Source organism: Hydra vulgaris, chromosome 09 (assembly GCF_038396675.1).
Source record: "Hydra vulgaris chromosome 09, alternate assembly HydraT2T_AEP".
Lineage (NCBI taxonomy): Eukaryota > Metazoa > Cnidaria > Hydrozoa > Anthoathecata > Hydridae > Hydra > Hydra vulgaris.
In genome coordinates, this window is record NC_088928.1 from 61,903,036 (window position 1) to 62,047,214 (window position 144,179).

Here is a 144,179-nt window from a genome sequence, read left to right on the forward strand (position 1 = left end):
TAGTCAATTCTGCAGAAATTGCATGTCTATCCTCTTAATCGGCATTTTTTTTTTTGGATTCCTATTTATCCGACTATTTACTAAGATTTTGCCGTGACGGTGCCTCCGTTACGACTGGATCAAATAATGGCGTCTTAAAACAATTTAAGTAAAAGTTTCCATGGCTAGTTGTATGGCATTGCTTGAATCATCGTATTGTTCTGGCTGTAAGTGTTGCAATCAAAGCATGTGTTGCAATTAACCATTTTAAATACTTTATTGATACTCTTTATGCTCTGTAGAGCACTCAGTCTTCAAAAAATAAGAGATAGCTTTCTGCAGCAGCAGTTGAGATGAAAGTTTATTTTCTTAAGATTGGGCGAGTTTAAAGTACACGATGGGTTGCCTCATCATTTCAAACTGTAAAGGTTGTTTCACACAACTTTAAAGCTGTATATTTGCATTTCATAAATGCTTCAATTGATCCAAAGCGAGACTCAAAGTAGAAAGCCAAATTTAAAAGCATTGCACAGATAGCTTGTCATTTTTTTTAAAACCTTGTACTAATGTTTGACGCATTGGAAGTAATCATATCAACTTCCGAAGTTCTATAATTAAAAAATTTCACAATTGCAAAAGCACTTTACGTTATCTTTTATCTCGTTATCTTTTATTTTTAAAGAGATAAAATTTAAAAGAGGTCCCAAAGATTGCTACTGAAAATTATATTTGTCAAAATGTGAACATATCAGAAAAAAGAAATCAATCTTCAATTTATCAGGCCACCTTTGAAAGCTGCTAATAAATATTAGGTCACGCATAGAATCTGTTGATAAAAAGCACATCTTAACACAATCAGCACAATGCTTTGAACAATATTCATGGCCAAGATATGATCAAAATGAAATACAAATTTCCCAAGATTTTTTGAAAACTCTGCTAAAAGAATTATGCAACTTTTTTCTCGATGCTTTTTCTTTAAAAAAACAGGAGTTTTCTGATTTAAAGGACATGTTCTTGACATTTAAATGGTCAAGAACATGTACCTGTTTCTTTTAATAATTTTTTCCGAAGATTAGAGCAATTTATTTATACATTATTTTTTATCAATGATCATACCTGTGAGCTATGCAAAATATGAAAGAAGCTTTCTAACCAATGGAGTATACAAATGAATGAGCGAACTTTGGTACAAGAAAAGCTGATTGCGCGAAAGAACCACGTAGAAAAGAAAATAAATTAACTAAGATAAAATTATTTTGAAAAATGCTCATAACTCTTAGATAATATCAACTCTTGTACTCAATACTTATTTAATATCGAACATAATTATTTATTGTTTATATTATTACGTCTCTGCTTGTAAACCAAATTAGCTCATACCAAATTACTTTTCTCTAAAAAGTGTGGACGTAAATAGTTATTCATCACATCAAAATACAGCAAAAATGCATCTATAACAAAATTTGAATGACCTAATTTAGAAGGCGGATAGGCTATTTTGCATATCTTTGAACTTTTTAACACCGTTCTACTTGATTTCCTATTCTACTCTTACCCCTCCGAATAGTTGATCCAAGTAATTATAGGCCTATCTTCTTGATATCCACTTGTTGCTGTGTAATGGAAAGAATTATTATAATGAGCTAATAAATTATCTTTTACTCAAAAGCATTATCACTAAAAACCGACATGGTTTTATTCGTAGCACTTACACTAATATTCTTAAAAGTCTTCATGACTGTAGGATGATCACTTCATGACTGGACTTTAAATCTCCAGCGCAACATTCCTACTGACATAGTTTGTTTTGATTTTAAGAAAGCTTTTTATTCAATTTCACATTTTAAATTACTAATAAAACTACCCGCTTATGGAATAATTGGCAATCTTCTGAATTGGATTACCAATTTTTTACATTTTTTTTTTAACATTATATTTTGCCGTTTAATAAATATAACAGTTTCCATAAATTTACAATTAAGTTAATGGCCGGAGCAAGAAGAAGGCATCGATTTACCTTATCGCCGAGCACCGTGTTACAATTTATAATTTTTACAAAGTTGTTTCAAGAATATATAGCATAAAAAAAAATTTGAATGAATGTATACAAAAAATAAAGTAAGATATCGTTTAATACATAATATCATAAATAGATTGGGTAAAAGTAAAAGTGAATATATAATAACTTTATTTATTTATATACACACAAAAAATAAAAAGCGAGAAAATGTGATTTTTGATAATGGTTATTGTCAAAAAATGTTAACCTTTTTTTAATGATTACAAGGAATAGTTACTTTGTTTTTCAGTTTTTAAATTATATATCTGATCTATTTTTAAAAGAAAGACTTATAATAATATAAATCGAAATCTGTGTTTAATAAAAACTGTTTTGAATCAGTTTTGAACTGATGTAGAGATTTTTTTTTTCCGGAAACAATGTTTGGGAATCTTTTCCACTAAAGTGGTCCGCGATTCTGAGTTAAATAAGAATTTTGTTTAGAATAAGATTTTGGTATAACAAAGTTGTTTGCGGAAAATTTTGTAGCATATTTATGGTGTATTTCTTTAAAATAAGTTTCAAATATTTTTGGGGAGAGTTCATATTCTGTTTTATACATGAACTGTAGAACAAGATGGATATTAAGTTTAAAAATAATCAGGGCACCAATATGAAATCTGAAGTAGCTAAGTTAAACAATGTTTCTTCTCACACAATATCTGTAACAAGTGGTGTTCTAGGATGTACTGTATTCTTATTTTTCATCATTGATATCAGTGACATATATAAAGAGCTTAATATGCTACTTATGATATACGGGGATCTCAGTCAGACCTAACCACAGTTGTTATGAAGTCACTATATTATTACTTTCGTAATAATATAGTGACTTGATTATAATTCCAAGATCATGAATCTTGGAATTACAATCAATAGTCACCTGAAATTTGATCAGCATATTCATCTTATTGTACATAAAGCTACGTTGAGAGTATATCTAATTCTAAAAGTTTTTCAGTCACAAGATAGATCACTAATGGTAAAAGCCTACTGTACTTATGTAAGTTCTTCAACATCTATATCTAATTCTAGATTTTCGTCAACGTTGTCAACATTTAAATATAGTTCATATAAGTCATTAATTTCGTCTGATCTCATATCAAATGAGTTTTCTCTATTATTATAAACTGCTAACAAACTTTTAACCTTTTCTGGTTTCCGCTGGGTTTCTTACTTTTTAATCTTTCAGTAAATGGATTGAACTAATTAGAGGATCATATTTATGTATACCTCAAATAAAAATGTCCAACAAGTTTGTTTCTCTATTTTTTTATCCTTGCATGATGTTCACGTTCAAATTTATAAATTCTGTGTCAAGATTTAGGTGCTTCCTCTACAATTAAACCAAGTGTAACTAGTGAATCAATAACAACTTCCCCAGCTTTTGCTAATACTTTTAATACTAATACGAATGGAAGCTGGGACCTTGAACCAATTATATGTCTCTAACAACATCTCATACGTATCATTGCAGTATTTATCAATTTTTCGGGATCAATTGCGTCCTTGCAATTGATTGCAACTAGAATGTTATGTAAACTGATAAAAATTTCTTCATTAAATTCTAAAACTTTGCAGAGTAATAGAAGTTCAGAAAAAGCTTGTTGACATAAATTTTTGGTATTACTAGTTCCTGATCCGCCAGCTCTTGGTTCATCATCTCTCCAACCAAATTCTTCAAAAATCCTATCGCGAATAACTATTTTTCTCATTAAATATTGATCTTTTAAAACCTTTTTTACTTTCCAAGTTTTTATTTTAACTTTATATAGAATATGTAAAATAACTTCAAAAAACCTTTCAAAGCATGTAGTAGTGAAATGCCATAGCACAATGCCTGCCCATCTGTAACAAATCCTTTCTTAAAGGTTTTTCGATCGCTCATCATGTTAAGTGTGGCGAGACAAGTCGGATAACATTGTGACGAAGAAGTGTCCATGATATAAACTAAGATTTTTTCATTAATCATTGAAAGGACAAAACTATAGTTAATAAAAACTTATGTTCTGGAACTTATATCCTAGAATATTAACTTTGGCAGGAAATAAATTAGGAATTTCTTTTTCAATTTCCTGCTTAATTTTTAATACTGCTTCTTTATTTTTCTTTATATACTCCAGCATATTTGGTCTACAGAATCTAATACTCTGAGACATTATGTTATTTCATAAAAAAATTTTTGAATCTGATTGTACATATTGTCGAAGAGTTAATGTTTTCGATTGGTCCGAATCTTAAAAGGTTATTTTGATTAGAAATATTAAAATATTGATAGTATTTTTGTGTGACTACTAATTAGTATTTCGGTATTAATTCATCAAAGTATTTTTTTATAATTCAAATGATTCAAAATTTCTTTTTCCTGTAGTTTCACAAACCTCTTGGTTGTGTAATCCATAAGATCCTGTAGTTTAACTTCGATCTTTGTTTCATTCACTTTAATGGATGTGTTTAAAGGTGAGCACTTGTTTTTTATTTCAAAAATTACTCCATGAGATGGAAATCTACGTGGTGCTTTTTTGTGAGTATTTTCATAAACACTTTTTAAAATTTTTTTATCCGAGAAATATGAAAATGCTTCTTTAGGCGTCATTTTATCTTGCAACGTGGTTAGCTGAGTGTAAAGCAATAACGATTCATGTCGCCTCTTTATAACAACACTAGTTAATTTAAGTCACGTTTATTAAATGCTGTTCTTTGTGCCAATGACAATATTTTTTCAACGAATTTTGTTTTTGAATCAAATGCTATATTTGATTCAAAAACAGAACCTGATTTCTACGTCATAAACATACTTTGCAAGAACCTGATTTCTACGTCATGAACATACTTTGCAAGAATGAGTTTTAATCTTCTTTTTAATAAGTTTATTTTGTCTTCCCCTGACTTAAATCCTTGTAATAAAGCATTTAAACCCACTATTTGCATTATCAAAAGTTCTTTTCGAAACCTGAAAACATTGCACTATTTATCTTAAATTGATTTCCTTCACAATAATGAACTTACAAAGTAAAAAAAAACTTTTTAACAACATTTAGAGATTTATGTAGTTTTAAACCATTTTAAAATTTCATGATCGCAGACGGATGATCGCAGCCACACTTTTCAGGGTAGTTAGTAGACACTATAGACTGAAAATATCAAAATATAAAAAAGGTACAAATTGGAAAAATTTTTTAATTCTTTAATAAAGTTAAAATTTAGTACTTTTGTGATGTGTTTTTTACTTTCAATACTAAAAATTATAGTAAAAACTTTTTCAAAAAATTTTTTTTTTTTTATTTTTAACAGTTTATATTATAACCTTTCCAAAGATGTGTATATTGCCATTTTTTCAAATATCTATATATTAAAAAAATAACTATTACTAAAACTCAGCATCTTGAGGATATTTATCAAAATTTCTTTAAGAACCTAACTTCAAGAAGCCACCACCATTGAGCCTGTCACATTTAGAATTTCACAAGTTGAAAAATTCTTAGTGAGGGTGTTAGTAACAAAACCCACTGACAGACATAATGTTTAAAGTAAGTCACTTTTTTGATTTTTGGCCATGTGATTTCCTGCTGTACATTATATGTAGCTGGTGCTATATATATATATATATATATATATATATATATATATATATATATATATATATATATATATATATATATATATATATATATATATATATATATATATATATATATATATATATATATATATATATATATATATATAAATATATATATATATATATATATATATATATATATATATATATATATATATATATATATATATATATATATATATATATATATATATATATTTATATATATATATATATATATATATATATATATATATTATATATATATATATATATATATATATATATATATATATATATATATATATAAAGCACCAGCTACATATAATGTACAGCATATATGTAGCTGGTGTATATATATATATATATATATATATATATATATATATATATATATATATATATATATATATATATATATATTATATATATATATATATATATATATATATTGTACTGAAGTTGACTCTCTGTACACTTTAGTTAAAATAATAATTTTACGCATGTTTGCTTTAAATGAATAAACTTCAGCGTTTAAATAAGTTAATTAGGTTTTAGGTTATTAAAATGTATTAAAAGAATTAGAATTTACTAATATAATTACTTGTGTCAAATAAATCTATAATGTTTCTAGTAAATCGATAAGAGATAGCATAATCGGACAATAACTAGTTAGGCTGCATAATCAATAAGTATGTTCAGAGAATCTACTTACATTTAATGCTAATTCCTTTACTAAGCTACGTGATCTACTATGGTTACACAAGACGACTTAGGTCTTCTTAAAGTTTCCTTAACAGAAATAAAAAAAAAAAAGTTATCGGACTTGATAAACAAAATGGAACCTTGAATTAAATCTTGAGACACCTTTATGGTTATTAGTAAATAAGATATTATTATTAAACCAATGAAGATTGCTCATCAAGCTGAAAACTACAATTGATGAAAAAAAATGAGTACATAGGAGTACATTTATGTCAAAAGGTTAGCATGCTGCTTAAGCCTACCAAAGTTCAACAAATTTAACAAAATGAGGCTGTTAGAACAGATTAAAAAAAAATGAAGTAAAAGTTCTTTGAAGTAATTCTGCTTTATCCTTGGGTGAATTATTAAAGTCTATTTAATTAATAAATAACAAGTCTCAAATAAGACCGTTTTAAAAAAACGCACTGTTTTTTCTTCGAGTTGCAATTCTAAACAGAATTAACAAATGACATTAAATTTTATTTCATACTATTTAGCCATAAAAGGTGGTTTTTATATTTAAACAAAATAAACAAAATATTAGAGTTTCCACCCTAAAATTCAAACTTGGTATTTATAGTTTTTCAAAACAAACAAACGTAAATTTTAAAAACACATTTTTATCTGTAATACCCTATAATATTGGTTGCTAGAGATAGCAGAAAATAGATAAATAAAATCTAAATTTAGTGAAATTTGTTACTATTTAGTTTTTTTAGTATTTGATACTATTACTCTTCTAAAGCGCTGAGGTTAAAACAGCAAGAACTCTTGTTGCGAAGACATTGGATGTTTTCAAAAAATTGCGCGGAATAGGACAATTTCAAATTCGGGTGCACTTGAAGGCGACATTTCAAAGAAACGTTTTTAAACATATAACTCCTCTGGTGATAAAAATATTCTAAATAATTATTATAATTAGTTTTGCATCAAGATTTATTTAATCTCTCACAGCTAAATTTACAGCTATATATGTATGAATTTGACGCAGTTGCTGTCATAAATACTTTAGCGAAGCATAATCAAAGTATTATCTGTGTTGTCTTTTAAAAATGTTACTTGCTAATTAGCTAACTAATGTATTTAATATGGCATTTAGATTAAATTATATGTTTTATTAAACTAAATAAAATAAACTGAAGCTTATGTGTATTTTATTTTTTACCTTTTAGTTATAAAACTAAAAGGTAAAAACTAAAATGTTACTTTGAAAGAGAAACGTTACTTTGAAAGATTAAGCTTTATCCAAATTCATTTATGAATATTATAATTTTATTAAAATGATATAGTATTTATAGAATACAAAAAGATCATTTAAAAATGGCAACAACAAAAGTATTCAATGTTGGTGATTTAGTTTGGGCAAAAATGAAAGGATACCCTCATTGGCCTGCGAGGGTTAGTGTTTATATTAGTGTTATTTAACTTAAACTATGCTATGGTTTTATAATAATTTGTTTATTATTTAATAATTTAAGATTGAGGAACCTAAACCAGGTCAAGTTATTCCGAAGAAAAAATACTCATTATTTTTTTATGGTACACATGAAACGTAAGTGATATATGTTATGATTTAGTTGATTATATCATTGCAAGTATAAAATACGATATGGTTAATAAAATTGCAAGTTTCTGTTTCTTGATATCCATGGAAAATGTAAATAACTGACAAGCAAACAATTTATGTGTTTTTATCATGTTAAAAATTTGAAGTTCATGTTTTATAAAGTTATTTTTTAAAGTGTTACATAATAAAATTCTTTAAAATAATTTGCATTTCATGTGAATAAATGTAAACTAATAATTTCAAATATAATCAAAATATGGTTTACCATGAAAGTTTCTAATATTTAATATCAATTTGAAAATTTAATTATTTAATTTAAAGCATATATATATATATATATATATATATATATATATATATATATATATATATATATATATATATATATATATATATATATATATATATATATATATATATATATATATGTATATGTAAAGGGTTCCCATATCTCCGGATTTGCTGGGAGATCTCTGATTTTAAGGCTAAAATTAAGGCACAGGGTATTTCAGAAAAAAACATTAAATCTTCTCTCTTTGCAGGTTTTTATTTAATTTTTATAAAAATTCAAAATTTAATACTTAATTTTTGAGTAGAACTTAAAGTGTAAAAACTATTAAATGTAAAACGTTTTTAGTCATTCTAGCAATTTATTGAAAAAGCTCAAACAACAAACCTTACACAATATTGAAAAATGCGCGCGCATTCAAACTTGCAATAATGAAAATTGTGACTGTTAAACAACATTAAGGTATAAAGTATTTTGGTTGCTACTACATTACACTATTCCTTGAATTTAAAGTTTAAAAAGTTAAAGATTTGCTGCACTTTCAATAATATTGTCTAAAAAATGTTTTCTAGTGAAGCCAAATTCAAAATTTTCTAAGCTGGATTATATATTTCTCTTTCTCACAAAGATAAACAAACTTCCTTATGTTAATCTTATTTAACTAATGCATCTTACAATAATAAGTCAAGATTATGTAAGTTGCATAACCTTTGACCTGTTAATAGTCCCAATACCAAGAGTTAAAAGCTTTCAGTTGGATGAAACTAAATAGTATCCCTATTTGGGATCAAGTTGAAGACTCGATTTTATTTGTAAATGAAAAAGCCCCTTTTTATGTTAATGAATCATTGTTCCATGACCAATTTTCTAACTTATGAGTTCTCTAATCTGTCATCAAACAAAGACTTATTATAAAAGATAGGCTCAACAAAAAAGTATAGTTGGTATACTTGGAATTATAGTTAAAAAGTGTACTTGGTATTATAGTTCTTGCTCTATTCTGACAAATGATTGGTTGATGACAGTTAAACTGATAACTGATGCAAGTGATTAGTTAGATACAAGTGAATTATGGTTACAAGATGACAATAGAGACAAGTTATATAATTGAGGATTAATTTATGGCTTGAATTTATATAGTTTTTATCTTTCATAAGTAAAACAGTATATTTTAATTTAGAATAACTTATTCTATATTCTATATTAAAATATACCATTTTAAAAGACTTAATTTATCAAGACTCAGTAATTGTAAAACAGCAATGAGAAAGGAATTATAATGCTGAACTGATATAAAAGCTGGGCAATGTAGTACAAGTCATTTCTGTATGCAATCACATGATAACAACACTTCACCCAGTTGGGTAAAATCATTAGGTATTATACAATGACAGGAAGTTTGTGTTTACAAGCTGTATACATCAATGGCTCAACTGGAAATATTGATTGGAATGATTTTACTTCCAAAAAATGCTGAGAAAAATTAGTGAAATTTTTCCTTTAGGTAAAAAAAGAAAACTCAGTTGATGGAAAATGGCTTGTACGATTGAATATTGGTATGTATCATTAAATTGATTCAGGTCTGTCACAATATGCAATATGATAATACATTACAATAAAAAAAATTATGTATGGTAACCCAAACTGTAACAAAGGTAATTGGAAAGCTTGGTGTAACTGAGGTAATTGGAAAGCTTGGTGTAACTGAAGTAATTGGAAAGCTTGGTGTAACTGAGGTAATTGGAAAGCTTGATGAAATTTTTGTTTTACTTGAACTACCACTTATTTTTTAATTACAAAATAATTTACAACTAAAATCGTTGTATATTATTTATTCTTTTAAATTAATATACAACGAAAATTGTTGTATGTTATATATTCTTTTTAATTTATATACAACAAAAATCGTTGTATATTATGTATTCTTTTAAATTTATATACAACGAAAATCGTTGTATATTATGTATTCTTTTAAATTAATATACAACGAAAATTGTTGTTTATTAATTTAAAAGAATACATAATCAAAAAAATAAGAATACATAATTAAAAAACACATTAACAAGGCTTGCTGAAAAACGGTATCTTAATTTGGAATATGAAGCAGCTCAGCTTTTCTTTACTTTTACTTATGCAAATGTTTTTGTTTGCTTGCAAATTTTAAAAATAATTCTTTTCAATAGTTATGCAGCTGAAGGTTTTTTATTTATAATAAAAACAATTAATAACTGAAATTTAATTTGCATTTCTTTAAAACTTTTAAAAGACATAAAAAAAAGCCATGCCAAAAAATTATAATACTTTCATGTTTTATAAAAGTATATTTTCACTGAGAAGAATTGAACAGACTTTTTTGAACATCATATATTGTAGTTGACAAGATTCTTATCTTGCATTTAAAAAATTTTTTAAGTTGTGCAAGCTGAAAAAGGTTATATTATATTAGGCAAGAATTACTAAAATAAAAAAGCTTGTAAAAATTTTGTTTCGTTAATTTTTTGTAACATTAAATCCTATTGAAATTATGATAAAACAGCTGTTTAAAAAAGCTCTGTTAATTTGACTGCAAGCCGCACCAGAATTAAATTATTTTTTGTGTGTTCTGTAAAAAAATTCCACCCACTATTTATTAGGACTTATATTAATTTTAAATAATTAAAATAACTTAGGTCATTGTTGGTAAAGTTATTATTCTACTACTGAGTTGAATGCTTCTTTTAAGTTAGACATTCTTCAGTAAATATAGATATGAACGTCAACATTAATTAAAATAAAAAATAATTTGTTGCACTCTGTGCGTATTACACAAAATACCTAGTTTGTACGCACAAGATATTTTAGTAATGCGAAAACTATTTTATTGAAGAATATTTGAACTGATAAAAAAATATGGTTTATGTAATGTTCAAGTTAAAAACCCAAACATTTTGTTGAGTGTTTCAAAAAATTTTAAAGTATTTTGAATTGATTAGTGGAAGTTTGCAACTCAAAATTAAATGTTTTTATATAACTTTTAAAAATGCTTCACAAATATTAACTAATTACTAAAATACAAATGAAAACTGCTAAAATGAATAAAAAAATAATTTAAAAAAAAATAAATTAATAATTGATAAAAATAATCTAAATTTAATTTGGACTTTGCTTTATATATATATATATCTTGTTCAAGCAAAAAAAGTTGCTTTTTTTGCTTGAACAGGATATAAAAATTTGCATTCCTTTAATGAGCCTTTTAATAAAATGAATTATTCAAGTCAAAAAATTATTTTAAAAATAAACAAAGAAAAATTGAATTAAGTCATTAGCTATGCAAGGTCATTCCACTCAAAACTAACTTTTTTTTTAATTCTTGTTAGTTGTTTAGGTTATTAAGCACTGTTATATTGCCATGAATTTTAAAAGTCTTATTTTATCTATTTTTGATATCTCTTGCAATAATTTTGGTTTTATATTTTAATTATAAAATACCTTTTTAATTTGTATAGTACAAAATATCTTTGTTATATTTATAAAATAAAAAAGAAAATATTAAATTCATTACCATACATGTTTATTGCAAACAATTGTTTTTCAAAAATTTTTACTTAATGCGACTTTTAAATTAGATTAAATTTTTATAAATCATTTAAAAGACTTAATAAAAGAATAAGGGTGAAGTAAATAAAGATATAAGGAGGGTAGCAATGTACTAGTAAAACAAACAAAATGGATGAGTTATAAACACCAGGCATGGTACGAAAGTCAAATACATTTTGTCCTTTGACATTAAAATATACGCCTAGCAAGTTTTCTCAGGAGATGGCGCAGTCACATGCTTTATATGACTTGGAAAATAAACAAACTATGAACTAGAAAGAGAAATAAAAACTAAAAAAAAATACAAAACTAAACTAAATGAATAAAAGTCTTATGTCTAATTTGTTCTAAATAAAAGTCAAATGATAAAAAAAATAAAAAATAAAACAGAAAAAATATAAACATTAAATTAATATGTTTTCATTTTGATTTAAAAGTGTTTCACAACTAAGAATTTAGAAAATAAGTTTCAAAGTTAGTTTAAACATAATTACTTCGAAAAAAAAATTTAGAACCTTGATATTTTCCAATGTCAACAAAACAAATAAAACATAGTAAAAGAAATATCCATTGTATGATTTGAAACATCATCCCATACCGATATAACTGTCCCGGCTTATAACTGATACAATTAATCACGCTACATCATTGGGCGATAGGAAAAATGATTAGCCTTAAACTATTTATTAAGACTTTTAAATAAAATTAAGTTAAACTATTAATTGAAATGCTTATAAGTTTTTATTTTATTTTTTATCTTTTATTTGTTTGATTATTCGTTAAGTTTGTTTCTCTTTTCAGTTTTTGATTTGTTCATTTTTAATTCCTATTCAAATTAGTTGTTTTTTTTTCAGTTATTTTTTTAAAAATATGCAATTTATTAATATATGCAAAAAGCCGTAGCATGTTGTCAAAAAAAAAGATTTTATAAAGCATGTGATCGCATAGATCTCATGAGAATGCTTGCCTATGTCACAGTATTCCAGACTTCCAGAAATCTAATGAATTTCTTAATGGCATACTTAATACGCCAAAAGTGGGTATTGAAAATGTTAAAGGAAGAGATAATAAATAATGAGTAATACAATTTGAATGAATAATATGAACTTCACAAAGATTTGTGAATAATTTACCTTGAGTGTTATTGTTATTTAAAGTAATGTTTATAATTGTATAGCTTTCAAACAGACACAGACACTATTGTAGCATAATGTTAAATGTATTTTGACATTTTTATTGTAATTATTATATGATATACATTTGTAATACAAATTGGCATGTGAATTAAATTTTTTATTCAAATGTTTTTGTGATTAAAAAAAGAAGCAAGAATACCAAACAGTTTTTAAAATGGGGAATCACAAATATGCAACAAAAAATATTATTTTTGTACTAACTCTATGGACCCATAAAATATGTGAATGAATTAGAAGGTAGAAAAATAATTCATTTAAAGTTGCTCTATGGAAAATATGTGAATGAATTAGAAGGTAGAAAAATAATTTATTTAAAGTTGCTCTATGGAAAATATGTGAATGAATTAGAAGGTAGAAAAATAATTCATTTAAAGTTGCTCTATGGAAAATATGTAAATGAATTAGAAGGTAGAAAAATAATTCACTTAAAGTTGCTCTTAGAACGAAAAAAAATTAATATCTGCACTTTTTCCACATACTTAAAGCTTATTAGAACCCTAACCCTGTTTGTTTATTTTGAAAAGAAAAAATCTGAAATTAGGATCTTCCTACTTTAAGAAAAATTTGTCTCTTTACTGTGACAATTTTTTTTCTTAAAGTCTTACTTTTAAATGTGTAGATATACCTAAGTGATTACTTAAACACATAACATTATTTCTAAGATAGATGACAATTTGCATGAAATTTCTTCCGGTGGTTTTTGAAATTTATGGCCATAACAAAGTTTCAACCCTCTTAAGACTATATTTATTTATAAAGAAAAAGAGGACCCAGAAAATGTGTCATAGAGAGCAAAGTTTGTCAGAAAAATTAACTCCATCTGTTATAGTTTTAAATTAAACTTTTTTTAAACGTTTTTAATACCAATTTTGGTGGATTATTAAATTATGACATAAATTAGCATGATAGCAAAGTTGTGGGGAATGGGGAGTCACAGAGTCACAGTTTTTGCTGCAAAGTATTAAAAGGCCTAATATATAAAACTTGCAAATGGCCGTGATCAAGTTGTCTAAATAAAAAACTTTTGTGGACAAACAAGATGGAAAATTGCTCTTGTCTCCTGGGAAGGCTTGCAATCCAAAAATGTGCGATCCCCAAACTTAACTTACCTAGTGTCAGAAGTACTGACATTTACGCTTACACGTCTATGTTTAAAATTACATTAATTACATTATGTATTTTTTATACTTTTGTTTTTTTTTTGTTTGTTTTTTTTGTTGTTTTTTTGTAAGAAAGTTTTGTGGTTTTTGAATTTGGTTTAAAAAAAAATTCTTATGCAATGCTGCTATAAAACATAGTTGCGCTTAGTTAGAGTACCTGCTTGAAAAAAGTTAATTTATACAATTGGTATAAAAAGTTTATTTTTCTTAGGAAACATGCATACTCAGTAGTTTAGTGGGCTGTCCTCAGTGTCAAATCCTAACATTTTTGTGGTTTCAAATCCACTGCTAAAAAAATATCACTTAATCTTGTTTCACTTAATTTGTATCACTTAATTTAACTTTTATTGCTTAATTTAATCTTGTTGCTTTTTTAAATTCAGAACAAAACAGTTAAAGCAAACGACTTATCAATGTTAAAAAATCAATCAAAAATCAAAAAAGTTCAAATGAGTATTGAGTTGCTCAATATGTGATATGATTAAAATGTTTTTAAATAAAACTATAAATATTTAAATCAATTTTTTTAATTATTTTTTTCAGAGCTTTCCTGGGTGCTGAGTGTCTATACTCTTATGAGGATTTTAAAAGTAAATATGGTAAACCAAATAAGAGAAGAGGTTTCCAAGAAGCACTTGAAGAAATTGTTTCAAATCCTACAGTTGTACATGAACAACAACCTGATGAAAGGTTTGTAAAGCTTTGATAGTAAATTAAAAACAATAAACCATAGCAAATTTGAACTTGGAATAACCAAAAAGTTTTATACTTGAAAAGTTTTTTTTTTTTTTAAGTTAACCAATACTTTGTTAATTATTAAAAACACTTTCTTTAAAAAAGTAAACTTTTAAAATAATCTTAACCAGCAAAATATATTTTTGAGAAGGTTGTAAAATAAAGGATCAAGTCAGGATCTTGTCTAAATAAAGAGGTTAATTAGAAGAACCAGCATCACTCTTTAGCTACTAAAATCTGTTTAGTTATTTAATTAGATTTATTATTTATTTGATCTGTACAGGTTAAGTGTTTTCAAATAATATCTTGATAATAAATAAATTTGATGATTTTGTTTAGTGAAAGTGATGATGAAAGCGAAAACTCACCTGAAGCTGAAATTGAAGTCAAAAAGAAAAAAGAAAAAAAGGTTATAAACATGTTAAGCTTTTATTTGCTGCTATTGTAATCCCATTTATTTACAGATTGATTTTTTTTATGGCATTATGGCAACATAGACATAGAGTTTCTGGTGTAGATATGAATTTATGTTCTTTTCAGGAGAAATTCATGATCAATCAAATAATGATCTAAATTAGTAAAGAATAATATTTATCTTTTACAAATTTACCTACTTGGGTAATGCATGGTAGTTCATCAAACATGGAGGGAACTATATTTTTATTCCACTTTTTTGTCTTTTTGGTCTCTCTTGATACTCATTAAATTTAAAAATTAATTTTATTTTATTTGAAAAAAAAATTGAAAATAGTTGTACTAACCTAACTGTAATATAACATTTATATTAGTGATGTACCAATTATACATTAGTGGCTGATCTGATGGATGGGAAAAGATCAATGCCGATACCAATGAATTTTTTAATTATTAAAATTTAAAAGAATATACGACTTTAAATCGTGTAAACTTTTTCATGGAATTGGAACTGGGAAACAAATACTTGGAATACTTGGACCCAAATCAGAGCCTTACCATTATTTTAAAAGATATTAGAAAAATTCAAAAAATCCAAAATGACCCAAATTTTCAAAATTTTACTTTTTTGTCATAATATGTTATAATTTAAAGGGTTATGTCCTTAAATTTTTAAAGATTTTTTCTAAATAAATAATAACTTTATACAACAATAAATTTATAGCAATGTTATTAATGTGTGCACATAGAAATCTGTGTATTAGAGTGATATCTATTACTATCTATCCTCTATATCTATTGAATATATAATTATCAATAATTGTCAATTTTATTGTTGTTTTTAGGTCAGTCTATAAAATAGAAAGAGTAAAAAGTTTTTAGATTACTTTGTTAATTTATAGTTCAATTGTTTATTTACATTTGTAATATGTCTAAGAGAAAACAAAATATAATAAACTGTTGGAGTCTGAGTTTAACTGGATACAAGTTTGTTCTGGTTATCAGTATTCTGCAATTTGCAAATTATGCCAAAAAACCCTTCCTGTCGGTGGAAGTGGAGCTGGACAAGTAAGAAGCCATGCAATTAGCAAACTTCACACATCAAGATTTAAAGAAAGAGAAGGGCAAACAGAATTTATTAAAGATGTAATTAAAAGCTTCAAAGATTAGTTACACTGTTGAGGAAGAAATTTTAAAATCATTTGTAGTTTAATAGTCGAGTCTAACTATTCTTTTGCCTCAACTAATGGAGATGGTAAAATGTTTGAAGCAATATTCCCAGATTCAAAATATGCTAAAGTATACAGATATATTGAAACAAAGTCTAAATACACCATTTAATATGGCATCTTTCCAAATTTAAAAACATTGTTAATTGAGGACTTGACAGATACTGTTTTTACATTTAAATTTGACTAATCTACAACAAGTTAATAAACAGTATGATGGTTTTGTACAATATTGGTCTAAAAAACACAAGTACATTAAAATTGCATACTGTGGAACTGTCATGGTAGATCATTGTACTGCTGAAAAGTTGTTAGAACAATTTCTTGAACTTGTAGAGAAAGTTGAGCTTAACTTAAAGTTTATTCTCTATATTGATGTAGATGGTTCTAATGTAAATATTAAGTTTGAGAGACTTTTAAAGTCATCAGAGAAAAAGAAAAGTTTGAATACAAACATAACAATAGGCACATGCTCCTTGCATATAGTTCATAATGCATTTATAGGAGGAGTTAATGTTTTAAATTTCAACATTGACTCATTTGCAATTGATGTTAACTTTTTCTTTCAGTATCTCTAACAGTTAATTTAAAAGATGTATTTTTACAAATACATCTTTTAAATTAACTGTTAGAGATTCTGAAAGATATAAAAGGATTACAGATATTTTGCAAAATGAATTATCAATGTCTTATATTGCTTTTATTGCCTTTTTAGCAAATGACTTTGAAATATTTTTAAAAACATTTCAATCAATTAAACCAAGAATTCACCTGATTTACTTTGAAATGTCAAAACTTCTTGTTGCACTAATGTCCAAATTTATCAAAACTAAGCTTCTATATGTTAATAATATTGGTAGCAATTCCATAAAATCTATTAATGAGTTGCTGGTAATTAATGTGATTGACTCAAAAAAATTTAAACCATTAAAGTTAATTGATATTGGCACAAAAGCTAAGAGATATTTTTGAGAAGCTCTAGAAATGTGGCAAGAATAAATTTAGACAAAATTGACTCGAGTCTTATCAAGCATTTACAAGTTATTTAAAATTGAAATTACTTTGGTTACAAAATGAATATAAAAATTGTTTTATATTAAATGAAAACAAGTTTTATAATTATTTAATATAAAGGTAATAAGCAAGTTTAGGTGTTTGCAACTACTTTTCTAGTATCTAGTATGTTTAAACCATTTCTAGTTCTAGTATGTTTAAACCATTATAAACTGAATGCAAAACAATGACTGAATTGAAAAACCCATCAAAATAGTATTAAAGTCTGTTTAATTTTTTACTAGCCAACTGAATCTAAAATTGCACGTGGCATTGTCGATGTGTACGCGGTTAGGTTATCATATCTGTATTTCTTATTTAGTTATTATAAATACATAAAGTATTTCTAAATTTGTCTATTATCATAATCATAAATAATATAATTATAGAATATACATTTGTTTATAAATAGTATGTATCTTTTATTTTTAAATCTGTTTTAGAATTAATGTTTATATTTTTAAGATGTGACATAATGAAGCATGTTCTATTTTGTAAAATTTACCTAATTTGTAAAATTACCCTTGTTTATTTAAAAAAATGCAATTTTTCTTGATCCTTTACAATGTAATGTAATAAAGTAATGAGTCTCTAGGGGCTGTCTCAAATCTCACTATATAAGTATGTAAATCATTGGAAGTAGCCTTATGAGAAGTTTTTCCATCCTGTTTATCAAAGAAGGAGGTTTTTGATAATGTACAAAACGAATGGCGCATTTATCAAATGGAATTGCTCCCAGAAATGCTATTATAAATGTTCTGAAAAATTACTTCCAATTGGGAGATATCAAACTTCATACTGGGAAAAAGCCTTTTAGTGCCCTAGAGAATGGAATGGAAATAGTGCCCTAGAGAATGGATTTTCAATTAACAAACACATTATTCAGTTACATGGTACTTCACTTGATCCTGATACAATTGAGGGTTTGAGGTTTGTAAAAAATACCATGTTGAGCTTTGGATCCATACTCGATATTCCCATAACAAAGTCATTTATACAATTAGCTCATTTATACACTCACTCAAGTTACAAAGCTGACCTGGAAGCTAAACACAGGTTGAAAGAGGAAGAAGACAAGCATAAAAAAACTAAAGAATCTGAGGAGGCAAAAAAACATGTTTTGGAAAAAGAAAAACAAGCAATTCTTTCATCTATTCAACAAGTAAGTTACTACACTTCATAAAAATTGTTTTACTAATGAGATTAGTAATCAAATTTTTTTTATTAATGCATGAAGTTAAAGTTTTTTTTTTTTTTTTTTTTTTTTTTTCAGATAAAAGATGGTCTATCAGTTGCTGACAATGTAGTTTTTGAAGGAAATAGTGATTTGAAGAAGTGTTCGCTTTAAAAAAAACAGCACAAGAAATAAATTGCAGCGAGCCCAGTGTAAAATTGAAACAAGGATGAAAAGAAGACAAGAGCTAGTTGATGTGGCAAGATGTATTAGAAAAAAGAAGTAAAGAACTGTCAGTTTAGTCAATTTAGAATTATATTGAAACTCTATTGATTGTATATATTATATGTTCTACAGATTAAAAGTATTTGTTACAGTAGTACTAGCATAGTAGTTTTATTAGCAAATGTTAATGTTGTGAATAGCAGTGAAAAAAAATTAATAGTTATATATACATTATTATATACAAAATTATTATATATAAAAATTAATTTTATATATATATATATATATATATATATATATATATATATATATATATATATGTATATAAATATATATATATAAATATATATATATATGCGGTAGTGGTGTAGTGGTATAGCGAGAGGTTCCGAGTTTGATCCCCACCACATCCCTGGTAGTACCGCGCTCAACTTGTTTGTTCGTGTTTCGGAGTTAAAGAGTTGAGAGAGGGTTATAACCACAATTTAGTAGCCTCCTCGTCTGTAGTGGCCTTCTGGGCCTTGGGGAGGTGAATTAACAATATATATATATATATATATATATATATATATATATATATATATATATATATATATATATATATATAAACATTCAGTTTTAGTTTATGGTGTATAAAGAATGTTGATTTCAATTTATTTTATTTTTATTTTTTTAATTTGGCGTGTAACAAAACTTGTTTGAATTTTAAAAGTTTTAAAACATCTTGTTACAACATCTTTGATTTGTTTTAGCGGCAATACAGTTATACTTATAATACATAAAAAGTACTAAATAAATAATCTCACCGTTTAGATGTTTTTAAAATATTGTGATTTGGTATGTTTTTTCTTTTTAAATTATTAAAAATTAGGCTTTATCAAATTTTTTAGGAGGAAGTTAGCAGGAAAAGGAAAAAACCGACACCAGCTGTAAGTTATTATATTAAATTGAAAAATACCAAATTTAAGTATTGTTTATTATTTTATTCAATTTTTTCAGTTTTATTTTATCATTTTTTAAGGTTTTATCATTTTGTATTTTTTAAATATCCAAAACATTAATTTTTACATAGTAAAAATAAAAATAAATCTTTCATAATCTACATTATTTTCTATAATCTATATATCTACAATATTCTGCAATAATTTCTCTTCAAAAATTTATAAATGTTTATAAATATACTATATTCAATATTTTATGATAGTAATGTCTCACCTGATCAATAAAATAATAACTCAATATTAAAATTCCAAAAGCTTCCAAAAAAGCTGCACGCAACCAATTATTAGAGTTGGAGTTACTGGAAGAGAAAAGGTGGAGATTGTAGAGCAAGATAACGATTGGCAGACGACTTGCAAATTATATGAATCAGGAAAATTATATGAATCAGGGATCAGGATTGCAAATTATATGAATCAGGAAAGCAAGATGAAGGAAGCAAAATTCCAAAAAACTGATGTTCCAGGAAAAAACTAGGCGAATAAGAGTTTTTGGAGCACTTAGGAACAGTCACAGAAAAAGGATGAGACTTAATTGAATGATGAGTAACATGAGAATTTTAGTAGATGGCACAAGACACGCTAGCTCTTTAGAGCAGTGCCCATTATAGTATTTGTAGAAAAGACAAAGAGAAGCAACATTACAACGATGTGATAATGGTTTGAGGTTGGCTGCAAGAGCAGATCCAACTGTGTTTACAATGTGTTTTTGCACTTTGTCTAAAAGAGAAAGCGCATCATTAGAAGATCTGCTCCAGATATGGCAACAGTATTCCATACAAGGCCGGATTTGAGATTTATAGAGATAAAGAATAGAATCTGGAGTAAGAAAGTGTCGAGCTCGATAAAGTGATGCAACCTTAGCAGATGCTAATTTTGCAACAGATTTGATATATGATTTCCAAGAAAGATTGGAAGTAAGAGTTAATCCTAGAAGATGAAGTGTAGATGACTCATCGAGCACATTACCGTTCATAAATATAGGAAGATCTAAATTATTGCGATAACGATTGGCTGAAAAAAATTGAGTTTTATCTGAATTGAAGCTCACCAGCCACTCTGAGCCCCATGCTGAAGCAAGAGTGAGATCCTTTATAAGCTCAAATGCCCCCTCCAAGTAATCAGAGAGTGTTGGCTTCTTATCATGACAAGAATAAATGGTAGTATCATCCGCAAACAATGCCATCTTAGATGTGAGAATATCTGAAATATCATTAATGTAAATTAAAAAGAGTATAGGACCAAGTATTGAACCCTGAAGTTACAGAATAAGAAGAGTGCTGTCCATTGAGGACAACTTTTATACTACGAAAGGAAGGTTTCAATAATCTTAAAGATGTTACCAGATACACCATAAGAAGAAAGCTTATGGAGAAGACCAGCATGCCAAACTTTATCAAAAGGTTTAGAAATGTCAAGAGCGATAGTCGAAACCTCTCCACCTCTATCTAATGCACGATAAAACTTATCAGTTATTACTGTTAGCAAATCAGATGTAGAACGAGAAGATCGAAATCCATATTGATGGTCAGAAAGTAAGTTATTAGATTCAAGATGAGAAATTAAGTGTTTGTTAATTAATTATTCAAAAACCTTGCTTATGACTGGAAGAAGACAAATGGAACAGTAGTTAGACAAATCAGATCACTCTCCAGAATTTTTGAAAATAAGGATAACATGCTGCTTTCCATCAGGCCGGAATACAGGATTCTGATAAGCACTTGTTAAATAGTTTTGAAAGTATAGATGACAGCTCCGGAGAACACTTCTGCAAGACTAAAACAGGTATGTTGTCCGGGCCAAAAGCTGTAGAAGAGTCTAAGCAGGAAATCACTTTAGATACAGAAGCTGGAGTGATATGAATGTCAAGCAATAGGTCAACCTGTTTGACGGCTATATCAGGTAGAATGCAACTAGTGGAATCAAGAGATGATATTGATGAAAAGTTCTTAGCAAGCAATTCAGCTTTGTCTTAAGGTGAGGTGACAAAGTCTGAATCATACAAGAAAGGTGGAACTACAGATTCACCCTTATTATTGATACTATCTAAGATTCTCTAGAAGTCATGAGAGCCTAATCTTTGTGATGAAATATGAGATTTCATGACCTAAGAATAGTGGGCTTTGGCGTTAGACTTAAAATTAAATTAAATGCTAAAAATTAAATTAAATTCTTTCTATTTTGCTGGTATGAAAAATCTAAAATGATCTTCTGATGAAATGCTTTAATATTTTTAAGTTGAAAATATTTATTTCAAGTTGATCATTATTGTTTACCTATGTGTTCATGTACATGTATGTATTTTAAATATTTTTAATTTTTTAAATTACTTTAATTTGTATATTTTTAACAAATGTAACATTGTAGTGATCAACTGTTACAGGGAAAGTGCTTAAACGTTTTTTATGGCTTGTTTTTTTTTTTTTTTTACTTTTGTGTAAACTAGGCTTTCAAATTCTTTTTTAGGCTTTTCAATATTTAAATTAAATTATATTTAATTTTTCATTTATAAAACTAAAAACACACACATTATTTAACATATTAAATAAACTCATAAAAATAATAATACAAAAATATATATACATCATAGTAAATGCTCGTAAAGTTTTTTTTTTCTTTTTCTTTTAAACATCTTCGCTTTCAACAAGGCTGTAAGCAACCACTAATTAAAGTTGGAAGTTACTAAAAAAGAAAAGATGACGATTGTAGAGCAAGATAACGATTGACAGACGACTTAAAGGATTGCAAATTATATGAATCAGGAAAGCAAGATGAAGGAAGCGAATTCCAAAGAGCTGATGTTCGAGGAAAAAAACTAGACGAATAAGCGTTTTTGGAGCACTTAGGAACAGTCACAGAAAGAGCTCGATAAAGAGATGCAACCTTAGCAGATGCTAATTTTGCAATAGATTTGATATATGGTTTCCAAGAAAGATTGGAAGTAAGAGTTAATCCTAGAAGATGAAGAGTAGGTGACTCATTGAGTACATCACCGTTCATAAATATAGGAAGATCTAAATTATTGCAATAACGATTGGCTGAAAAAAATTGAGTTTTATCTGAATTAAAGTTTATTGCAAAGTTATCATTAAAAGTTTAGGACATTAAAATGATCATAATTTTTTTGTGTTTTTCGTTAAAATTGTATCAACTTTAACAAAAAAAAAAAAATCACACTATGTTTAATTCTAATAAAGATAAAACATATTTATGATTTTTAAACATTTTATTAAGTTATTAAAAATAAAAACACTAAAAAGTTTACAGGTGGATTACTATATTTTGTTCAAAACATAAACAGTGTATTTAACTTTTAAGATTTTCAATAATAACTATTACATAGCACAAAAATTTTTCTATAAATCTTTTTTATTATCAATAATATGTATTCAATTGCAATGCATGAAGTCATTTAAATAAATCATACAAAAAAATTATTAATAAAAATCAAATATATACAACCCTTGGAGTTAGGGTAAATGCCGACTTGAAAGTGTTTGAGGTCTGCAAAAAATCGCCAACCTCATGTCTATGTTTAATGGTCAAACCTTTACATTTTTTCTGCTGGCCTGATGCCGACCTCACACAGATTAAGGTCAGCAAATTATTGCTGATCTTAAATTTACTAATTCTAAGGGCTGTATATATATATATATATATATATATATATATATATATATATATATATATATATATATATATATATATATATATATATATATATATATATATATATATATATATTTTAATGTAAATGAATGAAAAAAGTGATCTTTTACACGAATTTTAATTATAATTTTTTTTTTTAACTATGTTTTTAATTTAATGATTATTATATTTAAAATTTTTATATAATTTTCGTTTATTTGAGACCCAAAAAGACCTAGTTTTGTAAAATCTTTTTTTAAATAATATTAGGGACCCATTAAATGTTCAAGGGTCTTGTGGCACCCTAAAAATATTTCTTTTCTTTAAACTTTTAAATCCAGTGTTATTTTTTCATCTAGGAAACATTAAGTTGCTTGCTGCAGATATTTTTCAAAAATGTAGTCTTTTTGACCTACCCTAATCTATGATAATGAAAAAAATTGAATAAGAAAATCGTAAATATGATTTTAAATATTATTTCAACTAGATTTTTTTTTAACTAAGTAAGCTAAGTTGAATTCAGTTACGAATTTATTTGTTCTAGAGGGCCATCACACTGTTTTATTTTGATTTGATCATTTTGATGCTTAAATGTTTATGGAAATAGTTTGTGTTACTTCTAATTTCTAAACTTTTTTGTAAAAATATCTTACAAGAATTTTAGGAAACTAAAATGACAGTTTTGTCAATTCCAACTGGTCATTGAAAATTGTTATATTCATCTTGTATAAATATTTTAAAATAGCATACAATAACTTTTGTTATTTATTCAAAACAAAACAAAAAACATAAATAAGTTTAATGAAAAATCTATAAATATAAGACATCTCCGAGTGTATCCAAAATCAGGCAATGATTTATGTTTTTGAATTAAAAATTTAAATGTTCACTAAATTTGTTTAAATAAAAAATTAATAATAAAAAAACTATTAATAACCAATTAATTTGAGGATTATTTTTACACTGATGTTAATATTTTTACTTATTGAATAGTTTTAAAATTAATTGAGATTATGTTTAGAAAGTAATTAAAATGGTATTAAATGATATTTTAAACATACTAGGTTAAGAAAAGCAACAAAAAAGTGAGAACAGTAAAATCGTTGGAAGAATGGAGTGATTCAGATGACGAGGCATTAGTGATTGATACTTCAAAAGAAAAGAAAAAGGTTTACATTGCTTATAATCTGAAATGTTTAACTAAAATGAAAACATGTAATATTTTTTTAAATAAATTAAAAAAATATTATATCATTCAATCCAAACAACTAAAATATTACATCATTAAATCTGAAAATCATTTGTAATGATGATAAATATGAAAATGATTATTGTCATGATTAGGACAGATATTTCTTTATAGGATTTGGTGGAAGAAGAAGAAGACTTTGAAGATCAAACAACTACAGAAGATGACTCTAAAGAGGATAAAGATGTACATTTTAAAAATATTCATATTAATATGCATTTTATGTATATCTTTTATATTTATTATTTTTGTATTATATCTTTTATATTTTAAGGACTATAATCCAGATTTGGATAAAAAAAAGAAAACTCAAAAGAAAAAAAGTGACACTCAAAAACCTGTTATCAACAAACAATCTGCACCAAAAACCATTAAAGAAAAGAAACCTCGCAAGTCTAGTGTTAAGAAAACTGTTAAGAATTCTGATATAAACAGTGTTAGTTCTGTTGGTTCAAGCGATTCTAGTAGTGGAGATGAAGAAATTGAGCAACTAAAGAAACGATTGTTTAAACAAGACGTAAGCTTTGCTGTTTTAAAATTAAAAAACTTTAGTTAATATGATGAATATATTTAGTTAAAATTTAAAATTATTTCAGTCTGACATTTTAGTGGTTGCATATATTAGGGTGATTCAAAAAATAACACATTAGGGAGTTAGCTGTCTTTTTTTTAAAAAGACAGCTAACTCCCTAATGTATATATATATATATATATATATATATATATATATATATATATATATATATATATATATATATATATATATATATATATATATATATATATACACACACACACACACACACACACACACACATGGGCAATTTTGCAAGAAAGAATACGGGGGGGGGGAGCAAAAAAAGTTATGAAAACAAATACTAAACTTCATAACTCTTTTTTTAATAATTTAAAAGTACATTTAAGCAAAAATGGTATTAAAAAAAATCATCTTATTATACATAACATAGTTTTAAAAGTATAAGAGTTGTAAAAATGTGTTTTGATGTTTATTTACAGTCCTGTTGGGTAGTGTTAAAAATCGTATCGTAAAACCATAATTGAGAACTTTAATAATGTTATAGTACATTTTTTAAATATAATTTACATGGTTTTAAATAATCATTTATACTTTTTTTCTTAAATTATTAATTGGATTGTTTTATTTATTGTTTTTTAATATTGGATTCTTTGTTACGACCATCACAACAACAAAAAGCATAAAATTTTTTGCAAAACTTTATGTATAAACTATAAAACTCAGCATATAACAATATCAATATGTGCTAAATACACATACCAAATAGTTTTTTTTTAACCATGTTGTTTGCTGGATTAAATCTGACAAAGTTGTTTTTTTCAGAAGCAGTAAAAAGTAAACATTACGACTGTCACGCTACGTAGAGTTCATTTTCAAAAAAAGTTTAAGACATTTTTGCTGTAACTTTTGCATACTAAATTATATGATAGTATTTCACATTTCTTGAAAGTTTCAAGTCATTTCCATTTTTGGTTGATTTTTAATTGCTTAAAGTGTCAAGTGTTATGACCGCCACTCTCGTGTAGTTGCCCATATATGTTTATGTGTGTGTATATATATTAGCCCATCCCATTTTGACCCTCATGAACAAATTTTGGTATGCAGAGTGTTATAAAATATTCCCAAGGTATTGTTTTCTTAATGGGATTTTTTAATTTTTTATTTCGGATGACTATTTATACTTGTGCCACTTTTTTAAAGTTTAAAATCTTTACATTTTTTGAGTTTTTAAGGGCATTTTCAAACAATCAGCGCGAGTAGAAATTTACAAATCATTAACTATATAATAATGTCATTACAAATAATGGAAGGTTTTTTATCTATACCGATTGTGCGCCCTTTTATTATTATTTTTTCAACTGGTGGTATTTTAAAAACACACAAATTCATTATGAAATTAAAAAAATGTGGTTTTTAAACACAATAGAGTTGAGGCCCAATACATAGCAGTTAGAAATTTGTTAGATGCTTTTGATCTCATGCAGTTCACTCACTTCAGGCCCTGGCTATTTAAAAGGGGTTTGTACAAGATTAGCTTAGTTTCCTGGCCGACCATTATTCTTGATAACCTCCTGCCATCATGTCAGAGAGCTTCATATAGCCGTAGCTGTAAATAAATCTGTAAAGCCGGCGAATGAACTAAATCATAAAACCATAAAAGATTAAAAAATAGTAAGGTAAAAATAAAACTATTTCACTTTTAAATACCTTTTTGCAAAAAAAAAAAAAAATGTATAAATTTCTAATTTTAAAATTGTTTACATTTGTATATATTTGTAAAAAATATATACAAATCTGACCATCAGGTGAAAATTAACAAATATTTCACATGCCTTGAATTTCGTGAAATTCAAGTTGCATTACTCTAAAATCAGGCAGGTTTTTATTCTGAGTAATAAAATACTCAAAGAGATCAATAAAATGGCTGACTACATTTCTCTTTTTAAAGCATCGCAGTTTTTCACCTGCGATTTTTTTGATGATGCAATTTCTAAAACAAAACTTAATTTCATAAGTTTTGATATTTTAGTCTTATTTTTTAAGAATAATTTATGTCATAAAGTAACAAATTGTTTAAAAACAATAGTTTGCAAAATTATTTAAAATGAGATATAAAATTCAAAGAAAATATCTTTAAACCAATTTTTTTTTTCCAATTACAGACTTTTCTTAAAATCAGTAGAAATATAATAAAAATGAAATCGATAGAAATAGCCCTTTGATTTTGTCTTGTCAAAATTGAATGTTATAAGTTTTAAGCAGTGTCATTTTAAATCTTATTTTATCTACACTGCATTGCTTTTAATTTAAACCTATAAAATCAAAAAGGCAGATGTATAACGAGCCTGCTTCAGAGGTGAAATTCAAATAGTGGTAAAACCATAGAGGTGTTTGATGCTGGTGTTAGCATCTTTTGATGGAGAGCACAATTTAAAATGGGTAAAAAGTTCTGTATTCAAAAACAAACGGAGGTCAAAAAAGATGTAAAAACGGATAGAATCAAAGCTGAAATCCTTCTGAAAGCAGTTTTTATTGATAAAGACCAGCCACTAGGTCTTGAGTTGTATATTTCACTGGACTGTATTTTATTTATTAATCTTAAAATTAATTATGTAAATATTAGTTGTATATTTCACTGGTTAATTTTTGATATTCTAGCTCATTGTTTGAAAAAATGCCTACGGATGAGACCCCTCAGACTTTTTGGATACAATAAATTCAAAAACTTTTAAAATCTTTTAAAGTCACTAACAACTAATCGGAACTCACAGCAAAATCGTAAATCTATTAATCATAGTTTAAGAGATTTATTTCTCAAAACAAGAAATATATTTCTTGTTTTTTAAAATTAATTGCTAGGTAGGATATTTATTTTTTTAAAACAAGAAACCTATTTTTTGTTTTAAGAAAAATATTTTGTAAATAAAAAATTCAATTTTTCTGTGCTTGCAATAAAATTTTTTCAAGATAATGTAGAACATGTGATGAGCTTGGAGAAGCTTCAGAGGCTACTTCAAATAAAGAGTTCTTGTAAAGAATTATTAAAAAAAGAAGAGTGGGTTCAACAAGCAAGCTACGGCGACTGCTTTCTTGTTATTAAATGTTTCTTATAATTTTGATCTAATACCTAACTGCAAACTCTGAAAGTACATTTTAAAATTATTTTTTTACATATTTTCTTGAGACATATGTCTTAAGCTGAAAATTTATATATATATAAATATTTATTGTACATTTGCGGCGTTTAAACACTGAATTCTGAAACAAATTTGCTTCAGAAACAAGAGATCTTTGGCAGTAACAGATCCAGCATTTTTTGGTGTTTGAGCTAATATGGAGTAAAATCTATGTTTATACTTATTTCAAATAATTATGCTTTTTAAAAAGTTGCAATGATTGGAGACTAGGAACAAAAAAGCCCTAGAATATTATCCCCCCCCCCCTCCTGCCCCAAATGTGAGAGCAGCAAGTTGATAAAATAATTTTTATGCTATTTTTAACTAAATTTATATACATCGATAAATTTTATATTGTTATATATTATTATATTGTTTTACTATCTCTAAGCATTCAAAAATTATGACTATATATAATATGTAACTTCCTCAAATTAAGGGAGGTTTAAACTTCTTATGGTCATGATTTATGAATGCTGAGAGGTAATACTATAAAACTTAAAATTTATCAATGAATATAAACTTAATTAAGAATAGCAAAAAAATTATTTTACCAACTTGTTGCTCTCATGTTTGGGGCAGGGGGATGAAATTTTTGGGGTTCTTTTGTTCCCAGCCTCCAATCATTGCAATAATTTGCAAAGCCTCACTATTTGACATGAATATAAACATACAATTGTTTGGAGTTAGTGCCATGTCTTTTAGCTATCTCAAACACCAAAAAATGCTGGATCCTTCACTAATGTGCGGTTCGAAGCTCTAGGCTTTTTTTTTTTTTTGGACATAAAGCAAGCGTAAACTTCCAAGTTAAATGCTCTTCTGTGGTGCTCTGTGATGCGACCATTAGTTCTTCTTGGAGCACCTAAAATAACCAAAGAAAAAATATTGAATCACATTGATACAGAAAAAATTTTGAATCACATTGATACGTTTTGATCTAGTTTTGTTTACACAAAAGATCGTAAGTCTTTTACCCAATCTTTTTTGATTTTGGTTTGTTTGTTCCAAGACTCCAGTAATATTATTTTAAAACAAAACATCATTTGATACCAAAATGAGGTATAAATTGTAAAGTTTGTTGTATGACTGAGAAAAAGCTCAAAGATCAACAAATAATCACTTTACCATAGCCAAATTGTTAATTTATCTATCGTAATCAGTAAAAGATAGGTACAACTTACTTCTTAAATTATGAAGCACAATGTTTTTTTTGGTACATGTACACAGTAAGAAAATATCGTTGAACAAAATAACTGGATTTGACATCAGAATCTATTCGCGCCAATGCTTGGAATTTGCTCTAAATTTAGTCAAAGTCATAAAAAGCGTAACTTTGAACAATCAGAGCAAATATTTCTATCAAGAAAAAAATTAAAAAATTTTTCATATAAATATGACCTCTACGCCACTCATTAGCCACTCTGCATAAAATTTGTTTGTCGAAAAAAATTATGGGATTGGCTATTGTTTGTGTGTGTGTAAGTGTGTGTGTGAGTGAGTGTGTGAATGTATATGCATAGTTACATACAGCCCTCAAAATTAGGAACACTTTTAGGTTGGCATTACCAAATGCCAGTATTAGGTTACCAACAAAAAAAATTGACAAAGCTTTTACCATAAAACATAGCAATGAAGTCCGCAATTTTTTTCCTGATCTCTAACACTTATAGGTTGGCATTGTCAAATGACAATCCTAATTCTGAGGACTGTATATGAGTACAGTTTATTTCCATTAACTCAAACCTCCAAAGGATCATGGTTTGACTTGATATGAGATGGTATTAGTTCCAGTTAAGTTTTTCTTTATTCAATGCTAAAGAATAAACATTAAAAATACATCGTTATATAAACAAAAAGGTGTTTCTGTGAAAAAAGTTACATTTTGTATTTACACATTTGTATTATGTATTATATATACGCCTAGTACACTCAAAAGATAATTATCTTCCTAATAACTTTTTTCAATGTTTTCAATGTTTCAATGAAAAATGTTTAGCAGCACAATCCTTGTTATATGGTAATAAAATTGCATCCAATAAAATTGTGTCCAATAGCTAGCTTTTGTTAAGAAGTTTTAATTTCTCATGTTATTTTGATTTTTATAGGAAAAGTTTGAATTAGCCAAAGAGATTTCCTGAAAGGGAACTAAAAAATAGTTTGACTTAACAAAGAGTTAACCTCTGTTCAACTTACCAAGAATTAACTATATTTGTATGTGTGTGTGTGTGTGTATATCCGTTTATATCAGATTAATGGAAGGTGAGTGGAAAACCAGATATAAAAACCACAAATCATAAATCTGCTCTATCAAACTAAGTCTGGGATTTAAAAAACAACTTTAATGAAACCCCTATACTAACATGGTCTATTCTCAAGTCTGTACCCCCTACTCAAATATTTCCAAAAGGTGCCCGCTATGTCTTTATGAGAAATTTGCTATTATATTGTATCCAAAACCTCAGGAACTGCTAAATAAAAGAACTGAAATTATATCAAAGTGCCACCACGAAAATAAATTCTTATTAAAAAATTACAAATCTCGCTACAAACCTAACTAACAATAACTATATTACTCTGCTTCATATATCTCTAGGCTAACTAATTAATTACTCACATACACAGCTATTGTAATATACTTCATAATGTTATATACATTTTTATATCAATTTTAATTTTAATTTTTTTAATATGTCAATAATGCACATTATCACATAAACAAATATTTCAAGCAACATTAATTGTATAACTCTTTTACGACTATTAGCTAACTAAAAACAAATTAATAATATTATTAACCTAACTACTTATCAATTTCCATTCTGTAACGATCCAAAATACTAATATAAACCGTAACATCCACTAAACAAATTGTAGAACATTTAAACTTTTACTACATGCCTGATGATTGTGGTAACACTTGAAACTCAGAGTTGCAATATTAAATTATATTATAAACATTAGCATTTAGCTAATTCCTGGAACTGCAGGTAACAATAACATATATACTATATAGCTCTAGTTAATCTATTGAGCACTCTTTTGAGTATACAATATTATACATGATAATATAAAGATATTTTCTTTATTGATATATTTACACTTGTTTCAACATAAGTAGCTTCATCAGGAAGGATCTTCCTTTGTAGTGTTTGTAGAATACACTAACATATTTATATATATATACATATATGTATACATAAATATACAGGGCTCAAATTAACACAAAAAAATCTGATTGCGAAAAAAAAAAAATTTTTTTTGCCCCCAAAAAATTTAAACTTCATATTTGCGCCAAAACACCATTATTATTATAGTTATTAATTAATTTAGTTATTTAATGGAAAGGTGTTTAACTTTTGATCATTCTAAGTTTTGAATTTTAGTTGATATTTTTGAATTTTTAATATAATTATCATTAATAAATAGAATTTAATAGAAGCTTAACTGAATCAAAGATTTTGAGAAAAGCGTTTATGTTTAAGTATATTTTTAATAAATAAAATGCAAAGTTGACACAAAGGTATTTTATTTTCGAGCTTTTAAAGTAAGAAATTTTTATTGAAGTATTGTTATTATATGCACTTATATGCAATTCAAAATAAAAGTCCTAGTAAAGTGAAGTTTTTTGCCGAAGGGACTCCAAAAAATAGTTCAAGTTAGTATATGGTACGACTGAACCAGGATGCGACTTTTTAAGCAGATAATTATGTAGTAAATTGATAAAGAAAGTTCAAGGGGAATTGAAATTTAGTCCAACTAGGTAAAAGTCCAACTGATCCAGGGTTCAAGTTAGTGGGATTCTAATGTATATATTTTATATGCTAATTACTTTAATATACTATTTACTTTAACATACTTTTAATTTTTGATTTTTGCATTAATTCTCAGAATACCTGCATTATAATACAATAAGAAAACATAAAACAGTTTTTATAAGCAATAAAAATTTTTATAGCTCTTTGTCAAATTTTTTATCGAATGGGTAATAATGTTAATAAATAAATGGATAGCTTCTGTAAAAACCCAAAGACAACACTTGTCTAAAGGATTTTTTCTTTGTAAACATTTTTCATAAACAAAATCTTGTCTTTATCAACACTTATTATTTGTTTAAATCTATCAAAAGTTAATTACATGTAAGTTATGTTTCATTAACCAAATTCATTTGATGCGGTCCGCACACTTATGTTTACGATGTAGGGAAAAAAATAAAAATGGTAGCTTCTCAGTTTGATAAAGTATCAACAAATGTTCTACATCTTAATATTTATACTTTTTCTGGCTAAATATTTAAAATGATTCAACTGTATTGCGCTTCTGCTTTATGCTTTATAATAATTTTAAATCAAAAGATTCAAATGGTCTACTCAAATGCTATCATTTACCAAGATCAGAAAGTGTACAAAAAACCTTAATGAAGTTGTTTAAAAAAAGTTTATAAAATAAGAGATAAAATATAAACAATTTGCCAGACATTATGGAATAATGTCTGGCAAATTGTTGAACAATAAGAAAAAAGATGCAAAATAACTGACTAGCTATAATAAAACTTGAATTAATCATAAAAACAAAGTGATATGTTGAAACAAAAATTTAGTAAAGAAAAAATAATAGTTATAAAAATTATAAAAGCAACCATTCATATATACAAGTTCAAAAATAAAATTTCAAAATATTAAAATTGCTTTTATCTCAAAAAAATTATAATGGAAACAAACTTAAATTTTTTTAATGGTTTTAACATAACAATACCAGTTTGCCAAATTTGACTTTTAACATAACAAAATTAGATTGCAAAACTTGATTTCAAGATAATTTCAGTTTTTTATTTTCTTCCAATCATATATTAAATTTACTGTTTCTTCAATAATTACTTATAAGGTATTATTTTGTTTAATTTATAAATGTTTGATGTATTGGTCTCAAGCAGGTATGATGAAAAAATGTAAAGTTTTCATCTGTACACTCAATATTTATTGTTTATTAGGCTAATAAAGTAGTCATTTTTCAACTTTTTTTTTTTAAACATCTTTGCTTCAAACAAGGCTGCAAGCAACCACTAATTAAAATTGGAAGTTACTGGAAGAGAGGGCAGATTTGAGATTTATAAGTTGAGATTTAAAGTGTCGAGCTCGATAAAGAGATGCAATCTTAGCAGATGCTAGTTTTGCAACTGATTTGATATATGGTTTCCAAAAAAGATTGGAAGTAAGAGTTTATCCTAGAAGATGAAGAGAGGATGACTTATCGAGTACATCACCGTTCATAAATATAGGAAGATCTAAATTATTGCGATAGCAATTGGCTGAAAAAAATTGAGTTTTATCTGTATTGAAGTTTACCAGCCACTGTGAGCCCCATACTGTAGCAGAAGTGAGATCCTTTTCAGGCTCAAATGCCCCCTCCAAGCAATTAGAGAGTGTTGGTTTCTTATCACGCCAAGAATAAATGGTAGTATCATCAGCAAACAATGCCATCTTAGATGTGAGAATATCTGGAAGATCGTTAATGTAAATTAAAAATAGGACGGATTCAATAATCTTAAAAATGTTGCCAAATACACCACAAGAAGAAAGCCTATGGAGAAGACCAGTATGCCAAACTTTATCAAAAACTTTTGAAATGTCAAGAGCAATGGCCTTAACCTCTCCACCTTTATCTAATGCTTGATAAAACTTATCAGTTATTACTGTTAGCAAATCAGCTGTAGAACAAGAAGATTGAAATCCATATCGATGGTCAGAAAGTAAGTTATTAGATTCAAAATGAGAAATTAAGTGTTTGTTAATTAAAGATTCAAAAACCTTTCTTATGATAGGAAGAAGACTAGTGGGACGGTAGTTAAAGGAATCAGATCCCTCTCCAGACTTTTTGAAGATAGGAATAACCCATGCATTGAGTCAAGAAGATCCAGCATTCAACATCCTAAACTGGAAACAATGTATTAAAAATACATCTGCGCCAGCCTAATAGATGAAGAAGGGGTGCGAGGCTAGTCAACACATAGAATCTGTTAACCCCTTAAGTCTTTGCCTAGGAGGCCTTCTTCAAGACAGTAGCCGGATGCATTTAACATCTGCCCAAGATGAGTATTTTTATCGAGACACTATCTCTTGCCTTTACTCAACCAAGAACCCCAAGGCAAGGGGTGTTTTAAGTTGGAGTTTGCATCTCCTAACCTTTGCCTAAAAAGGCGTATCCTACAAGGCAGCAGGACATGAAGCAGATTGTACTGGGTTACATGTTGAACAATAAGAAAAAAGATGCAAAATAACTGACTAGCTATAATAAAACTTGAATTAATCATAAAAACAAAGTGATATGTTGAAACAAAAATACAATTTAGCAAAGAAAAAATAATAGTTATTATTTCAAGCAGGATAACATGACCTGACCGTAGTTGAGGTGTAATATAAAGTAATGGACATAGTAATTAATTAATTTTTGCTTAAGAAAGAAGTTTTTGAATAATTAACCTTTGTGAATATTTTCTAAATGGCCTAGGCCTGGTGTAGATGTCCTATTTTAAAAAATATTCCAATATAATATAAAAATTTAAAAATTTCCCAAAAAAACCTAGTAATTAGATTGTCAACTAGCTGTAATTTTATGTCTTCTGTAATCGTGCCACTTCTTTGTGTTTTGTTCTATGCTTATGTAATTAATACCACATCGTTTTGGAGCCATGCAATTACTAAGGTCAATATTAACAATACCATTATTAAAAAGCTCTCTATTAATGAGAAATATGCTATGCCTTTTAAACCATCATAAGTACTTTGTATATCAGTATTTTCAGTGTTATTTGAGATGATATTAGTGACACTTTTGGTATTATTTTTTAAAGTGTTATTTTCTCCTCAAGTATTATTATTATTTGAATCTTCTGTGAGTTTATTGTAGAGAAGTCAATGTTTCAATTTTAGCGTTATCTATGTGAAGTATAATCAGATCAAATAATGAGGTATTAAAACAAATATAATCTGATAAAAAAAAGACAGTTCTTTGTGAGTATTTATAATGTTAATGTTGACAGACAGATGATTTTCATTCAAATTTAAATTTCATTTGTACAAAATAAACACGTTACAACTAAACAACCATTTTTTAAAAATTTTATTTTAATTTTTAAACAATTAATGATACATCTTTTTAAAAATATTTTAGCTATGGATCTGCTGATATAGCAGTTATGTCATCTCTTTTTTTTATTTTTCAGGACTCATTTATTTTTAAAAAATGGTTACACTTTGTAAATGTTCTGTGCAAGATAGAGCCTAAATCTTTGCTTTTATAGTTTTCATTGTAGTTATCATTATTGTGTTTTAAAAAATACAAAAGTGGAAGTAAGCAACCCAGTACCCAATCTACTAGAACTAACAGGACAACTGCAATGTTTTATAACAAGATTAAATCAATCAAAAAGTAAAACTACTGATCTTAAACAGTAGCTATATAATTTTATACTCATAGATTTAATGCATGTAACATTAGACCAGGTAACATTTTACTTTACAACTTTGTAGCATTCTTTATGCTTTTTCAGGAAGTTCACAGTTCCCTTTCTTTTTATGGTCACAATATCTGTAAACAATTATTAGGCTTCAGTTTATTTTTTAGCTTTAAATAATGTAAATACATTCGCATTTTGTTTTGCAATTCCTCTAAAGTACCACATAAGACTCTTTAAAATCTTATTGAATCATTTACGTTTTTAATCATAATGGATATATAAACTAATTAATTAACTAATACCAGCAGCGACATTAATGTTTAGTTCATTTTTTTTAATAAAAAAGTTACCATCTTTACTTTTTCCCTACATCGAATTAATTTTGAGTGAATGAATGGATTTGGCTGGAATGAATTTGGCTAATACAGTTTTTCAAATGTCAATTAAAACTAACCCACATTGTACTTTTACAAATAATGCTTTTACAAGAGAATAATTAACAAATGCTAACCACTTTTTTTTTACAAAAATGTACGTTGCCTCATTTTTTTTTTACAATAAAAGTAAGGTCACTTCATTTTTTACTAAAGAATGTAGGTTTCAACATTTTTTTTACAAAAGAATAAAGGTTACCACATTTTTTTATAAAGGAATTAAGTTTATCAAATTTTTTACAAGAGTTATAATAAGTTTACTAAATTTTTACAAAATAAAATGTTCTTCTCAAAAGAATGAACCAACTATTCTCATATAAAAGTTAATTGTAAACAGTTTTTGAAAAAAAATTTAAGAGTAAATTACTTAGCAATATTTTTACATTAATAAAAAATCAAGTTGTCCTTATAAAATTTTGAAAACTAAATACAGCTACAGTGTTTTATTTAAGTGATAGTGCACAGCTGTAATAATTTTGATATAACATGAAATTAGTTATGTTAACATTTCTAATTAAAAAACTTTTAGTTTGAAATCTCAGAAGAGCAGAAAAAGAAAAAAGAAGAAGAAAAAATAAAAGAAGAAGAAAGAAAGAAATTGGCTGAGCAAAGCAAGTTGCACAGGGAAAAGATGAAGAAAGAAAGAGATATTGAAAAAAAGAAAAAAATTAAGTATGAAATTAATTTCTGTAAAAATTATATTCATATCTTCCTAGATAAAATATAATATAAATTATATACATATCCTACTAGATAAATTATAATACAAGTTATATACATATATTTCTAGAGTTTTTTAAGTATATTTAATTCTATGCGCCATGGTATATTTTAAAATTTAAATTACGGTATAATTTAACTTTAAATTAATAAATATTTGTTTGTAAAATCTCTTACTCTAAACAGATAATTTTTGTTATATATTTATGTTGTAATGACATTGATTGATGTTCTGCTACACTGTACAAGTTTCTGCAGTCATGTAAAGAATTTTTTTTAAATGGTATCCCTAAATTGTTATCATTAATCATAAGGAACATCACAGGGTTAAGGATAAAATCTTGTGGCTCCTCAGAAGTTACTGGAAATGAAGTGGAATGTTGTCTATTAGGGACAACATTAATTCTGCAATTAGAAAAAAATGATTTCATAATTTAAAAAATTTCCCTTGATATTCCATATTGTGTAACAGACTAGCTTGTCAGATCTTACAAAAAATCTTTAATATGTCAAGAACATTAGCCATTAGGTTGTTGCCTCTATTTAATGCACAAGAAAACCTTTTTTACAATGATTAACAAGCCAGCACTAGAACAATAGATGATTGAAACTTGTATTGATTATCAGGGTAGGAAGTGACTGGGGTCGGGTTTGAAAAAATATAGCCGGGTAAGTTGTTAGACCCAAGATAAATATTAGAAGTTTCATAATTAAAGTTCAAAGAGTTTGCTAATAAGAACACTTATTAATTATTTAGAGAAATCTCCAGATTTTTAAAACTCACAGTCACATATGTTATTTTCCAACAGAAAGAAAAATAAGATTCAGTTAACTTGTTAAGTCTTGTTAAATAGTTCAGAGAGTAGTGAAGAGAGGACACCTTTGTAAGAAGGTGGTAGAAATGTTTTTCACATGTTGTAGAAGAGTTAAATTATGTAATAATTTAAAAAGTGGAAGGGGATTTGGATGTTGAATTAAGAAATAATTTTAAAAGTGGAAGCTAAGGGGATGTATAAAAATTTATTTCTCTGTGGCGATTAAGATGGTTATATCAACTTGATCAGAAATAATATTTAAAAAAGTAATTACAAATAAATGAATTGATAAGTAATTATATGCTAAACATGTATTGAAGTCTCTGCAACTTAAAGGATTCAACACTAATATCTAAACATGAAACAATTGAATTTCACAAATAGTTTTACAAAGAGCAACTAGGTGCGATGAAATTTTCAGCAAGTAAGATTTAAAAAATAAAAAGTTACTGCAAATGACACACAATTTGTAGAAGAAGTTTTAGATTGTAACAAATTTTTAGGTACTTTATTCATGTTTTTAATAAGAGAATTTCAACCTTAGAAATCACATGGCAATTGCATCATTGGTCCTGCTAATCAGGTCAAAGTTGTAAAAAAGACATGACCTTGAAATGTACCAAGAGGAACACCATGTGCAACATGGCACTGTTAATACTCTAATATTTTACAACTGTTGATGAAATCAGCCTCTCTGTGAGCTAACACAGAGTTTGGAAATCCTACTACCAGTAAGGTTTCTAAGGTACCGGTGGTCTCAGAACCATAGCAAAAAAAGTTGCATACCCTATTTTTTTAAATTATTTTTGGTTTTGGCAGCTTTATAGTTGAAATTTTGATTTTGTTTGAAAATGTTTCTCAGGCCAATTTCAGTTTCTGCAAGTTTATGCTTTGGCTAAAAAATGATTTCTAAAAAATAGCTATTTAAATAAAAGAAAAAATTAATTCAAAGTTAATTGCCACACTTTAACAATGACAACATTATTAAACAAGTTTTTTTTTAATTTATTCTTAGATTATTTTTCAAATAAGTCTTTCTTGTATGCTATTTGCATTTATTACAAGTTAATATATTGCACAAATAAGTTCCATAATATTGCACAAATACAAAATGTTAAGTGAATAAAATGTTTTCTATATAAAAATTTGGTGTAATTTTATTGAAATTTTGATTATCCAAAAAATGATTTGCTATTTGTATGGTAGCAATGAGTTGACATTTGATAAATTTGCAAATAATTTTTTCAGCAAGTTGTGTTTTTTCATATCGATTTATATTCTTGTTCTATCCCATTTGATGACTATCCATCATTTTGCTTTTTCAAGCATAACCTCATAAAAGAATTTGTTTGGTCTTTCAGATAAGACAGGCTGTTAGTAAAACACTAAAAAGTTCTTTTATTAAGTAAAAAGTCCTTACCACTTTAACTTTTTATATAAGTATGTATTAAATTTAATCTACAGCAGAAAAATATGTGAAGCTGGGAAAGTGACCAATCCCTGTAAATAAAGTTAACGATATTCTAAAAGCAAAATAGAAAAAAAGAGAAGTGTTGATAAAGTAGTTTTTGTGGGAAGTAAATGAAAATATTTGTCAAGCCTTTTTTAAAAGTGAGAATTTCTGGTTTTGAGTAATCTTAAGAGATCATGAGGTAGTACACTCCAATTGGCCATGCATTTGAATAAAAATGTTTTACTAACTGTAAATCCAATAACTCCTGGTACCTGAATGATTAAGCGAAACCCCTAAGATCACTGGCTGGCCCAGTTTGTACATGTGCAGGAGCCAGTGATGTGACTCAATTCATTGAACTTCTTGGTAAATCTTGTGATTTTGGATAAGATTGCTTTGGGTTGGTTTGTGAGTGATTGGATACAGATAGCAGTTTAGTAAACAAAAGCGTGTAGGGGTTTTTTAATTGGTTTTTTTAAGTTGTTTTCTGCTTGTTACTATAAATATACAAAAACTTTGGATCTGACATTTTGCACTAAATTAGCCTTGTAGAAGCTTTGTAGCCCTTTAGAAGCTTTAAGTAAAAGCAAATTCACATGGCAAGAAGTATTTAATGCTGGTTTAAGTAATCAATTGACAGTCGCATAGATGCGCACAAGCACAAGGAAATACTGAAAGTTTATCTCCAGTTGATTTATTGGTTTCAAGATTAAAATATTTTTGGTTAATAGCTTTTTTTAACAAAATGTTGAATGACAAATAGACACAAATTTATAACTTGTTTATTCATGCTATTGTAATGATATTTATTTATGTTTTTTACTCTTCAATATTTTTATCGTTTTTCAATTTTGACTACGAAAGTTTATGCTATTCAAATCTGTTTGGTTGTAATCCTATCTTACATGCATTCTGATCTTTGTTTGCAAGTATCAAGTTTATACAACTGTTGAGTTACAAAGTGTAACCACGTAGGGTTTGTAATAAAATATTGGCAAGGCTGTTTGGGTCATCAGTTAAAACTAAATCTGATATAAGAAAAGTAAACATGCTTTGATCTACAAATGAGGAAACTTTTTGAGTTGAATTATCTGATGACGGAGGCCTGTAATTACCACTAATGAGAAAGTGATCTTTGCCAGCATTGAGACTACACCAGATCTGCTTGCTTATTTCAGTAGGCAACTAAGAGTATGTAACTGGGAGGTATCAATTGCAGTTTCAGCTGCAGTATCAACATTTAAACTATATGAATGTAGTAGTTGTATTATATAGTAAGTAATATATGACTAATGTTTTCAGTGTTTTTCCGTATTTTTGAAATTTGTTCAAATATATATTATAATTTATTGAATATGTATAATAATTTTTAAAAAATTGAGGGTTTTTCAGTAAAAATATACAATGATAATAATAATATATAAAAATGATACTTTTAAAATTTGGTTAAAAAAAAATACAGTTAAAACAAGAAAATAAAATTGAATTTAAGCAATGACACATTAGTAATGAAAAAAATGATTTTAACAGCACTATTAGATGGTGTATTCAACTTGGTAATGTAACAAGCAATAAAAAATATGATAGTGAAAATTTATAAGAGAAACATTTTATAATTTTGAAAGATTTTTATTTCTAGTGATGACAATGATGTAAATATGAATGAAGAGAAAAGCGAAGAGAAAAAAACAGAAGACAAAGTTGAAACAGACATCGAAACAAAAAATGATAAAAAGCAACAAAAGGAAGAGAAGAAAATTGATAAAAAGCAACAAAAGGAAGAGAAGAAAATTGATAAAGAGATACAAAAAGATGAAAAGAAAAAGTTAAAAGAGAAAAAGTCAAAGGAAAAAAAAGCGAAAGAAGAAAAAAGTTCAAAAGTTGATGAAAAAAAGGAACAAAGAAAAAACAAAGATCTAAAGACAGAAAAAAAACACATGTAAGTAATTTAAAAAATTACTGTACCATGAATTAAATTGCATATATTATTTACATATTTAAGAAACAATGTATATGATGACAACTTAGTAGTAATTAAATGTGACAACTAAGTAGTAAACGAATTTACATATTTAAGAAATAAAGTTTTTCTACTTATATACTTTATTCAACAAATTTGTTATTTTCGGTAGTGGTAGAGTACTCACTTGGTAAGAGAAAGTATCCAAGTTTGCTTACCGATGCATCAGCCTTATTTTTTTAAATACCCAAAATTGCATAATTAGTTAAATAACCCACAAAAAATAATTGTTAAACTCATTATTATAACAACTTGTAAACAAAATGCGTATTTAAACCAAAATGTTGTGATGCATTTTCATTTCTAAATTATAGCAACTCTAAATTATTACAAATTTTAATCTAACAACATGCTCAGACACATTTAAACTTTTTTTTATCAGTAAAACTATATCTATTAGTTTAAACAAAAATGAGAGAAAAAAATTTCTTTTACTTTGGGATAAAAGCAGGCTTTCTATAACCTAGGACCTCTTGGTTCTGAGCCAGAACTCTAATCACTGTGCCACAGCTGAAGTAGGTTTGAATGTGTAAATATTTGTGGTAAGGTTGTATATAAGGTTGCATTATCCTGGCTTTAATATAAGAAAGCAAAGCGCTAAACTAATTAAAATTCTCAGTGTGTTCTTTTATGGAAAAATGAGGACAATGATAACCCAGGAATAACCCCTCTCTCAACTCTATAAATCTGAAATACAAACCTTGACAAACAAGGCCACTGCACCATGAAACGAGTTGAGCGCAATACTACCAGGGATGTGGTGGGGAGTAAACATTCAACTTTTTTTTACTGATTTTTAATAATTTAATTGCAGTTTTCAGAGTTTTTTGATAAATACAACTCTATTTTCATTTTTGATATCATTGAGTTATTCTGTACATGTTTTTGATGTTGTTGTTATTGTTTTCTTCTTTTGCAATTTAGCATCTTTAAAAAAGCACTGTGTCTTTGCTTGTCTTTAACAACATTTATAAATTATTTCACTATTTGCTATTGACTGTTTTGCTTTGCCATTATTTTACTTGTGATCTAATTTAAATGAAACTTCAGATACTTACTTTTTAATGCCCATGAGGTATATTAGTAAATTTTTATTTAAATCCAAGTTACACGCCTCTAGCTATATACATCCATGTTATTGTTATTAATGCAGGTATAATGTATAAAAAGGATAATATAAATAATTTTTAAAAAGAAAGATGTTTTTAAAAAGAATATACATTAAATTAAAAACTTTTTTTATAGATTTAATTTTTCAATAAAAAATATTTAATAATCATGTTTACTATTAAATAGTTAATAATTTACTATTAAAGATAAAAAGAAATTTTTATTTATTTAACTAGTTGGTTTAGTTAAGGTGATTTACAAATTATTTGGAATTCTTTTATTTGGAATAAGCATGATTTTATCAGCGTATTATGTCCAAGCAAGAGCTTTGAATGTTATTTTTTTTGCTTCAGGTTTTTTTTAAATTTAATAAAACTTTTTCTTTTTTTTTATATAATTTTCAAAACCTCTTTACTACCCCTAATAGTGCATCTAAAGAACAACATTTTGGAGACCTTAGATTACGTGCGCTCATATGCACGTAATCTAAATCATATATATATATATATATATATATATATATATATATATATATATATATATATATATATATATATATATATATATATATATAGTTGTCAAAATACAATATTTCTATCGATTTTCACAAAAAATACTAGAATTCCGACCAAGATAGAGCTTATTATTAAGAAAAATTGCCAATAAACAATCAGAACAGATCATATTATTAAACTATGATGTTCGTTTCACCTAAACAACATATTTCTTTAAAATCTTATTCAAATGTGAACAAGCAATTGTGGTTTTGAGAAGATTTTTTTTTTTTTAAAATTTTCGGTCTGGGTTTTTTTGCTACAAACATTTATATTTTATGATACGCAAGATTTATCATTTTAATTTTTTTCGTCTTTCATAATTCACAGACCTGATCATTTAACAGAAATATGCCGTTGTCAACAAAATATGTTATAATATTATACAGATACTATAATATTTTAGTATTGCCTTAACTACAGAGAGTAGTTAACTTGTCTTTATATATTTTTACGGTATGTTGTCATGATCTAAAAAATCATTGATTCAATTTTATCCGATTGTCTTCTTAAAGCCAATAAGATATACATTTTCAAAATTAAAACATTGCTATCGCAGAGAATATGGATACTTTATTATATATTTCTGGCTACCGCATATCGCAAAATATCTGGCAACCCTGTTAGTTATTAATAAAATGATTTTTTTAAATAGTTTATTTAGTTGTCAATAATAAGAGTCCTTATAAAAACTCTGCTTCTTAGAATAAGATCAATTGTGGGAAAATTGAAAAATTCAGATCAACAAATCTTTATTCTACTATAATAAATAATTAGAGTTGTTGTTAAATGTTATAGAATGGTAAAACATAAAGTTTTATAAAATGAAGTTTTTTGGTTTTGTAATTTAATACTGTTGATTTTATCAACTTTAATAAGTTGATTTAATTTGAAGCTGATATTTTCACATTTTGATATTTTAAGTAAGGAAAATGGAAAGAAAAAAGAAAACATTTCTTCTGAGGAAAATAAAGAACGAGAGCAGAAAGCTATTGAAGCTATGAAAAGGATTACAGATGACAATAAAGGTTTTTACTTGCTTACTTTTTCAAATATCTTGTTAAGGTTTCATCTCTTTTAAGTTTTATCTTTTCAAAGTTTGTTTTTTTAGATGCAACGGTTGCTGAACATCTCCAAAAATTAGAAATCGAATTGCGAAAAAATTTATCAGTAAAATCGACGGTTTGTTTTTATTTGGTTTAAATCTTTACTATACAATTCTTAAACAAGAAAACAAAAATGTTAGAAAAATTAATATATTTTCATTGTTTACAGGATCACATTAAATCGTTAAAAGTTCTTCAAGAAATTTCAGATCTTAATTTAACAGCTTCAATTCTTATGAAAAACAAAACCATTGTGACAACTTTAAAAAAGGTTTCTTCGTTCATTTTTTTAATGTTGAAAGTTTTTATTACTGTTTGTTTTGTTTTTTTGTTTGTTTATATATATGTGTGTGTGTGTGTGTGTGTTATTTTTCTACGTTTTACATTATTAAAAAGTTCTTATAATGTATTATTTGCTACATTATTCAACTTATTATGTTAATTTTATTTTAATTTCAGAAATTTTAATCCTAAACGTTTAATTTTTATTACGTTTAAAACTGACAGATGTAGTAACTCTCACGCAACAATTTTTTAAATGTTAACTTGCAAATCATGATGAAACTTTAAAGTTGATGTTTGGTACTTTACGTGAATTTCATTTTTAATTATTTTATTTCAGATAAAGGCATACAAAGCTAACCAGCAGGTTAGCGAGAAAGCGACCGAATTATACTCTCATTTTAAAAGTCTGTTTGCTGTTGCAGGTTAGAGTTTATATTTCGTTTGTCATTTATATATATATATATATATATATATATATATATATATATATATATATATATATATATGTATATATTTGTATATATATTTATATATATATATATTTATATATATATATATAAATATATATATATATAAATTTATATATATATATATATATATATTTATATATATAGACACACATACACATAGATCTTTAATTTTCGGAATATGTTCGATTTTATATACGAAATTAGTTTCGCATTTATAATTAAAATTAGAATGAGATAGAAGTAAAATATTAAGTTATGTCATATATTATATAATAAAAGTTATGTCATATATTATATAATAATCTGCCAACACCTTATAAGATTTTTTAATTTTTTATAGGTGTTTCTACAAATGCTTCAGTTCTTCATCATACTGAACCAAAAGACAATAAAATTAACGATAAAATAATAACAACAGGTAAAGCGTAGTAACCATTATTATTAGTTATATTTTTTATGTTAAATATTAATTGTATTCTTATTTTTTCTTCAGGTTTATGAAAGAGCAAAGAATTTTTTTAAACCGAAAATCGTTCCTGCATTTTGACATAGGTCCATTCTAAAACTATGTCCTACCTACATTAGTTATGGTACTTATAAAATTATAGATTTAAAATCGCAAATCTGTAAATAACAAAGACATTCGTTTTTAAAATTTTATTTTTAAAAGATTTGTGTTTTACAGAAAATATTTTATGCTTTGATAACGTTCGGGAAAATAATGTATATTTACTGTTTATATTTGGTATATTAAGTCTGTACGTATATTAATATACTAGAGTCTAGTTACGATATTCGCTCTCACGTACGATCTTAAGTGACGCCACGTACGATCTTAAGTGACGTCACGTACGATCTTAAGTGACGTCACGTACGATCTTAAGTGACGTCACGTACGATCTTAAGTGACGTCACGTACGATCTTAAGTGACGCCACGATTTTTAAGAGAAACTACATTTTATTTTACATGATTCATTTTAAAACTTGTTTTGGATTTATTTATTAGCCCTAAAGAAAAATAGAATAAAAGTGTTTTGATATGAACATGTGTTTTTTATGACGCCAACTACATAAGATCTCTAACTGTTCTCTACAAAAGATCTCTAAGTGCTTCTAAACCAGATGTGGCGGTTTTGATTTGCTTACAGATATTTTTTTTTTTTTACTGTATTCACTTTCGGGGTTATAACAGTCGATGAGCCTACTGAATTTTTTTTTTTTAATTTTGGTTACAGCACTTTCTTTAACTCCAAAACACGAGCCTATGACTGGATAAATGAGTAATAAAGTTGTTTTGGGCATTTTTTATGTATAGCCAGGACAAAATTATGTTCTGGCTTTATATAAAATTCTAATATTTTTAAAAATAATTGTACCAGTGATTGTTTAAAAACTTCGTGAGATATTGGCTATTTCTTTAAATATCGATAATAGTTAGGGGAAAATTTTGTCGAAAGTAAGTTTTTTTTGAGATTGGATAAAAAAAAATTTATTTCGGTTTTTTTAATTATATTTTTTAAGAATTAGTTGCAGTTGAACTTTTTAAGAATTAGACTGCAGTTAAACTGTTGAAATGTATTTACATTATTAATAGTACCGCCGAGTAATAAGTTTCACGTGAGATTTAAAATTCTTAAGTAGAAATAAACCAACGATATAATCATCCAAAAGTAGTATTCGTAAGTAGAAATAAACCATGGTATAATCATCGTTTGTAGTCATCCAAAAGGAATAAAATCGTTTTAATTTGTTATTATTGGTTTGATCTTTACAATAGGAGAGTATATTGAAGTCACTTAAGTTAAATAGGTGCTGTTTGACTGCTGCTTTATAAGAGATCTTATGACTTCATGTTTTTTATTTCCTCTTTAAGGATCGAATTCCATAGCCGCGTTCCTCGAGATGAGATAGAGAAGTCAGTTATTTTAAGTATAGTCTTCGGAATTTAAAAATTTTGAAAAAGTACTTCGTTAGGTCGTTGAGATCAATGGTGGAAAATTGATTTTCAAAGTATTTTGGTAGCAAGTTATTTTGCTTTTATTGAAACATAAATAATAAATTTTGGAGGAGGTTCAGTTCATAAATATTTAGAGCTCCAATTTCCCTGAATAATGCTTTGGCGTGGGTATATCTATTAGCGTTGCATACTATTCGACACGCTTGCTTTTGTTTAACGTATATTTCCTTTAGTACTGAAGAGTGTGTGCTTGCCCAAACGATATTGCAACAATTGATATAACTGTGAATGAACGAATAATATATATTTTTAAGCAAGTTTTGTTTAGGCGTTTTTTATTTTATGCATGATGCCAATTGACTTAGAGATTTTGTTTTCGATGTGCAAAATATGATTCTTCCAACTAAGATTTTCTTGAAAAAACTATTCCCAGGATTTTCATAGAATGGTCTCTTTCTATGTTAATGTTGTTGATCATAAGCTTGGAAAGTTGAAGTGATAAGTTAACAGAGTTAGATGGTTTGTGAAATAAAACATATTTGGTTTTGAGGATGTTTAAGGAAAGTTTATTAGCTTTGAACCACTCATTTAAGTTTTGCAGCTCGTGATTAACTGTAGAAAATATTATTTTATATTTGAGTGAGTAAAGAAAATATTCTTATTATCAGCAAAAAGAGTAAAATTTAGAATGTTTGAAGTTAAGTAGATATCGTTCACATAGAGTAAAAATAGTAAAGGTCCAAGAATCAGTTATCAATTTATCCCCGCGTGTCGGGGTTACTTTGATAGTAAATGTTATTTCAATCCAGTTAATCCCACCACGCGGTTTCATTGATAGTTTTTTAGGCTTTTAAAAAAGATTTATAGACCTAATACTATCGAAAAAATTGAAAAGTTATCAAACAGTATCAAAAGTTCTAAATTTCAGTAGATGACTTGGTGAGACAGGCATGGGAAACAATATTGATCCCTTGTTTTTCTCGGTTCATCGGTAATTCTTTCAACCACTGCAGAAAATGGAATAGTTTCATCCATATCATCTTTGCTTTCTGTAAATTTGATGAACTTACTCGCCAGTTATTTTTTCAAAAATTTTATATAAAAGTTTTATTCTCTAAAACACTTCAATGACTTGACCAATGTGATCGACAACGGATTTCTTCCCGGTGTAGGCTACAACTACCCATTGCTTTGGTTCAAATGGAATGTCAGTTGTTCTATCAGCTGACTCCATAGTCTTCACTGCCATCTTGAAGTTCCATTTTAATTTAAGAACCATTATCTGATGATGTCAAAGACTTGATTTCATTATTCGATCGTGTTTTTTTTTTTTTTTTGCTACAACCGATTTTGCAACCAGAACTATGTTGTGTTCATTTTCCTTTTCCTTCTTTTGTTTCTTTGGTCACATTGAGATCATTTGTTGTTTTTTCCTCACTTCTGTGTTTGTTTGCCAGATTTTTTGAATCCTCAATGATCTTTTAGGATTTTCTCAACAACCGTTACCAAAGATTTCTTTTACCTTTTCACCACCAACATCGCTGTTCTCATTTGGCAGTCTTTTCAAGACTTCATCTCTATTTAGTGGAGATATTCTGCAAGCCGAAAAGCCAGAAATCAGGTTTTTATATTTTCAGTCCTTGATGCAACTTCGACAATAACCCAGGAAAATGTGTCTTTGGTATTGCCCCTTTGATGTGACTTTCTTTTTACAATCATTTCAGTATTCTCATCCATTCTTTCTTCATGGACCCAAAGACTGCGAGATCCAATGGTTGAATTTGATCAGTTGCATTTGGTACCAAACAGGTGAAACAAATGTTATTTAGTTGGGTGGCCTCAAAGACTGGAAGAGAAAAATGAGAGGCAAGATTGTCACCAATGATGACTTTTGGTCTGTGAACTTTACTTACGTGAGAAAGAATTATTTCCAGAAACCAGCGTTCGGAGGTTCTCGAATCGAACCAGCCTGACTTTATGTTGTCATAGCAAGTTCCTTCTGGGCCACCTCTCGTCCACTCTTCGATAAATATTTTGAGACTTATATACCACAATAGGTGGTAGGAATACTCCAATAGTATTTCCACAATAAATGATGCTTACATATCTCTTTGAGTGCTGCATTATATGCTCCTCGTCTGCATATAATTGATTTTGCGCCAGGGTCATCCGAAAGAATAGTCTCGTCATAGTTATAAATGTTCCTGGGTTCAAAAAAAGTAAAACTGGATGTCCGACCATGTTTTTCTTTTATTCGGTTGTACAATGTCCCATATGGAATTTTAAACGTTTTAGATGCTTTCAGTAAACTCATAGTATCCTTCCTGCAAAATTGAAAGGCCGCTGACAACTAAGTTTTTGAATGTGAACGAAAAACACGACTCCCGTTCTTCCTCTTGTAGGTCCTCATATTACGGATAGTTATATGTTATTATAGTATTTTATTACTGTTTAGAATACGTTTTTTACACTTTCATACACATTTTGATAAAATATTTTTCATTTTTAACAACTATAATATGTTTTTTTACCTTTCAAATCGATTTTATAGAATCTTAGTAAACTTTTGATTAGTGTTTATTCATTTTAAACCAAAGACAATGAAAATAGAAAAGATAATACAATAATATTACAAAGATATTACAAAGATAATATACTGAAAAAGTAATTTCAAAAAGTTATAAAAGATGACCCGGGTATCAAATTAATTCCACTCGACGGTATAGGGATCGTGCATAAATTATGCAGCGCAAAACTTATCTTAAAAATTTAAGTATGAGATCATTTTGCTCTTTTGCGCGGTGGTTTTTGCTGGACTTAAAGGGTTTTACTTGGTTTAATTAAAGACTCTGCGAGGGAAGACTTTTAACCCTTTGTTGTTTGTATAAGTTTAATTTCGCGTTACGTAATTTATGGACGGTCCCATAAAAGTCATTATTGAAAAAAAATAGCAGAGTGTCATCAGCAAACATGTTACTCGTTGAACTTTTTTAATGCTTTGTTTAGGTCGTTTATATAAGTTTTGGTCCCAAAAAGGAACCTTAGGTTCGTTTTGGGCTATATGGAGTATTTTGAAACTCATTTGGATAATCATTGTTGCTGAAAACAAATTGTTTACTAAACCATTTTATTGTACTTAAGCTTATATAGTGAAATTTCATGATCGACAGTATCAAATACTTCTAACAGGTCGATGAAAACACCTAAAGTATTTTAAAATTTTTCAAGAATTAAAGATTTCACGTTCAAATTTGATAATGTTCAGTAGAATAACTTTATTTAAAGCCAAAGTGTTGGTTAAAAATTATTATAAAAGGAAGTAACTGTAAAATCTATTGCACATAATGTGTTCTAGTATATTTGAGAATGCGGAGTGAGCAGCGATGGGGCGATAATTACTTACATTTGCTTGGTTACCTTCTTTTAAAATTGGGGTAACTTTAACGATTTTTATTTATTCAAAAAATATTTCTTGGTCGGTAGACGCTCCATAAATTTTATATAAGATTTTTTTAAGAGTTCAAAACATACTATAACTAATCATCCGTAACTAATTAACTATATCGTTGTTTACGTAATACTTAATTTAGTTTATTTTGAGAGATTTGAAACTCTTGAAAAGATGTCAGAAGATAATTATTTGAAACCAATACAGTTCTACTGTACTAAAACAATACTTTACTAAAATACAATTATCTGTACTTAAAAATCTCTAAAATGTAGCATTTGGTAAAAGAACTTTTGTTTGCAAGTTTATATTTGATGTCAACGAATAATTGATTTTATTTATGATTTTTATCAGCTAAATGTTTGTTAAATGTTTATCAACTAAAATTATCGAGGAAACTCTAGACAGAAAATGTTTATTGTCTACTACTAATTTCATTTTCAAAACTTTTTTGAACCAATTTGCTGAACAAAGTTTAATAACTTTAGCATCATAGCATCAAATTTATCCAATTTTGATTGGATAAGTTTGAATTAAAATGAATAATAGTTTAAAAAAAAAAAGAAATGTAATAAAACTTTTTTTTGTTAAAACGTAAAATTTATAAATACTTAAAAAATAGCTTTTGTTTTACTTTGCAAGAAAATACTTTGCTTTTATTATTGTTAACTAAATTTAGATATCAATTAAAACGACAAAAATTGTAACAAGACGTAATAACAAAATAGTTTTAAATCAAAATAAACAAACTCCTTTAGAAATTCTCCCTGAAGTTGATAAATTTTATCATACAAAGTTGCCTTTACTCAGAGATGTTCTTTCACTTGTCTTTATCGAAGTCAACAATAAATTATCTTTTGAAAGTGCTTGTCGAAGAGTTGTAAAGTTAGTAGAAATTCATTGGACAGAGCGTAATATCTACACAATATCATATCAGGCCATTTTAAAATGTCTGCAAAGTGAAATCAATGAATATCGCTACTTAAAAGGTGTTGACAAAAACAAGCAAGGTTCATAGAAATACATCTTTTTTAAGTAGATGTATTTCTATGAACGAATCCCTTGAAAAACTTTTTGACATTTTCTGCTTCAACCCACAACGTCGTGAAAAGCTAGAGAAGTTTTTCGGTATTTCAATGAATGCTAAAGACTACTCGTATCTCGAAACAGGAATTTTAAATGTCAAAATGTTGATAAAACTTCCCATCAAAAAGTTATTAATGACAAAAGAAAAATGGATAAAAAGATAAGAAATGAAACAGCAGTTTATCAGACAATGTACGTTAATAGTGATGATAGCGACTTAAGTGAATTTGAAGACGAAGATGAATTTCTTGAAAGAGAATGAACAAAAAATGAATATCAGTTCTTTGAAAAAGACACTGAACCAACTAAAAAAAGAGAGTTATGTTTGTTGATGTAAGTCAACCAAAACTGTCATACATGACGAGATCAAAACCAAAATTAATATTTGAAGATAGTTCTCACAATACTTATGTTCCACCTAATGTGCGACAATCAAAAAACTTAGTCTTAAGTGATATCTACCATGCATGTGCAGAGTTAGATGGAGAGGGATTCTCGATGAGGGAAATGCAAATTGCACTGAAAGTAATCGACTATCAAATTTTTAAAACAAAATGGAAAATTCCAGATGAAACTGACCGTATATCTAAGTACGATAAAAATGATTGTGAAGCTATTGAGAACACATTTATTGATTCTAACACACTCCCAACACGCAGTGCCATACGTAAAAAACTAAAACAGATGCACGCGTATTCTCTTGGCTTGATTGCAGACAGAGTTATTCAAGCTAAAAAGAGTGGCGATATAATAACTCACGCAACTGACTCTACTCAAAGGCATGTTGGGACCTTTGCACCATCTGGTTTACATACTAACCGAGAATATTATTTTCCTTCGCCTACATTAGCAATTGCTTCAGAAACTACAGCAAATATTGCAGATGGAATAAAAACAACAATCGAAATGTTACAGGAAGCCTCAAAATACACCTCAGAAAAACTATACCAGAAGGTAGATGTTCATAAGACTGACAGTACTGTTCGTAATATAGGAATATCTAAAATCACAGCTGATATACTCGATAGAGAAATTCCTGCTGGTCAACTGTTTTGTACTTCACATTTCACATACAGCTTTAGGTTTCAACAGAGCTATTGAAAAAGTTCTAAACCAAATTGAAAATGAAATGAATATGGATATCTTTTTCAAAGGCTTTCTGTTAGATATATCTATTAACAAAAGTGCGGAAAGGTTATCCTTAACCTTTCTATCATGGGTACTAAACTTGTTTGGTCCAGGTTTTATTCAAAAACCATGGAATTATCATAAAGAATTTAAAACTTTTATACACCGTAAAAACAAAGATATTTTTCTTTTTGCATTTAAAGATGTTCGATTTGAATGTCTTTCGAAATGTTCTTCCATAGTTTGCTTTCAGTGGGATGACTTTAAGGAGTTTTTAGACCAACATGAATATATCAGAAATAAACTTGCTTGTTTAGTCCAAGATTCTATGAGTTTTGATTACATTATAGTTATTTTAGTTGTGGTAGCAGCTTTTGGAATGCAAGCTATTTCACCATTTTTCTGTAAAACTAAAGGTAAAGCCACGCATTCTAAACTGCAAATATTCTAATGATATCATGAATGAACAATTCTTTGAATTTAAAGAGCCACGTGTTCAAGGAGTATCAAAGAGATCTCATTAAAGATGATTATGGCTTAGAAGTTGTTGATGTAGTTCAAAAATACGCATCAAAGAACTTTTATGATTGCATTATTTTTGTAAATATAGTTCGGCAAAGTTTAGCTATAGTTCTTCAACACCTAAGAGGAAAGCATTATGGGTTTGGAGAAAAAAATAATGATTGATTACCTGATGAGTATTATGTTTTTAATCAAGTTGTTGGAGTTGATAAAACAGTTACAAATAATATTGAACTTGAGCGTCAGTGTGGAACTCATAGCAATCGACTTCGAAAAAAACCGTCACTTTCAACAGTTTCACGTGGTAATGTTCTTAAATATTCAAACCATATAAGAAATGAAGATTCAAATAATTTAGAACTATTTCGGAAAATGGGTTCTATTGTTAGAAAAATTGAAAGTATAGAATACAGTTAGAACCAGCGACAGATTCAACTGAGACAAAGCGGCTTAACTAAAAAAGAATAACAAGCTTTACATCAGGCGTCCAGGAGAAATTCTATTTTAACTTGTTTAAAACTACAAGGTAGCCCCATTTACTAGTGGATCAGATGTCTGTGAATATATTAAAAAAGAGCAAGATCTGATAAAATGCTAAAAACGATTGAAGAATGAAGTAATTTATTTTAGAGATACATGTAGGTCATTCCTGCGGAAATCAATTCTATTTAAAATCATGATTTTTGATAAAAATACAAAAAAGCGCCGTCTTATGTCTATAGAAGAATATGATACTAATTTGAAGGTTCCACTTGGAAAGTCATTACAGCAATCCACAATCACCTACGATGACTTCCACAAAATTATTTCGCACTTTCAATAGAGGTCGAAACAAATTATTAATAATATTAGACTATCTTGATGACGTGCAATGTCTAATTTTTTGTGTTATTTATAAATAGGCATAATGATAACATGTTTTATTAACAAAATGAAAAAAAAAATTAATCATGTATTTTACATCGCTTATATTTGAATATAATAATGATTTCATTTAATTTAACAGTAAATTGTTTTATCAAAATAATCACTTTTATTAAAATTGAAGTAGAAGGCTAAATATTGATAATAAGGTAAAAACAATGTGAAATTCGAAATCAGCATAAAAAATTAATTAAGAAAAAGTGGTTAAACTAGAAAAAATCTGAAAAAAGTCAATTTTGGACCCCCTATTGTAAAGTCTCTTTTCAAATCATTTTAAATAAAATTAAAAAAACTTCCTTTATTTGTACTTAGGGCTGGCGAAGTCGACTTTTCAAGTCCCGAATTCATTTGAAAGACGAATTTAGACCCTATGTGTCTATACTGCAATATTAAATTAAATTGTAGGTAAAGTGGTGGCATAACCGCCTCCGTAACGTTTGGATTATTGTTATATGAAAATAAAAACGAAATGTGCTTTTTTAACAATTTATTTCAATAACCACATTATTAAGCTTTAAATTGCTGCAATTAAGAAAAAAATGAAACGGTTTTTAAAAAAGTTATTACACAAAAGTTACACTTAGTGAAAATACGGTTTTACCCCCATTGTTAGGCACAACAGCATCCTCACAAAAATTATTGAGGGTTTTGTTTACAATTCTCACAGCTCAGATTATTTGCTGATTTTGCTGCACGTTTGCATACAGTGTTGGCATTCTTTGTATCTACAGTCTGAGTTTTCTCTTTTGATATATATATATGTATATATATATATATATATATATATATATATATATATATATATATATATATATATATATATATATATATATATATATATATATATATATTTATATATATTTATATACAAATTAAATAAAAAAATACGAAATCTAATTTTCAATATCTCAAACAAAACTATATCTATGCAAGTTTTTACATGAACGCGTTTAAGTTTGACGATTATTCTCATTAGTAATTACCTAGCTTTGATAAATATCAAAAGTATGTGGTTGTGCTACCTTTGCGTCTATGCGGTTTTTGCCCAATTAGTTTCTTAAAAGAATACAGTTTCATAGCTTGCGTATTAGGTTATATTGATATCAAAAATGGCTTTCATTTTATGAAATAACGCTGACAACACATATCTTTAACACTAAAATCAAATATTGCTTAATCCTCAAAAGAAAGGTCTGGATAAATATAATATTTTTATCAAAATAAACATAATATAATATTTTTATTAAATATAGTATTTTTATTACCATGCACATTACCATGCACTTTACCATGCACATTACCATAAACATTACCATGCACAACTTTTTCAGAAACGCAACAGGCGCTCTTTTTGACATGAGCAAAATGAAGGAAATTTTTTTACCAACGCGTGGTATGTTTTTTTGCCATGTTAGATATCATTGTTCAAAGAGAAATGTTAAAAAACGGTTGTGCTTCCATAAGCGGTTATGTCCCCACATACCCTATAACATTAAATCTTAATATGCATATTAATTCAAAATAAATTTTAAAAGATTGCTTGTAGTCCACCGTGAGATTTTCGGTGTTTTCCGTATATCTTGTAAGATTTCCGGTGTTTTCCGTATATCTTGTAAGTAAGATTTTCGGTGTTTTCCGTATATCTTGTAAGTAAGATTTTCGGTGTTTTCCGTATATCTTGTAAGTAAGGTTTTCGGTGTTTTCCGTTTATCTTTTCGATGCTTATCTAGTAGACCAGATGAAAAAATATATCTGGAAATCATTATTCATATGAAATCCAAGTTGTAATGTTTAATTTATGTTTACCTTTATTAATTCCGTAACCTCATTTGGTATTTGAAAACACATAAGCAGACTAAAGCAAGTTTTTGAAGCAAACACAATTTTTTCAATTTCTACTTTTGGATAGGATTTCGATTTTCAATATTTTATTTTTTATTTTCAAATGTTTTATCTAATATTTTTTAAATTAATTATATCTAATATTTAATCTTAAGCTAGATTTTAAAACTTGATTATTTATACAACAATAGTTAATAGATTTTTTTAAATAATCAGTTATTACGAAGCGGATTAATCAGCCATTTAAAAGCGGATTAATCAGTAGGGTGGAGCGACTTTCATAGCAAAAAAAAAAAGAGTTTAAAAATCCAATATTACTGAGACACGAATAAATGTCTGTTAATTATAAGATAAAAGTAAAAAAATATTTTTTGATTTTGATGAGATCTTGAGGGTCCTCTTTGGAATTTAAATTCTTGACAGGTCCTAATATTTTTGAATTTTTTTTTTTTCTAAACCATATCAACCTTGGACTCAAAAAAAGCAGAAAAAAATGCTTGTTTTATAAATAATAATTTTATTAAAAAAATTTTTTAGTGAAAAAAATACTTGCAAAAATATACCTTAAAACCCCCGTTTTGTTGAGGACGGGGGTTTTTAATTAAAAAAACAACTCTACTTTTTTAATTTTAATTTTTTAATAAAAACAAATATTATTTTCAAAATCAGCATATTATTTTGCTTCTTTTAAGTATCAAGTTGATATAGTTTAGAAAAAAAAATTTAAACAATATTATGACCCATCAAAATTTTAGAATCCAAAGAGGAACCTCAAGAACTCATCTAAACTAAAAAAAAAAAGAGTAAGGTTCTTTTTGCACCAAAAGATATTGATTTGCTGCTCAGGCAAATCAAATTTCGAAAATTTTCAAAATCGCTCCACCCTATTAATCAGCCATTAAAAAGCCATTTAAAGATCTAATTTTAGGCAGTAAAAAATTTGTTTTTATGGCTACATGTATCTTCAATGTAATTTACGTATATAAAGATATTTTTGAAACTGTGGTTAAGGTGACATTTTACCTAACGGAGACGTAATGTCTAAAGTTTAACAGTTTAACTTATTTTTTAATGAGCTTAATTAGCAAAATAGTTTTTTGTTTAATAAAACGTTTAAGTAGTTTGCGACCAAACAATGCATTTTTTATTATTATATGTAACACTTTTTCACTAAAATTTATGAAAATAATAGATTATATTATAAATTAGATTATAATAGATTATATCTTCTTATTTGTAAAAACTTGGAAGCCTTTAAGCAAGATTTTTAATTCATCAATATATATATATATATATATATATATATATATATATATATATATATATATATATATATATATATATATATATATATATATATATATATATATATATAATTAAAAAAGTATTTGTAACCAACTTTCTAGGTGTTTGTATAGATGAAAATCTTACATGGAAAAATCGCTTTAAAAGCTTATCAAGTAAAATTAGGAAAAGAGTAGGAATATTGCACAAAGCAAGAAATGTTTTAAATAAACATACTTTAGTACAATTATATTACTCATTTATTCATTGTCACAAAAACTATGCAAACATTGTTTGGGGTAGTACAAATAAAAATAGACTTAAACCTCTTTATTGTCAGCAGAAGCATGTAGCACGTCTTATATATTCTAAAGACCGTTATACTCGTGCCAAGCCTCTATTATATGAAATAAAAGTTTTAAAAATACGAGCTTAATATTTTTAATATTCTTTATTTTATGTTTAAATGTAAACCAATTCATCCCCGACTTTTTTTTTCATAATTTGTATTTATCAAATGATATCAAATCAAGAAATAAATTCATTTTACGCAATGATAATTTTATTAAGCATTCTTATGATATAAAGTAGTTGGAAAAAATTTTACGGAGGATTTTATTCATTAAAGCAACTACTTATCTTTTAAACGAAAGTACATACGTGCACATAAACGTTATTTCGTTTCCATTAAAATTTTTAAAAACTGTTTAGCTGTAATTTTACCTGCTTAGATTAAAAAAATCTTAAAGAGTATATATATTTTTTAATTGAAATTAATTCTAGTAAATAAAACCGCAAATGTTTTTTTTACTCTGTGTTGGTTTTGACAAAAATTTTAATATTTAAACAACTTGGAAAACTTTTCTGGCTTAAAATATTACTACGGTGATTAATTCGATTATTTAAAAATTCTGGTTGCAAATTTTTACCAACCTGGTACAAAAAGAAGTAGTGTGCTCACTTTTTTTACGTCCTGGTGATGGTAATGATATAAATGTTTTAGATTTTTAAATAAAGTTTTTAATATTTTGAGTTTTAAATGAAAAACACGCTTAAATTGCTACGAACTGAAGTGAACCCGAATCAAACCTTTAAATAACTAATATTATTTTATTAAGTAAGATACCATCATTTTAACCTGAAGTTAAAAAAATTTAAATATGTTAAAAGTCATATTTTTCGTTTTCAATGTAATTATAAAAAAACCAGCAAGTTAAAATCAAAAATAAAATGTGCGTCGATTGACACAGGTTTACAAAGTTTTAAATCGTTCCGGTACTGACGCTACTACCGGTACTGACGCTTTTTAAATCAAACTCTTCTTCTTGTTTGTTTTATCGCGTTTTATCTTTTAAATCTTTTTATTTTATTATAGAAATTAAAAAAATTTAGATTTACAGCTATTTTTTATAATAATGTTAAAAAGGAAACAAATAATAATTTAACACTAGTAATTCTTTAGGTGAGTAAATCAAATTAAAAAAAAAAAAAAAAAAGGCTCAAAATGAGTTTGATGTTTCAAAAACGTTTTCTGCAAATATATTAATGTGATTTTCTGCAAGTATATTAGTTTAATCTTTAAAGTTCCTGGTTGCAATTAATTTAACCTTCTATTTGCTAGATGATTGAGACTCTTCAGCGGCATTAAGCTGTTAATGTTCGCAACCTCTCTCTGCACAATAATTCTACCTGCACAAAGTATAGTTATCTTTCTTTAGGAGCAAGAGTATTTATTTTATTTTATTATTTAAATCTAACAGAGTTTTTATATTAAATTTAGTAGCACCTTTATACTTAAAACAGTTAAAAAAAAAAGAAAAGAATAATAAATTTAATAACATTATATCACCAAATTTAGATATATTCCTTTTAGAGCAATCGTATTTTATTACTTAAATCTAACATAAATTTAAAAGCGCTTTAATACTTAAAACGGTAAAAAAAAAAAAAAAAAAAAAGGAAAGTAACAATAAATACTTAATAGCCCTTTATAAACTCATTTATTAAATTTTAATTTATTTTTCCTTAATCTAATCCTTATTCAATAAGTCTGAAGATTTTTTGCACGATTCGCAAGATTTAATAATGCATGATAACTGTAGCATAAATACCAAGTTGCATTTTAAAATTTCAAAACGTGAGTCATTTGTATTTACGCATAAATATAATCAAGATATAAATGTAAAAAAATTAACGTCAAAATATAGATATTTGGAAAAAAAGTTAATAAAAGCATTTTATATAAATAACTGCAATTCTTTACCAAAATCTTTAAACTTTTTATCAAAGTTTATGATTATGGACATACTTCATAATCTATAAAAGTTTTATTGTGGTTTTCATTTGTATCGTGTCTGAAAGTATAAACACGTGATTTTTTTTCCAATGGAGTAACTAGTTTACTGTAGTAGTACGTTCTAAAACTAAGTTTCATAAATATTCAAAGCTCAACATGTATAATGTTTAATTTTTGTTTTTACCTTTTATGTATAGTAAAATATAAAGTTTTGCGTGGCTTTATATTTTATTTATGTAATTTTTATATTTGTATTTACCCCCTGAACTATTTAGTTCAATCCCAGTGCTTTTGCTAACAAAAACAAACCGTTTAAATAGAGGAACTTGAAAAATTTATACAGAAAGGTGTTTTGAGTAAGTGATAGATGGTGCGTATGGGAACAATTAAAATTTGTGCATTTTTAGAGTTTAAACGTTTAAATATTTGTGAACTTTGACGTCAAATTGTAATTTATGGATACTACGGGTTTTAAGTATAGAATTAGAAAAGTAGTTCCTGTTGTAAGCAAAAAGGATCCTATTTGTTCCAATATTATTCCACTTTTGGAAAAAAAAGCAAATACGTTTGGTAGAATTATGTCTGATGAAGTCAATATTCGATTACTATCAAAGGTGACTCCATTAATGATTTCTAGAAAACATGCAACAATAACTTGCGATGAAGGAAGAGTTACTATTGTTGATCATCATGTAGGTTGACTTTACATATTAGTTTGTTAATTCCATTATAGTTTAATGTAATAAACCTTTTTAATTTGTTATTATTTGTTTTGGTAAGTTTCCTTATGTATGTTATATGTAAAGGTGTATATTTTGGTTAAATAATTCTGTTCAAGTAAATACAAGTAATAATAACATTGATTTATTTTATTCACATATTTAAAAAATATTTGTTTAGAGCATAAACGGTGTTTATATCAATGGCAGAAGAATCAAACCAGAAGAGCCACAAGAGTTGAATGTGGGTGAAAAAATTGGATTTGGATGTGCAATGGGAAATTTACCATGTGAATTTGAATATATACTTGAACAATTAAAGCCTGTATCAAAACAGCATTTATGTAGCTCATTAGTTAAAGAAGACTTTTCTCCCACAAAACGTCACAAAAAAATAGATTCATCTTCATTAACATTTATAGAAGCAAATGCTTCTCAAATAAAAGAACATGAAAATAAAATAAAATATTTATCAGACGAACTACGTTCTAAAGAGGAAAAACAAGATGTTTTAAAAAATAAACTTGAGGTCACTCAAAAGTGCATAATTGAAAGTCTAGAAATTCAAAAATTTGAATTAGAAGCTGAAATGTTAAAGGGAGAAAGTCATTTAAAAGAACTTTTGGAACACCAGTTAAAAGAAAAAGAAGCATTATTACGAGCTGAGTTTGATCAGCACATTTGTTTGCTTGAATATGAAAAGAAAAAAGTTGAAAAAAATTTACAAGATGAGTTAAGTAATAAGTTAAGTGAAAAAGATGAAGTTTATAAACTAGAATTAGAGCAACAAAAAATTGCTTTAGAAAATGCCATGATTCATAAAGAAAATGAAAAGAACAGTCTAATTGCTCAACTGCAAGTCAAAGAATGTCTTTTAGAAAAGTACAAATCTGTTGAGGAAAATCAAAAACAGTTAGAGTTATGTCTCAGTGAGTTGCGAAAGCAGATAGAAGAAAAAGAAAGCCAACTTATTAGACAAAAAGAAATATCAAGACAAGCAGAGTGTGACGCAAAACAAACTGTAATTCAAATAATGGAAGATGAGTTTACTTGTATTATATGCCAAGAGCTATTTATTGGAGCAACTACATTGTCATGTGCACACACTTTTTGTGAACTATGTCTTATGATGTGGATGAAAAAAAAAAAAAGCTGTCCTGTATGTCGTCGTAAAATTAAAGGAAAAGCTGTACATTCTGTTGTGTTAGATAGTGCTGTTGAGAAAATGGTTGAAGCTATGGATGAGGATACATTAAAGAGAAGAGTTGAACTAAAGCAGGAACGTGATGAGTTGAAACGGAGGGATATTGCTGTCGAAGGTAATGTATCCTCCGCTTCTTTGAGCAGGCCTCGTGTGTCTAATATCTTACATCTTACATCTTGTGCCTGATATCATGAATACATTTTTTCAAGAATGTTATTATACCTTATCCGATTTAACAGTGATTGAATTGGTATATAATTGACCTATTGTGCTTCGTGTCATGAGAATTCTTAAATGGTTATGTGTATTAGTGAAGACTTTAAACGTGTTACAAAATTGTTTGAATTTTGGGAATTAAGGTCAATTAAACTGAAGTAGAGATTAAAATTAATAAGAAAACTCCAATCATTATGGAGTAAAAAGTTTTTATGTCAAGAAGATACTTATGATTCCTTTTGGAATTTTTTAAATTTTGTAAAAAAGATTCGTATTTATTGTAGCAGTTGTTCAGTTATGCATGTAAAAACACACCAAATTTAAAATGAAATTAAAGAAAAAATTGTTTTTTAAAATTATGTTTAAAAATCTTAAAAAATATATCTTTTTTAAAAAATGTTTCTTTTGATTTTAGTTTTTAGACAATTTGACCCTAATAATTTTTGTTTTTAAACTTAGAAAACTGATTTTAAAGAGACTCCTCTGTATTTACTAATTTATGCTTAGCATTTCAAAAACTATGTTTTTGTTTTCAAAAGATAAATATTTTCTATATTTTTAAACCAAAACAATTAGTGATAACCAAGTAGTGATAAGTGACTAGTGATATTACATGAGTTGTTTACTTGATTTTAATCATTAATTTTTAGCTCATGAAAAATGTATAAAAAATCTAGTTAAGTCTAGTATCTAGATGTGAAGATGAAACATAAGATGTCAATACGTTTGCTATAATCAACACTGGTTTCTGAACGCAGGTGGAGGGTAGTATACAAATGATTCTTATTTACATGTTAGAACTGGTAATTGTGGCTGAGCAATCTAGGAGATCATATGCGACGGATAATCATCGTCGTTTGATCTTATCTGATATCCCATAATTTAGTTCTTATGCTAATTTGTCTATTAATGTTTTATTTTATTTGTTTTAGTGAGTTTTGCGATCATAAGTTAAATTTAACTATTTTAGGACCTGATGGAATTCGTTCATGGATTCACTCACCAGATGATTCCGACGAAAGTGACGAGGTTATAAATAGAAACGTTCGAGTTATGCCAAATAATAACCGGCACCGTCAACGTTCGAGATCTCGCACTCCCAGAACTCATCGCAACAGACCATACTACGATAATAGACCAAATCAATATAACGGGACACGTCAAATCGGCGAAAACAACTTTACCTTTCACAATCAATATGTCCGGTCAGATCAAGTTTACCAGCCGCGATTTCAATCAAGAGTTAACGGTTACTATCAACAACCAGGCAATTTCAATCATGAAATTAATTATCAATTTTTTAATAATCTTCGTTGTTTTCATTGTGGTAAGTGAATTTCTTTTCTTTTCCAGTTTTACATGAATTGTTACTGCAGATTAAGATAATGATTACTCTACATTACCTCTAGGAGATCTCGGCCATCTAGATCGTTTCTGCCCAAGAAGATAACAAAGTAATTTAATGTATATTTGTAAATAACAAGTGAAATCTTATTTTTATAAATAATATTCTTCGCTTTCTTTTTTTAATTTCTGTTAATATTACTAACTTATAAATAGTATTATACAATAGAACATCAAAACTATAGAACTAGAAGTTATTCGAGTGTTTTTTTTTTTTAAGTGGAAGCGTTATGCATTTGATGCTTATTATGCAATAGTGTGATTGATGGAAATATAAGATTTTGGGTAAAAATTTTATTTACACGAGTAGTATGTAAATGAAGATCGGTGTGCTTTGTTACAATTTCGTTACGGTGTTTGTAATATATGTTTATAATATATGTTAAAGAATTTTTAAAAATTTTCTCCATGCTTAAGGCAGAGGATAGCCCACTAGTGGATTCTTTGGCGCGTCTTTTTCTTTTACACTAATAAATTGCAGGGTTGCTACCCAACAATTTATTAGTGTAATTGGCAAACATAAATTATAAAAAAAAAACTTATTTTTACATAAATTAATAATCCAAATTCTGAGCTTTCTTAACTTTCAATTCTAATAATGAAGAGAACCTATTAGGATGTTAACATACAACTTTGGGATCATAATTTTTTTTTCCGAGTAAAGCTTTTTATTGACCCAACCGTCAACTACCCTTTGCGCGACATGTTAGGTGATACCCATTTATTAACTTTTTTAAAATAAGAATGGCACATTCACGACATATTTACTAAGATGGACCAATGAGTATATTTTAATCTAAAATATAAACAAAGTAACAGAGAGAACATCACGAAGATATTGTCATCAGAGCCTCAAATAAGCCGTTTTTTAAAAAAGAGTTATAAATTTCTTACAATAACGAGATAAAAAAAAACGAATTAACTTCTTACAACGATGAAAGAGAGTAAACTTTATAAAATATACAGACTAATACTATAAACTAGGTAAAGTAACTTAATATAAACAGTAAAATAAATTAATGCTTAGTAATAATGAAAAATTAACAATTTGAAGATGTTACTATCAGTAGCACGTAAGTACATTGTCATTAGAAACAATAAAATTTTAAAATTTAGCTTTAAAAACAAGAAACGAAGAAGACAAATCAAAATTTTGAAAAAAAACTCGAATCCAAAGATATATCATATATCAAATAATCAATATAAAACTGATTAAACTTAATTCGACGAAAATTTGGTTTAGCAAATTATTATTTCTTAGGGCATATTTATTGAAAAGTTTTAAAGTAAAGATAAATTTAAAAACGTTAGAAACTAAATTATTTTCCCAAAAATATACAAAACATAAGATATTAAATACATTTATTTCTTACGTTTTAAGTATTCTCGTTTCGTATATCATAATACAAATTGAAATTTCTAAAACAATGTATATATATGTGCTTTTTTTTGAAGATAGTTTGTTCAAAAAATCTGCTCAAGTTCTCGCTCACGCCACCAGGTGGTCGATAATAACAGTTTAAGAGGATATTTTTTGTTTAATTGTTAACAATTTCAATAGTTTAAATTTCGCACACACAATAATGTGTGTGCGTGTATATATTTATATATATATATATATATATATATGTGTGTGTGTGTGTGTGTATATATATATATATACATATATATAATTATATATATATCTATATATATACACACAATATTTATAGACTTGTCCAAAGCCTTTGATACCTTAAGCCACTAAATTAACGACAGTAATGCATACTGATGACACTAATCTTTTTTTGTCGAATAACAGCTCTTTTTCAAGATATGAACACTAAATTAGTAAAAATCTCGAACTAGTTTAAATCTAACAAACTTTCAATTTAAATTGAAAAAAAATGTGTGTATATATATATACACACATATACATATATATATATATATATATATATATATATATATATATATATATATATATATATATATATATATATATATATATATATATATATATATATATATATATATATATATATAAATATAGTCCTCAAAACAAAAATTTACCCGACTGAATTGTGTCAATTACCCGACTAAATTTGAAAAATCACTCTTCGTTAAATCGCCTCTGTATATATATATATATATATATATATATATATATATATATATATATATATATATATATATATATATATATATATATATATATATATATATATATATATATATATATATATATATATATATATATATATATATATATATATATATATATATATATATTTATATATATTTATATATATATACAGGGCCCGGGCGAGTAGGTGTCACGTGGAGGGGGTTTTAAAAAAATTAAAAAAAAAAAAAGGTCCTCGCTTTATAAAATTTGCCGACTGCCTTATCAATAAACAACACTCTTCTTTATATCCTGTCATTTCAGGGTTTCTACTCTTTTTAATTTACATTAACGATCTTCCGGGTACTCTCACATCTAAGGTAGCATTGTTCGCTCATGATATTACCATTTATTCTTGTCTTGATAATAAGCCAAAACTCTCTGATTCCTTAGAGGAAGCATTTGAGCTTAAAAAGGATCTCACTTCTGCTACAGCATGGGATTCACAATGCCTGGTGAACTTTAATTCAGATAAAACCCAACTTTTTTTAGCAAATCGTTATCGCAATAACTTTTTTTTCCTATATTTAAAAACGGTGATGTACTCGATGAGTCATCTACCCTTCATCTTCTAAGATTAACTCTTACTTCCAATCTTTCTTGGAAACCATATATCAAATCCATTGCAAATTTAGTATCTGCTTAGATTGCATCTCTTTATTGTGCTCGACACTTTCTTACTCCAGATTCTATTATTTATCTCTTTAAAGCTCAAATCCGTCCTTGTATGGAATATTGTTGCCATACCTGGGGTGGATCTTCCAATGATGCCTTTCTCTTTTAGATAAGGTGCAAAAACACATTGTAAACATAGTTGGACTTGCTCTTGCAGTCAACCTCCAACCATTATCACATCGTCGTAATGTTCCTTCTCTTTCTCTTTTCTACAAATACTATAATGGGCACTGCTCTGAAGAGCTAGCGTCTCTTGTGGTATCTACTAAAATTCATTCGCGTATTAGTCGTCATTCAATTAAGTCTCATCCTTTTTCTGTGACTATTCCTGAGTGCTCTAAAAACTCGTATTCTTCTAGTTTTTTTCCTTTCTTTGGAATTCGCTTCCTTCCTTATGCTTTCCTGATTTATATAATTTCCAATTTTTTAAGTCGTCTGTCAATCGTTATCTTGCTCTATAAACTTTATCTATTTTCTTTCAGTAACTTCCAACTGTAATAGTGGTTGCTTGCAGCCTTGTTGGAAACGAAGATGTTAAAAAAAAAAAAAAAAAAATAGTAATAAATGTTTAACATATTTAAATACAAATGTTTCTCGCCAAAAACAGTTTTAAGTATTTATTTTTATTTTTAGTGCTCATTTTTTTATTCTTCACATTTTTTACCAATATTTTATACTCTGTTTGCACATGTAATTGTTATTATTATTATTTATTTCATTTTACACATTTTACAATGTTATCTATAAATTTTAACAAATATATGCAATTACAAGCTGACTGGGACAAGTAGAAGTAAAAATGTCTTATCATCAAGCCCCTTTGTGAAATACAGAAAAATACAATAAAATTTACATTTTCCAATATTATATAAAGGAGTGAAATTAATAAGTTTGAAAAAAAAAAATATAAAGGTTAAAAAAGAATTTAAAGTTAAAAAAGAAATAAAAAAAAATAATAATATTAATAAAAAAAATAAAAAAATAAAAAACAAAAATATAAAAAATATATATAAAAAATATATAAATAAAGTTAAAAAAGAAAAAAAAAATTTAAAAAAATTGAAAAAAAAGTTATTAAAAATAACAAATAAAAAATTACAAATCAGTACATATTCGTATACATATTCAATACAATATTAAAAATAAATAAAATACATTAAAAATTAAAAATTATTTCAGTTTTTTAAAATAATGAGAGAATGTACTTAATGTTTAAATTTAGTAAGTGTTTTTTTACAGTTCTTTTAAATGTATTAATCGATTTTATTTTTTTCATATATTTGTCAAGAACCGAATTCCGCAAGCGTGGTCCCCGGCATATAGTCGAGAAGTCAGATATTTTGAGTGATTTTAGTGGGATGTAGTAATTATTCATTGAGTGTCTTGTTTCATATTTATAATTAATTCGAGTGAAACTATTGAAAAAATGTTTTGGAATTATTTCATTTTAAAGTTTAAACATAAATAACAAGTTATGGTATAGATTTAGTTTGTATACGTTTAGAGCATTTATTTCCTTAAGTAACGGCTCGGCACTCTCGTATCTATCTGCGCCCAAGATATCTATCTGCGTTACAGGAATTTAAATGATATAAAACGAAACATGGTAATTAAATGTTTTATTATCTTGTACATGTAAACTAAATTTAAAACACTTAAAACACTTGACAAGATTAAAGGTTGCCAACATTTGCAAATGTTTTTTTTTTCACTGCGTTGGCACATTAAATTGTTTTTTTGAATCAAATTTTGGCATATTCTTCTGAGAATTTTTGATTTAATAAAATCTTCTCTTGAAAATGGTCCATAGACAGACAAAAATGACTCAGTAACTAGTTTTACCGCTCTATCCACTGCTTGTGTGGTACATGGAAATCGAGGAAAGCCAATTAATGGGTTCTCCACAACAGTTGATTCTGATATTTCCTTAATGAATTGATTAAGGTAATCATTGAAAATATACTTTGTCATTGGAGGCTCTGTAAGTTCAATGTTGTACAATGTGATCATATAAATGTAATCATTAGCGTCAAAGTTAATTTTTAGAATGATAAATTTTCTAATACCACCTCTACTTTTTGCTCTTGCTTTTAAAAGTCTATGCAAACCAAGCTCTCTTATATGTTTGAGGTCATCACACAGAAGTCTATGCAAACCAAGCTCTCTTATATGTTTGAGGTCATCACACAGAAGTCTATGCAAACCAAGCTCTCTTATATGTTTGAGGTCATCACACAGAAGTCTATGCAAACCAAGCTCTCTTATATGTTTGAGGTCATCACACAGCATAGACAAAAGAATATTTTCCGGAGCAGCAAAGTATCCGTTTTCTTGAAAATATATATATTTTTTTAGATCAATAGTTAGATAACGTAAGAAATAAGCCTATGGAGATAAATAAGCCTATGGAGATAAATAAACCAATGGAGATAAATAAGCCTATAGAGATGTTTAGAACCATTCGAACATGAAGGTTTCAACTTAATATTAAACCAGACAGGTGCATAAACTTTTACAACAAAATCAGCCAGAGTCTCAAGATTGTTAATAGGATTTTCAGTTGCCACATAAAATTAAAGTATTCGATTTGCTAATATAAGCCATATAGAGTTTGATAGTATTCCAGGGGTTTACCAATAATAAATCTAGCAGTTTAAAACAGCAGTTTCCACTAGATACAACAATATAAATTTCCATTAAGTACTTTTGATTAGTACTTAAATCAGATACATTTTCTAATACCGTAAAGACTTCTTTGAGCACCTAAAATAAAAAAATATAAAAAAGAACAACAGTATTTTATTTGCTGGCGCAATAGAATAGAATTCATTTCGATTGCGAATGTAGTTGTCTATTACCAGACGACCCTAAGATTGAATGTGATTGTCTCATACTAGACGACCGAACAGAATATACTAATCCACTACACCATCACACCCGTAGACATTAACAGTCTCTAATATCAATCAATTATTTGTTCTTTTGCTCATTAGCTTTCGAATCACCCAAAGAAGGATGAGTGATTATCTTAACTTTTTAGCCAAAAGACAATCTCCTAAGAAACTGTCTTTATTATCCCAGCAATAAAAAATAGCAACGGCGACAGAAACAAAGTTTATCGTTACTTTGTTGTCCAGAAGTTCGATTTGCACAGTCTTGCTATTCAAATTTAATTCTAGCTTACAAATTTGTGTTGACAATATTAATTATCCTCATCACAAATTGCTTGTGAAAAGTCATTTTCAAAACTGAAATATATTTTGAACAGATTAAGAAATTTGATGAGCCAGTCAAGTTTACAATAATTCATTTTCATGTCTTGTGAAAAGTACCTTCTTCCAAGAATTAAAAACAATGCAAGCATTGATGTATAGGCATCGACTAGTCAAACGATGAAAAAATTGCTATACTAGTCAATAGTGAATAACGGTTGTGTCTACTATTTCTTGACTCCAACTTACAGCAATGTTTTATAAATGTTTACTTTTTATCGATATTTAGGCTGGGAAGTTTAAAACTATTTTTTATACATAAAATAACAACAAATACTAAAGAAGGTACCAAAAAATAAAAAGGTCCTTCACTGAGCAGTCGTGGCGCAGTGGTTAGAGTTCTGGCTCAGAACCCAGAGGTCCGAGGTTCGACGCCGGCTCTAGCCCAATAAGCGACATTGGTAAGGAAGGAGGTGTGAACCTCTAGTTAAATCCTCTCCCGCGGTGCTCCTTGATAAGACCGTAAAGACTTCTGACAGCACCTAAATAACCTTAAAAAAAAAAAAAAGATAACATAGGTAAATTTAGAAAACTAGAGAATACATATGTATATATATTAGATATATGAAACATAAGATAAAGTGAGCCGACGTGACTATATATATATATATATATATGTATATATATATATATATATATATATATATATATATATATATATATATATATATATATATATATATATATATATATATATGTATATATATATATATATATATATATATATATATATATACATATATATATATATATATGTATATATATATATATATATATATATATATATATATATATATATATATATATAGTATATATATATATATATATATATATATATGATATATATATATATATATATATATATATATATATATATATATATATATATATATATATATATATATATATATATATTAGGGTGGTCCTTATTTATAAGGAAAATTTTTTTTTCGAATTGTTTTGAAATTATTTGCCAGAATGTACCTTTATATAAGACATGAAAATATACCAAATTTCAGCTCAATCGGTTAATATTAACACGTGCCGCGTCGACGCTGAAGTTGTGAGATTCAATGTAAGGCAGTTACCTATAAGAACGACAATGTACGCTCGACTGTAAACGTAAAATTACGCATTTTTTTTTAAATTTTAGTATAAAAACATACTAATTAAAATGAAAACGTAAAATAAAGATATAGTTTATCCTAATACTATATTTTTTATTTATTGAAATGATACATCCACTTCAGATACATATTTTGGATTAAAGTAAGCCTCCTTTTGTGGCGACTGGGAACTCTCTCCGGTACTCCTGAACAACCTGAATAAAATAAAAATAATATTGAATGTGTTTTCTAAACCTAGCCTATAGAATGTGTTCAAGAAAAAAATAACAAAAAATTAAATTTGTTTATACATACCTGTATCAAAAATTGTTTTTTATGCTCATTTTTCGTCATTTTTTCATTGTAATCCTCAATCAACTTCACTCCTCTTTCTGCAATATCATTTGTACATTTTAAGGTTGAAATGATATTTTTTCCTGTGCGATAATCCTCTCTGTTTTCCCAATTCAGCAGATCGTCCTGAAGAAATTCAACACAAATACCAAATCGTTCAAATATCTGAAGTGAATTGGCGGACAATAATTCAGTTGGTAGATCCTTTTGAACAAAATTTTGGACATCTCGGATTTGCAACGATAGTTTTTTCTCAATGACTTCTGTCTCTTCATTTTCTTCTTCTTTTTCATTCAGTCTCTATGTTTTTACTTGCACATTCCATAAATATTTGAGCCATTCTAATTTTTTCAACTCTCTCAATTCTATCGTCAAATATTGCCATGGCAGCACACTCTTCACTTAGATACCATAAATGGTTTAAAAATTTTGTTATTGCAATGGTTGCAATGTTTTCATTAATATTTTTAAATTTAACCAATTTTCTCAAAAAATATATATCATTTAGGGGAGCTCCTGTAGTACTCGTTGCTGAAAACCAGGCCTCTACATAACAGTATACAACGAAAACGCAAGTTTCTGCATTCAGTTTTGAATTATCCTTTCTCATTTTTATTTGATCGCGAAATAAAAAAAGTTTTAAACAATAAATCGCTTTAGACATCCATCTCGCTAAATGATATGCACCGGAGGCCCTAAAACTCACATTTGTTTTATCTCCCAAAAAAATGAGCGTCAATTACAAAAACTCTTTGTAGTCATCACGTGGTTGCTCTTCTGCGAGTTTCTGTTTCACAAAATAAATAATTTCGGGCGCTACATCTTTCAGTGCATTATAAACGGCTTCATCGCTGGTATAATCTAAAAATTTCATTTTATCAATATTCTTCCAGTTTTCTTTCAGTGCTTTGAATTGAGCAATTTCAGGGCCGGATGCTACAACTGCTTTTGTCCTCGTGAATACACCAGCCAAAACGACCTCAAATATATGGTGTCGGCATGGAAGCCACAAAATATCTCGCCCTAACCTTTGTTGAAGCAGAACTGCAGCTCCTTTTATACGTCCAGTGTTTGATGCTGTAGTATCAAAACAAAAGGCTTGAATTTTTTCGGTTAAATTCCATTCATCAGTGATATGGAACACAACAGAGCAAACTTCCGATCCTCCAGATGATGCAATTCCAGGTACTCCTAATAATTGTTGAAAATCTAAACCAACCGCGATCACAGGAAGCCGATCAGTTTTCTCATTTTTTGTGATATCAGGCAATAATTTGGAATCCCAATGCACTTCAATAAAGTTTGCATCATTTCCTACCGATTTTATAGATGAATATTTTATTTTCCGCAAAATCTCTCTATTTCTTTTGATAGACGATCTATTGAGAACAAACTCGGTGGTATCTATATTAAGAGCTTCTAGGACGGCAGAAATAATATGCATTGCATCCCTGTCACTCACTTTACATTTGTCCAAGGCAGCGGCCAGGCGAGGTGTCATTAACGTCTTTCGTCCTCTCTTGTTTGAAGATGGACCCTGTTCAGATTCCGATATTAAATATGTGTCATCTTCACTGTTGTCTTGATTTATCACTTTTTTCTGTGAATCTTCGTTTTCTTTATCTTCCATTTCAAAATATGCAATCGAGCAACTAGAATTTTCCAACAAATCTTCTTTTCGTTTCAACTCTGCAGCTGTGCGTTCTTCTTTCCGCTTTTCCTTACGTAATAATTTGATATCTACTTCCAACATACAACCTACTCTACCTTTCTCCCTTTGCTTAATTAAAAATTCTCTATCTTCGGCGATTTTAATCTCATTTAACGCATTTAAGGTGGCAATATCGAATAGGTTGTCTAAATCTTCTTTAAAATCATTTTCTTTTTCTCTCTGCCGTTAAGTATTTCTATTTTTAGATTTTTCTAAATTTCTGACATTATCGTACAATGATTTTAATTTCGAAATACAGTTTGAACGGTTTTGAACTGGGATTCTTGCTTTTTTCCAAAAAACGACCACTTCATCAATAACTAAAGCACTGCTATCATTAAGATTTAAATTTACCACTCTCATGTTATAAAAAAGTACACTCAAAACATCTCGTTTACATGGTAATTTACTACCGCAGATTTGATTTTTCATCACTCCTAGAACTAACTAGATAAATATTTTTCCGAAAAGTGGACATTTTAGCACTTTTATCAATTACTTATAAAGCACGTCTTTTTTTATGCACTTCATGTACGAAACTAAAACGAATGTAGCATTGAACAAATAATATCTAAAAACAAAATTGACTTGTAGAGACTTGTAGTTGCGCTTGTAGCGAATTCAGAATGCACTTGGTGGTTAATTGCGCATAGCATCGTCATAGCATGTTAGACAGTCAGATGCATGAAACGTTAAGGCCAATGCGGCACGTGTTAATATTATCGGATTGAGCTGAAATTTTGTATTTTTAATGTTTTGGTGTAACTGAATAAAATTACAAATAATTTTGAAAAAATATGAACTTTCGAAAATAAGGACCACCCTAATATATATATATATATATATATATATATATATATATATATATATATATATATATATATATATATATATATATATATATATATATATATATATATATATATGAATATATATATATATATATATATATATATATATATTTATATATATATATATATATATATATATATATATATATATATATATATATATATATATATATATATATATATATATATATATATATATATATATATATATATATATATATATATATATACAAATCGATTACAATAACCGATCTCGATAAACAAGATATGCTTTTAAAACAAAAGAAAAAACTGAGGAATTACAAATCAAAAAATAAAGAAGTGCGAATTGCTAGAAGAAAAAATTTAAGAGCTTGACAAATTTCTATATTAAAGGAATAATACTTATAAAACCTATACTAAAGGATTTGAACACATCGAAATATAATAAGTGAAACCGAGAAATATATCAAGTAAATAAACACCACTTTGATTTAATTTTGAATTTAGGAGAAATATTCTTCTCGGAAACAATGCTTGCAAAGCTTTTCCACAAAAATGGTCCACAATTCTGAATTGGATAAGTTTTTGAATAAGATTTTGGTACAACAAAGTTGTTTATGGAAAATGTTTATTATTACACACAGATTTTGATTTATCTCTTTTCAAGTGTTTATTTTAAAATAGATCAATAAAATAAATTCATCTAAAGCATTAAGTCAACTAAAAAAACAATGTAATTAATTTAAGTTAACCTTAAATTTAATTTAAACCCTATAAATTCAAAAACAAAAATAAACAGTTACTGACAATTGTTGTCAGTAATTAGATATTAACAAAAAAACTGACATTAAGATTGCCTTAATAAATTAGATAAAACAAAAAAATGCGATTGTTGATTATAATAATCATTATCATTAAACGCATTTTTTTTATTTTATCTTATTTACTTATAGTATTATTTATTAACTAAGACGATCTTGTTTTGATGTTAATATTTATGTAATCATCAATCTCATTTCTTACGTTCTTACTTTTACTTTCTTTCTTACTTACATGCATACTCTTAGAAAAAGTATTGTAAAAAATATAACAAGGTGATTAAGCGATAAGACAAAAATAATGTATACGGTCATTCATTTTACTTATAAATTTATGTAGATTGTAACATTTATTCAATGAAACATAATGTTAAAAAAAAAGTGGAAATATCTATTTTAACTGGTGCTTACTTTTAATTAATTTTTTCAAAACGTTTTTATATTGAGCTGCACACAAAACATCTCTTTGATTGTCACGATCTAAAAGTAGTTTTAAATTCTGATAAATAAAAACACGTGCATTAAAAAATGTTTTTCTGAAGTACCAACAGTCTACACTGAAAGTAATTTTGGTCGCAATGTGTAAAATCTTTAAAACTCGAATTTTCATCCTGCGATCTTGCTTTTGAAGATAAAAAAAATAGTTCTTTTAAATTACATAAAAGCAAATGTTTCTGCATGCGAACATTTTTCATAATGCTTAATATATTATTTAACCAAGCAGTTTTTGATTAGAAACTTCATCTTTTTAAAAAGATGAAGTTTCATTTGTTACATTAGGAAAAAAATTTTCAAATTTAGAACTTATTATAGGTAAAATTTTTCTAATACAAATATTCGTGTATTTTACTAATGCAAATATTCGTGCGTTTTATGTTATGTTACTGACGTATGTTGCTGTAAACTTTGCAACTATATTAGCCATTAACTCTATCATTTTATTAAACGAGTTTAATAAAACAGTTCTCATTAAAAATACAGAACTCATTAAAAAACAACTTTATTTTTTTTCAAAAATGTGTACAGCTTTAAAAGAGGGAAAAACTTTTCAAGACTTACACTTTACGTGTAAAATGTGAATCTTGTAAAGTTTTAAATAATGGAATGACAGTCAAAAAGAATATAAATTTATGGTGAAGCCCTTAAATTCATTTAAGGACTTCATCATAATTTGTTTTTGTTTTTTCTATTTTTTCACAATAATTTATTTTTGTTTTGACTATTTTAATGGTAACTTTTGGCGAAAAAAACGAAAAGATAGAAAAAAACCATTATAAGATATTATTTCAAGTAAAAAAAAATTGTTTTTAATGATAAAATTTAAAATAAATTTACTTCGTAGTGTGCATAACAAGTTACTTTTATTTATATTATCAAAGAATTACAATTTCAATACTACTTTGGTTGGTAGGGACTAACCCCCTCCCCCCTCAAAAAAAAAATTGATTTGTCTTTTTTATATTGACGATTTTGAAGAACACACTAGGTTAGATCCAAAAAACATTATACTCACAAATCTCATAAAAGCTTTAATATTTATTCTCAAACAAAATTTAAAAAAATTAGTCTTTAATTTGTATATTTGTACATGCTTTTAATTTAAAGCACTCGGCAGCCCTGAGTGGACAGCCTGTCGAAGAAAAGATTAGATAAATGAGTGATTCAAGTTATTTAGGCACTTTATACTTATTCGGTTATTAGTAATAGGTACATAAACCCTACATTTAAAGAATAGTTAAAAAATATTATACTTTTTGTTTTAAGATAAAAAAAAAGTTTCTTAAGAATCATTTAGTAAAAACTGACTTACAACACTCATCACTCTATATGATTACATTACATGTTATATCTTATATGGTTTGTCGATTACTTTTCCAGTCTACAAAAAAAATTAAAAAATTTTATTCTCTCAATTGAAAATATTTTGAATACTTTTAATAACGTAGCTATTACAATATATAATGTAATTTGATACAATGTGTATATTTATAAAAAGATACAATGTGTATATTTATATCATAAGTTTCTTTTTTTCTTTCTGGTATTGTAATACGTGTTGTTTGAAAAAAGATTCTGGCGATAAGATCATTCTGGAGATAAGATCATTAGGATCTTCTTCAGATACCTTTGCTTGTATTTTAATTTTATATACAAAGTTTTTTGTGATCTAGACTTTAAATTTATAAGTCTACGGATTTTACATGTTGTAAAGAATTTCATTATGTAATACGAATACAAAAAATATATATATATATATATATATATATTTACATGACAACCACCCTATATGTTTCATGACAACTACCTTATATGTTTATATTAGCTTTCAAGTATATAGTAATATGTTTATAATAATCTATATTTTTACATTAAACTAACTTTATTTTATTTTACTTGTTTAAATTATAAACACATATACTTTATACAATTTAATCTGAAGAACGCTTTTTTAAAACAATATTAGGTTGTCATTCTAAAATAACAACCCAGTGGGCACAAGAACGTTTTGCGAACGTTTTTTAATTGTCCCGTAAAAACGTTTTTTATTAGTTTTTTACACGTCCAAATGAAACGGTGACCAGACGTTTTTTTAAAAACGTGTTGTGAACATTTTTTAAGGGTCCTACATAAACTTTTTTTAATGGTTTTTTGAACGTCCATGTGAAACGGTAAACGAACGTTTTTCTAATAAAAATTTTACTTTTTATTGGTTTTTATTAAGTCTAAATGAAACGTTGTATCGTTTTTAACGTTGTTCCTAAAAATCTTTTTTTACGTATAGGTTATTTAAGTAAATAACTTATGTTATACAGAAAAAAAAAGCTTTTTACAAATGAAAACTTAGCTCTAACAACCTAGATCCGAATAAATAACTAAAGTTTATTTACAATTTAAGCATACAAAAACATAATAAAATAATTTTTATGTTATTCTATGAGCTCTCTTTAAACGATCGCCTATCAACTTATCAACCAAATCGTACTTTGCTGTATGTGACACTATTGTTTCTGAAAATAAAAATACCATATAAATCTTTCTTGCATTGCATGTAAAAAATGCAACAAAATGTAAACAATAATAAGAAAAAAATGTAAATTTTCACACAGTATATAAAAGTAACAATATAAACGACATGCACACCACATTTATATAAAAATTACTTATAATTACTCTACGCAATGAAGTTTTAAATGATTTATTTGCATAAGTTCCAGCTTTCTTAAACAATGCTATAACACATTTTGACATAATTTTATCCAAAACATGATTAGCAGAAGCTGAAAAAAACCTGAAAAAATCATAGAATATATTTAGTTTGATCACATATTACTTTTAGGAAATTTTTATACATAAATGTAAACAAGAATATAATAACAAATAAAAATTTACTTAATTATTTAAAATTATTTCACTTTCATCAAACCTTGTTATATCATTTATTTTATCATAAAAAAATAATGAATTTTCAAACGCAGTCTTTTCCCCAAGGATATCCACTGCATATAAAGAATTTTTAATTTCAGATTTTAGGCAAGGTAGTTCCATAAAAACATTGAAAACCTATTATATAAAAAAAAAAATTAGAGCAGAGTAAAATATTAATGAAAAACTGTTGTGGAAAACTAAAAATTGAATTAAATACAACATCTTTTGAAAAATGAAAAGACAACATTTATAAACATACCTGTTCCACTAATAGGTTTAAAACTTGATTGCAGTTCATCATAACAATAAACTGCAGCGATGCTTTTCAGAAAGTCTTTTTATGTATATATATATATATGTGTATATATATATATATATATATATATATATATATATATATATATATATATATATATATATATATATATATATATATATAGTATATATATATATATATATATACATATATATATATATATATATATATATATATATATATATATATATATATATATATATGTATGTATCTATATACATATATATATAATATATATATATATATATATATACATATATAGATAGATACATATATAGATAGATACATATATATATAGATACATATATATATATATAAAGAAAACATATATATATATATAGATACATATATATATATATATATATATATATATATATATATATATATATATATATATATATATATATATATATATATATATATATATATATATATATATATATGTATCTATATATATATATATGTTTTCTTTATGTATATATATATATATATGTATCTATATATATATGTATCTATCTATATATGTATCTATCTATATATGTATCTATCTATATATGTATCTATCTATATATGTATATATATATATATATATATATATATATATATATATATATATATATATATATATTTATATATATATATATGTATATAGATACATACATATATATATATATATATATATATATATATATATATGTATATATATTTATATATGTATATAGATACATAAATATATATATATATATATATATATATATATATATAGATAAATATATATATATATATATATATATATATATATATATATATATATATATATATATATATATAGCGCTAGTGCACCCCCCTTTTATTGCAGATTATGAAAGATCGTTGTTTAAAATGAAGAAAATGGGTATCCATTTTGTTTTTTCACCAACCCTATGCGCTCTAACTTTGACTTGAAGAAAAAAAAATCCCTACCAAAACGCAAATATTCGCCATTTTATTAAACGCATTATGTTTTGTTACTTCGAACAATGTTAGCATTTAAAACGACATGGTTTTCACGGTCGCAGCGCTTAATTTTAAAATAGGATGTTGAAAGTGACGATAATGAACACTTAGCAATATAGTTGCGAATATTAGAATTTTTGAATTATGGAATTAAAAAAAGGGGGTGCAAAAGTGCACCAGTGCCTATATATATATGCATATATATATATATATATATATATATATATATATATATATATATATATATATATATATATATATATATATATATATATATATATATATATATATATATTTATATAGTACTTATGCATGATTTTAGTAAGAGTTGTCATAGAACTTATAAATGTATATTTTATTTTGAAAAAGATTTATTACAGTCCTATAAGTTCGTCGAGAAACTTGAAAATACCAGAGTCATAAAATACAACCTGTACCATAGTCATAAAATACAATCTGTTATTATGAAAATACTCCATATTTAAGTAAAGATGCACACGCGCAGAGCGCCATTTTTAGCTAAGAAAAAAGGCCCTGTAAAATATCAAATCAAATGATAAAAAACCTGCTATAAAAACGTTTTTTGAACGTTTTTCTTAAACAATCGTCGTTCAAGCGAGCATTAAACGTTTACTAAACGTTTGCAAAATGAACTTGTGCCCACTGGGAAATACCTATTTTCTTAACTTAGTATATGAATTAAAGATTTATAGAGCACTTATAAATAATAAAATCTAAATTAAAAAAATCCAATTTAATAAATAAAGTCTAAATCAATAAATTAATACAATTAAAGTAATAAATATAAGTTAGTGATTGAGATCTCTAAAACCTTACAAATACAGTAGATTGTAAAAATACATAGAGTACAATTGACAATAAGTCTACAACCTCCGAATATATACAGTACAACTTTCAAATATATACAGCACGAGATACAAATACATTCAGTAAATTTTAAAAATACGTACAATTTTAAACAAAAATGATTTTTGAAATATTTGCTAATTTTTATTCCACAATTTCTCATACCGTTAATTTTGTTTTATTTTCCAGATTTTGCTTTTCTCCGGGTTTTTTTCACCTTTCTTAATGAGTGAAAAATTAATTATCTTAATAAGCACATTTTTTGTTCCATGTTTTTACGAAAGGTTACAGAGGTTTTTTACTCCGCAATTGCTAAAGCGACTGTGGCGTATTTGGAAAAGCGATTTGTAGATAACTGCTGTACGATACTATCTTTTTTCACATAATTTAAATAGTTCATTAAACCAAAGTTCAATTTAAAATTTTCCAATAGGTTTTGTAGAATGCGGTAAATTGGTGTATCTTTGCATGATTGAATATACTGTGGATACTGTGCCGACAACCGACACAAAAAGTCCAATAATCACAATCATTATATTAATTACAAGGCTAATATTACTTAACCCTTGATTCCAATAACAGATTGTGTGCAAAACAGGTGGAAGAATTAAGCCAACTGCAACCCCACTAACAGACCCAACAAGTGACATAAAATGGTCCAACTGCGGAATAAATACGGCTAATATACCTAAAAAAAATATTCTTAAAAAAACTTTTCAGTAATTAGAACAGCTATCGCTGAAAAAAAAGGAAAGCAAATTTGATATTAAGTAAAATTTTATTAATATGGTATTAACATGGCTCAGTTGCAAAAATTATTTTTGTAATGTGTTTTAAATCCGTTAAGAAAAATTATGTGTTAATTCAATATAAGATTCTTAGTTTAAATGATTTTTTTTATTTTTTATTTCTTGTTTTTTATCTCCCATTAATCCTTTTAATTAATATTTATATATATAAGTATATAGCAGCCGTGGCGCAGTTCTGGGTAATTAAGCAACATTGGTAAAGAAGATAAAGATAGCTTAAACTATCTAGTTAAATGTTCTTCCCTGGTGCTTTGTGACCTGTGACCAAAAAATGTCTTGGAGCACCTTTAATACCATCAAAAAATAATTTTATTTTTTGTAATTAAATTCATCTATTTTTTATTATGTTCATCCATTTATTTATTAATTATGTTCCATTTATCCATTTATCTATTATTTAAGTTTCATTTATTTATTATTTATTGTATTCGTTAATCCATTTGTTTAATATTTATATCTTTTATCCATTTATCTATTATTTATCATGTGCTTTTCATCCCTTTATCTATGATATATGTTCCGTTCATTTAGCGATTCTGAATAGAGTTAAAAACACACATCTGCAATAAAATTAAAAAATTTATTACTGCAGTTTAATGAAACTGATACCGACTTTTTTGCTTAGATTTATTAGTTAATATAGTTTTTTAATTTTTTAGGGTTATTTTTTTACTATTATTATTTATTAATTATTTTTTAATTTTGATTATGTATATCTTGCGTTGCTAAAGCTTTTAAATTTTATTACGTCGCTATTAAATGAACTATTCAAAAAATATATTCAAAAAATATATTCAAAAAATGCCTACTCATAATCATAATTTTTTTAATTTTATTATTTTGACTCTTGCTATATAATTAGAATAATTTATTATAGCTATATAATTAGTATAATTTATTATAGCTATATAGTTAGAATAATTTAAGAATTCAGCAATTGTACAAACAAAGTTTGAAGGTAAAAGCGAAGCAAAGTTAAAAAATTTTTTTTTTTTTCCTACTTGTATTTATACTATATTTTGTTTGTAAAATAATTACTCATGATTTTTTCTCACAGCATTATTTACCAAAAAGCCTTTCGCACAAACTTTACCAAATAAAAATTTTAAAAGAAATTGAAATAGTACTGAGGATTTTCAACAAAATATTGGTAAGTAATCTGAACATCGCCATTTTCGTAAAATTGAAAAAATCAAACATAAAATCCTATGACCTTGTATTGCACAACAAGGTAAGGTAGAGTCTAAAAGCCATATTCTTCTTGTCTTAAAGTAAAGATATTGCTGAAAAAAAGAAAATGGAGTATTCTGAATTATCAAACCTCGATTGGTTACAAAAATTCACCTTCATGATTGACATGACTTTTTACTTGATTATTATAAATAAAATTTAAAAGGAGATGATAACAATTTCGATTTTGGAAGCTTTCATCAAAGGGGTTGCCCATAAAGGACGTCATTCAGAATTTAAATACTAACCAGAAGTAGAAATTTATTGGCTCCCTTCCGCGGAGATTTTCATTGAACATAAGGCTCTATAATACTCCAAACATCTCTTTGCACGAGAGCCAACATTCTCCTACTTCTTGCCATTAGTTTAACCCTCGCCATTTCCCCTAACCCTAACCCTGACCCTAACTTTGCAGGACATCCTTTACATATAATCCCAATGCGCTTTCATTTAAGCTCAAACTATCTTGGAGGGTATTCCCAGACTAGTTCATATAGTTATTTTACTATTTTGAAAAAATTAGGTCATTTTAATTGGCGTCATTTCAGACTTTTAAAAGTTGTTTATTTAAAGTATAATAGTTTTGTTTCATGGTTTTTTTCCTAAAAACATTTAATCACGTAGCTTTACATTGCATTTTTTTAAACTTATTTTTGCCTTGTTCTAAGGAAACCACAATTTATTTTAATTTGCAAAATTGTATTAATTAGTTTAAAATAAAGCAGCATTTAATTTTTGCTTTGTTAAATTATTTAAGGAACTCTGTATGCATTTTAAATGAGGTAAATAACATATCAATTTCATTAACGATAGTCTTTAACTTTTTAAATTGGATCAAAGTTTAATATTTAGTTTTTAGCAATGGAAGAATTCCTAACCTCTAAACCAGCGGCTTGCAAAATTTACAATTGCGCAAAGCAATTCATCTCAATTTTTGAACATTTTCCAAAAACGTATCCGACTTGCCCCTGATTACCTTACGATAGCTTAATCCTGATCGTTCAACTAAAAACATTTAAAATCACTCAAAAAAGTGTTTTATCTATGAATTGATAAAAAACTTTAAGTAATTTTTTTTTTAATCATTTTTGTTTAAAACAAATCAACGGATTCTGATTTAATCGAAAGCGAATGAAATAAATTACTTTTATAATCAATTCACGCCAAATTCATACATGAGTTTAATAATAAACTTGATCTTGTTTTATCAATTCGATTTTAGGATTTAAAAATAGTATGCTCAGAATTAAACTTTTTATGCACTAAATCATAACATGTTTTGAATTAAATATAGTATGATATAGTATACTTTAAATTAAATTTCAAACTAAAGTATGCACTATGTTATGCACTTAATTTTAAGAATTTCTAACAAAGTTAAAAAAATATTTTGAACAACATAACGTAAATATAATCAAGGAGGTATAATAGAATAAAAGAAGAAAGAACGAAGCCGAAGATTGTTTAGAATCGTTGTACAGTCTTTATTGTATAATTATTCCAGCAGCAAGTCAAAATGGCGCCTTTGCGTTGAAAAAGAAAAATTTTGAAATGTAGTTTGTAACCTTTGTAAGCTGTAATTAAGATGGATTACACTCTTAAAAGTTGACAGGATAAGTTTTTAACAACTGTTCCAACTATCAAGTAGTAATCACAACAAAAATTATGATCTACGTAAAGTAATCGCTTTTTGAATATCTTCATACTAGGTATAAATATAAAAGCTTTAGACAATTTTTACTTGGTTGAACTTTATCTTCCTCATTTAGCTATAAGTTTGTAACTTTTATTTCCAACGCACAGTGGGCCAGAATGCACTTTTACTGGACAAAATTCATAACTAATTTAATATTAGAGCTATATTCACTAAAATTAGTATGAGTACTAATATGATGTCGGCGCTTTTTATGAAGGTAATATTTTTTTATTTCGTTGCTATGGATACCTTTATTTTGTTTAGCAACAACCTACTTTTGTTATCTGCAGATATTTTATAAGTGCTATATTCACTAAATTTGGCATGAGTACCAATATGAGATCACACTTCTTACAAAAGTGATAATTTTTTAAATTTAGTTGTTATGGATACTTATATTGCTTAGTTACCGGATACTTTCCTTAGTTACAAAGTGGTAAATTGATATTTGAATATCTTATCGGATTTTTGACCCACCTATATTGAATAAAAATTGAGTATTTAGGTAAATAATGTTTTAGGAATAATAAAAGCAAAAAATAGTGCAAGAAAACGTTATCAATTTTAAATTACATCAAAAAATTATAAAACAATAATATCGTTTGAAGATTGTTTAAGTAATTGTAAAACATCTGAAGGAAATGCTTTATGATTTGTTTGGTGTGATGTTGATTTACGCAATGATGAAATAACAGGATCACTGGAAACTAGGAGTCTATTGATAAGATCAGTATTTGTTGCTTTTCTGGATGTTTTTCGGCTGAAATTTTCGCGATAAGATTTAAAGTCTTTATTTCTAGCCTCTTGAGCTTCCTCTGACATAAGTCCGATGGGTAATGTAAGGCTTTTAATTATGTCATGTCCATGTATCAATACTTTGTGAACTGATTGAGCCATGTAATACCATGGATAAAGGGACACATATAGTCTAAAAGTGTCAAAACAATAATCCTTGAACTTTAAGCAGTCTATTTCATATCCTGAAGAGAGCGTTACCAAGATAATGTAAAATCTGAATATAAGGTTTTGGTCAATACCCAGAATTTCAGCTGTTTGTTCATATGCTGCAAAAGCACGCCTTGAGGCATTGCCATCATTACTTGTTCCAGAACCACCACTTTTAGGGAAATCAACAACAAGTCCCATTTTGTTCATAAAATCAGTCTGAATCTTTTGTTTAGCTACAGATGCCTTTTCTTTGTGTTCTTTAGATCTTGCTTGCCACTTTCTTGTTTCTTTTTTATATGCAATGTGCAATAACATCTCAAAAAATCGAATCCATGCATGAAGACTGGAAAGACCATATTTGAACTCTCTGTTAGTATAATCTATATTAAGGATATCAAGACTAGTCATATTTTTTGGAGAGACACCACACACTGAACAGCATTGGTATGAGTTATTTTTTTCAGATAATATTGTTTGAACCTTCCCATCAATCATTGTAAGTTCAATAATACAATTCACTTCAATAGAAGATCCGCAAACCTCTAATAAAATCATACCCAAGCTTTCTATCTCACTTTTAATGTACTGATCTTCTTCAATCACAGATTCCTTTGATTCCATTTTGTATGCAAATCTTACGGGTCTACAATAGGCTGTGGAGGACGACTTTTGATTTCTCCAAATAGGCACCTTTTCGTTGCTGTTGTTAAATCCAGTCAAATCCAATGGGACAAGACAAGTAATAAATAATGATTCTTCACGCTTTAAATCTCTGTTAATGTCGGGTTCTGATAAAACTTGTTTATAAATGCTTTGGCCAGTAGCACCATCAAAACCAGTCTTACACGTTAGTGTCATTGTTTTTATTGCTTTGTCGTTCAATATCAAGTGCCTTAGCACAGGTTCCTGAACTGCACAGATTCTTTGCAAAGTATGAGTCATTAAATCTTTTAAAGGAACTGAAGCTGAATAGTCCTCCACTGTTATGTTTGCAGGATAACATTTCAATTTTGCATCTCTGACATCATTGTAAGCGGGGTAGATGTTATATTCTTTCTCCAAGGCTCCGCTTCTAATCAATTGATAGGAAGCTTTTGTCAGACTTGCATCAATTATTAAAGCCAGTGCTTCGTCTGCTGAATATTTAGTTGCTTTATCTGTATTTGATATATTTAAAACATTCTTGGCAGCAATAACAACAGATTCATCTCTAAATTTTTTATTAGCAGCAAAAAATAATTCATTGGATGAATGAGATTCAATTAAACAAGATACACGCCGTTTTTTAGTTTTATTAGAACTATTATCAAATGCAACTGGTTTTCGACCACGTCTACTTGCAGTTGGTTCATTGTCTTTTTTTCTGACAATTAAATATTCATTAAGCCAGTTCACAGACTTCTTTTCAAAATTTTTCACAGTATAGTTTGCAGATTTCCACTTTTTTTTATACAAGTAAACAAATCGTTGAACAGCATATCTTAAATCTACGTCTTTAAAATCAGCAAATTTTGGCTGAATAAATTTTAATATATCTTTAGTAATATTTTGTTTTGAAATACTAAGATTGTTTTTTTGGAGAAAATTATGAATGTCTAAGTTTAACAAAACCATATCTAAATAATTATTGTAACAAGTATTTTGTATTTAAAAGTAGAATGTTATAATATATATGCCGCCTGGACTACTAATACTTGTTAGTAATTAAGTTACTACAAGTGTTAGTAATTAAAATTAAAAGTAATTAAATTACTGTCAGTGTTAGTAATTAAATTACTAACAACTACCGAAAATATGTTGTTGCTATGTTATGCAAAGTAAGGTATCCATAGTAACCAAAAAAAGTTAACCTCATAAGAATTCTGAATCTCATTTTAATACATACCCCCAATATTGTGTATTTAGCGCAAGTAAAATACTGTTAAAACAACGTTAATGTAAAAATGAATTGTTGCTATGCAAAATTTAGTACCATAGCAACCAAGTTAAAACATACATAAAATCTGAACAGGGATTTAAGGGGACGAGCAATCAATTAAAACTCGATTGAAGCATCATATAGCTCAAATAAATATAAGACAACACATGGCAAATTGTGGTAATTATTAGTTATTGTGCGGCAAAAAATAAGTTTCTTCAGAAATTTTTTTTTTTAATCTGTGATTTTCAAAGTATAACTGAGATAACATGCTATGACAAATTTATTTCACACATTGGTTTTTCTTATCTCTAAATACTCTAAAATAACATGTACTAATTTTTTGTTTCAAAAACGTAGATGTAATTGAAATATAACACAACGTTGATGTCATCGTTAATTACTTATTTATAATTTTTATTTTTTTTATTTTATCTCAATATTCAAATGCTTAGAGTCCTGGTAACTAAGGGATTTAATATAAATAAATTATCAATAGATTTCTCCTAATATATGTAGATACTAAATTAAATAGGTTTTCAAGATTAGACAACTAAAATTTTTCCCATTTTGTCCACCTACTGGCCCACTGTGCAACGCTTCGATTGCCTATGACGTTTTGAAATAATATCATTGGATAATTTTTGTTAAAAGTGGAACGTGATTGGTTAACTTTAAATTATGATAATTGCGCGGTGTTAATTAGAAAAATATGTTACTACTAACACTATTTATTACATGAGAAATGACGTATTTTAAATTCGTTTTCCCTTAATTCAATTATACCTCCTTGATATAATTGATGATAAAAAAATCTTTGAAATATTTAAATCTTCAATTAAAAATAAAAAATAGCAAAAGTTGTACCAATATTAAAAAGTGGGATTCATTAAAAATAAATAATTATTAGAGCAAGTAATTTATAATAAACTATATAAATATCTAAAAAATAACAAAATCTTTTTTAAAAAACAACTCGGTTTCCAAAAGCAACACTCAACCAAACAGGCAATTTTAGATCTTGTAAATAACATAAATGACTTTTTTGAAAGTAAAAAACTTCAACTTTACTATCGTAAACTAAATTTAAATTTATTGACAAATTTTAAATTTCGTAGAAAAATATTGTAAATTACAAAAGTTATGACCATGCAAAATTTACACCCTCCTCATTTTTTTTTTGAGGGGGGAGGGGGGGGAAGGGGGTTGGAAAATTTGCATGGTCATAACATTTGTAGTTTACAATATTTTTCTACAAAATTTAAAATCTGTCGATAAATTTAAATATAGTTTACGATAGTAAGTTGAAAATTTTATTACACTAGTGCCCTCACGTTTGGGCAGGGAGCATACGTTTTAGGGCTTTTTATTCCCAGGCCTCCGCCATTCAAAATTTTTGCAAGGCTTCCTCATTTGGCATAGGTGTGAACATACTTAAGTTTGGAGTTTGCACAATGTGTGAAAGTATCCTATCTGAAACTCCGAAAAATCCTTCGGGTGCATATACTCTCGCTTCTCTATTTCATATCGTGGTTTTTATCGTGTTCAACAAAGTAATATCCAAAATCAAATCAAATAATCTGAATTCTCTTAAAACATTAATAAAAATCTCATCTTAAACACAGATAATTTTATGCACTTACATTAATCAAAAAAAATAAAAAAAATAATAAAGCCTTAAATAATATTTATGAATAGAAAAAAGGAGAACAGATAGGAAAATTCTGCCTACAACTATTAAGTTTATTTATACGTATGTGAACAATATTTCCAATATAACAAATCATGTACCAACATATTTATGTGTATCCAAGTAAAATATTTGTTTATGCTATTTAAACTGACAATAAACTGATCGGTCTTCTGCAGGTTTCCCGCGTTCTTAAAATACTGATGACTCGTTACAATATCTTTTTTGTATATTACAACATATATAGATTTTTATTGTATGCCAGGGGTCAGCAACCCGCTGCTCGCAAACCGCGGGTTGTCGGCATTTAATATAAAATGGCAAATAATAAAAATATATACCAGTTTTTATGCTGCAGGCGTATAATAAAATTTTTTTGGCTCTTATCCAAATTGTGTAGCTCTTCAGCATTTTCGAGTTATATACAGTATCGGACAAAACGAGTGCAACCAAATAATGCTAATTTAGTTTCTTTATATAAAAGTGTTGCATTTTTTCAATTTAGAGAAATAACTATGTAACTGTTTAGAGACAAAGTTCTTCAAGTTTTATTCATCACAAAGTTCATTATTTGTACACGAAAATTAATAAATTAATCAAAAGTATTAAAAAAAGTTGATTTCCTTCTGGACAAAACAAGTGCAACTCGACAAAATGTTGACCAAGCTGTATTTCGCTAACAATATTTCGTGGCGAATCCTTTGTTGTCGATCACAGCCTTGCATCTTCGAGGCATAGATTCAATCAGGTGATCAATGAAACTTTGTGGAATCGCTGCCCAGGCCTTTTGGATTTGTTCAAACAGTTGATCCTTATTACGAACACCTTCACAATAAATTCTGCGGTTGACGATCTCCCACAGGTTCTCGATAGGGTTGAGATCCGAAGATTGAGGCGGCCAATCCATCACCGATAGGTGGTTGTCTTGAAACTACTGCTTGACTACTTTTGCAGTGTGTTTCGGATCGTTGTCCTGCTGAAAAACCCATTTTATTGGCATATTCCATTAGGCATGAGGTAACATAACATCTTTCAGGATATTTTTATTCATGAAACGGTCCATTATTCCATCTATTCGATATATTGGACCTAGACCATTAGCAGAAAAACACCCTCAGACTATTACATTGCCTCCACCATGCTTCACGGTCTTTTGGCAGTAACGTAAATCGAGGCGTTTTCCGGCCGGTCGACGTACACGGCAAATGCCATCGCTCCCAATGATGTTGAACTTCAATTCATCACTGAAAAGGACAGTTCGCCATTTCTGCACATTCAAGTCAATATAAGATGTAGCAAACAGGAGTCTTTTCATCTGGTTTTTTAGTGAAATCAGCGGTTTCTTTGCAGGGCGTCGAGAAAACAATCTTCAACAGCACGTCGTCTGATTGTTCGGTCCGATACAGGCAGCTCTTATTGCTTTTGTATCTCGACTGATGATATCCAGAGATCTTTCTTGACGGATCTGACGATCATAGAATCCTCTCTAGAAGTGGTGGAACGCGGTCTTCCACCTTTTGTTATCTGCTGCCAAGTTCCCCGTAGAACGATATTTGGAACATAGTCTTGATACGGTCCATTTTTTCACGCCATATTTATCACAAATACTTTTTTGTGACATTCCACTTACGTAATCGCCAATAATTTTCTTTCTTAGTTCCAATCCAAGACTGTCGGGAGCCATTTTTGCACTTGAAGTCACAAAATAATAAAAATAAATAATCACGCTTCTCAAGGCTTACCGTGTTACATTTACCTTGTGATGATACAATAATGCTCTGTGGAACACAACGTCTTGGTTGGATGTGGACTGTGTTGATGTAATGAAACACTTGTTGTATTTCACTTTTTGTAATGATTTTCTTCGATAAAACACTTTGATAAAACTCACTTCGATAAACTGTCTTGATAATACTGACTGATTGACTTCCATATACTGACTGAATTACATGTCGATTTACATGTCTCTTATATAGTAAAATGAACCTGAGTGAACCTGTTCTGGAAGCTTCTGGATGCGTCTGGATGCTTCTGAATGTTTCTGGATATTTCTGGATGCTACTGGATGCTTCCAGATGCTTCTTCTGGAAACTTCTGGAAGCTTCTGCATGCTTCTGGAAACTTCTGGATACTTCCTTTAATTATTAAAAAATTTCCGTGACGTTGACACGGACCAGACTTAAGAAAATGAAACAAACCAAAAAAGTTGCACTTGTTTTGTCCGCATCAAAATGGCACTTGTCAACAAAATTCTGCATGAGTGCTGTCACCTGTCAGCTGATTGATCATGTCATGGCATGCTATGACTTCAGACTCCTGAACTGTTTGCTGTGATAGTATAGTTCGTTTCGTCTTTAAGACATGTAAAATTAGGAACACTTTTTAGCATTGTTCGATGTTGGTTGCAAATGTTTTGTCGAATACTGTACATTTAATTTTATAGAATTAAATAAAAAAGTTAATTTATTATAGTAATTATACCTTTTTCTCAAAGCAACAAAAATTTTCTCAAAGCAATAAAAAATGAAGTTACAGAGCTATATTAAAGTAATGTAATTATTTATTTATTATTGCTCCAACACTTCGCAAAAGTGAGTGAATAAAAGTTTACCTGCAAAAATGTCAACATTTTTTTTTAAAACTGCAAGCTTTTGCATGTAATGCTTAAACATAAAATACAATCAGTGTAAAAAATGTATTATATTAGAAATAGGAATTCTATTTACTACGTTAAACCCTGCCGCGGCTATCATTTTAAACAACCTGCCATAGTAGGGTGGTGCTGAAAACAACTTTTTTTGAAAATGTCAGCTGACATCACCTAAATGTGTTTTATATAACAAAATAATACTGGATTTAAAAATTTTTTGAATAAAAAATGTTTTTACGGGTGCCACAAGACCCTTATACATCAAACAGGTCCTTAATATTATCTAAAAAAAGTTTTTCAAAAGCATGTCATATTGGGTCTCAAATGATGCAAAGTTATATAAAAATTTCAAAAATATGAATCATTTTATAAATAAATTATTATTTTAGATTTTAGTAAATAGAAAATGACATTTTTTAACTAAAAAAAGAAATTTAACAATTTATTCTATTCAGTACCAGGAACTAATTTTGTGGAAAAACTTTCAGCATATTGTTAATATTAATGAAAAAAAATTTCCACACAAACATTTTCCAAATTTTCTGTCACTTTTAGAAGTTATTATACTAAATTAATACCATAAATTTGAAAATCTGGATCATTTAACAAAACAGCAAAGTCAATATTAAGATCTTCAATGTCTTTATCATACTTTCATTGAAAGTATTTACTTTTGAAGCTACCTACAATTTTCTTTGCCATATTTTATAATATTGCAGCAGAAATTTTAACATTATAATTTCGAGTTATTTCAATATATATATATATATATATATATATATTATATATATATATATATATATATATATATATATATATATATATATATATATATATGTACAAAAATATATATATATATACATATATGTGCAAAGTCAATATTAAGATCTTCAATGTATATATATATATATATATATATATATATATATATATATATATATATATATATATATATATATATATATATATATATATATATATATATATATATATATATATATATATATATATATATATATATATATATATATATATATATATATGTACAATATATATAGTGGGATGCAAAAAAAAAGCCGCACTAATATTTTTTCTTGATTTTAAGTTATATAATGTATGAGGAAGCAAAACTAAAAAAATTGGATGTGGTAGTCAAGAATCTTGGAGAGAAAAGGTACGTTTATTTATGCACTAATATTTACATTAATAAATTCTTTAAAAAACAGATTAACACAAACACATTTAATATTTTAAAAACAACTAACAGACAGGGGCGCCCAAAAAGTATTTTTTGGTCTTTGAGATGCTGAGACTGCTCTAAAGAGCTTGCGTCTCTTGTGCCATCTACTAAAATTCTTGTGTTACTCATCATTCAAATAAGTCTCATCCTTTTTTCCGACTGTTCCTAAGTGCTCCAAAAACTCTTATTCGTCTAGATTTTTTCCTCAAACATCAGTTCTTTGGAATTCGATTCCTTCATCTTGCTTTCCTGATTCATATAATTTGCGATTCTTTAAATTGTCCGTCAATCGTTATCTTGCTCTACAATCTTCATCTTTTCTCTTTCAGTAACTTCCAACTTTAATTAGTGGTTGCTTGCAGCCTTGTTGAAAGCGAAGATGTTTAAAAAAAAACAAAACAAAAACATCTGTTAGCAAGGGTGCTCAATGCATTTTTTGGTCTTTGAGATAGATAACTTCTAGACATGAAGCAAACTCCAAACATTAATATGTTTATACTTATGTCAAATAAGAATGCTTTGCAAAAAGTTGCGATGATTGGAGCTTGAGAACAAAAAAGCCCCAAATTTTGGCCCCTTTCCTGCCCCAAACGTGAGAGCAAAAAGTTGATGAAAACTTTTTATACTATTTCCAACTAGACTTATATTCATTAATAAATTTTAAGTTGTATAGTATTACCTCTCAGCGTTCAAAAATAAATATAAAACTTGCAACACCCTCAAATTGAGGGAGGTTTAAACTTTATATGGTCATAGTTTTTGAACACTCAAATATTTTACTATGATATTTAAAATTTATCAATGAATGTAAGTCTAATTAAAAATATTACAAAAATTTTTTCATCAACTTGTTGCTCTCGCGTTTGGGGCTTGAGCACCCCTGCTAACAGATGTTTTTGTTTTGTTTTTTTTTAAACATCTTCGCTTCCAACAAGGCTGCAAGCAACCACTAATTAAAGTTGGAAGTTACTGAAAGAGAAAAGATGAAGATTGTAGAGCAAGATAACGATTGACGGACAATTTAAAGAATCGCAAATTATATGAATCAGGAAAGCAAGATGAAGGAAGCGAATTCCAAAGAACTGATGTTTGAGGAAAAAATCTAGACGAATAAGAGTTTTTGGAGCACTTAGGAACAGTCGGAAAAAAGGATGAGACTTATTTGAATGACGAGTAACACAAGAATTTTAGTCGATGGCACAAGAGACGCAAGCTCTTTATAGTATTTGTTTAAAAGAGAAAGAGAAGCAACATTACGACGATGTGATAATGGTTGGAGATTGGTTGCAAGAGCAGGTCCAACTATATAATGCGTTTTTGCACCTTGTTTAAAAGAGAAAGAGCATCATTAGAAGATCCGCCTCAGATATGGCAACAGTATTCCATACAGGGGTGGATTTGAGATTTATAGAGATAAAGAATGGAATTTGGAGTAAGAAAGTCTCGAGCTCAATAAAAAGATGCAACCTTAGCAGATGCTAATTTTGCAACAGATTTGATATATAGTTTCCAAGAAAGATCAGAAGTAAGAGTCAATCCCAGAAAAAGAAGAGCGGACGACTCATTGAGCACATTACTGTTCATAAATATAGATTGCCGTTCATAAGATCTAAATTATTGCGGTAACGGTTGGCTGAAAAAAATACGAGTTTTATCTGAATTGAAGTTCACCAGCCACTGTGAGCCCCATGCTTAGCAGAAGTGAGATCTTTTTCAAGCTCAAATGCCCCCTCCAAGCAATCAGACAGTGTTGGCTTCTTATCACGACAAGAATAAATGGTAGTATCATCCGCAAACAATGCCACCTTAGATGTGAGAATATCTGGAAGATCGTTGATTGAGGAACCCCTGAAGTTACAGAATAAGAAGAAGTGTGCTGTCCATCGAGGATGACTTTTATACTACGATTGGAAAGTAAAGATTTAATAATCTTAAAAATGTTTCCAAATACACCATAAGAAGAAAGCCTATGGAGAAGACCAGTATGCCAAACTTTATCAAAAACTTTTGAAATGTCAAGAGCGATGGCCTTAACCTCTCCACCTTTCTATCTAATTCACGATATAATGCATTTTTATCTAATGCACGATGAAACCTATTGGTTATTACTGTTAGTAAATCAGCTGTAGAACGAGAAGATCGAAATCCATATGATCAGAAAGTAAGGCATTAGATTCAAGATGAGAACTTAAGTGTTTGTTAATTAAAGATTCAAAAACCTTGCTTATGATAGGAAGAAGACTAATGGGACGGTAGTTAGACGAATCAGATCGGTCTCCAGACTTTTCGAAGAAAGGAAAAACAAATGCCGCGCTCCAGCAGGCTGAAAAACAAGACTCTGAAAAGCATTTATTGAAAGTATAGACGACCGCTCCAGAGAACACTTCTGCAAGACAATAAAAGGTATGTTGTCTGGGCCACAAGCTGTTGAAGAGTCTAAGCAGGAAATAACTTTAAATACAGAAGTTGGAGTGATACGAATGTCAAGAAATAGATCAACCTATTTGTTGGTATATCAAGTAAAACGCAACTAGTGGAATCAAGAGATGATAATGATGAGAAGTTCTTAGCAAACAATTTAGCTTTGTCTTTAGGTGAGGTGACAAAATCTTAACCATACATTAGAGGTGGAATTAAAGATTTTCTCCTTCTCGTTGATACTATTAAAGATTCTCTAGAGAACCTAATTTTTGTGATGAAATACGAGATTTCATGACCTGAGAATAGTGGGCTTTAGCGTTTGACAAAACATTTTAAAAATGGTTTTTAGCAATTATAAACAGACGTCTGTTTTCTGGAGAATTGTTTTGCTGATAGGAAGTAACGGTTTCGATTGGCAATTGCAGCAGCACAATTTGAGGAAAACCATGGAGGAGAGTGAGGCTTGGCCTAGAATTGTCGAGAGGGAACAAAAGATTCTTTTTTTTTTTTTTTTTTTTTTTTTTTTTTTTCTTTCGCTGTTTATATAAAATAAAATAATAAAATTACAATGAAACTTTTACGTTACACAAAGAATATATATAAGACAGACAGGAGCTCAAAGAAGATACGGATGACTGGTGTCACCACAACCTTTTCATAGAGCCCCTTTACAATAAAATTTATAGCCCACATGGCTTTAGTAAATTTACAATAAAACATTTTTTCTGAAAAATACTACGTGAAGAATAAAACTCAATAACATAATTTACAATAACATTAAATAACATTTAAAGCCCACAAGCCTTTAGTAAATTTACAACAAAATATTTTTTCTGAAAAATACTAGGTGAAGAATAAAAACTCATATATACATCCTCATATATACACATACACATACACAAACACATATGCAAACATACTTACACACAAATATATAAACATACTCGCATATATATCAGAAGTTTAGGAGATGCAATTTCATTTGTCGTTTAAAAGAGAAAGTGCTTTTCAAATCTTTTATATTTTTATTTTTTAACTGATTCCATAATGACGGACCTTGGTTAATAATTGAGAATTTTTAAACTTGCGATTTTACTCTGCTCAATTGATAGTTATGGTTGCTATTTGATCGAAGATTGTATTTTTGTGAAAACGCCAATGTAAAAATATCAGAAAATACTTTTGGCAGCAAGTTATTCTTATATTTATACATAAAAATTAATATTTGAAGCGAATTAAGTTTTGATATATTTAACACATTCATGTATTTCATTACAGGGGAAGGGTTTTCTAATCTTTTTAAATAGTTAACCGCTTTACATGCGTGGTTTTGTAGCCTCTGTAATCTTATTAATTTAGTTTTGTGTGTGTTAGCCCAAACAATATTAGCGTAAGAGAGATGACAATGAACAAGACTGAAGTAAAGCATTTTGCGTGATTTATAATCAAAAAAGGCCCTAGATTTATATAATACACTTATAGCAGAAGATATTTTTGCTTCAATAAGACTAATATGTTTTTTTCATGATAGGTTCTCATCAAATATTACTCCCAAAAACCTTGTATAATTTACTCGATTTATTTCATTTTTATTAATTGACAGTTTTGGCAATTTTAACGGAAGATTAGTTGATTGTCTTATTTTATGGAAGAGAGTAAAACTTGTTTTTTTACAATTTATTGATACCTTATTAGCTATAAACCATTGGTTAAAGCTTTCCAGTTCAGCGTTCATTGTTTCGAACAATATTTTTACATCAGAATTGCTGTAGAATAAATTTGTATCGTCTGCATACATAATTAACGATATTTTATGAGAAGCTTTATTCATATCATTAACATATATTAAAAATAATAACGGTCCCAAGATCGATCCCTGTGGGACACCGCAATCAATATCAAGAGCTCCTGACTCCTCCAGGACAACAAACTGTTTTCTATTAAAAAGATAACTTTTAACCCACTTATATGTTAGGCCTTTAATGCCGTAATGCTTTAACTTTGAAAGCAAAACTCCGTGATCAACGGTATCGAATGCCTTAGAGAGATCGATAAATACTCCAAGTACTTGTTCCCCTTTATCAAAGCACATAGATATTTTATTAGAAAGTTCAATAATAGCGTGTTCAGTAGAGCAGTATCTCTGAAATCCAAATTGATTTTTGTATAAAAGCGTATTTAATGTCAAGTAATCATAAATTCTATTAAAAATTACCCTTTCAAATATTTTTGAAAAGACAGGGAGTAGTGATATAGGGCGGTAATTGGAAACAGAAGAACAATCACCATTTTTAAAAACTGGATGAATTTTAGCTAATTTTAATTTATCAGGAAATATACTATTCTCAAATGAAAATGCTATTAAATAAAATAATGGTTTACTTATACTATCCATAACATAGATAGCTACATTACTAGTAATGTCGTCATATCCACATGACTTGTTACGCTTTAGTTCAAATAGTGCTTTGTTAAACTCGTGTTTATTTATTTTTTCATTAGATATGCTAGTCGGGGGTTTATCTCCCAAGTATTCATCAAACATTTTAGTCGACTGAACAATATTAGATGCAAGAGAGGCGCCTACATTAACAAAATATTTGTTAAATTCTTGACATATATTTTTTTCACTTGTTATAGTTTTGTTGTTAATAATTACTTGTTTTGGTAAGCAAGAGAGTTTCTTTTTCTCTCTTCCAGTTACTTCATTTATAATAGACCAAGTTTTCTTGATATCAAACTTGTTTTTATCCAGCTGATTAGAATAGTACTTTATTTTAGCTTGTTTTAAGTTATTTTGATAAAACTTTTTATATGATTTGTACACATTTTCGTCAATTTCCTTTTTAGATTTTAGAAATTTTATATAAAGCTTTTGCTTTCTTTTTGATGATTTTATCAAATTATTTGTCATCCATGGGTTTTTAAGTTGTTTATTTTTTATTTCAGTGGTTAATTTTGGGCAGACATTGTCATAAACATTTTGAAAAGTATTCAAAAAATTGTCGAACGCGCTATTGGGGTCTGCTGAGGAATAGACATCTTCCCATCGCTCTTCGTACAACTTCTTTTTAAGTTTATCTAGGCTTTTAATACAAAGATTTCTTTTAGTAACAAATACTTTTTTATTGCCGTCGTTACATAAAACTCCGTGCGCAATGTGATAGATAGGAAAATGATCAGAGAAATCTGAAATAAAAATGCCAGATTCGAAATAAGTATCTAAAAAATTATTAGTTAAAATATTATCAATTCCATGCCAGCCTAAATCCACGAAGTTACGTAAGAAGCACATTTGTCGACTGGAAGAAAAAAGACTTCCACCAAAGGGCCATCACGAAGAAAATCACGGAAAGAGTCCCAGTCAGGTTTAAGGTAGTTGTAAAAGGTACGATGATAGGGGGATTCAGATGATGAAGAAAAATGAGATATTAGTTTTAGAGAGATCAAATTGTAATTAGAAGCACCTAAGGGTGAATGTGGAGAAACTGAGCACTGACTAGGATCAGAAACAAGACATAAGTCGAGTAGAGAAGGTAAATGATTCGGGTTGTCTGGAAAATGAGTTGGATAATTGAACATTTGAGTTAATGATTGAGAAAGGTGAAAGTTGTGGGTTTTAATGCCTGCAGAATCATTGACACTAGAGCCAAGCCATTCAGTGTAATAAGCATTAAAGTCACCGACAACAACAATATAGGCTGATGGACAAAGAGAGAGGGCTTAGTCAATAAAATCAGAAATAGCATCAAAAAGAGTGCAGTTTTGAGATGAAGGAGAGCAATATAGAACAAAGAGAAAGGCGATTGAGTGAAGTGGTGCTAAACGAAAGCACATAAAAGTATAGTCTAAGATCGCAACACTAAGATTGCAAGATGAGACTGCTGAACTCAAATTAGTCTCACAAAGAGCAAGTAGGTCTGCTGAACTTTGCAAGAGATAATACTCAACAGAAGAAAAGTTACTTCAAAGACCACGAATATCAGTGAATGATAGGTTTAGAGAACTTGGTGATGATGATGGTTTTTTGTGTTTTTTAATTTAGTTTTTGGTACTTTATTCATTTTTAAATTTGTTAAAGAAATTGACTCAAAGCATAGTACTTAGAACACTGCTTATCAGCCTAAGCAATTAGCTCATGTTAATAAACCTTAAGCCGTAACAAAGGGCTCCAAATATGGCCTTGGCAATGCGCACCAAAAGTTCAAACAGGGACACCATCCATGCGCAAAATGGCACTGCTAATACTTTAATATTTTTCAGCTGTTGATGGAATCAGCCTCTCTGAAAGCTACCACAGAATTCAGGAAACTTGATTACCAACCGGTCTCAGAACCGTAAAACTGATTTAAAAGATTTAAGTGGTGCATCGAGCACAAAGATTGGATAGGTGAGGAATGGGCTAAGGTAAAGCAATGAGTCTCCTTTTGTGTTGTTTTATAATGGATCGACCATTATAAAAACTTTCTCACTGCTGGAAATTAATTGGGGAAAGGTTCAATCCCCAAACATGCAGGCAAATATTAAACATGACAAAAAAATTAATGTTTGAATTGTTTTAATGCAAACAAAGTTGGAAAGCTTTACCGGGGGGAGGGTACCATGCACCAGCATTTGTATCACAAAATATTAGTTAATCAACTTGGACCAAGTATAGAAGAGCTTTTTCCTAATAATGAATACATTTTTCAACAAGATAACGATCCCAAACATACGGCACGGTTGAATAAAAGATATCTGGGATCGAAATTGATACCAGTTATGTCTTGGCCAGCACAGTCTCCTGATTTAAATCTGATAGAGAATCTTTGGTAATATTGGATAGAAAATTGCAAGAGCGTAGGGCAATAAATGAAGATGAACTGTTCCAAATTCCTCTTGCTGGTTGGAATGCTTTACCAAATGACTTATTAAAAAGACTTGTAGATAGTATGCCTTCTAGATGCGCAGAAGTCATAATAAACAAAGGATGGCTAGTTAAGTACTAATATAGCTAAAACTTGAAAAATACTTTACAAATCCTAATTTTTTTTCATCATATGTAATGTACAATAATATTATATACATTTCTTTAAAAATTGTCCTAAATTACTTTTATTATATGAGTTTAAACATTTTCTGTTGGTTTTATTTTTATCAAAAAATTGAGTGTGGCTTTTTTTTTTACACCCCTGTATATCGAATTACGTTCAGTTTATAGCCCAAAACAGAAAATTTTGTCATTTTTATTGTTATATTTTCATCATTTCTTTTTTTTCCTTTTTTTAATTATTTTATTACTTTTTTGTTTCTTATCTTCTTAAAACTGTCTTTTTGTGAAATGCTGTTGCTTATATATTACGGATATTTATTTGCGTTACTATTGGGGCTCGGTGATGAGGCTAATTTATGTCTTCTTCTTGCTCCAGCCAATTGTACTTTTTTATACTTTTATAAAAAAGTACAATTGGCTAAATTATTTTTAACGGCGAAATAAACTAACTAGCTAACACGATTTTTTAAATTATAATTGTTTTTTCTCTGTTTTTTATAAAATAGTGATTATATTAGAAATTTTTACATAATTTCACTTCATTTGAGGCCCAACATGACATACTTTTGAAAAACTTTTTTGGGAGAATGGGACCTGTTTGATGTATAAGGTTTTGTGGCACCCTTAAAAATATTTTTTATTCACAAATTTTACAAATCCAGTATTATTTTTTTATATAAAACACATTTAGGGGTTGTCAGCTGACATTTTCAAAAAACGTTGTTTTTAGCACCAACCGACTTTTTTTAGCACCAACCGACTGCCGTGGTTATCATTTTAAACAACATTGTACTATTGCCAAACATTTATTTTCAATATTTAAGATGTAAAAGACTTGGAAATAAAAATAGTCAATGAAAATCTTTGCAAATTGTTTATTTCTTGATGAAGTTAATGATAGAAATTCTCATATATTGCTTTATAAAAATGCCCATTGGTAATCTAGGGGTGTTCTTAAATATTTCTGTCACTGTATCTATGTTAAAACGTTTTTTGTTGTTTATAGCTTTCGAATGCCCGGACAATTGGTTACGAAAAAGCTAGGGTTATGACAGCTTATTTTAACAATCTCAATAAAATATTGGAAGGATGAATAATAGCATGATGATTTCTAGTTAAATAAATGGTATGATATCAGTATTGATGATTTGTAGGTTAAATTATTTCTTTTCAAAAAAATGAAGATTTCTTTTGACAATCATTTTATAGAGATCAGAAAGGTAAAATTTGCTTTGTCATTTTCGACACATCCATTTACTGTAAAATACCAACAGAATTTTAAACCGTTTTAAAGACCAATAAAGCTCGATTTAAACTTTTGTTAACAGATTTGAAATCAAAAAAACTTTGCAAGCTGAATTAAAAAACTTAAAAAGAAACAAAAAAATAAGCTTCATTATAACGAAACAATCTCCTTTAAGGCGTTTAAACAATCTCGTCAGTTATTTAGCATGATTACGTAATATTTTTATGTATGTTTTGTTAGAAGGGTAGCCAAAAATTTCTAACATTTATGCTAACAACTATGTCTTTAAAAAAAATTTTAAGTTACTACAATCTACAACTTACATGTTGTTACAACCAATGAACTTCGTAGTAAATACTCTTGAAGTTTGCTTAGAGGTTCTTTTGGCGACGAGCAGTAGCTGTTTATAATTTCGACTGATACCAGCAGTTGCAAAGGGTATGTAAAATAAACCATTAGTGAGTACAAAAGCTGTAAGACCTGATACAACCTAAAGTAAAGCTTCAATATATGCATAAGTACATATATAAACAGGGCCGTTCCTAGCGGGGACAACAGAGGCAAGCTGCCTCGGGCGCTGCGGCCAATAGGGTCGCGTTTGAAACTACTTAATTTAGCAGTTTTCTTAACTTCATAAAATATCTTTACCATTTAAAACCTTAAGCGCCCAACATGTTTACTCATCGACTGGATATTTGAGGTTGTATACGTACACAAAGACCTTAGGTCCCGATAAAATTTTTTTTTTTTACCTTTTTAGTAAATAAAAGTAAAAAAGACAGAACGGCTGGGTGTATGAGAGAGGTTGCATCATCAAAATGTGTCCAATACCTTTCCTGAAGAGCAATAAAGAATAACCTAAAATCGAAATTCGCTATTTCTCAAATGAGTTTTGATACAAGGTAGCAAGAAATGACGAACAAATAAGAGAGAGATGGCTTATCTACTTTCCAGAAACTTTCCAGATTCAGCTTATTGTCTTTCTTGTCATCTTCTGTTTCATTTTCCTGTTTGACCCAACTCAAAAATCATATTTTGGGAAAAAAGAAGGTTTCAACGACTGCAAAAAGTTCACAGAGCAAGCCTAAAAGAGATATCTTCATCTCATTTCAGCTGTTATGACAAATGAATTGAGGTAACAATCATGATAAAAAATAAACAAGCTGTTGATAAAGGTCTTATCTAACAAATTAACAATAAAACAGGGCGATGGAAAACCATACTTAAGCAAATAATGTCAATGATTTTGTACTTGGCGGATATGATATTCATGGAAGCCCATCAAAGCTGTACAACAAAAATAATGGGAATTTCCTTGGTCTTATCCAACTACAAGATAAATTTTTTATCCAACTTTGATGGAGCATTTAAGGCGAATTGAAGATGGAGAATGACGTTTACAAATGGTAAATTTCAATATTTAAAACGAGATCATTAACCTCTTACCTTCGCATTTAAAAGAAGCTATTATGAACAAAGTAAAGTGTCAAAAGAACTTTTTAGTTATTATAGATTGCACTCTAGACCTTATTCAAAAAGGCTAAAAATCTCTAATAATCTACTATGTTCATGAAGTAAATGAAGACAATGAATCTGGCGCAGATCCAGCATTTTTTGGTCTTCGAGGTATTTAACTTGCAGACATGGAGCTAATTCAAAACAATTATACGTTTATACTTATATCAAATAAAGATGCTTTGCAAAAAATTGCGGTTCTTGTAGCCTGGGAACAAAAAAGCTCCAAAATTTTCTCCTCTCCTGCTCCGAACGTGAGAGCAACAAGTTGATGAAATAGTTTTTGTACTATTTTCAACTAGACTTATATTCATCAAGAAATGTTAAGTTTTACAGTGTTATTTCTCACCGTTCAAAAATTATGACCATATTAAATTTGCAAGCCCCTCAAATTGAGGGGTGAGAGGAGAGGAGAGGGAGGAGGGGAGGAGGGGATTTAAACTTTATATGGTCATAATTTTTGAACGCTAAAATATTATACTAAGAAACTTAAAATTTATCGATGAACATAAGTCTAGTTGAAAATAGTACAAAAAATATTTACTCAACTTGTTGCTCTCACATTTGGGGCAGGAAGGGAGGCAAAAATTTTAGGGTTATTTTTGTTCCCAGGCTCCAGTCATCGCAATTTTTTGCAAAGCATCCTTATTTGACATAAGTATAAACATATAAATGTTTGGAGTTTGTTCCATGTCAAGAAGTTAGCTATCTAAAAGACCAAAATATGCTGCATCCGCCCCTGCAATAAATAGTCATTGTCCAAGAAAGTTTTATTGAATATGCAGTGTGTGAAGAGTCGAATGGTAAAGCTCATTCTAACCTTCTAATTGAACAAATAAAGTCTTGTTGACTAGACCTTAACAACTGTAGAGGTCAAGGCAAAACAACGGGTCTAATACGGGTGCAATTCAAATAGGTGTTCAAGCTCGAATTTCAGCCGAATACTCACAAGCCTCATTTACATCCTGTGGTTGCCACAGCTTGAACGTAGTTATATCAGATGGTGGTTAAGAAAACACTATTACCATTAGAAGGAATAAATATTATAAAAAACACCGACAGAAAAGACCTTTTTACTAATCTGTGGATACTAATCTGAACTACGCATGTTGCTGACAATTTCAATGACAGTGGTCAGCAGTGAACGTTGTTTTAGCAAGTTGAAGTTAATTACAACCTTCCTACGTACATCGATGATGCAAAAAAGATTGACGTTGTTTGAATATATATATTTATCTTTATGGTAGATAGGCAGGTGGTGTAAGTGTTAAAGTATTGGTGGCAGCACAAAAAGTTTATACACGCGACTATTACTAGAGGGAAGGGGCCCCACAACTACGTCTGTCACGAGCATCACCAACCATAGGGACAACCCTGTACATAGATACATAGATACAAGCATACCTTTGTATATATGTATATATATATAAATAAATATAATGTATATATATATATATAAATTATATAATGTATATATATATATATATATATATATATATATATATATATATATATATATATATATATATATATATATTATATATATATATATATATAATATATATATATATATATATATATATATATATATATATATATATATATATATATATATATATATATATATATATATATATATATATATATATATATATATATATATATATATATATATATATATATATATATATATTGGATGGTTAAGCGCCAAACCAGCCTATACAACAAAGTTAAAAAAAAATTATTTTATATTAAAAAATGATTTATGCAGTGTTTCTTTGCAAACTACTAAACTACTATAATTAAAATTTTTAAGTTCACTGTACTGCCATTTGTTTTAATTTTTTCAGGTTTGCGGCTTTTGTTAAAGACTTTTAAACTTTACGTCAAATAATCTCATTTCAACATATTCGTTGTATAGGCTAATTTGGCGCTAAGTCATCCATATATATATATATATATATATATATATATATATATATATATATATATATATATATAAAATAATACTGGATATAAAAATTTTTTGAATAAAAAATATTTTTACGGGTGCCACAAGGCCCTTATACATCAAACAGGTTCCTAATATTATAAAAAAAAAAGTTTTTCAAAAGTATGTCATGTTGGGTCTCAAAAGAAGCAAAGTTTTATAAAAATTTCAAAAATAATAATTATTTTTAAAAACAAATTGTTACTTTATAGTTTATTGCAAAAAAAATGACCTTTTAAACTAAAAATGAAAAAAGTTTATTTTTTTTAATTATAATTTCAAAAAAATCTTAAATAATAGTTTTTTTATAAAATAATTGTTATTTTTAGAATTTTTATAAAATTTTGCTTCTTTTGAGACCCAACATGATATACTTTTAAAAAACTTTTTTTTTTATAATATTAGGAACCTGTTTGATGTATAAGGGCCTTGTGGCACCCGTAAAAATATTTTTTATTTAAAAATTTTTTAAATCCAGTATTATTTTATTAAATAAAACACATTTAGGGGTTGTCAGCTGACGTTTTTAAAATAAGTTGTTTTTACCACCACCCTAATATATATATATATATATATATATATATATATATATATATATATATATATATATATATATATATATATATATATATAATTTATTACTGCTCTGATATTTAAGGACATTGAGCGCTCTATTTGTAGAATACACTAACATTATTTATATATATATATTTATAATAATTATAACAACTATATATTGCTAAAATTTAAAAAAATAATAATTAAATTAATTTATAACAAAAGTTTTAATGTTTATAATATTAAACGAGAGTGTGTATTTAACTTGTATTAAACCGTGGATAATTTTGAAGCATTAAAATCTCCTCTTAACGGGTTTTTAACGTTGTAATATTAAACTTTTTTTAGTATTACAACGATAGAAACTCGATTCATTACTTAGATGTAATAGAGTTTTTTTTAGAGTTGCTCTTCTTTAAACTTGAAAAAGTTCAAAGAAGAGCAACTTATATATAGCTGATATATCGTATTTCATTGATGGATTCCAGATTGAAGCTGCATATTTAAAAAGGGAACGAACAAAGGCTTGATTGAATGCAAATGCAAAAACAAATGCAAAATTTTCGCAATTGAGATCTGTTGACGCAGTAGTTTATTTGTTGCTCATAATTTTCATCAAATCGGAGACGTTTAAGATAGTATATTCTCTTTTTTATTATACTTACCAAAATAATTTTACATTAATCTTCATCTTCCATACAGACTCCATTTGGCTATTTTATCTATATCATTTTGTAACTCATTTCTTAGCGTCTCGTAGCGTTTTTGTTTTAAAACAATTAACAGATCTTTATAATAATATTTTACTTTATATAAACCTAAACTTTTTTTTGAAATAAATGAGTGAGTCCATTTGTTAGAGAAAATACATGAACAGCACAGAATAAAGCATCAATAAAATTACTTTCTCCAATTGATAAAAATAAAACTCTTGTTTTTGATGAAGATGTTTTGTCATTCTGTTTAGATATATTTTGTAATATTACGTTAAACGTCAGTAAAGCTTCATGTCTCTCAACCCTTCGTGATATTCAAACAAAAATTAACAAAAAAAATATGATTAATGGGGTCGTTAAAAATGCCTCCCCCCCCTCCCTAATTTGATAGTCTGGATTCCACCTTGCTTCCAGAGTGGTATGGGTTAGACTATTTAACCATTTTTTTAAACTAGCCGATGGATTAAAAAATTACAAATATTACACAGGTCAACAAAAAAATTTTTTTTTTCTGGTGCCGAGCAAACAATTTGTTTTTTGTATAGCATTTCTCATTTTGATTTCAAATATGTAACTCTGTTTTTACCATCAGGTCAAGTTGTAAAGATATTTAGGTTCAAATCTTAAGTATTTAGGGTCAAGTCCCTAATATTGTCGAAAAAAAAGTTATTCAAAAGTATGTCAACCTGGGTCTCAAAAAAAGCGTATTTTCATAGAGATTTTAAAAATGTTATTCATTTGAAATAAAAATAAGTATTTTGTGTATTTTTGGTGAATAACATTCTGTTGACTTTTTTTAAAGAGTCTTCAGCATTTTTTTACATAATTTTTTTGTCAATAAATTTTAAGGAAAAATATTTATGTTTTCTAAAATCTCTATGAAAATACGCTTCTTTTGAGACCCAGGTTGACATACTTTTGAATAACTTTTTTTTCGACAATATTAGGGACTTTACCCTAAATACTTAAGATTTGAACCTAAATATCTTTACAACTTGACCTGATGGTAAAAACAGAGTTACATATTTGAAATCAAAATGAGAAATGCTATACAAAAAACAAATTGTTTGCTCGGCACCAGAAAATTTTTTTTTTTTGTTGACCTGTGTTATCAATAAAAGAAAAAATTTAACATCAATGAAGTTCTTTTAATACAAACTGAAAATAAAAAAAAAACTTTACCATGTTTGCGGTAAATTTAGTGAAATGCTTCCCATTGTTTTATCTCCAAAGGTTAAATAACCAAGAATAGCAAATGAAAAATAAAGAAACATCACAAGGCATCCAGTAATTTGCAAAATCCATCTAAAAGATTCTCGAGTTTTTAATTTGTTTTCTGTGGGTAATACCTAAATTCAATAAACTTAGGTAAATAAAGAGTTCAATAAAAAAATATATTTCGATATTATCTAAAAAGTATTACATAAAAAAATTTACCACAGCTATTCCTTCAAATGCATAGATAATCTGACCAAATGCTACACAAGCATTGATCACGCCATTAGAATTAGGAAGTTTTAATGGCAGTTGAACGTGGCTAAACAAATACTGGTATATTAATCCGAGACCAATTAATGCTATAACATTTCCAGACATTGTTAGGTAAGCTAGTTTTTGGATATTGACAGATAGCGACAGAACCAAAAGAAATGGAAAAATGATAATCATCCAGATTCGCACGTCAAGAATATGTGCTGCTGCTTGTAAATTATGCGAAATAAAAACAACATAAACGCAACAAAAACCAAGTTGAAGCGTGCATAAGAAACAATCGGTAACGTATCTACATAAAAAACAACAACACATCAACACAACAAAAATAAAGTGGTATTTAACGCATATAGGTTTTTTTTATAATATAAACTTTTTACTATATTTTTAACTTTTTAAATAAATATGCAGATACTATGTTTATAACTTTTTAAATAAAGATGCAGACAACCATTTTTACCACTCTTAAGTTCAGAGTTTTTGGAAAAAAAATAAAAATGCCAAAGAACTCAGTATGGGTATATTATTTTTATTATGAAGGTTTAGAAAAGAAGTTTATTTATTCTAATGATAAATTGTGAAAAATTTTATTTTAAGTTAAAAATCATTAACAAGTTTTATGAAGTAAAGAGATTTTAGGTCTGTAGTTACAACAGGTTTTTACTTACAAAGAAAATATTTCACAGGCGAATTTTAGACAGAAAAGAGATCAATTTCGGTAGTTTTAGAGAAATATTTTCCTGGTGTTAAAAGACTTCAGTATGGTACTTACAAGATTTTAGATTAGCAATCAAATCTAACAGTCTGGTAAAAATATGATTTTGATTGGAGCAGCATTAAAAGAAAACCATGGTTTCTTGTTTAGTAATAAACCCCTGATTTTATGTTTAGTACGATGGAAATTATTTAAATAATTCAAATATTTATTTGAAAGCTTATTTTAAAGGAAAGAGTCATAGTATAGTTTATTTATTAGCACCATTTAAATACTACACTTGAGTATTTTATACTCACAGTGCACCCAAATAATTTACACTCACTGTGCAATCAAATATTTTACACTCTCAGTGCACCCAAATATTTTAAACGTGAATTTTTGTTTTGAGGACCTTTTTTTTTTAAAGGAGCCAGTTGAGCCATGTTGAATCGTCTCTGCTCACAGTGGATCCAAATTTTTACACTCACTGTAAAACTCCTCCTTACACTCACCAAACTCCTCCAAGTTAACACTCATAAAACGGAAAATTACTGCAAAAGTTATATTTATATTATTAAAATAATTATATTAAACTTAGGAAAAGCAGTAGTTTACTTTTAAGAAGGAACAACTTGTTGTTGTAAGATAAAAAGAAAGTGTATAGAGCTGATTATGAGCTGGTGTACATTAATACATTAGTAATATTGATTATTAGTAATATTTTTCTTAAACCCTCTCATCCGTAGCCGTCTATACTAACAGGCCTCGTAAACGCGTAAATCGGAGCCTGGGGCTGTGGGCCAATAAAAAACAACAACTAAGAAAAAGTGTAGCATGAACATTTGCTTGTAAAAAAGCGTTTCCATTTAGTGTGAGTGAACTATAGCTTATCTATTTATTTTACTTAACAATTAAAACCTATTTATTCATTACAAGCTTTCTACAAAGATAAAAAAACATTCTTTAGCTATAAAACTTTGTCTATAAAAACAAAACTTTCCTAAGCTATAAGATGCAAAATCTTTCACAAAGTAACACAATCAGAGGATACAAAAAAATATATTATATAGTATATTTTAAAATGTTAAAGTTTCGAAAAAACCATAAAATGATCATATTTAGTAACAACAAAATTTGTTCAAAAGTTTTTAAAATATTTCATACAGTAGCGCAGCTAGGTAACCAAGGGTCCTGGGGCAAATTAAAAACTGAAGCCCCACTGCTATGTAAACTGATTACGTTTTATCAAATAAAAATATGAAATATAAAAATACTTTAAAAATGCTAAGCTACTTAAGCTCTTTTTTGTGCACTGCAGGGGAGGTAAAAATAATATTAAACAGTAACAATATAAATTACAATTAATACTTGGTGTAGGTTTGGCTAAGAAAACGAAATAGAGAAGATTCAAGGTTTTATTATATAAACGTCGGGCCTACCAACTAACTAAATAACAATTATATTTAAAATTTTTTTCTAGCTTTAATTTTCAAAAAAGTATCAATGACTTCGTTTAAATCCAGGCTTGATGCGGTTTTGTTTTCAATTGCTATTAACGATAAATGTCGGAGTCGAGTTTGGCCCATCTTATTTCTTAAATAATTTATTATTATTTTTAATTTGCTAAATGACCTTTCAGTTACTGCAAAAGTGACAGGAATTGTAAAAAATAATAACATTGTTGTAAATAATTCCGTTAGGTCGCAGTCTAGCACTCTATTATTGCTCATTATTTCCTTACATAATTGGTGAACAGTCAATGGTTGAGTTAGTTGAGGTAAAACTGGATGGTAAATATTAATAAATTAAAGTGAAAAACTAGGGCCTATTATATCTGAATATTTTCTTTGGAATTCGTCGCACTTTTGTAATAAAGTTGCTTCATCAACATGTAATAAAAATATTGTTGTTAGAAAATCGAATATATGACAGACTGCACTAATACCGATAAAACCTGTATCTAATTGAGATATTACATTATTGGAAATCTCAATTTTAAATATTTTTTCTCAGTTTAATAATTGGTGATCAGCAGCTAAATCATTAAAATGTTTTTGAACTTTTCTTTGCCTTCTTTCTTGAAAATGGGTATCAATACCATATTTTCTTGCAGTTTCACTGGCTTTGCACTTGAATAATTCGAAATCATTTCAATAAATTTGCAACTTTGCTTTGGTCTCTGCTAAAACCTTATTGTAAAGTTTTGGATGCATAATTGATGTCGTTCAATACACTGTACATGAATTCGCAAAGCAACACGAACTCGAAATTTTGCATTTTTGTTTTAATACTGTCTGCTTCACAACGCTCATCTTTATTAGGACTCTTCAGAACTGTTTCTGATAATGCTTTGGTAATATCAAAATAACGAATTTTTATTGCAGATATCGTATTGACCCTACTGGACCACCTAGTTGGATTTATTTTTTTTAGAGTGGTGTCCGATTCGCCAGTGTATTTTGACAGTAGATCCCAACGTTTGTACTGTTACCGAAAAAGTTATACAAATCTTGCAACGTTGCGAAAAAAATCTGTATTTCCACACAACCTCTAACGGCATCATTTATCACTAAATTTAAATTATGAGTGGCACAATGTACGTACTCTGCGTTAGGCAAGATATCTTTAATATGTTTTTGTACACCATTACACACACCACTCATCACACTTGCTCCATTATAGCCTTGTCCCACACATTTTTGTAAATCAATATTTTTGTCGATAAATAATGTTGCCACTTGGTTGATTAAATCTACTGCGCCATGTTTGATGGCTGCATAAAAGCCAAGAAACACTTGTTTTACTTCTATATCAATTGGCTGTCCATTTTTCGATCTGGTTATTACTGCATACCTTACAACAGTGCTTAGCTGATCTACCTTTGATATGTCCTGTGTCGTATCCATTATAATGGCAAAAAACGGTGACGCTCTAATTTGTTCTTGTAGATGGGTTTCGAGTTTGGTTCCCAAGCTCTCAATTATTTCATTTTGAATTGTTGCACTCAGATATCTTGTAGATCCTAAAAACATAAAAAAATCCAATTTCAAAAAAGTCCTGATATTAAACAGTTAATAATTATAAACAAAATAAACGATAAAAAAAATAATTATTATTACCTTTAGGCATATCCAAAACTTGCCGCAAAATGTGATCATATCGGGCGATATGGCCACTCGAACAACTGTGTTGTTTAATTCTTTCTGATAAATGTTTCCAATCTCGAATTCCCGTACACCAAAAATTATTCCTAACATTATGTGAAGCAAGTAACCAGCAAGGTTGACAATAGGCAGCGTCTAGTATTTTGGAATAACACAACCAAAAACGATTAACTGGTCCATATTTAGAACACGAAACGTAGTACGATTTTGAAAAACACCTATTGTTCCAGTTGATGTCAGTTGGAAAAGGTCCTGAAGGCTGTAAAGGTCCCATATCAAGAATTTTTGTTCGTGAAGTTTCCCAAGTCGTAAGAAGATTTGTCGTACACATTTTCGAAAGATCTAGAGGTCTGTCGTTCCTTCAAACCCTCCGCTCTTATGTGTGTCATGCAAACATTATCCACGTTTACATGATCGGCGGCGGAGGTATCTCCAACTGCAATAATTGTCGAATCTTCTTCAGTAGGCTTCTCAATCAACATTGCAGTTACCACATTATTTGAGTCGCTATCAATAGAAATATTTTGGCCAGATGTACTTGCAGAAGGCTGACTAAAAAACTTGTCAATTTTGGGCAATTTTTGTTTACTATCTTCTCTTTCTTGGCGTTGTTTACGTTTAAATGCACCACTGGGTTTCTTCTTTTCATCCATAGTTTTAGTTTTCTAATTTATTTAAACAATAAAATATTAGATAATCTAATATTGTATTGTTTATACAATATATAATATAATAATAATAATAATTAATAATTATTAGCTTTATTTCTATCAACTACACCATCTGGAAATAGTTTAAAATAAAAATGCCCATTTAAGAGTTCTGCACCTTTTTCCATTTTTTCTGTTCACACAAGATATTTTCTGTTTCAAATTAAACTACATTAAAAAAACAAAGTTTCATTTGAATTAAACAAACAAATAAATTTTTTTGTCTTTACATGGTTTATTGACAAAAGTTGCAAACAATTTACTAAAATTATTCGCTTGATTGTTAAGAAAATAACTACGTGTAAGTTTAGAACGTTTTTGAATGTTTTGACTGAATAAGAATGCTTTTATGACAAAAACATTCTTATTCAGTCAAAAACATTCAAAAACGTTCATAAAAATTTTATGAATGTTTTCGCTTTCAACAGTAGAAGAAATATACAACTATAACAACTTTCCCGATTATGTTAAGTATACTTATGCACATATTTATTTAGAAAGCTTATTTTGTCCATAGTTATCAATTTTTTTATTTATATAAATGAAATTTTTATGAATAAACTTGACATAAATATATGAAATAACGTATCTTTTGACAGTTTAATAATCACATAAACTAAAATTTTTTTAAATATTTTAAACAAATTTGTTTTAGAATTGACGCGCTGTAGCTCTCAAAGGCTCTCAACAAATACTTTCATTGGTTAAAACGCGTGATGAGGCCCACCCCAAGCAGCCAGTAGCTTACTGATTAACATCCCACTCACTGCTGTGACCCAGACTGGGTCACCCAGGGTTTTGTGTGTGTATTCAGAAGCAATGAGCAACGGACTTTCAAATAATAATAACAACAAATTAAAAGTGCGTTAACGCGCGATAAAATAATTGTTGGCTTTAATTTATTAATATTATTAATATCTTCACTGACGACGTTAAATGTAAAATAAAAGGAAAGAGAAACACACTGATACGCTACAAGTGTCGTTGGGGAATGACGCACATATCACTATCCGTCAAATTGACAACACTGCCAACCTACAGAGAGAATTTAAGGGAATTCCCAAGGCATAACTTTTGAATTTCTCTTAACTGAGTTGTCATAATTAAAGTGGGGTTGCATGTTGCAATTAGTCATATTTATTTAGAAAATGGGAGAAATTTCCAAAAGTTCAGTTCGATCGAGATTTCTGGTAAAGATTTGAGGGCCCCCTGAGGTTGAGGGCCCCGGGCAACTGCCCCGCGTAGCCCCTAGGTTGCTACGCTGCTGATTTTATATATTTCAGATATAGATTAAAATACTAAATTTTTTACCAAAATCACTAAACAAACTAAATATAAGTAACTTAGAGTTGTAGAGTTTTCATAGGTAAAAAACACACACACAATAGGTTTACTTTGCAAGCTTTACTTTTGTTATGACTCTTTAAATGACTTTAGTGCATATAAATTAACGTTTTTAAAAAAAATGTTTGAAAATGAAATAGCATGTTTCTTTTCCATATTAAAGTTAAAAGACTCTGATATTAACATTAAAATATTCCAGAGTGACTTTTAGCAGACATTATGAACAATTTAATAAAACAAAGTATAAGAAAATATGGTCCACTGACAAACATTGTCATTTGGTATTTTCAAACCTCTACGATTTGTTTTAGCAGTGTAATCGCCGAGTTCTTCATAATAAAATTTACCTTCTTCTTGTTCTTCAACTTCATTTCGCACAATATATCCAGCTATATATACTAATCCTGCTTTTGTATCTATTTGCACACACTTTTCTAGCTCAGGCAAATTGTCAAATATATCAATTGCATTAATGCTAAGAAAATATCCACATTTCTGGCAGTTATGTCCACTTTCTGCAGATAAGAAATTAATGTCTATATTGATAGTTTCGCTCGTTGAATTTTTACTTTTTCAATAACTTGTTGCACATTGATAAATTATGTGCCTCCAGATCCTTGTTGGAGTTTTCCAAACATTTTTTCTAGTGGGTCAGTTGTAAATTTTCCCAGTATTACATAATTAATAGATTTCTGCAACAAAAACTTTGTAAGGGCTACTAAACCACGACATGTATGAGCTAAGGCTGCACCTGTATCTCTGGTGAACTTTCAGTTACAGCTTCATCGCAAAAGACTTGTAGACAAGTAGACACCTTTTGTCTTTCAATAAGTTTTGGTGTAACAGATATACCTGTAAGTTTAGACAATTTTACAATGTTATTTCTTCGAGTCTGAACAAACTTAAGATATTAGACCAACATGCATATTTAATTTCCCCATTATATTCATAATGTAACTTTTGGCTTTTTTTCTGTAATCCAGTAATTATGAACAGATTTAAGTAGATGCACAAGGTCATATAACAAAAACACATTGTTTCTGGTCAACCATAGATCAACACATTTATACATTATAAATAGTGCTTGATTTACACGATTATTATCAAATATTATGGCAACTCGTATCCCTCCAGCGCTCTTTATTCCCTCAAAAACGAATTGAGTTTGTTCAAGCAGAAATTTAGAATCAAGCTCACAAATAGGTAAAATTCTGCAAAAATATTGTGGTCTTCAATAAAGTGAAACTTACATAAAAATTAAAACAGTAGTTGCTGAAGAGTCTGGTTTATTTACTGCTTTTCCAAAGATTGAGCCAGCATGATAAGTAAGAGATGATTTAATGTATACTTCGTCAATCAATAGCAAACACTTTTTTTGCATTTCATTTTCAAGTTTAGAAAAAATTGAGTTTAAAAACATTGATCATCGATTGCAGAATCAAGTTTTGAATTTAGCTTTGTTAGGAGAGAAATACTTGAAAGTTCATAATTTTCCCTTGATCTTTTATATAATGATCTTGAAATTGCAAAGTATTCAAATGCTCGTACAATAGTTTCTGTGGTGTATTTTTTTTCAACTGTATTAGAACTCATATCACGGATGTGTTGCAAAAGAATTACTATTTTATTGGATTTTGTTAAGTTATTTAATAAATTAATAGCTTCTTGTAATTTTGAGCAAGAATTGATTATGAAAATCCCGTTTTTAAATAGAGATTCAATTTTATATTTAATCCAACAAAAATATATCCCTCAAAAAGTAAGATCATTCTTGATTTTAAGGATAAACTTGACAATGGAAGAGTTTTATTCAAAATATGTTGACTGAATGATCAGCAACTGTTCACCAGTTAAATACCAAGTTACATTAACTGTACCAAAATCAATTTCTTTATTTTGTAACTTCTGATGTAATGAGCTAAAGGATGTAACTTTATCAGCAGCTAAAAATATATCAAATTCGTCGGGCGTAATGATACGGACAGATCAAGATGCTTTAAAAGTTGTTCTTAATGAAGGTGGAAGAGTAGGTATTAAACTAGGTGTGATACATGTAAAAACGGGTGGAGAATCACGAGGGCTTTTATGGCCAAATTTGGTAACTGCTGGATATCCAGATGGAAAGGGTCTTTCGCAAACAACTGTATCTGGACTGTCAGATATATTGTCTTGTGGTATAGCATTCACTCAAAGAGTATACTCTTCTTTCTTATGAGGAAGCCGGAAAACCTTTTCTTTATTTTCCTTATTGTAATTACCATTACAGTTTGTCACGCAACATTTTTTAGACATTTTTTGTATCTATAAACTAGATAATTGTACTTTAATTAAAAATTAGTAAAGACGACGCTTGCAATAATTAAACAAGATAATTTTCGAATATTGATGGCCCCCAGCCCCAGGCCTCTATATAAGCGTTTACGAGGCCTGTATAACAGACGGCTAACCTCTCATTTTTATTTGAATGTTTTAAAAGAACTTTTTGACCTCTTGTCTGTTTAACTGATATTCAGTTGGATAATTTTTTTAACAACGTTTTAGTTAAATTCAGCATACTAAATAAAAACTTCTGTTTTAAAATTCAGCATATATTCAGCATATAAATTAATTTAACCAAATAAATATTATTTTAAATTATAATTGTTCCTCTTTGTTAGTCGTATTTTGATTTTACTTTAAAACAAAAGATTATTAAAGCAAAACGTTTTTGGATCTTTTATTTTGCATATTCACAACCCTCATTAAATTCTTCGCAATTCGAAAATTCTTCGCAAAATTGAACTCTCTTTATTTTAAAAACAGGTAAAACCCTTAAACACCTACGCACAGTGGAAACCTTAAACACCTTCGCACAGTGGAACCCTTAAACATCTACGCACAGTGGAACCCTTAAACACCTACGCACAGTGGAACCCTTAAACACCTTCGCACAGTGGAACCCTTAAACACCTACGCACAGTGGAACCCTTAAACACCTACGCACAGTGGAACCCTTAAACACCTACGCACAGTGGGACAGAGTGTGCCAAAATACCAGAAAATCAATATCAGCATTGCACGGTGAAAATTTGTCATAATGGTGAAGACATGTTGATTAGAGGAAATATCTAGTTAAAAAAACATTAAATACTAATTTAAGCGTAATTTTATGCGGTTATTTACACGTTAATTTGCCATGTGTTCCAAAACGCTATTTTAGATATTTTATTTATCAACTTTCTTACGCTACTATTGTTTTAAATTAACTTTATTGACTTTCATTTTTAAACTATATTATTTTAATTAAGAATGTTTTCGTCGTTCAGGCTTTTAAAAATAATTTAACGTAAATAATTATAATAATATAAATAAAATATTAGGGACCCGTCTGATGTTTAAGGGTCTTGAGCAACCCCTATAACTTTTTTTTATTCAAAATTTTTTTTAATTTAGTATTAATTCATTACATAGAACACATTTAAGGTTTTACAATGTCGTGTGTGTGTATATGTTTACATATACACACACACGTTTATATACAGCACATAACATCATTTTAACGTTGACATATTTTTTATACCGTTTTAATATCAAGTGCAGGCTAAAAAAATACCTTGCCAACATGCCAATTCTTTTGCCATAAACGCTGAACAAATATTCTGAAATTCCAGAATAACTGATACGATTAATTCCAAGACTAAAGAGATTATATTAAAAAAAATAATTTTCCAGAATATTCAAATATATTACAAGAAACTAAATTAAAAGTCTAATATAAAAAAGCAAACAAAACAAAACAAAAAAATTGATAGAGAGTAAAAAAAAGAAAAAGTCTCGAACTTAAACAAATACCTTTCTCGTATATTTTGGGCTGTATCAACCAGCAATTTAATGTTGTACATGCATACAAATCCAAGTAAAAGAAGGATTGCCGGTCCAAGCTTCCAGTTATCATTAAAAAAGTTGTTTAGTTGATTAATTTAAAAAAAAAATGAATAAAAGTAATACGTAATTCTGAAACTAAATAATCTAAAACTCACAATTAGACCTCCATGCATGACAGCTGATGGTAAACCTAAAATACCTGTTCCAATAAATACTTTTAACAAATGTGTTAACACTTGCCAATCTCTAAAAAATACAAAACAACATTGAAGTTCATTTGAAAAACTTTAACATTATCATCATTAACGAGGTCGTTGTTGTCATCGCAGTCATAATTATCATAATCATGATCACGATCATGATCATCACGGCCATCATAATCATCTTCATTATCATCATCATCAACACTAAAAACAAAGTCATCAAAAATAACAACAACAACATACTCTAAATGTCCTTCTTTAGGAAAAAACTTTTCTTCTAATAGATTGTCAAGCTCATCTTCAGATTGGAACGTTTCAAGCGGCTCTTCGCAATGGAATGTTTTGAGCAATATAGGTTGATCGACCAACATTGGTTGATCAACATTTTTCTCCATTCAAACTTTCAACTTAACTACAAATGTCTAATTTTAGACAACCTTATTTTAAAACTGCTTCAAATACTAAAACATCTTCTTTCAGGTTCTAAAACAAACAACTTTGGACTTTTTATAAAAAGTGAGTGCTATTTTAAGAAGATAATATTAGAGAAGATAGAATCAGAGAATAATCAAAGAGCAATAAATCATAGAAGAATCATTGAAAAACCAAAGAAAATAGAATCAGAGAATAATCAGAGAGCATTAAATGGGTTTATTTTTTTTTAATGTTCAAATAAGTTGACAGAAAAAAAGCTATAAAACTGTTAGTAATTATTTTTAATAACATCTACTTGTGGTTACAAATTTATATATGTACCTTGTTGATTGCTGGTAACAACTTTTCAAATACTTTAAAACAAAATTCCAAAATAAATAGTTTGTTGTTGAAAGTTTTTTTTTTAAATACAACTGCGTTAAAAATTGTTAATAAAATCTATATAAATAAACCAAGTTTTCATTTGTTTTTCTATTGTTCAAATGAAAAAAAGAAACGAAAAACTTTCAAACAATTCAAAAACTCTTCAAATATAACTTGTGTTTTAATGCGCACAAAAACGTATTTTTTTGATTATTCGTACTAGACGTTTTTTTTTTAAAAAAAAATAAATAAGAGTTGTTAAGTAATCTACTTCTAAACATAATAAGATATTGTGTTTAGATTAACATAATAAGATATCGTGATTTAGATTAACAAAATAAAATATTGTTTAAAAGAAAAATTCGGAAAACTTTAATAAACACTTAATAGGTTCCTTATCAATGATGCTTATTTGGTATTAGTGTTAATCTAATACAAAATATTTCGGTTTTATTGGAGTACAGTTTGACCACAAAATTTTTTCTGAGAAGATTCAATTTAAAAGCTTTACTTATATTTATTTTTTTTAAATTTTATTTTAGGTGCCCCAAGAAGTTCTTACAGTCTTATTACAGGGTACCGCGGAAGAGCATTTGAAAGGATGTTCACTCCTCCTTCCTTACTGATTTTATAAAATTTGCCAAGAAATAGCGTTGAAATACAAATCTCTAGCTTTGAATTGCGTTGAAATACGAATCTCATATAGCGTTGAAATACGAATCTCAAGCTTTTGAGACAAACGCACTAACCACTGATATACGGCTGCTACTATTAATGCTAACAAGGAAAAATAAACTAGCGCGTACATACGAAAATTTACATACATCAAAAATTTCTTAGCCGCAAATTTATTAAGAAACGTGGTTGTTGAAAAATAAAATACATTTAAATCGCTCTTCTATCATTGCTTTTTCTAAAGTAGTTGTTAACAAGACATTATTACCAACAAGACATTATATTACTGTCAACAAGACAATTTGCTGTAATAATGCTAATCGTACATTTAATGTATAAACTAATCATGTACATTGACATATAAATTTAATAGATTTGTCCCTATAGGAATAAATCAGCTCTCTTTAGGCCTAAATAGAGCTAAAACTTAAAGTAATATAAAATCTAATAAAAAAAGGAATACACATGCAATGGGACAAAGTACAAGATTAATCTTTCCATAAAATTATAAAAAACTACTATGTTTTGAACAATGTCTTGATTTTTTATGACATCATGAAACCTGTGACGTTACAATTAGACGCATGCAAAACTGGTGTTGGAGCAGTACTACTTCAAAATGAAAAACTAATTGCATTGCATCAAGGTCAATGACACCAGCTCAGTTAAACTATGAAATCATGAAATCTATGAAAAAGAACTTCTTGCTGTACTTTTTGGTGTGATTTGGATGTGAGATATATATATATATATATATATATATATATATATATATATATATATATATATATATATATATATATATATATATATATATATATATACATGTATATGTATATATGGAAAAAAGTCACTGTTAACGGTGATCACAAACCGTTGGAAAATAGTATTAAGAAAGCGTTAGCAAACACTCCTCAGCATCTTCAGAGGATGTTATTATGGTTGCAAAATTGTGAAATAATTAAAAATAGTATTTCATTTTATTTGTTGATGAAACACAGTGTCAAATGGAAAAATTTAGTTAAGTGATTTTCTACTAATATATAATTGCTCTGTTCTTTTAAGAACATTGAGCACTCTATTGTGTAGAATACTTTTTAAAGTTGTTTAAATATATATATATATATATATATATATATATATATATATATATATATATATATATATATATATATATATATATATATATATATATATATATATATATATATATATATATATATATATATATATATATATATATATGACAATGACATCGCAAATGGAGGAAGTATTTTTTTAATAGCAAAAGGCTAAATAATAGAAAATAGAAAAAAAAAATTGTTTAGAATAGAAGATTTACAAAAAACTAATGAAGTGAAAACAATGAAAATTTTAAAGAATATAAATGGAAGAAAAATATTAAATAAACAAAACTACTAAAAGCAAAGTTAAAAGAAAAAATGTTCTTGGGATTTTTGAAAATGAAAAACTTTAATAAGTTATTAAAAGAAAACAAAAATAAACAACAGTTTTTTAAGTTTTAATAACTTATGTTGTTTGAATTGGTTATATTGTCGTGTATTTTTGTGTATTGCTTATATTGTTGTGTATTTCTATTTTTGTTATTTCTGTCAATGACAGTATAAACAAAAATAAAAATACACAACAATATAAACAATACACAAAAATATACAACAATTTAAACAAAATTACATGACAGTCATGTAATTTTGTGCATTGTTTATATTGATGTGTTCATATGTGTATTGTTTATATTGTCGTTTTTTTTTTGGTGGTGTTGTTGCTTATTATTTTTATTATTTTTGCATTTTACATTAGCTGCTATTATTCAAGTGATTTCATATTTTTTTGTCTCATCATAATATTTAAATATATCTTTTTGTTTTATTTTTATTTTCTACCACCCTTTTGATAGTTAAACATTGTGTTATCCCATTCATTTATTATCTCTCAACTCAGCTCATTCACTTTTTCCTTTTTTGTTATTGGTCTGGCTTTTTTGAATAGTTATTATTCTCCTTTTTGTTATGATTTTTTTTTGGTCACTATCTATTACTTATTATTACTTTTTATTACTATTATATACTGTTATTACTTTTTGTTGCTTGTTTGTTTTCTGCTTTATTTGTTTATTTTATTAAGGTGTCACTCCAATGACTAATTTTTAACTATACGAGTGACACCAAACCTAATTTTGTAAATTATAAATAAATCTGTAAATTTTTTCAATTTTTTAGTTAAATAAATGGATAATAAAAAAAAATTTCTCTCTCTCTCTCTCTTTATATATATATATATATATATATATATATATATTATATATATATATATATATATATGTAAATTATGTTAGTGTATTTTACAAATAGAGTGCTCAATGTTCTTAAAGAACAGAGCAATAATAACTTAGTAAAAAACACTTATCTAACTTATCTATATATATATATATATATATATATATATATATATATATATATATATATATATATATATATATATATATATATATATATATATATATATATATATAAATATATACATATATATATATACTCTTAATATCCTTCATTCTTCTGAAAATCACTTACCCTTGGTCTGTGACGGGATTATGATGCTATTTAGTGAGCTGAACTCGTCTTCATGGGCCTTGGTATGTAGCCTCTATATGGCAATTATTTGGGCGAGGGTAAACCACACGGAAGATAAACGCATGGAAAAAAGGTATTTGATAAATAAAATAGTATGTCAGATGTATTTTTATATTTACTTTTTTGTAGAGCAGTCTAAAAAAGCTTATTTATTATTCTCGTTATCTGATCTAGATTTAAATCATTTAAAATTGTGGTTTTTGATAAAGTTGTCTGTAGAAATTTTGTAGAAATTTTGATGTAATTATTGTTAAATTATTATTTAATTATTTATTTGTATTTATATATATATTGATTAGATCTGATTGTAACTCTTAAAATGAAATACTATTATTAAAATTTTTTTTCAGGTTTCGGTTTTAACCCAGCTATGAATTTTAAATGTATCTACATCTGAATCTTTCAGTGCTGTGCAGGGCGATTGGATAGATGTTTTCAAATTTTCCTGGAAAAGCTGCCAGCTGATATCATGGATTTTCTCCACAAAAGTGCTCCTCTTTTGCCACGAAAAACACGAAAGTACAATGATGTCATTTGTGATGATATACTTTCATACTTGTTTTTAAAAAACCTATAAAAATCCAAAGATCATAACTTTCTCAAATTATCTGCAATGTATTCTTTAACTTTATCTACTTCTAACCTACACTTTCTTCTAAAGCGCGTACACAAAATGAATGTGAAAGTAGAAAAACAACTAAAAAAAAGTACTCCTCAATTTTTATTTCGAACTAATTAATAATTTTAATACAATAATATAAGAAGATCAAACATTAAAAAAAAATTAATTATTCTTGTGTGAATCTATTAAAATTTCGAGCTTTTGCTTTAGTGCTACCCGTAAACTTGCGCACAGAATAAGAATCAAAACTATTTCATGCTTTTTTAAATGATATTTTAATATCTTTAATATCTTTAATGTTTCTGCAAAGCTTGTTTGTTCTTTTCATTTTTTTTAAAATAATAGCCCAGTACTTTTCAATAACTCTCAATTCTGGCCAGTTTGGAGGATTATCTGTTTTAGGCACAAATTTCACATTATTCTTTTTATACCATTCCACAGCTAGTTTTACAATAATGAATTGAAACTAAATCAGGCCAGAACACAGGTTTGTTATTGTGTGATTTAATGAGAGGTAAAGACGTTTTTTAAAACATTCTTTAACATATATTTGACCAGAAAGTGTGGACTGAGAAATATAAGGTGCTGATTTTTTGCCACAACTGCAAATAGCTGCCAAAAATGCTGTCACTTTGCTTTTTGTGCTGTCACTTTGCTGCCGGACATCCTCCTTGAATCTATAGCGAATTTGTTAACAGTGTAGTAGACCACAGCATCAACAATCAAACGGAATGGCTAAGAGACATGTGTAAATAGCAAAAAACTTGTTTACCAAAGCAAAAAGATTAAATCAAGATCTGTACATAGCTCTTCTAGAAGTAAAACGGTTGACAGTTTTGCATCACCTGGTCAACTCATTAGTGGAAGAAGATTGAAATAAATACTTCTAACGATGTCACTATCGTGAAACAATTCAAAATTTACAAAAGAAATATTACAACAAAAACGCTAAAACATTGGAAAACATAAGCGAGGGAATCCATGATGAAAAAAACTACGAGTAACAATTAGGAATTTCTTATTCTGCAATTAGAATTTCTTATTGCAGAATAAGAAATTCCTATTGGCGAATTACACGGAAAATGATTGCTAAAGTATTCTGTAAGAGACTAATTCCGCACAAAGAATTCTCACTTAAAAGCCGAGGCGCTAAACTCAATAGAGGTTGAAAAAACGACACGAGAAGACTACACACAATTAATATAACAATTAATTGTAACAATTTAATATATAGATATAGAAATAAATGTCAAACAAATATTGAAGCAATTCTCTTTCCTATAAATAAGAATACGAAACATTACAAAACATATAACAGAACATTTTATAACTGTTGAGTTAAAACACATTTGGGACTTTCGCATCTTTAAGGTATGGACCCTACCCGGATCCATACCAATTGGGTATGGGTCCGGGTAGGGTCCGTTAACATTCAACCCAGACCAGTATATATAAATTGGGTCTTGATCCGGGTCCATTGATACCCTCATGCAGGGATGGCGTCAACATTTTTTGGTCTTTGAGATATCTAACTTCCAGACATGGAGAAAACTCCAAACATTAGTTTGTCAAATAAGGATGCTTTGCAAAAACTGCGATAATTGAAGCCTGGTAGTTATCAATTTAACTTGATTAGATTAATTAAAGTAAAGAGTTAAAGTGGAAAAAATCGGTTGACAGAAGGCTTAAAAAACTGGTATATTGCATGTGCAAGGAAAGTATGACGACGGAAGAATTCTATGAGCAAATTAAGTATGAAGACGAAAGAGAATTCTAAAGCATTGTTGAAAAAAAATTAGACTAATAAAAGTTTTTGAAAATAAAGGAATGATTGCAGTTTTAAAGGGATTGAATATGTGGTTTCCACAGAAAAATAGTAACGAAAAAATATACCAAGAACAGATATAGTAAAGAACTCAATATTAGCGTTTTAAAATAAATGTAGTTTTTCTACATTTCATGAAAATTTAGTAATTCGACTATGAGATTCGAAAAATTCTAAAAAGTTAAATTTTTCTAAAATGACTCAAGGCCCATTATTATGGAATCAAATGAAAAATAATAGTATAAAAGATTTAAATAACATGTCCTTGTTTAAACGGCAAACAAAATTGCATCTTCTCAGTTGAGCAATCTTTCCCGGTTTTATTTTACTTCTCTAATTTTTCTTTATTTGTCTTTGTATTTTAATTTAATTTTTTTATTTTGAAGTAATAATTTCTTAATTAAAAACTTTAGTGTATTATGGAAACACATTTTATAAATGTCTTTATAAGAATATATATATATATATATATATATATATATATATATATATATATATATATATATATATATATATATATATATATATATATATATATATATATATATATATATATATATATATATGAAAAGGTTGAGGTAATAATCTTATAATCCATTCTTTGAGCCCCTTTTTGTTTATATTTGTATATTATTTAAAACGAAATGCTTAGGGGTCATTCCACGCCAAGTGGTCTAGAGGTCCTCCACTCAACCATCTCTGATTTTGATAAAAATTTGTCAGTATGTAGTTAAACATCTTTCATAAACATTACCAAAGTTTCAGGTTAAAATGTTTGCTATTTTAAATTGTGTGGTACTTTTTGTAAGACTTACCCACATTTCAATATCAGTCAATAACTAAAATTCATATTTTGGGGATCTTATATTTTTGCAACGAAAAGGTAATATATCTTAAAAACGTGAATTCTTAGTAAACCGAAGATGCAGATTGCAAATTATTTAATACAACTTTCATATCATGCCTAGAATTTAGTCTATGGCTCAACAAATAGCGTCACAAATTCAACTCCATAAACGTTTATTGTTTTTTTGTAGTGTTATATCTTCAGAACAGATGGTTTTTCAGTATTGTAATTTTTTCTAGAGGTTCTACGTATTAATATAATGATATAGATAAAAAATCAGCTTTTTTAAAAATATGTAAACAAAAATTACGTCAACAATTTTCTCGCAATTAAAATCTCCTCCCTCCCCTTGTCAATAACTTGTCAAACTTTCAGAATTCCCTCCTCCTCCTCCCACTATAAAATTACCTCAACAGTTATCCCTTTCCTTAAGAAAAATAAAAAATAAAATGAAAAACGAAACAAAAACATTTTAAATAGGAGTAATAGTAGTAGTTTACTTTAAGAAAAAGTGATTAAAAGTAAAATGTTTAGAAAAAAAAATGTAACTTATAAAGATTTTTTAAATATTTATAACCATTTAAAATTACAAGCTTGTTGCAAGCGCTTGAAAGACTTGTTCTGAACATAAAAGTAAATAGAAGTAAAAGTGATTGCTACATGCAACATTCTTGGTTTAAACTTCTTCCAGTGCATGATAGAAGGTAAAAAAATTAATTTCATGCAACCTATCAAATAACTGCAAGTCGGTATTTTGTCAATAATAAAAAAATCGTTCCAGTTATGGAATATAAAAGAACAAAGAGAAATATATATATATATATATATATATATATATATATATATATATATATATATATATATATATATATATATATATATATATATATATATATACATATATATTAGGTCTAGGAATTAATTCATGCGCTTTTTAATTGAAAATTGAAGGTTTATTTCAAAAACTAAATGGATGAATACATTAATGAAAATAGTGTCCATCGCTAGTCACTACTTTTGCCCATCTTTCCGGCAATTTACGAATTCCGTGTCGAAAAAATGCTTCATCCTTAAAAGTGATCCAATCAGAGACCCATTTTTCGATATTTTCTGAAGAAGTGAAGCGCTGTCCAATCAAATCGTTATTCATGCAATCGAACAAGTAGTAGTCAGAAGGAGCAATGTCCGGAGAATACGGCGGGTGGGGTAACACTTCCCATCCGACATTTTCCAAATAGTTTTTGACAGGTTTTGCGACATGTGGTCGAGCGTTATCATGCTGAAAAATGAGTTTATCATGTCTGTTCCCCAATCTGGTCGTTTTATGACCAGAGCTTGCTTCAAATGCATTAATTATCGTCGATAAAGTTCTCCATTAATAGTTTCACCAGGTGTCAGAGGCTCATGGTACACTACACCTTTCATATCCCACCATATACACAGCATAACCTTTGCACAGTGAATATTCCGTTTGAGTTGTGATGGACCTGGTTCACCTGGCTTTACCCAGTCCTTTTTTTGTTTAGGATTCTCGTAATAAATCCATTTCTCATCACCAGTAACGATTCGATGCAAAAATCCCTTTCTTTTCTGTCTTTCAAGCAGCAATTCACAAATGGTCTTTCTTCTTTCCACGTCTCTGTCTTTCAATTCATGTGGAACCCAATGAGACATTTTTTGAATCATACCCATGGCTTTGAGGCGTCTGGAAACTGTTGATTGTTCAACTCCTAACAATTTTGTAAGGTCCTCTTGCGTTTGACAAGAATCCTGATCGAGCAATGCTGCCAATTCTGCATCTTTAAATTTTTTCGGCAGTCCTGGTCGCTCTTGGTCTTCCAAACAAAAGTCACCGCTTTTAAACCGTGCAAACCACTTATAACACGTTCGCTCAGCTAGAGCATGGTCACCATAAACTTCAACCAAAATACGATGACTTTCGGTAGCACTTTTCTTCATGTTAAAGTAATGAAGAAGAATACCCCGCAAAAACACTTTATAAGGAACAAAAATCGACATTATCAGTTAAATTAAAAATAGTGTTGTTTACGCTTAAATCAAATGATTTATAATGAAACTAATGCGTAATAACAGTGATCTTCGCACGCATTCGTGGCTAAACGAGACGCTGAGACAATAAGCTAGTTTCGTAATCCCTTGTCAAACCGCACGAATTAATTCCTAGACCAAATATATATATATATGTATAATATATATATACAAATATATTGTTTTTGCATGGATAACGGTAGCATTTTGGTAATTTGGGATAACGGGTAGCATATGAAAATGCTACCCAGATAGTGAGCAACGGGTGGGTACCCGTGTGCTCTTCGACAGCCCTAGTCCTAGATAATGTTAATTGTTTATCATAATTTATGTATAGTGCAGAGTCATAATCCGCGAATGTGCCTATCCTCCTTACTTTAACTTTAGACCTAATCCAATTTAACATTGAAAGCAAACTATTTCTAATAGAGTCTAGTATAACAAAATAATGCATTTGATAATTTTTATAAACTAAGGGTTGGCAATTTTAAGTCGGAAGAGAAAAAACTTACAATTTGTAAAGATTTTCCAGTTTTTAAAGAGCTACAAACATCTTGTTTTCAATATTATAAAAGTATTTAGACCTGGAGCTAAAGAGCCGCATTTTGACATCAAAGTTATAACATCAAATTCGGCTTGCGAGCAGCAGGTTGCCAACTCCTGGTATAAACATTTAAATATTAAAATGTAGACTATGTACTTCTATAAATTCGACAAACACAAACTTTGAAAAAAGTAATTGCGTTTTGAGTAAACATCTCATGTTTGCTCATTAAGTTCTGTATGTAAAAGGATTTAAACAAGCGCGTATTTAACCAATAGCAGTGGTGTAAAGTAATATTTTTAATTAAATTATATGTTCACCTGACAATCAAACTCTGTTTCTTAATCGAAAGTTCTGAGCTAAAGTTAATAAAACCCTTTTTTCATGAATAAGTACTTAAATGACATAAACTTCTGTAAAATTTTCCAATACAACAAGTACTTAAGTTTTGTTCAACTGACATGTCAGGACGTAGATATATTTAAAATAGCTCTTGTTTTATTTTCTATTCTATTTTATATTCTAACTTTCGTCTTCTGATAATTCTAATCGATGTTAGTGATGAACTTATGTAAATTAAACTTTTGAATTTAACTTAGAGAGGTTTGTTCGTAGAATCAAAATATAACTACTTCTAAAATTCGCTCTACACGACTAAAGTTAATTTACGGACCCTAGTATCGCTTTTAAAATATCAAAGACTTTGTAGACCTAACTTAGGCCATAAAAACTAGATGATTTTAGTTCATAGAAAAAATTTCTCTAAAATAGTTTTCTTGTTTGTCAAAGTGTGAAATAAGCTCTTTCCAATGATGCAGTTAAAAAAATTTGCACACATTAGGTTTTAGGGGTTCAAATACATGTTGTTTTAGGGTATTTTACTTTTGTTGCTATATTGGTTTCATAATAACTCAACATGAATAATTTTTAAAAAGCTAATTTTTTATCCATATCATTATATTAGTTCATAGAACCTTCAGAAAAAATAGCAACACTCAAAAACCTTTTGTTCTGGAGATATGACCCTACAAAAAAACGATAAGAATTTTTGATGTTGAATTTGTGACGCTATTTGTTGAGCCATAGACTAAATTCTAGGAATGATATGAAAGTTGTATTAATTAATTTGCCATCTGCATCTTCGGTTTACTAAGAATTCACGTTTTTAACATATATTACCCTTTCATTGCCAAAATATTAGACCCCAAAAATACGATTTTTAGTTACTGACTGATATTGTAATTTGGGTAAGCCTTACAAAAACCAAAAATCAAAAATAGCAAACATTTTGACTTGAAACTTTGACAATGCTCATGAAACATGTTTAACCACATACTGACAAAATTTTATTAAAATCTGGGATGGTTGAGTGGGGATGATTTTGGAAATTGGACCGTTTGGTGTGTATTGACCCTGAGGCTTTTATTTTTTCAATATTATTGTATGAAGCTCTTTGTTAAAATTTATTATACTATATAATAAAAAATAAAAAAATGAACTTAGTTATTATATTACTATTTCCTATATTAACAATTAGCAACGACTTGCAGTCGCAAATTGCTGAAAACATGCTTTTGGCCATTATATTGAAATTTAACTGATGGGGTCGATATATCATGTCATCATTATACATGTATATCAGAAGTTTTTATTTGAAGCACTCAATTAAAATGCCTAACCATGCGAAAAATTATGTTGATTTTGTTAAACTTTTGGCATTTGCTGCTTTAGAAAAGACAAGGATTTAAGGCCTATAAGTAATGATAAAACAACTATAAATCTAAATAAAAAGAAAAAGACTACTCAAACCTTATCAAAACTATATTCTGGAAAAATTATTCAATTAATCACTCAGACCTTCCAACCATGCTTTGCTCAAAATGTAGAAAAAAGCTTGCTAGGACTGACCCTTATTTCACTCTGCGACCGTGTTATGAAGCTAAACTTTACATGTTTATATATAATGTACTTTAGTTAAAATTTAGTCACGTTGTTATGGTTATTATAGTTACTAGACATACGCTATGAAATTTAGACCTGAATACCAGAGTTATCAGAGGGAGAAAATGTGAATGTTTTATATGTGAAAATGAGCGCAAATCAAAAATGGAAAAAATATTGACCCCTATGGTTGAATGTGTTTCGGTTTTTTTATAAAACCTGTTTATAAAGGCGCCAAAGACGTTTCAAATAAACCTACAAAAATAATTACTTAAGAGTAAAACCCAATTTTTTAAAAAATTTTGTTGTGACTTCTAAGTAATCACAATATGATTGAAGTTGCACACTTCCTGAGGAGTGAAGGAGGACGGAAAAGTGTGGAATCTGGTTTCCATAAACTGACTGAAAACAATAAGTTGATTAGAAAATTATTCAATGGTGATAAATTCCCTTTATTATTAGGAGTAAAAGTAAACAAAGAGAGTTCTATCAAAGGTTTTAGCACAAATGAATCAAGGAACACTTTAGCTTTGAAAACTTTTGGTTCAAAGTGGTAATATATTACCTAGAATTTTTTTAGATAACTAGAATGCAATCGTATAATTCATTTTGATTTTTTATGCATATATAGTTAGTAGAAAAAGTTACTTCCATGATGTGTTGCAATAACGTTGTAGACCTTGTTGCAATGGTGTTTATCACAGACATCAAGAAACAAATAAGGTTTATATCGAATTTGGTTTAGATGAAGGGCAGGAATTTCTTAAAGTTATCAATCACCCTAAAACCAGAGTTAGAAAATAATAAAATCCCAAATAAATAGAGAATGTGAGATGGATATGCGTTCAAAGATTTCAAAGATTTTAAAGTGTACACAATATTATTATTTTGGCCACTTTGCCTAAATTGAATAAAAAAAACCATATTCTGCGAATAAATATGGATAAATTAACATTTCTTTACTAGATTACACAGTATCTGAAGATCTAAAGGTTTTGCTTCAATCGGTTTAATTGGCTAGAAAACAAACTGCAACATCAAAGTACCCTTGTCCGTTTTGCAAGATCTCATCTTCTAACTTTCAAAAAGCTGATCATTATTCTACAGAACCTTTGTGCAGATTATACGATCAATGGATATTTGAAAATGAAAAATTAAAAAAATTAAAAAATTTTTACACGTGTTGTCCAATCCCCTTTATTAATAGGGAAAAAATAAAAAAATAATAGAGCTTGTATATATTTCTGCATATACTGTTAGGTGTTATAGACAAAATTTTAAAAAAGATTGAAAAAAATTTGTTTGAAAACAAGGAGTGTGGTTTACAGTTTATCAACCAAAATCAATCTACCATAAACATCTGCAGAGTATCCTTACGGGTGATGCGGAAGATATCGGACAAATCTGAACTTAATAATTTGAGCATAATAATTTGTTTTTGTGGTTTTATGCGTAGCATAAACTTTCTATAAAATATAAACTTTATTATTTGAAACACTATTACTTAAAATGAGGTTAAATGCAGCTGAACGAGAATCTTTTCGAAAGCGACTCAAAATGTTTTTTGAAAATAAGCCTAATATATATAAAAAAAAAAGAAATCGTAAATCATTTTGAAAAGGAAGGATTTGCTGGAAATACAATATTTGATAACCTAAAAGACTTAAAACTGTTCAATCCTTCTCTGATAGAAAGCACTCTTATCGTCCAACACCGTGGACTAGAGAAAAGAAAGCCGAATTAACGAGACTTGTCAACGGTTTAAATCAATCGACAAATGGTCGTCAAGTAAAAAATAATGAATATTAAATATGGAAAACGTGAAAAGACTCCAAAATACACTATAGAACAATAATTAAAGGTAAAGAAAAAAAGCAGGGAACTAGTTAACGAACTCTATAACACAAAATCTTTATTGATGAATGTTCAGAAAAACGATTTTTTCCATTCATTCACGCGTATCATGGAGAATTTAACAATTTTTTTTGGCCAGATTTAGCAAGTTCTCATTATTTTAAAGGTTCTCTAAATTGGATGGACCAATATTTCTATTACGTTGATAAAGAATCCAATCCCCCAAATGTGCCTCAAGCACAACCAATTGAAAACTTTTGGGGACATTTGGCACAGAAAGTTTACGAGGGAGATTGGCAAGCTTCAATAGAGCAAGTTTTGATCTATCGAATTAAATTAAAACTACAAGAAATCGATTTAAATTCTTTACAGTCGTTTATGAAAGGTGTCAGAGCAAAATTGAGATCAATTGCAGATAGTGGTGTTTTTTCATTTAAAAAATAACTAATTTTTATTAAAAGATAAATACTTTATTTAAAAAAATATAACAATAGTTTCTTTTTCATTTATACATAAGTTATTGACGTTTTTATTTTGTCCGATAACTTACGTATCACCCTTTACCAAGGGCAACATTGTTTGGAACGCGATGCTTGCAATAAGTTACTTAAAAACAAAGACAGCTTTGAGCTGTTTTTTCAGGAGTCCAGTCTTGGAGATCCCGCTGCCAAATACATAAAGGTACTGAGAGATTATGAAAAAATAGTCCTGGCTGTTTTGAAAAGTCCTTAAGCTCTACTTATGTCAAAGATATGGAGCAGTTCTCTATAGGCTGTAGAAATCTAGGGGCTACAACTCCTTTAAAGCAACATATAGACCAGAAATTTTTTTTTACTGCAACAAAGTAATTGTAGCTAACTCTATTCTGTTTTTTTTTTATATTAAACTAGATCAAAATTCATCAACAAATGTTAAATTTTATCAAAAAAAAATCTCGTTTAAAAGTGACAACCATTCAAAGTTATTTTAGAGGGTAAATGAACGGAACTTTAAACTTGGTCATAAATCTTAAACGAAAGAAGATTTTTGATAAAATTTGAAATCTATCGATAAATTTTGATATAATTAATGATAGAACTTATAAAAATTTTTTATGACCTCAGAAGACTCAGCTCTCGGAAAGGGGCAATTAGAGTTCGCGACGAGGTTGGGTTTGCTCTAATTACCTAAATTTTATGCAATGCATTTGATACCAGTATCAACATACTAAAAATTTGAATAAATATATCACATGGCTTTTAGATAACAATTTTGAACAACAAAATTACTAGGTACTTGATTTCACAACTTTTTTCCCTAGGCCTTCGAGGAAAAGAGTTGTTTATTACATTTTCGAAATAAGGAAGAGTCTTCTAATAATAAACAAAAAAAATTTCTTGGGATTTGTTGCAAGGTCTCAGAGTATTTCTTATGCACCGTGAGTTTAAAACTATTGCAAGTATAATTTTAGTTTTGATTGACAAATTTACAAGCAAATCTACTAGTCATAAGCCAAAGTCACAAGCAAATCTAGTAGTCATAAGCCAAGCTCGTTTGTTTATTTAAAACGTAAGACTAGCAATAATCTTCCAACACATTTCTTTTTTCTAAACCTGATTGAATGGTAAAATTTCAGAAACATCGAATGTATTTTTACCAGCTTGTTTCTTTTCCACTTATCAACACAAACAAAAGTTTTTGAATTTTAGGAAGCTTATAGGTCAAATGGAGGTCAAATGGTAAAATTCTCTGCTTTATCATGGGATCATTTGCTGGAATCAAAGAACTGCCCGTTACTTTATAAATTTCAATGTTGTTGAACTGGGAAAGTATGTTTAAAGGTAAATCAGTAAATCAGATGTATGAATAGTTCATAGACAAATATGAATAAGTACAAAAGAAGAATATTTTTATTAACTGCATTCCGTCTAAATAAATGAAGAGTTGTGGGTCACACCAGAAGTTATTAAAGCTTTTGAAGCCAAAATCAAAATATGGGTTAGAGGCTACATCCAGTCACGCCAATAAACTCATTGAGAATAAAGACTGCAGCATAAAAAAGTCTTTAAAAATATAGTTAAAGTAGTCAAATTAGTCGTGCTCAGTTTTGAAGAAGATTAAGATCTTCAAAATCTGATCCAAAATATCTTCATGCACACATCTTCTTTAAACACAGGTTTCTCCTAAACATAAAGATGCAGTAATCATTGTGGATCAAAATTCGATTTGGAATTTTCTGAACAATTATTTTCAATAGGATTTTGTGATTACCTTGCAGGTTCATTACCAAATTTTGATAATTGTACAGAATGTCACGTTTACAAAGACTTCGTCGCACCATCAATAGTTGAAGCTAAATTAGAAAATTTAGTTCAGTAAAAATAAATGGAATATGGCAGTGTATATCCCCGAGTACTGAGCAAACGTGCTTTTCCTATCCACTCACATTGATATACAAGCATTTCATCAACTGCGGTATTGATCACTGGAAATGCTAAAATGCCAATCATCAAAAATAGTAATAAATAAAAAACTACCGCCCAGTTTCTGCTTAAGCAAAATCTCTTATTAAACAGAACATAGTTTTATCTCCAACTAACAACACGATTTTTTTAAAAGAGAGAGATTAACCCTTCATTAACCCACTTTTATTTTTACTTTTAATCAACAATCTGATATTATCGCGTAAAACTTTATGCTGTTGATAGTAAAATCATTGCAGTTGTTAAATCACCAAACAACTATGTATCCTTCTAAATTTACATTTAAAATACAAAAGAGTGTTAATAACAATAGCGTTTGCGCTTTAACATCAAAGAATGTAAATTGGCAAAAACAATTAAGATATACGCAAAACTAATGTTTATACCACATTCAATTTTGATCGAAATTATCGCAATTTTTGTGTAACATAGTCTAAATAAGATCTTGGGGTCGTTGTCTCGTACAACCTAAAATTTATTGATCAAGCGCGTACCGCAGCTTTATCAGCAAACTGAGTTCTTGGCGAGTTAAAAAAAAGTATTTTGAAGCCGTAGTCTTGTTTTATGGAAAAAGTTATATATTAGCGTCATCAGATTGCATATTGAATTCGCAAAGTGAGCCCGGTCATTACATCTCAAAGGAGATATTGCTATACTTAAGCAATTTCAACATTGAGCAACAAAAATAATATCTTTAATTAAGCATCAATCTTATAAAAAACAATTACAAATACTTGAATTAATCAGCTTTAAAAAATATCTTCTAATTGAAGACTTTAATGAGCAAATTAAAAATTTTCAGTAATATTGACCAAATCAGTTTTCAAATTCCACAACGTCGTAGACCATCTTAAGTCTTTTACAATTTAATAGATCACAGTTAACGATGTTTTGAAACACAGTTAACGATGTTTTGAAACACAGTTAACGATGTTTTGAAACGCAGTTAACGATGTTTTGAAACACAGTTAACGATGTTTTGAAACGCTAGTAGTACCTATCATGAAAGATTTTATTTTGGAACGCACTATCAGAGTACGCTATTAATTCAACATCAGTTAAAAACTTTCAAAACAACCTCAACGTATATTTCGTTATTCGGACATATGTAGCACCTTATTTACACTAGCACAGAGTAGCCTGGTGTAATCAATATTTATAGTTTGAAATTTTTTCCAGGTCCCTTAGATAATACGTACTCGTTTGGGTTAAAATCATCTTGATATCTCGAACCTTAACATTTTAAATGTTTGGCATCTCGAACAATATTTTTCGTACCTGAGAAAATTTTTTGAAACTTTTCATCAATTTTTTTCAACAAATGTTTTGATAAAATTGCATTTTTTAAATTTTCATTGAAATTTTTTTAAATTTAATTTTTTTTATAATTTTGAAATTTTTTTTTAATATACATAAAAGAAAACTACAATCCGTACAATAATTTCAAATTACAAACTTGAAAACATTTTTATGCTGATGAGTTTGGAACATTTTACCAGTGCTGACCAAACGTACCATTTATCACTATAGAAATATTCCTCGGAAAAAATAGTAAAGCCGTAGAAACAGGCATGGCAGCAGGAAATGCAATGGGAGAAAAATTAGGCTTGTTTTTTATTGGCAATTCTAAAGCTCTTTATTTACGAGAATTAGATCCAAGATCCTAGTGCCGTCCAAGAAGAGCTCTAACAGAATCTTACATTGGTTTAGATGTCACTAGCTGCTAAACCACCTGTTCACGACCTAGTAATGCTGAAATAAGTGCTGAGATTTAAGACTAGCATACATATATACAATGTATATATGTATGCTAGCCTTAAATCTCATTATACATATAGTATTAATATTACTTATTATTATGATTATTAATACTTTAAACAGTATTTGATGTTACAAATACTATAAAGTAATTATATTTATATTCATCAAACTCTAATGAAAATTAACAATGTGATGTTAATTTAATAATAATCATTTTATTTGCGTCTTCAGTTTGTTTATAACGTGTAACTGCTAGCTATATGTATATTCAATGATTTAAATTCAATTAATTTTTAAAAGATATTATTTAACTCGTTTGTGTAGTTATTTATAGTGTTATTGTAATTGATTTTTTATTCTTGTTATTGAATGTATAAAATATTGTTTACGACTGTCATTATGTCGTAAGAACCAAATGTTTACTTTCTGTTTGTTAATATAACAGTTCATTTTAGAAAATAAATATCGGTTGAATGTAAGTAAGTCAATATAACATAACTTGTCAGCGTAACTTTTTCAATTTTTTTTCAAAAAGTTAGTGCACGCTAAAATATGCATTAACTCTTTGATAATATTTTTTAGCCGGAAATAGTACTATTCTTTTTTTATGATAATATATGTATATATTTATTGTAACAACAAAATATACATTGTTGCGGAGCATACTGTGATGCTATAACAGCTGTTAACAGCTGTCAATGTTTCAAAAAGGACTTCATAAATTAAAAACTGGAATTTTTTGCCAAACTATGTTATTTGTTCAAGGTCCGTAAACTGTTTTAAAACTAATTTTAACAATTTAAAACATTAAATAATGTTTTAAATTATCAACAATTTAAAACGTTATTTAAATCCTCGTGTCTATTATACCTCCATGCACCATTATACTAATAACGTTTTTTAAACGTTTTTCAAACGTAACATATATTTAAATGTGATTATAATGGATATTAAACAATACGGGCCTTGAACAAATAACATAGTTCGGCAAAGAATACCTGTTTTTAATTTATGAAGTTTTTTTTGAAACATTGCCATGTTTATACCAATTTTACAGTATATGACAATGTTAATGCTTATAAACACTACCATGTTTGCATCAATCAAGTAAGTCTTATAGAATGGAGGGAGAACGAAGCCGAAAATCGTTTTAAATTGTAGTGCATTCTATGTTGTATAATTATTCCAGCGGCAAGTCAAAATGGCGCCTTTACGTTGAAAAAGCAAAATTTTGAAATGTAGTTTGTAATCTTTGTAAGCTGTAATCAAAATGGATTACACTCTTAAATGTTGTCAGGATAAGTTTTTAACAACTGTTTCAACTATCAAGTAGTAATCGCAACAAAAATTATGATCTACGTAAAGTAATCGCTTTTTGAATATCTCCATACTAGGTATAAATATAAAAGTTTTAGACAATCTTTACTACTTGGTTGAACTTTATTTTTTCCTTCCCTTATTAGCTGTAGGTTTGTAACGTTCTTAAAGAACATTTCTTCGGCAAGGAAGTTATTATATCTCTGCCGGATTTTATTTTGTGTTGTGTGCTGGATTTATGATATTTAGCGGTTTTTAATAGAAAACTATGTTACAACTAAGACTGTTTCTTGAGAAATGACGTATTTTAACTTCCGTCTCCCTCCTGTCTATTATACCTCCATGCACCATTATACAAATAACGTTTTGCAAACGTTTTTCAAACGTAACTTATATTTAAATGTTATTGTAATGGATATTACCAATTTAATTTGCTAAAAGTAGACGCAAAAAAACAAACAATCTAAATTAAAAAAAAAAAGAAAAAGGACTCTTTGGATTTACGTAATTAAATATCGTCTTACCGTTGTGCAAACATCGATTGATTTTAAAAATTAAATATAATAATTTTTTTTCTTTTAAGAGTTAACACCAAAAAAAAAACATATACGCATAATCATAAAAACGAAAACTAAAACCTTAAATGAATACCAAGGGGGACATTATACTTTAAATTAAAAAATCTTGACAAATGTTCAAAAGATCTTGATTCGTGTAAACAGCATAAGTTTAAATAACGTTGCTAGGTTTTGTCTAACAACAGAAGTTACCGCAATTATTTTTTGATATCAAATAACCTATTTTTATTATCTATTTATACTCCAAAAAATAGTACTACTACTTTAAAGGGCGGGCAAAACTAAGGGTTGATTTTTTTTGAATTTAATTGAGTTTAATTAAAAGATATGATTAAAAAGACAACAGGCGCCAACTCACAGTTGGTCAATTATGGCTAAAAGTCCACAATCGAAGTGCATGAGACTTTAATTGTGTAACTTAAACAATACAAAAAAAACTTTTTTGTTTTACAAGCAAGATATAAACAAAGCTTTTATAAAATTTTTTTTAATAATAATTTTATATGATTTTTTTTGTAAAATTATTTATAACGGTTATAAAAAAGCATTTAATTTAATGTTTAGCAAAATTTAATAAACAAAAAAATTGTAAAATGTAAAAATATTTATTATTATAAATATTTTAAACTGAGAGGTGCAAAATATAATTTCATATATTTCATAATATTAGCAAAAATGCTTAGCAAAAAATTGCTGCGATTGGAGCCTAGGAGCAAAAAAGATCTTAAAACTTTAACTGTATGTTATGTATTTGTTACGAGTTTTGTTTCACTCTTTTTTCACTCTTTTACCTTTCACTTTGAAACTATATTTAAGTACTGTAAAACGTAGAATTTATTAAATGTAACCCATCACAGGGGTATTTCGGACACAGGCTTTTTTTTAAAGATAATAGAATTTATTAAATGTAACTCCATCACAGGAGTTACTTCGGACTCAGACACTATTTAAAAAAAAAAAGGCACAAGAAAAAAATAACAATAAAATTACTTAAATTAAATAAAAATAAATTTTCTGCCTATATATCAGAAAGGAAAATAAGAATAAATAAGAAATTATTAGGAGACAAAACATTAAACTTTATGACTAATGTAAAAACTGCCCTAAGTAACAAAGTTTTAAGCTATTGTGTTACCGACGCTGTTAAGTTCGACGTACCTTTTAACGCCCGTTTTGCAGTTTTCTAACAATTACGTAGTAAGACGATGTTTTGTGTTTTGATTCTTCGAACATGTGACGTTAAACATAAAAAGTTAAAAAAAACAAAACAAATCTAGTTACTAAAATATGCTCTTTCGATAAATTAAATCGTATTCGTAAATAAACGTGTACTCCATAATGATGCGTTTAAAATTATTATGTCATTATTAATGATGAAAACTTAATGTTTATCTAGTTGATCTGGTTATGTCAAATCTCTTACTTGTCGCAGTTGAGATATGTAACCTTTGTGGGAGATCCAGCAAACGATTTACATGCCAAGCTTGTATATCTAATGGTAACTTTACCAATAAAAGTTGTTCAGATGCAACGAGGTAAATAATTTTTATGAGCTTTTTTATGAGCTAATACTTGCTTTATTTGGTGCTATAATATTAATACTAGGTTATTTTCGAAGTACCCGAAGAAGTAGTTGTTTTCTCACGTATTTCGAAAACAATTTAGCAATAATATATAATGAAATTTTATATTCAAAAAATATCTATATAAACATTTTTAATATATAACATTTAATGTATTATATAACATTTAATAGGAATAAATAATTTAATAATAATAGGAATTTAAAAACTAACTAAATACTTAAAATTTAAATTTCCTATAGCCTAAAATCTCAGTTCTTTGCAAAAATAATAACAAGTAACTATTTTCACAGTTATCATCTTAGAATTTTTGAAATTTTCATATTTCATACTATGATATATGTAATCTTTGTAAAAATTTAATCTAATGTGCCTAATTTTTATTTCAAACAACTTCTTTTTTAAGGGTAGGTACAATCAGCAGAGCATATTGGCTGACCATATCATTTATATGGTGCAAATGCCTAAGCTTATGAAGGCAAAATCTTGTTAGCTTTTACTCATAGGTTGTTGCTTGTGCTTTCTTGGTAGTGGTTTTGTAACTCTTTCTGTTATTTCTTTATAAAGGTACAGCTCTAAAACCCATTTAAATGGTTCTAAAGCCAGCTGATAGTAAGGTTTCTCTAACTTTCAGGTAACTCTCAGAGAAGCTGTAAAATATTGGGGAACTAACAGTGCCATGTTGCACATAAAAAGTGTCTTTGTTAGCAATTTTAGAGTGTATTGTCAAGGCCACAAAGGAGCTCTTTGTTTTAACTTAAGGTTGATCAACAGGAATGGGGCAACCACATAGCTTATTGTTTTGTCAAGTTCTCTAATTATTAAAAATTTGAACCTTAAAATATTAGGCAGCAAGCAATCACTATTTAAGTTGGGATTTACCAAAAAACAAATTTTTTTATTGAAGAGTAAATAAATGGTTGACAGAAGACATAACATAAAAACTGTAAATAATATAAATCAGGAAAACATGATGATGGGAGAGAGTTTTAATGAATTGATAAATTTGGAGTTAGGAAATAGCAAGATATCACAAAGAGAGGTAACCATAGTAGATGCTAACTTTACAATAGATAGTATTTATGGTTTTTATGAGAAGTTTGTAATTTTGCGAATCTTGTGTTAATAATCCCATTTGGTATTCAGGGGCTTGATCGAAACTTTTTCTCTAAGTTTGAATTTGTTAGTAATCTTGCGCATAACTAACATATAAAGATGTGCCTAATCATGAGCATCTTTATTGTTGTCAATTCATTTCACACTAATTTTGTAATGGTATAATTTGTTTGCAGGTGTAGTAGAAGAATTAAAACTATCTTTTAAACTGACGCTGTACCAATAAACTGCCTTAAGTATGCTGCACAAAACTCTTTTGCTATTTTTTTGACATTCGCTTCAGGCCTGTGTACCATATGTAGGCAAACCTGAATACGATTTTTTGTAAATTTTCAAGATTGTTGATAAGTGATAAAAACATTAAAAACAAAATGGCTTTTAAATGCGTTGAACAACAAGCTAACCAGGCGTGTATTTTATCTCTACAATATGAAGATGGACAGCCAAAGCGATTTATTTGACAGACAACTTCTTCTTTGTGGTGAATAATATTACCTCAGATCAACACGAAGCGAGCTTGCTTGCTGCTCTGTCGTTGAAGACTTACAAGACCATGGAAGAATTAACAGCACCAGAAGTTCTAGAGGGCATTTCATAGGAAGAATTGGTGATGAAATTGGAAATGCTGAAAATAAGAAAATCATTATTAATCTCATGGTATGAGTTTGGTAAAACTTATCATGGTTAATGATGGTGCTGTTCTGAGGCCATTCTTTGGGGAGAAGATGCGTTGAGTTTAGACAATTGTTTCAAGACTGCATCTGTTTTTGTACAAACTAAATTAGATGCAACATATTTTATCTGTAAATGAAGAAGTAAATGCAAGTTACTGGACAACTGGGACTGAAATGGCAAGTTATATATGAAGAAATAAAGAAAAGCGATGCTACAAATGTGAATCATTAAATCACTTTGCATATGAATGTACCTCTTTATGCAAAGAATGCTCGCATAAACATACTGCGAAAGACTGCTACAAGCGTTGACAAAACCAGGAAAACTTAAATGGGATGAGTTCGCATTCGTTATTTCTACAAGAACTCGTCCTCAAATGATATTACCTACTATCGACTTGGTAATAAACAGAAAAAAAGCTACAGTGCTTATGGATACTGGTTGCTCTCAATCAATCATCACCAAGAAGTTTCTGCCCTCTTACTATAAAGTGATTTGTGCAGTAGATGTTGCAACAATGGGAGGAATAATTCGATATAACCACCCAACGAACGTGTGTTTGGTGGATGTGTTGATGTTAAGTGTGTATGAAGTAATAAATAAATATGACATGATTATGGGTATAGATTTAATAAAGACGTGTGATGGACTGAAAATTGGCACTAGAAAATTGAAATTCTGTAATTCTTTGATTAAGTTATCATCGACACCACCTGTTGCGACAATTAAAATTGTAACAAGTGAAGCTTATTTTGGTGACAAAAAAATGGTAATTTGGGAGTGGGAAAACGAACCTAAAATGAAAAACAGTACAAAATAAAAAAAAAAGCATTACAATAATCTTGAAACAATTGCGAACTATTTTAACTATCCCAGGGCGCGACATATTGTTTTTTTTTTTAATGAACGTTGACTTGCGTATCTTCATTTATTAAGGAACATCAATAAATAAATTTAAGAGATTTATGTCAAATAAGGGAGTTTTATTTTCAAATAATTTTTATTCTAATTAGTAAGTTATTAAATACATCAAAGATACTTGGTAAATTTATTCAATTTTTTTTTTTTTTTTACACATTTGCAAAATTATTGACAAATGCACAATAAAAAAAACTTTTTGAAGTGTTTTTAATATGCAAACAAACATTACTTCACTTTAAGGAAAATAAGAAAATTCAAAAAAAAGGTATGCAAAACTTTATTTACAATGAGTTCTTTTTTTTTCTTTTTTTTTTTAAACAACTTCGCTTCCAACAAGGCTGCAAGCAGCCACTAATTAAAGTTGGAAGTTACTGGAAGATGAAGATTGTATAGCAAGATAACGATTGACAGACGATTTAAATGATTGCAAATTATATGAATCAGGAAAGCAAGATGAAGGAAGCGAATTCCAAAGAACTAATGTTCGAGAAAAAAAATTAGACAAATAAGTGTTTTTGGAGCACTTAGGAACAGTCACAGAAAAAAGATGAGACTTAATTGAATGACGAGTAACATGAGAATGAATTTTAGTAGATGGCATAAGAGACGCTAGCTCTTTAGAGCAGTGCCCATTATAGTATTTGTAGAAAAGAGAAAGAGAAGCAACATTACGACGATGTGATAATGAATGGAGGTTGGCTGCAAGAGCAGGTTCAACTATATTTACAATGCGTTTTTGCACTTTATCTAAAAGAGAAAGGGCATCATTAGAAGATCCGCCCCAGATATGGCAACAGTATTCCATACAAGGCCCAATTTGAGATTTGTTGAGATAGAGAATAGAATCCGATAAGAAAGGTTGCATCTCTTTATTAAGCTCGATAAAGAGATGCAACCTTAGCAGATGCTAATTTTGAAACTGATTTGATATATGGTTTTCAAGAAGGATCGGAAGTAAGAGTTAATCTTAGAAGATGTAGAGTAGATGACTCATGGAGTACATCACCGTTCATAAATATAGGAAGATCTAACTTATTTTGATAACGATTGGCTGAAAAAAATTGAGTTTTATCTGAATTAAAGTTCACCAGCCACTGTGAGCCCTATGCTGTAGCAGAAGTGAGATCCTTTTCGAGTTCAAATGCCCCCTCCAAGCAATCAGAAGGTGTAGGTTTCTTATCATGACTAGAATAAATGGTAGTATCATCAGCAAACAATGCCACCTTAGATAAGAGAATATTTGGAAGATGGTTAATGTAAATTAAAAAGAGTATAGGGCCAAGGATAGAACCTTGAGGAACCCCTGAAGTTACAGAATAAGAAGAAGAGTACTGCCCATCGAGGAAAACTTTTATACTACGATTGGAAAGGAAGGATTCAATAGTCTTAAAGTTGTTGCCAAGACTTATGAGAAGACCAGCATGCCAAACTTTATCAAAAGCTTTTGAAATGTCAAGAGCGATGGCCTTAACCTCTTCACCTTTATCTAATGCACGATAAAACCTATTGGTTATTACTGTTAGCAAATCAGCTGTAGAGCGAGAAGATCGAAATCTATATTGATGATCAGAAAGTAAGTTATTAGATTCAAGATAAAAAACTAAGTGTTTGTTAATTAAAGATTCAAAAACCTTGCTATGATAGGAAGAAGACTAATGGGACGGTAGTTAGACGAATTAGATTGCTCTCCAGACTTTTTGAAGATAGGGATAACAGATGCCGCTATCCAGCAGGCTGGAAAACAAGACTCTGATAAGCACTTGTTGAATAGTTTTGAGAGTTTAGACGACAGCTCCAGAGAACACTTCTGCAAGACAATAAAAGGTATGTTGTCTGGGCCACAAGCTGTAGAAGAGTCTAGACAGGAAATCACTTTAGATACAGAAGCTGGAGTTATATGAATGTCAAGCAATGGATCAACCTGTTTGTTGGCAATATCAGGTAGAACGCAACTAGTGGAATCAAGAGATGATATTGATGAAAAGTTTTTAGAAAAGTTTTAATTCATTTGCTTTAAACTTTTAATGTAATTGCTAATTACATAAAAGAAACCGTGCTTAAACATTATGATTGCTTTCTTTAATAAAAGAAAGCAATCAAAATGTTTAAGCATGGTTTCTTTTGAGGTTTTTGCAAAAGTATTCATTTTAAGTAAAATTTGGATGCTTTTTTGAGCGCATGCAAAACCATGCTACTTTATTCTATAGCGTACTTAGTTATTTTACTTAAAAGAAACGCTTTTGAAAAAAGTAATTATGTTTTGGCATTTTTTTAAAAGTCTCTGAAATTAATCCTTTTTTTATTTTAAAGATGAGTTTTTTATAATAAATAAAAAACTATCAATCGAAAATTATTTTGAAAAAAAATTGCTGAAGTAATGCGTTCGTTTTGAATAATCTTAATCAAATGCCAACATTTGTGTAAGCAAAATTTAATAAGCCTGTTTTAATAAATGCGTGCACATTTTTTGATTTGTCGCACCCTATATTATTTTAACTTTTTAATAAAGTTAAAAATTTGCACCACGAAATTCATGGCACTTTTAAACACCCAAAGTTACTAACGTTTTAAACATTGATTTCTAAAAAAATTAATAAAAAAGGGGTGGGGGGCAGACTCATGACCCTTTCTCTCACTATGGATCCGCCCTTATATTAGCCAATTTATTCATAGGAGGGAATAATAATGATTGATAGAGCTGTGATAATTTTTTTTAACTTTCGCTTACAATTAAGTTTACATGAAATAATGTTTTAATTTTTTCTGGTTTTTTTGCTATTTATTTTGTTATTCTTTAAAATTTTTATATTTTTTGAGTTTACTTTTTGCTAATTGAGTTTAATTTTTTTTTTTTTAATTTTATTCTCTTTTAAGTTTATGGGTAATTGATTTTAATTTAAGTTTGTTTTGTTTTTTAGTGTCTTTTTTAAGAGCGCTAATAAAAACTTCGAAGTCAAAACTTCCAAAGAGTCGTCAATAAGTTATCAAAACAAAGTTTTATGTGCATGGTCATTTAAGACGTGCTATCGCACGGCTCTTACGAGAAGGCCTGAAAAATGGTATACATTAGTAATGTTAACAAAGAATGAATTAAGTTTGAAATGGGATCACGCACAGAACAGAAAAACTCAAATTTTAGTTACTAGATAAATAAACTTTAATTCCTCAAAAAATATAAGTTTCAGCGTTATATATATTTTTTAAAAAGATGTTTTAAACATTA

At 28.0% G+C, this 144,179-nt stretch overlaps 5 protein-coding genes across 9 annotated transcripts in view; 3 read left to right on the top strand and 2 right to left on the bottom strand.

Moving 5' to 3' along the window:
• The first annotated feature begins 7,195 nt into the window (after positions 1 to 7,195).
• LOC100213266 (hepatoma-derived growth factor-related protein 2) lies at positions 7,196 to 46,081 on the top strand. 2 transcript variants are annotated; one of them, XM_065806274.1, is made up of 16 exons: positions 7,196 to 7,784; positions 7,865 to 7,938; positions 14,721 to 14,867; positions 15,252 to 15,321; positions 19,898 to 19,936; positions 24,718 to 24,822; positions 25,017 to 25,088; positions 25,177 to 25,419; positions 37,033 to 37,175; positions 41,131 to 41,430; positions 44,100 to 44,203; positions 44,287 to 44,357; positions 44,451 to 44,552; positions 44,904 to 44,988; positions 45,377 to 45,454; positions 45,530 to 46,081. In XM_065806274.1, exons 1-16 carry the CDS (start codon positions 7,707 to 7,709, stop codon positions 45,535 to 45,537), a joined length of 1,719 nt encoding a protein of 572 aa, XP_065662346.1. In that variant the 5' UTR covers positions 7,196 to 7,706; the 3' UTR covers positions 45,538 to 46,081. The 2 variants fall into 2 exon arrangements, with proteins under 2 accessions (XP_065662346.1, XP_065662347.1); XM_065806275.1 differs by lacking the exons at positions 7,196 to 7,784; positions 7,865 to 7,938 and having other exon boundaries at positions 14,722 to 14,867; positions 15,252 to 15,320; positions 19,896 to 19,936.
• Positions 46,082 to 59,829: 13,748 nt separating this feature from the next.
• LOC100215908 (E3 ubiquitin-protein ligase rnf8) lies at positions 59,830 to 63,467 on the top strand. 3 transcript variants are annotated; one of them, XM_065806276.1, is made up of 4 exons: positions 59,830 to 60,216; positions 60,425 to 61,562; positions 62,634 to 62,990; positions 63,073 to 63,467. In XM_065806276.1, the coding sequence occupies exons 1-4, from the start codon at positions 59,980 to 59,982 to the stop codon at positions 63,111 to 63,113; spliced, it is 1,773 nt and encodes a 590-aa protein (XP_065662348.1). In that variant the 5' UTR covers positions 59,830 to 59,979; the 3' UTR covers positions 63,114 to 63,467. The 3 variants fall into 3 exon arrangements, 1 of the variants encoding a protein (XP_065662348.1); XR_010640936.1 differs by having other exon boundaries at positions 59,831 to 60,216; positions 60,425 to 62,421; XR_010640937.1 differs by lacking the exon at positions 63,073 to 63,467 and having other exon boundaries at positions 59,831 to 60,216; positions 60,425 to 62,428; positions 62,634 to 62,805.
• Positions 63,468 to 79,477: 16,010 nt separating this feature from the next.
• LOC101237322 (proton-coupled amino acid transporter 1) lies at positions 79,478 to 117,792 on the bottom strand. Of its 2 annotated transcripts, none has more exons than XM_065806277.1 (9): positions 117,494 to 117,792; positions 116,981 to 117,220; positions 116,690 to 116,780; positions 116,502 to 116,590; positions 116,263 to 116,346; positions 106,702 to 107,047; positions 106,447 to 106,613; positions 100,809 to 100,975; positions 79,478 to 80,293 (listed from the first exon to the last, which is right to left on the bottom strand). In XM_065806277.1, the coding sequence occupies exons 2-9, from the start codon at positions 117,130 to 117,132 to the stop codon at positions 80,022 to 80,024; spliced, it is 1,368 nt and encodes a 455-aa protein (XP_065662349.1). In that variant the 5' UTR covers positions 117,133 to 117,220; positions 117,494 to 117,792; the 3' UTR covers positions 79,478 to 80,021. The 2 variants fall into 2 exon arrangements, with proteins under 2 accessions (XP_065662349.1, XP_065662350.1); XM_065806278.1 differs by having other exon boundaries at positions 116,981 to 117,233; positions 117,494 to 117,756.
• Positions 108,415 to 111,281, bottom strand: LOC136084908 (uncharacterized). Its single transcript, XM_065806279.1, has 2 exons — positions 110,572 to 111,281; positions 108,415 to 110,474 (listed from the first exon to the last, which is right to left on the bottom strand). The coding sequence occupies exons 1-2, from the start codon at positions 110,945 to 110,947 to the stop codon at positions 109,882 to 109,884; spliced, it is 969 nt and encodes a 322-aa protein (XP_065662351.1). The 5' UTR covers positions 110,948 to 111,281; the 3' UTR covers positions 108,415 to 109,881.
• A 20,076-nt stretch (positions 117,793 to 137,868) lies between the features above and the next one.
• The window catches only part of LOC100211848 (beclin 1-associated autophagy-related key regulator), a 52,076-nt gene continuing 45,765 nt past the window's right edge, over positions 137,869 to 144,179 (top strand). Inside the window, exon 1 of the mRNA XM_065806280.1 lies at positions 137,869 to 138,196. Coding sequence (XP_065662352.1) covers positions 138,069 to 138,196 — 128 coding nt within the window. The 5' untranslated portion in view covers positions 137,869 to 138,068. The remainder of the gene's footprint in view (positions 138,197 to 144,179) is intronic.

Excerpts from the sequence above, each read along its gene's own strand:
- LOC100213266 (XM_065806274.1), top strand. The coding sequence starts at position 7,707 with ATGGCAACAACAAAAGTATTCAATGTTGGTGATTTAGTTTGGGCAAAA. Across the intron at positions 15,322-19,897 it reads AAAAGAAAAAAGAAAAAAAG|GAGGAAGTTAGCAGGAAAAG; the intron begins GTTATAAACATG and ends CAAATTTTTTAG. Across the intron at positions 25,420-37,032 it reads AACGATTGTTTAAACAAGAC|TTTGAAATCTCAGAAGAGCA; the intron begins GTAAGCTTTGCT and ends AAAAACTTTTAG.
- LOC100215908 (XM_065806276.1), top strand. The coding sequence starts at position 59,980 with ATGGATACTACGGGTTTTAAGTATAGAATTAGAAAAGTAGTTCCTGTT. Across the intron at positions 60,217-60,424 it reads TTACTATTGTTGATCATCAT|AGCATAAACGGTGTTTATAT; the intron begins GTAGGTTGACTT and ends ATATTTGTTTAG. Across the intron at positions 62,991-63,072 it reads TCTTCGTTGTTTTCATTGTG|GAGATCTCGGCCATCTAGAT; the intron begins GTAAGTGAATTT and ends CATTACCTCTAG.
- LOC136084908 (XM_065806279.1), bottom strand. The coding sequence starts at position 110,947 with ATGTGTACGACAAATCTTCTTACGACTTGGGAAACTTCACGAACAAAA. Across the intron at positions 110,475-110,571 it reads AGTTTTGGATATGCCTAAAG|GATCTACAAGATATCTGAGT; the intron begins GTAATAATAATT and ends TTATGTTTTTAG.
- LOC101237322 (XM_065806277.1), bottom strand. The coding sequence starts at position 117,132 with ATGGAGAAAAATGTTGATCAACCAATGTTGGTCGATCAACCTATATTG. Across the intron at positions 116,591-116,689 it reads TCATGCATGGAGGTCTAATT|CTTGGACCGGCAATCCTTCT; the intron begins GTGAGTTTTAGA and ends GATAACTGGAAG. Across the intron at positions 100,976-106,446 it reads CTAAATTTACCGCAAACATG|GTTGTATCAGGTCTTACAGC; the intron begins GTAAAGTTTTTT and ends GCTTTACTTTAG.